General features: G+C 41.6%; 9 protein-coding genes and 1 long non-coding RNA gene across 24 annotated transcripts in view; 6 read left to right on the top strand and 4 right to left on the bottom strand.

The window, feature by feature from the left end:
- Window positions 1-19,740, bottom strand: part of LOC108896555 (putative methyltransferase NSUN7) — a 20,025-nt gene extending 285 nt beyond the window's left edge. Inside the window, exons 1-13 of the mRNA XM_051070631.1 lie at window positions 19,698-19,740; window positions 17,897-18,085; window positions 16,150-16,208; window positions 15,027-15,163; window positions 14,794-14,946; window positions 14,303-14,486; window positions 7,700-7,913; window positions 7,480-7,623; window positions 6,607-6,708; window positions 6,366-6,483; window positions 3,623-3,743; window positions 746-874; window positions 1-676 (exon numbers count right to left, since the gene is read on the bottom strand). The exon at window positions 1-676 is cut by the window's left edge and continues 285 nt beyond it. Of these exons, the coding sequence (XP_050926588.1) occupies window positions 17-676; window positions 746-874; window positions 3,623-3,743; window positions 6,366-6,483; window positions 6,607-6,708; window positions 7,480-7,623; window positions 7,700-7,913; window positions 14,303-14,486; window positions 14,794-14,946; window positions 15,027-15,163; window positions 16,150-16,208; window positions 17,897-18,085; window positions 19,698-19,740 (2,253 nt within the window). The 3' untranslated portion in view covers window positions 1-16. The remainder of the gene's footprint in view (window positions 677-745; window positions 875-3,622; window positions 3,744-6,365; window positions 6,484-6,606; window positions 6,709-7,479; window positions 7,624-7,699; window positions 7,914-14,302; window positions 14,487-14,793; window positions 14,947-15,026; window positions 15,164-16,149; window positions 16,209-17,896; window positions 18,086-19,697) is intronic.
- Window positions 8,517-18,789, top strand: LOC108896556 (uncharacterized). Its single transcript, XR_001963135.2, has 4 exons — window positions 8,517-8,607; window positions 8,764-8,827; window positions 14,266-14,422; window positions 18,632-18,789. It is a non-coding gene; the product is annotated as an uncharacterized LOC108896556 (long non-coding RNA).
- Window positions 9,827-13,232, bottom strand: LOC108896553 (uncharacterized). 2 transcript variants are annotated; one of them, XM_018695727.2, is made up of 4 exons: window positions 13,059-13,232; window positions 11,065-12,458; window positions 10,173-10,953; window positions 9,827-10,034 (listed from the first exon to the last, which is right to left on the bottom strand). In XM_018695727.2, exons 1-4 carry the CDS (start codon window positions 13,074-13,076, stop codon window positions 9,921-9,923), a joined length of 2,307 nt encoding a protein of 768 aa, XP_018551243.1. In that variant the 5' UTR covers window positions 13,077-13,232; the 3' UTR covers window positions 9,827-9,920. The 2 variants fall into 2 exon arrangements, with proteins under 2 accessions (XP_018551243.1, XP_018551242.1); XM_018695726.2 differs by having other exon boundaries at window positions 9,827-10,953.
- Window positions 19,741-27,254: 7,514 nt separating the features above from the next.
- rbm47 (RNA binding motif protein 47) lies at window positions 27,255-58,625 on the top strand. 11 transcript variants are annotated; one of them, XM_018695731.2, is made up of 8 exons: window positions 27,255-27,468; window positions 29,008-29,195; window positions 50,216-51,086; window positions 51,171-51,501; window positions 51,929-51,952; window positions 52,411-52,620; window positions 54,520-54,716; window positions 55,385-58,625. In XM_018695731.2, the coding sequence occupies exons 3-8, from the start codon at window positions 50,247-50,249 to the stop codon at window positions 55,634-55,636; spliced, it is 1,854 nt and encodes a 617-aa protein (XP_018551247.1). In that variant the 5' UTR covers window positions 27,255-27,468; window positions 29,008-29,195; window positions 50,216-50,246; the 3' UTR covers window positions 55,637-58,625. The 11 variants fall into 11 exon arrangements, with proteins under 11 accessions (XP_018551247.1, XP_018551244.1, XP_050926590.1 ...); XM_018695728.2 differs by having other exon boundaries at window positions 29,003-29,195; XM_051070633.1 differs by lacking the exon at window positions 27,255-27,468 and adding an exon at window positions 28,226-28,475.
- A 1,280-nt stretch (window positions 58,626-59,905) lies between these two features.
- Window positions 59,906-66,805, top strand: zfp91 (ZFP91 zinc finger protein, atypical E3 ubiquitin ligase). Its single transcript, XM_018695715.1, is given in 13 exon segments — window positions 59,906-60,902; window positions 60,904-61,127; window positions 61,428-61,465; window positions 61,619-61,735; window positions 62,057-62,096; window positions 62,322-62,432; window positions 62,515-62,607; window positions 62,720-62,905; window positions 63,106-63,156; window positions 63,316-63,394; window positions 64,422-64,536; window positions 64,627-64,726; window positions 64,814-66,805. Coding segments are annotated over 13 exon segments (2,343 nt in total). The 5' UTR covers window positions 59,906-60,713; the 3' UTR covers window positions 65,814-66,805.
- Window positions 66,241-68,034, bottom strand: si:ch211-113e8.11 (uncharacterized). Its single transcript, XM_018695717.2, has 2 exons — window positions 67,736-68,034; window positions 66,241-67,643 (listed from the first exon to the last, which is right to left on the bottom strand). Exons 1-2 carry the CDS (start codon window positions 67,807-67,809, stop codon window positions 66,962-66,964), a joined length of 756 nt encoding a protein of 251 aa, XP_018551233.1. The 5' UTR covers window positions 67,810-68,034; the 3' UTR covers window positions 66,241-66,961.
- Window positions 68,035-70,340: 2,306 nt separating this feature from the next.
- On the top strand, window positions 70,341-77,527 carry cntf (ciliary neurotrophic factor). Its single transcript, XM_018695718.2, has 3 exons — window positions 70,341-70,764; window positions 73,158-73,472; window positions 73,564-77,527. The coding sequence occupies exons 1-3, from the start codon at window positions 70,645-70,647 to the stop codon at window positions 73,738-73,740; spliced, it is 612 nt and encodes a 203-aa protein (XP_018551234.1). The 5' UTR covers window positions 70,341-70,644; the 3' UTR covers window positions 73,741-77,527.
- On the top strand, window positions 73,769-99,858 carry LOC127138945 (uncharacterized). 3 transcript variants are annotated; one of them, XM_051070628.1, is made up of 10 exons: window positions 73,769-73,786; window positions 79,258-79,371; window positions 81,454-81,547; window positions 82,491-85,296; window positions 93,152-93,246; window positions 93,530-93,611; window positions 94,339-94,708; window positions 95,733-95,807; window positions 97,789-98,948; window positions 99,539-99,858. In XM_051070628.1, the coding sequence occupies exons 4-10, from the start codon at window positions 85,202-85,204 to the stop codon at window positions 99,846-99,848; spliced, it is 2,187 nt and encodes a 728-aa protein (XP_050926585.1). In that variant the 5' UTR covers window positions 73,769-73,786; window positions 79,258-79,371; window positions 81,454-81,547; window positions 82,491-85,201; the 3' UTR covers window positions 99,849-99,858. The 3 variants fall into 3 exon arrangements, with proteins under 3 accessions (XP_050926585.1, XP_050926586.1, XP_050926584.1); XM_051070629.1 differs by having other exon boundaries at window positions 81,454-85,296; window positions 99,542-99,858; XM_051070627.1 differs by lacking the exon at window positions 73,769-73,786 and having other exon boundaries at window positions 79,263-79,371; window positions 81,440-85,296.
- A 20,323-nt stretch (window positions 99,859-120,181) lies between these two features.
- LOC108896641 (ankyrin repeat domain-containing protein 49) lies at window positions 120,182-126,095 on the bottom strand. Of its 2 annotated transcripts, none has more exons than XM_018695873.2 (3): window positions 126,028-126,095; window positions 124,280-124,505; window positions 120,182-120,849 (listed from the first exon to the last, which is right to left on the bottom strand). In XM_018695873.2, the coding sequence occupies exons 2-3, from the start codon at window positions 124,496-124,498 to the stop codon at window positions 120,373-120,375; spliced, it is 696 nt and encodes a 231-aa protein (XP_018551389.1). In that variant the 5' UTR covers window positions 124,499-124,505; window positions 126,028-126,095; the 3' UTR covers window positions 120,182-120,372. The 2 variants fall into 2 exon arrangements, with proteins under 2 accessions (XP_018551389.1, XP_018551390.1); XM_018695874.2 differs by lacking the exon at window positions 126,028-126,095 and adding an exon at window positions 125,862-126,015.
- A 5,051-nt stretch (window positions 126,096-131,146) lies between these two features.
- gpr83 (G protein-coupled receptor 83) lies at window positions 131,147-139,629 on the top strand. Its single transcript, XM_018695872.2, has 4 exons — window positions 131,147-131,810; window positions 132,306-132,431; window positions 138,050-138,183; window positions 138,902-139,629. The coding sequence occupies exons 1-4, from the start codon at window positions 131,361-131,363 to the stop codon at window positions 139,617-139,619; spliced, it is 1,428 nt and encodes a 475-aa protein (XP_018551388.1). The 5' UTR covers window positions 131,147-131,360; the 3' UTR covers window positions 139,620-139,629.
- The last annotated feature ends 1,981 nt before the right edge of the window (window positions 139,630-141,610 follow it).

Here is a 141,610-nt window from a genome sequence, read left to right as displayed (position 1 = left end):
ATTTAACCAACGTTCTTTATAATCCAGGCAGAAAGATGGAAGACGAGGACGCAGACATGTTCTCAGAGTGGGAGCTCTGAGATCTACCGCTCCTGGTGCGAACAGAGCCAGAGGACGGTGAGGGAGGAATGGGTGGAAGGACAGAATCTGCGGCCTCTTCTGGTCGAACCACCTTTCCCCCCCTGGCCTCCTTTAACGGACTTGCCGGATTAGCTGCATCCTTCAGTGTTTTCTCTGCTCTTCCCTCAGGCTTTGTGTTTGGTCTCTGCACCTGTTTGGAGGCTACAGGTGGAGCAGGTGGAGGATGTTTCCCAGCAGAGGGCGGGCTGCTGATCTTGTGCGCGAGGGCTGTGATTGGCGACAAGTGGCTGGATGGTTTTGCAGAGGACATTAACGTCAGCGTGAGACGAGGTATTCGTCTATGCCTCTTGTTGAGTTTTCTCTTCGTTGTTTTCTTCTTGTGACTTTTCGGGCGATGTTTGGAGACGGCGGGAGCCCTGGTGGTTTGCTTCGGTCGCCGTTTGAGCTTTTGTTTGCGCCCTTTAATCCCTCTTCTCTTCTTTTCCTCCTTCCCCTCCTCATCTTCCTCCTTTTTGTACTCCACTTCCTCCTCACTACCCTTCAAGTCTCCCTCACCTTTATCCTCTTCTGAAGGTGCGATATCTGGATCTTCTCCCTGTACAAGCTCCCCTCCTGTCAGCCCCTCTTGGCCGGAGGGGGATGAGGTTTTGCTGGCAGCAGAAGCTGCACGATTCTTCCTGCTTTTCCCCTTTTTACCCGTTTTTGATGGTTCAGGAATTATTCCACCCAGGAGGCCCTTCGCTGCCGCCCTCGCCAGCACATCCTGGACTGTTTCCACCTTAGTGGGATCCGCCTGAAAAAACCAAAGGGCAGTTTAAGGTTTGATGTCAAGATACAACACATTAAAAAAACTGCAGGTCTCTGGGGGAGCTTAACTTAGCAGCAATGAGATCTATACAACAAGAGATGCAGTCGTAAAGTGACCCTGCAGAGGTGGAGGAGGAGGGGGAGGTGGTGGTGGAGTGAAGAGGATAGATCGCCGGTGGGGGGTGGGGTCGGGTGGTGGGGTGATGGCTTTTACATCTCCACAGAGCAGGGATGTGATTTGAAAGGCAACATGATAGTTATTGTCCACACTTCTCTTTTCTCCCTCTCTCCCAGAGACTGTGCCGCATTAATGTGCTTTAACTGATTTATTTTGAAGCAGGAGTATCTTCATCTACAGTTAAATTAAAAGAGTAAAAGTCTCCTGTAGGCTTCTCTCTCTCCCCCGTCCTCCCCCCTCTGTCTGAATCTTCACATATTCTCTAATGAAAGTTGAATGATGTTCAGCGCGCTGCTTTAAAAAACCTGCAAATGCATCTTTTATCCACTCTTCAGTCTTTAATCTGCCTGGTTTTCATTTGTCTTTATTTGACAGTGTTATACGCTTGGAGTCGTTTATAAGCTTCAAAACTTTAATTATGCTGCCAAAATGAGAGTTTGTCATAAAATGTGGAAGACTACATGGTGTACTAGAGAGAGACATGAGTGATAGCAGCCTGTCAGATCAGTATAACAGATCAGTGCTTTTTGGATGGATGGATGTTTCTAATGAAGACGTCTGTTTTCTTGTGGCTGTTGGGTTAGCCATTCTGTTCGCTACTTTTGCTTTAAATTCAAATATTTCTACTAATATTTGATCACACAGAAATGCATGGTCCACAGAGGATGAACATTATCTAATATATTGGTAACTTTGAGTCTCTCCTGTCCTTTCCATTGAAGCTACCATCAAATCCTTTCCACCAAATTAGCTCTTTTACACAAGTTTTGAGGAGAGCCATTGTTATCATGGATGCATAGTCAACAGAGGATGTTGCACAATGCATAACACAACCTGGGCTGCAGTTGAATACTCCTATTTACTTAGGAAAGCTCCTAACTGACCTGGAAGTATCTCAGTGGCAGCCATGATAAGAGCTGGTCCAATTCCCTAAATGTTAAGGAAATGAAAAGGAGCTTCAGTGCTTCCTCTCTTATCTCCTTTAGCATAGGACACACTGGACCTTCCTTTACCAAATTTAAAGAGAGAATACCGTCCCACAATTCCTTGCAGCAGCAACGTTTAAAGCGACGTATCTTTGTAGTTTCATCACAGCAGATCCACATACATGTAGATACAACACGTTCAAAGTCACTTAAATCACCTTTCTTCCCCATTCTGATGCTCGGTTTGAATTTCAGCAGGTTGTCTTCACCATGTGTGCACGCCTAAATGCATTGAGTTGCTGCCATGTGATTGGCTGATTAGATATTTGCGTTAACAAGCAGTTGAACAGGTGCACTAATAAAGTGGCCTGTGAGTGTATTTGAAATTAACAACAAGGCTCACATGTGTGAGTCTTTCCAACTACTGGGTAGACTGCTGTGAAATTTTCTCCACAGATTTATGTCCTCCACATGATGAACGTTAATCACTTTCCATTTAGCGCTACCAACAGGTCAAACTTTTTGTCCGATGCTCTGGTTTATAACTAATGACATTCCCTATCAGCCTCATTTCTTACTTTAACACCACTGAGTCATTTGTAAGCTCAAATTTTTAATTATACTGCCAAAGTTTAAGTTTGTGATGAAATGGGGACGACATAAGAGGGAGGTATGAAGAATGGAAGCCTGTCAGACGTGTTTAATTGATAACATTTTAGATTTTTTTCAACAGATTTTGGATACACAGCTCCCAGATTTCAGGATGACTTGACTCTCTCTGTCTCTCCACACCGTCACGTATCTGTTTCAGATCAATCTGTCCACAAGCAGCACCAGAGTGGAGTCATTCATCTGAACCACCTCAGAAGTGTCAGTGTAACTGAATCTGCAGCAGCCGCAGCTCTGATGTGATTCAGTTCACAGAGAGAGTGAAGTGAGTGTCGATCTAATTATACACAAGCATTAGATTTTAAATTACTGCACTGCCACTGGAAAAGTGAGCACAGGATCTGCCCCTGTGTATGTATAGGAGAGATTTAAACCCACACAGGCTCAGTCGCCTCTCTGCACCATTTTTTTTGAGCTGGAGGGGATCAAAGGAGCAGCGTCTCATTTCCTCCTGTTGTATTTTTCTTCGTTTTATGAGCATGAGCAAGAGGGAAGAAAGAGGAGGGGGCAAATAGATGGAGCAGTGGGGTGATGCAGCAAGACCAGAGGGGTGGAGGGAGGGACGATACAGAGAATTATCAATTCATCTTTGCTCTAAAGTAGTGAAATGTTTCAGCGGCGCAGGCGTATTTCATCTTTAACTTGTCTCTTTTTTATGGAGTATTGGAATAATGCTGCAGTGTTTCAGGCAGCGGTAGCGTGTGTGTCAAGTGTGTGTGTGTGTGCAGACAAGCAGAGCCGGCCGACCTCCCAGCAGACAGACAGTAAAAGAGTGCAGTCTCAGCACTACTGGAAGGTCTTGACGCAAAGCAATCACACACACACACACACACACACACACACACACACACACACACGAGCACAAACTCAAAAAAAACTCCTCAGTCTCCAAATACAACCTTGCCCTCTACATTTCTCTCACCTTTCAATCTCCACGCCTCACACTCTCTCTCTCTCTCACCTGTCGGGACAGTCGGGCGATGAAGCAGCCGTTGGTGAACTGAGACGGTTCAAGTCTGAAGAACTTGGAGTCTGCTGCGTCTCCTGACTGAGAGTCAATGGTGAAAATTGGGCCGTTCACCCTGAGAGAGAAGCACAGCGGCAGGTGAGACTGCAGAGGAGTTATTAACATTAATTCATCATTGCCACATTAATTCAGAGAAGTATTACAGAAGTATTACACACAAGAGTTGATAGTTTTAGGAAATTACACCAAGGTACCATAAATAACTTTGACAACCATTTATCATTAAACTTACTTTTAAAAAATCTGCCTCATATGGCACCTTTAATATTTAGTTTTCAGTGACATATCTGAAAAAAAAAAATAGTGGATGGACTCAGGTGAGTTTTAGTACAGATATTCATGTTCCCCAGAGGATAAATCCTACAGACTCTGGTGATCCTCTGACCTTTCATCTAGCACCACTGTGACGTTGATATTTTTGTTTTTAGGTAAAATGTCTCAACAACTATGAGACAAATTGCCAAGAAATTTGGTTTGGATATCTCTTGTGCCCTCTAGGGCCACTAGTTTTCACTTATACTGTGAAATATCTTTACATTTTCTTGAAAGATTATAATAGACAGAAATAGATGAGTTTATGGGCCCCTGCACTGCCAGCTGTTACTATTGGTTCCTGTATACTGTACATCTGGTGTAATGGCCCTCAGCATTAGACATGTTAGCAAATGTTGGTTAATAATTCTCAGTGGACCAAACACTGTGTAAATACCATTAAAATATGTAGATGGTGTGCTGATTCAACCTTTATTCACATTATAAATTCTTAGTGAAAAGCTATTTTAGGAGGTAAGATTCTGTGTACATTTGCACTCTCTGCCATTTTAAGTGGAGTGACCACTTCTTCCACAGCTGGATGGAAACCAAAACAGCTTAACAAGTGAGGCCCAGAGCCATATTCTTTTAGGAAGGCCAGAACTTATTTATGTTGTTTTAATGAGTTTTGTGAGCTTAAAATTTCATGGTTTTAAACAGGTGCAGTGAAGTGTGAGATTTTAAAGAACACAAACCCATTAATGACGTCATGGTGTACCGACAAACCCTGGAGTACAGCTCTACATCACTGCAAAAACAAGACTCTCATCTGCTGTTTAGTCACTCTTTAAACATAAAAGAAACTATTGTGCTCTGAATAATTTTTTAGAACAAATTAGAAGTTTACAGTAAACTGACATGGAAATCTGTGAACCTTAAATGCCAGCAAACCTTTTAATTCTACAGATATGAGCTGTATCTTTACACAGTTAGTTTTTGGGGTAATTTTTGGCTACCCTTGATGCTCTGTTGGTAAATCAGGCTCCTCACAATGGGCTCACTGCGTTGTTACGCTTATAATAAAAATATCAGGAAATAAAGAGGCAATGACACAAATACTGTAACTGTAATGAGGCATAAAAACAATTGAGAAATGTTTTCTTTTAGATCCTCCCGATCCTGTTTGATTTTTAAAGAGAACCGTCAGATTCAAGAATAAAGAGCTTACTTCTCAGTGCTAAATAACAGTGATAGTAAACAAAGATATAGAGAAGTAGAAGTAAGACAAAGGAGTAGAAAGAGTTTTGATGGTGTTTGGTGGCAGTGTTTCCTCTGAGTGTGTGCTGCAAACACACTGGTGAAACAGCTGCTGCACATCAGTGAGTTGATAAAAGAGCTTATGTGACCAAAGATAATAACATTTGGATTTTTCTTCAAGAGGATGGATGGCAGAAAATGACTTCTGTGGAGAAGCAGGTGTGAAACAGAACTCTGAAATTTTCTCCACCCCATTCACCCCCAACTGTAGGATTAACTACTGTCCCCACAGCAACCGCAGCTGATCCTGTATATTGTCATTGGCCTGGTGGCTGTAACTTTATACACACTCGAACATGGACACACACACACAGTGTTACACTAGACTGTCTTTCTCCTCCAGCCTCACTCAGACGTCTGTAACTCTCACAGATGAAGCTCAGTGTTCACTACCGTTGAACTCATGTAAAGTACAGCACGCTGCATCTACTACTTCCAATACTTATCTGGTATGAGGACTGAAAGCAATCCTGTCTGCTCAATGCAAGACGATGCATGTGTTGCAAATTACTTTTGTTAATAACAGAAGTCCTGCTGTTTTAGGCTGGTACACTAAAACAATCGTACATTGACATTTTACATCAGATCTCCCATGACATACAGCATCACAAGCCAACAAAACTGACTTACTGCACCTCAGTTCAGTACAATTTATTAGTTGTTTTAGGTGCTATAGGCCAAGAGACTAGGCTTTTTTAGATTAAAGCCATAAAGGTTGGTTTTTAACAAATGACATCTTGTTTGAACTCAGTGAAAAGAGCCCCCTTGACGGATGAAAGAGTACAATAATATGACAGAATCTCAGTGACAAGTGAGAGTGCAATTACTCGGCTTCAAAGTAAAAGTCCTTTTGAGGAAAGTTTTCATGCGGGTGTGTGTCGCTGTCTGTCACAGAGAGGTGGGGCAGAGGAAACTGGGTCTAAACACCTTCAGCTTTGTGCTGTCTTCTTTTAAAAAACCCTTATTGCTTTATGGCTGTCCTGCAGGGGAATTAGTTCACAGCTTGAGCCTGTGGACAAGTAATGAAAACTCTGATTGCATAATTAAATACTTAACAGCCAGAGACCTAATACCTGCACAAAGAGAGAGCAGGTGTGTGTGTGTTTACCTGAAGGGCAGCAATTTGGGGTGAGTGTGTGTTTTTTCTAACACTCTTTTCACCAGCTGTTCATTTTCCTCCGGGTACACTGAGCGTGTGCAGTAGACCACTGTCTGAACCTTTGGGACTGACAGACGGAGAAAAAAGGACAGAATAAAATTAACAAATTAAACATTTAAACCTCCTCCTGTTCTGCAGGCTGGTGTGTAAAAGACAGACAAGTGTGTTTACGTGTGTGTTGTACACTCACAGGTCAGAGCGTGCGCTAATAGTCGTGTCTGCTGGGTGGCCATTGTGTGTATTTTATGCTGGGATACAGAACCGTGAGATAAGTCTGGTAACAGATCCCAGTCTGTCAACAGAAAAAAACTTATTTAGCATTTAAAATCATATTTGAGAAATTGAATGCAAATACACTACCTTTTCCATCCCCTCTCTACTTCCTCTGTCCACTGAGTGTTGATTTTGTTAGCATTTTTATTTCTCCTAGCTTTTTGGGATCAGTAGGGTCTGATAAGTATAAAAACTAAACCATGTCTTTGAACAGGAAGTAGTTTTTGGCACATGAGGTCAGTGGGTTAATTTTACTGTATGACAGTTTATTTCAATGCCTAAACATGGCTGTGCAAAAATAAAACTTCAAACAATGCCACACATCTAAAAGCCTCATGCTTATGTAATGTTTTGTAACTCTATAAATTCTGCTAACAATTACTAACAGGCTACAAACAGCAACACTGACTCTTTTTGTTTTTAATAAGCATCCAGAAAGCTTAAAAATCAAATATGAATGGTAATGTCCTGTTGTCATATCAAGCAACAAATGTTACTGAGCATAGAAAACAAGTTTCAACCATAACATTTAATTAGGTCTTGTTCCTCTTGTACTTTAATTTTGATCTGAGCTGTAGAATTTGTTGACAGAGATTGCCACCATCTTGTTTTTACAAGTGTCAGCTACTGTGGACAACAGGTCTAAGTTTAGCTCAATGAAGTATAAGATGCAGTAAACCCAAATGTGATGTCCTCATATGAGGACGCAGAGTCTCAGGAGATTGTGTGACAAGTCTGTGAGGATTCACTTCTCGGGGCTCAGGGTGGACACTTATCTGAAGTTACATACCACCATGTTCACTGTGGATGGTGGGCACAGGGTCATTGAGGGCCGAGGATGAACACCGAGGCAGCACTATGATGACCTTTAACCTCTGCACGGTGGTGTCCCACTCATTCAGACTGCTGAATGCCTCTGACAGGACTCGCACATCTACAGTGGAGGATGTGGAGCGTGAACATCAGCAGGTGATTTATTCAACAGACATTATTTTCTCCTCATTACTCACTCTTGATGTCCATCTCTGTGAGCAGGGCCTGAATCTCCTCCACCTGTGCAGAGGTGTGATCAGCTCCACACAGCAACACTCGACCGGAGCGGTCAGCAGCTGCAACAGCTACATGAGCCACGGTCAAGGCTGAGAAAGACCCCACCATCAGGACGTCACCCTTATCGAACAGGAGGGGGCGTAACACACTTACTGCCACGCACACACTCCTGTCCTGTAGAGACACACACATGCACAGGTGCACACACATTACTCACACAAGCACTTATGACTGCACTTATTAACAAAATTGTCCCCTCTAACATTAGCTGCCAATCAAACTAATTTTTTTTTAACTTAGAGGAATATTAGAAGAAATCAAGCAGGAGTAAAATAAAAAACAGCATTAAAGTATAATTCATGAGTCTGAGAAGAACTACAAGCCAACAAATGAAATAATTAACCACATTTCCTCATATTGATTTAATTAAGCAACATCCGGTGAGTTCTGGGGAATTTTGTTTTCTTTAAAACCACTAATTTTGCTCTTTTTCTTCTTTCAAATAAAATAGACCTAGAGACAACCAATGTTCCTATTACATCATGAACAGAAATTTATGTTGGTGGTGCGTTTTATTTTTGTAATTTCCGTGTTTTTGCCTACTGGAAACAATCTAGTGTGACGTACGTGGGTGCTAAGGGCAACCGGGGGACACGCACCTCCCCCTCAATACATCCATCAATACATGTTCAATTATACACCTTGTGTTTAATTAGCACGCTCTGACGGGAGGAGGTAGCATTTATTGCAGTAAACATAGTGGCGTACCATAAATTAAACAAAAGAAGAAGAAGAAACCTCACCCGTGTATCTGTGTACACCTGCGCACAACTTCCGGTAAAAAAAAAAAAGAGCGGACTGATAACAGGTGAGCACTGCGACACTGCGTTGATGGGAGCGTGTCGCGTGTTGTACTTAAGTTTATTATTTCGGAAAAAGTCTGTAGAACTTCTTTATGATGGAAAGCCGGTGTCATGAAGCTGCTTATCGCGCGTTTGTGTTAATGTACATCCATGCTTTTCAGCTTCCACGAGCACAAGAGGCGGGTCGTTAACTGCTACATCAAAAACCATGAATGAAATACTAAGGTAAGATAACACGGGCTGCGGCTGAATAGCCAAAAAAAGACACTCTTTTCCTAATCGTTTTTACTTGACCTCATGATGTTTTCGAGGTCAAGGAAAGACGTGAAGGAGAATTAATAAGGAAATACGAAAGAGAACCGCTGTATTTAGAGAATCTGACTGCACTTACACTAGGTGCTTTTGTTTAAACCAGATTTATTTATAACACATGGAAGACACAGAGTGACAGACTCAGTACTGTAGGCTACAATTCAGTAAGGCTTCCTGACCAACACTAATAATATAACATGAAAAGAATATACAAGTTGAGAAAGTTGAGCCAGTAAAATAACGATAAAAAATTAATTGTGCAAGGGTCCAGAGTTGACAGTCTTCTCTGGTATTTTTTAGTTTATTTTTTGTACTGACTCTCCTTAACCAGGACAGTTTCATGTGCAGTCACATCACTGAAGAGCTGCATCTGTCATTCAACTAATATTCCCTCCTCTTTAACTGAACATAACACTGCAGCTTCTAAGGTAGAGGATTGTAAGACTTTGGGAAGTTTGTCTGATTTCTCAGAAACAGAGAAAATCATGTTCCAGTTCACTCTTGTTATGCAGGTGTCCAACAAACCAGAAGTACCATCAATATTCAGGCATTTATACAGTGAAGAGAGAAAGACAGTGACTAATCTTTTGAATATTTAATTGAAGTTAATTTTATTAAAGCCAAATTAAAAAGTTTTTGAGTGGGGCGAGAAATAGAGACCCAACATTCCCCCAAGAGCAAGCACTTGTGGCAACAGTGGCGAGGAAAAACTCCCTTTTAACAGGAAGAAACCTCGAGCAGAACCCGGGCTCTTGGTGGACGGCCATCTGCCGCGACCGGTTGGGTTGTGAGGGAAAGAGAGAGAGAAGAGAGAGGGGGAGAGGGGAGAGAGAAGAAGTGGTGGTGGTGGTGGTGGTGAGGGGGGGTGGGGTGGGGTTGAGGGAGAGACGGGGGTGGGGGGGGGGTGGGGGTGGGGGGGTGTTCGAGGGGTGGAGAAGAGGGGAGAAAAGGGGGATGTTGGAGAAGGGGTGAGGGGTGAGAGAAAAGAAAGGGGGGTGGCTGCAGCTTAAGGGGAGGAGCGGCAGCGTGGACAGGTGCATGGACTGCAGAACAGCCGCATCCAAAGGGGAAGTTTTTTGGACGGAGTCGTCTTCTCCTTTTTCTTCTTTTCATTCTTTTTCTTTAAGAAAAACAAACAACACATCAGTACAAAAGCAAAAATAAAAGGCCACAGTTCAACAAGAATGCAACAGTGATCAGATGTCTTTAAGTCAAAGACAACTAGACTTGTTGTTTGGTCTTGAGAAAGTTTCATTACCTTTGAGAAGATGTTGCAGAAGATGCTGCAGAAGCCGTTTGTCTTAGTCTCCTCTTCCTCCTGGATCTCACTAGTCATGGTCTCATTCAGGGGTGGGTCCTCTGTGATGGAGGATGATGCCAGAGGAGAGCGGGACTCCTCTTTGCTTTTTTTAACGCCATTTGATTCAGTTGGATCCTCCAGTGAAAATGGCTGGATCCTTCTCTTCTGCCTGAAACACCTCCTCCACAAAGACTCATTTTTCTTGTCTTCACGTCCTCTGGCTGGCTTCTTGTTTATGTTAGGTTCCAACCCTTGTTGTGACATAACCCTCCTTTTGATCACAGCGCCTCGTCCAGTAAGGAGGGATTTCATGGTGGAAATAGCTCCTGCCAGAGTCTTCTTGGCTGCTTTGTCCTTTGACACCTGGAGGTTGGCAGGAGCAGTGGCGATCAAGGACCGTTCATCCACTGAGGCTTGTATGGCCACAGAGAGGACAGGGGTGACTGCTTCAAATACCTCAGTCGCTATGGCCTCTGTGAATTCAGGTGAAATCCTAACAGGGATATCTGTCCCAACGATATTACAGAGAGCCTGGCTGAAGGAGCGCTCCACACTTCTCTGGATGTCATAGTGGGTCTTCAGGGTGAATGTGCCGGATGAGGTGGATGACTGAGCGAGTGACTCCAAGACATTTTTAATGACTGAGTCTGAGGAGAACTTCAACACATCCACACACATGTCAATCAGCTTCTCCTTCACGTCTCGATTGAAAACGCCCTCGCTGACTTCCCTCCATTGCCTAAAGAAGAGAGAACAGACACAAAAGGTGAAACACAGAAATAATGCACTCATATGTCATAAATGTTTTCAAGTATCCACTAGAGTTTCAGTGGGAAAATAAATGACCTACTCTTCAGTGAGACCCTGGAAGAATCTCATTATCACGAGAGACATGGTGGAGGAATTCATGATGACTGTCTGGTCTGCTGCTGCTTCATTTCCTCCCTGGGAAACCACAGTACGTCCATCCTCTTCTGAAGGTCCTGATGGTATCTCCATTACCTTGTCGTCCTCAGCCTCTGCAGGTTTCACCTTAACAGGCTCAGCAAACAGTTCTTCCAGACCAAAAGACTCAGCTTGAGCCTCATCCTGTGAAGTTGGTACGACCTTATTTCTCTGCCTCTTGCCAAAGCGTTTCTTCCACGCTGTCTTCAGTGTTTTGAAGATGGTTGTACTGGCTGATCTCTTGGCTTTGGCCTCAGACTCCAGTGTCCTGATGGCCTGCTCAATGACTTGGCTGACAATCATGTTTGCTGCCTCATAGATGGATGGGGGGGTACATGGAGGGGAAGCAGATGAAGCTGCCGTCTTGCTCTCCTCTGACATGCTGGAGAGTCTGGAGGATGATCCTGTGTCAGGGATCCTGACTTCCGTGCTCTCTTTATCGTCTCCCTCGTTCTCTGGCTCTAGAGGGTTTTTTATTGTCTGTTCATCAGCCTTAGTTGTGTAAAAGTCTTCATGGTCTTTGATGGGCAAGACTTGAATTGTCTGCACCAGGGAAGTCTGAGTTGAGGTTTTTTCAAAGGCCTGAGAGCAGCTGTCCACCAGGTCAGGGGTAGACACCTCCTTCTCAGTGTCGGCAGTAGCCCTCAGAACCTCATCGTGTCTCATCTCCTCCTGGAAATCTGTTTCATTTTCAGTCAGCAGTTCACCCTTTGGCTGAGGAACTTCATCTACCTGTTTGGGTGACAGAAACAAGCTGATGGAGGCTTCTTGTTCTCTCTCACTCTCTATGGCGTCCTCTTCATCCATGGACTGCTTCTCAGGACTGGAGCTCAGGTGTCTATCAGAAGCCCTTTTGACCTTCTTGCTATGCTTTCTGCCAAAGTGGCTCTTCCACACCAACTTCAGCTTGTTCATGAATGGCATGGCAACTGGTTTCTTGGCTTTGTTGGCTGATTTGGTGCTCTCCTGGGAATCAGGTGTAACTATCACCTCAGACATAGCTGGAGAGACGTCTTCTTTGGTGACCTCGTCGTCCTCTAGACCATTCCCACAATGCTCAGCAAACACCTGCCGCATAGCGAAAAACTTCTCCAGGTGTTGCTGGACCCTCTGTTGGACGAGAGAACCAGCTGAGGATCCATCTTTGTTATCCTCAGACATGTCATGCTCGTCTGAATCCCAGCGGCGAACATTTTGCAACAGCTCACTGAGATTCGCAGCAACCTGTTCAATGACGTCTGAAACGAGGGTGTCAGCGATCTTTTCTACAGCTTTGTCCATGCTGCTTGGAGCGGTGTCCTAGTGGGGGAAATATACATTTTCTATGTCTTTAAACTGTGAACTGTGAAACTTTTTTACGCTCAATATCATTTGTTGCTTTAAATGACATACAAATTTGACAACAAAGATTACAACAGGACATACAGGACATTATCACTCATACTTGATTTTTCAGCTTTCTAGATGCTTATCATTTCAGTGAGAAACAAAAAGAGAGGGTGCTGCTATTTGTAGCCTGTTAGTTAATGTTAGCAGAGTTTCACACAGGCCAACAAATGTAACACTGTTCCCACTGACAAAATTGGCATTTCGAGTTTGGAGTATAGAGTAAAATTTAGTTACAAAATGTTGAACAATCATAAGATTTTTAGCTGTGTTGCAGTGTTCGCAGTTTTGTTTTTGCATACCCATGCACAGGCGCTGAAACAGTTTTATATGCTGATGACTTAATTTTGTTACACAGTAAAATAAACCGCATATGCCAAGTTTATTCTTTTTCAAAAACTTCTTCCTGTTCAAAGACATGACTTAGTTTTTATACCTCTCAGATTATACCTAAAAGGCTGGGAGAAATTATAAATGCATACAAAAACATGGATCTTAGGAGGATAACCTTACCTGTCTCTCTTCAGACATCTTCAGATGAGCAGGGCTTCCTTGCTTTGTCTCTTCTTTGTCTTTTCCTCTTTTCCTTTTGTCGTTTTCGTTCAAGTCTTGTCAATGTGTTTTTCTCTTGTGATGGTTGTACTTGAATAAAAATACTAAGTCACTTCACTGGGGAGAATAAAAACTAAACTCTGAGATGAGAGAGGTACTATGTTGCAGAATTTTGCAGAATTCTGTGATGTCACAGAATTCTCTAATACATCTATGTTCTAATAGAACTCTCTGTTATCTAAGGGTTCTGTGTTCTAATAGACTGTCCATCTTTACAGCAGTTTATCTATGAATATATTATTTATTTAATTTTTATCTATTTTTCTATGTGTTTTAGTCTCATTGAGCTTTATTCAGAGGTGGAGGAGGTTTTCAGCCACTTAAGAAAAAGTAAAGTAAAAGTCCTGTGCTGAAAATTACATCAAAGTGAAAATACTCAATCAGTAAGATGTATTAAAGCATCAGGAGTAATAGTACTCAATGCAGAAATATGCCCCCTGTGAGTGTGAGAAAACAACTCATCAAGAAACAACTAACCAGCTGTGTATTACATTAAAGGCTCACATAAAAATTCAGTGACTTGGTAGATTTCAAAGTAATACAAATCACAGATAAGATCAAAAAGAAGTCACACTGAAAGTGTCTGAAAGTTGTTTAAAATGAGAGAAGTAAATGTGATTTTAAGGGAATATGCATGTTCAAGAAACAGTGGGCGAGCACAAAAAAATCACTGGGTTTAAGTTAGGTAGTTTCATTAAGCTTCAGCTTTCAGTCTGACGATAAAAATCTGTCATGGGCTTGTTAGATTCTGGACCCAGAAGCAAACTTAGAGGCAGAGTAAAGGTTATTGTTGTTTTAATGAAGATTAATATGAGGGGAATGGTAAGGGGCGATGAAGGGAAGGCAGCTTGGAGGCTGGCAGGTTAGGGGGAGATGATGAATTACTGGTGATTTGCAGGTGAATGGGGTCGAGGTACAGGTGATTCACGAGAAATAAATGGGAAGTGAGCACCCTGGTCCCCTACAATTTTGGGGCACGGTTTGCCAACCAACTCAAGTAGACTGATAAATCCTTGTACTTCCTCTACTTCAGCAGGACTGTGAAGTACTGTCTTCTAAAATTATCTTCAAAAGCCTGTTTCTCACTTGTAATTTTACCTGTTTTTAGCTCGATTGCACACCTGACTATCCACGCAGATCTCTACCTGTATGTTCAGTACATGTGTGGCAGTGAGGCTGCTGTGCTGGAGCAGAGCGTGAAGCTGGTGGGAGAAGACGAGCGTGTCCAGACAGAGAGAGTCCCTGCAGAACGTTGAGTCCTTGAGGTTAGTTGTGTCAGTCACTTCACACAAGCCAGTGCTTTGCATCGCCTTGCACACATCTTCAACACTGCAGAGTAAAACCCACAAAACGTGTTGTTTGTTTTACTTGAGACAGAATCTGTAGTGTTGATGCATCAGTCATCTGTTTAGTTCTACAGAGACAGCCAGGAATGCTGAACCTTTATACACCCCACTGAACTTGATCAACCATTAACCTTGTACCACAACAACATGCACCATCTAATCCCAGCAGATTAATACCTGAATAGACAAAATGTGGAGTCTTGAGTATGAGGTAAAGAAGAAAGGTTGAAACTATCATTTTAACTCTTAATTTACACAAACTATACTGAGTGTCTGTACCTGTAGCCTACCTGGCCTTGAGCGTGTTGACCCATGCGTACAGCGGCAGACGTTTTGCTCTGTGCTGTTTGGTCCTGACGGGATCAGACAGAAAACAGGAGACGCTTTGTAGGTTCTGTTTCACTCTGCAACGAGCCAGAGATGCTGCTAGCTTGGTTTTACACCTGCAATAAACACACATGTATAGCATTTATACTTTATAAACTCTAAAATACATGTTAACACCTGACACCTACACACACACCTGTGCAGACTACTCTCCAGGTCCCTGACTTCCTGTAGAGGCTCCTCTCCTTCCATTGTTGAACGTTCACGCAATAAAAATCTTCGGTCCTGGAGGTCAAACAGCATCACCATCGCTAATGGCAACAAGTCGGGAGACTGCAAAACATCAACATTTTCATTATAAACATCTGTCTCTTTACCTACTAAATGGTCCACTATATTTACTAGCTAATTGCTAATATTGTTGTTTGGGGCTTGGCAGTCAGTTTTTAGAGATTTGTTGTTGAAAACTGTTGCTTTGTTGTGTCTGGAAACACAAGCACCAGTGAGAGCTGTGAGACTCAACCAGTACATTAAAACCCCCCCAAAACAATGAGGTGAAAGATGCTAAAATGTAGGGCTTAGGGGAACTGCAGAGCAGAGTCAGGTGGTGATTCTCTGCAGGTCTCCTTTCATATCAAAGTAGTCAAGTGATTGATTGTTAATGTTAAAATATTGATTATAATCGCCTTAAGGAAAACAGAAGACGATAAGCAAATCTTTTCTCAGACTTTCCTTTCTTTATCCTTTCCCTTAACTTCTTTTCTCAGGGTGTGTGTGTGTGTCTGAGTTAGAATATGTATATTGCAGTAAAGGTGTGTGTAGAATAACAAAGAGCTCTGTGGCAGTTTTTATAGTCACACTTGCAGACTAACGACCTGTCAGCCTATTCTCTATGTTTCACCCATCTCTCAATAAAGTCATCATCATTACACACACACAGACACAGACACACACACAAGCTAAGTGTGTCTCTTTGTCCATGTATGTGTCATTGCACAGTGTTTTATAGTGTCATTTACAGTCTCCCAGTAGGAGAGTGCGTCTGTCTCTCTCCTGTATGCATCATTTGCCACCTATAACCAGCCAGACTACGCACACATCTGAATACAAATGGCCTTTAACTGCATCCCCGTCTCCCTCACCAGCATTTTACCATATTCTGATGGAGCACACTCATATGGACAGAGAGGGGGAGCACAGATACTTCATTTGATGACGGATAAGTCTCAGACAGTTTAACAGTCACGGGAGGAAGTGTTGAAGTGTTTTTAATCAGTTTTAGGTTTGCGACCACTCATGTCAAATCTGGTATCACTCACAATATGCTGAGAGGTGTGGAAGCAGCTGTCAATGATGATGTCCTCAAGTAAATCTTGGTCTAGAGGATAAAAAAACAATGTTGTTAATGGACTGTTGGGAGTTCATGTGATATCCAGCCATGCCATCATAGATATTTACTACCACCCCAGAAGAAATAAGGTGCATGTAGTTTTGTTTGTGCTTCACATAACAGTTAAAAGTGACATTTAAATTAATTTAATTAAAAACTCAGTAGTCCCCTTTACAATCCTCACAGTCAGCAGTTCTCATAGGGAGTGTTTCATTTGTAGAAAGTGGTTCCTGTGATGGAGATTATCCTCTTTTTCATAGTATTTGTAATGCTATGAGTATATCGATATTTGTGCTTGTGCATCATGGAAGAATTCACAGGCCTGCAGCTCTTGGCAGCTGTGGAAGTCAGTCCTTTGTTTGATGGTATACTGAGCTCTAAGGTTATTTAACAGATGTTGAATATTACAAATTCTTATTGTTTTATGAACGTAATTTTGTTATAGTGTATGTAGATATTAAGTTGGCCAGATGGTGTATATATGTACTGTATGTGTGAAGTGAACCTCAGTGGGAAGGTATTTAAGATCTCTGCTTGAGTCTCGTTTGTTCACGTTTAAAGGCCAACATGACCGCTCCAATGAAAACTATTCGCAAAAAAAGTCTGTAGATCAGAGTAACCGGGACATGGTTTCTGAAAAGACTTTTTAAAGCAGTCTTCATTGATTTTTTTTTGGCCACTTGGGGGCATTAGAACAAGTCGAAAGGACAACACTAACATACAATTGTTAACTACTAAAGTTGACATGGCTAATGTGTTAGCAAACAATTGCCTGGTTACACATACAGTAGTTTCTCACCATCTGATGAGTGTAAGCCCAATATTCACTCCCTTTTTAGTCCTAGTTTGCTCGCTACCAACACCTGAGGGAAATATCTGGCTCTTCAGCTTCTAAACGTTCACGAGCTAGTCGCTAATGTTGATGTACAGTGGGTTTTCAAAGATTTTTTTGGTGAAACCAGTGAACCAAAATGAAATAAAAAGTCATGCCAGAAAACCAAAACAGTGAGCGGTAAGATGCTGAAACACTCTGCAGAGCTTAGGGTAACTGCAACTGCATCACATCACTACAGGTGACTCCTTTTACAATATGTGTTATCATTTGACTCATTGTTAATATAAAGAACTATCTCAGTCCATTCACCTCCATTGTATTGAGCTGGTAGGACTGATCAGTATCAGTAGTCAAACCTGACCAAATAATATCAAAATGAACTGTATGGTTACAAACCAGCCACCTCCTACAGGTGCAGGCAGACACTGTATGTAAACCTGTGTGTGTGGTGACTGTATGAGTGTGTACATGTACCTCCTTATCACCTTCCATACAGACATTGCACCTCCAGCTCAAGTAATTTGGAGTCACATGGAGAGAAGAAATGTGTGACTATATAGTATTTAATCTACAGTCTGCAGTTGAAGCTGTTATTCAGAAGTGAATATTGGAGTTGACACATGCTCTAGCTCCACTGCTATTCATTATAGAGATAAGGCTGCCTTATAGGAAGTGGCTAAGGTCTGCAGAGGTAGCAGTCAAATTAATTTCTCCCTGACTTTATGTCTAACCATCGGTCCATCCTCTCTGTGCAGGGTGTGTGGTTCCACTTGAATCTCAAAACTAAGATTGGCTTTAACTGCTAGTTGATGTCAATAATTCACACATGGAGTAATCATACATTTGAGTGTGTTGAAGGCAAGCTGGTAGGCCTGTCTCTGTGTGCTTTTGTTTCCGCTGCTCTCGGGTGGCAGCGACGTGTCCGTTTTCTTCCCGTAATGCAGAAGTTGAAGTGCGACTGGCTTCTCCTCGCGCAGCTGCTGGAAAATGGCTGATGCCTGCAGATAGGCCTGATCTGATGGAGGGGAGGCTGCAGGGAGGGGGTGGGGGTGGGGACACACGATTGGAGAAGCGATGTGAGGAAATGTCATGAGAGATGGGAAGAGAAATTAGAAGAGAGGAAAATACAACATCAGGTGAACATGGGAAACACAGCAGGGAAGAAAACATGCAAGTCACAGTGCATGCCCTGAGAAAGGAAACTGTTTATTGATACTGTTCTGTAGGTGGTCTTTCCAAAACAGCAGAGTGGTCGTTTGGATTGGCATGTGTCCCAGTGTGTGCTGTGACAGTGAGCTGGCATTCACAACACCAGGACCATGAAACTGAAGCAGCTAAATGTAATGCAGACCGTTTTCTCTTTCTGCTTCATCTGGTGCGTACAGCTCAGCTATAGGTAACTGCAACCTGACTCTACACACAGGTATACCTGAGAGGCTTTTCTTTTCACAATAAAAGTCCTCCAACCTTTGTTCAGTGTTAAACTGTTGCTTTTATCATCATGTGATTGATGATTGAAGTGTAATAACGCACTTTTATCTACTGCCTTCTTTTGTTTATGATTGTTTCTGATTAGAATTGTATCTTACCTGGTGAAGGTGAAGATGGATGGAGAAGAGGGAGAGGAGGTAGAAATGAGAGGGGCTCCTTGTTGGTCTGCTGGTCGTGGTCTTGATGTGAGATCTCCTCTGTCACAGAACTCGACCTTACATCCTCACCGGAGTCCACTGTAACAGACCGTGTGTAAGTTTAATAAAAAACAAACAAAAAAATAAGAGCAGCAGAAAGACTTTACCTTTGTCTGCCATGATCACAGCAACAAAACTTGTCAAGCAGCCTCTTTCTCAGCTGTGTCTCTCTCTTGCTGCTGCCAGCCTCTGTCAGAGCAACGAGCATCTAAACAGACACAAACATTGTTTGCTTACAGAGTTGAACCTGAGCTCTGCAAATGTAAATAAGACGCATACCATCAGTCATGGCCGACATGTGATCCACCCTCCAGTTTCTCTGAATGTGAGACAGCGCGGGCTGCAGGCCTCTGTGGGTAATTGGGCTCCTCCTGGTGCAATTAGGCGGCCGGTCAGATACATCAGCATGAATAAATAATGTGCTGCTGTCCGACCCTGGACAAAGGTCCACCTCTCACTGACCTGCTTCACTCATCTCTGTGCACCTGCCTCACATGCACGCATACACACACGCACACACACACACACATTTCAGGTTGTTCAGTTTTGCAGGATGCAGTTTGAACCGGTGATATTCGGTGACATCACTTGACTCGAGGATTAACATTCAAAAGTTTGCAGCGACCACCAGCCTCTAATTAAACTGGATTAATAGAGAGAAACACAGACAGAGTGTAATCGGCTTTTACAGCACTCATCAATGTTTAAGCACAAAGTTGGGATTGACCAGAAATGTGCAACGTGTCCAATAAAGCCATGTCAGAGCAAATGGAATAAATTAATGAATATCAAACGGCAGTGACTTAATGAGTGTGAAGCAGTTTTCCTGTCCTCTGCAGGAGAAACTCTTTAAGTCCACTTTAGAGGAGCAATGCTGGAAGAAAAGGCTACAGCAGCTTAGTGTAATCTGCATAGACGATGATGGGCTGTTTAAAATTGCATAGCAGGTCTTACCTTTGTCACTCAGAATACTCCTCGTGGGAACAAAACAGCTCATCCTCTCAAAGAAACGCAGCTAGAGCAAGTATCAGCCACAGGCTGGTAGACTCTGCTCTGACCCAGTGAACTAGAGCCGCTCATACACTCATCACCTCTGTGTCGTGTGGTTTTTGTTCTGGAGCATGCTGAGTTTGAAACGCCATGGCAACAATATGATAATGAAGAAGGCCTTTCCTCTCTGTGACCGATATACAGTAATGTGTGATCACTATCATAAGACTGACAGCTTTAATAGATCAGTGTAGATGTTGAGGCTCTTTTATGTTTGTTTATGAGGACAGAGATAGAATCAAACTGGTCACCTGCTCTGACAGGCAAATAAGATAAATACTGTGTGTGTGGGTGTAATGTGTTGGCAGGAACAAGAGATAGAGATGGAAACTATGTCTGACCAGTTGGTCCTGTTGTAAACTTTATTCATGCTGCACTGTCTCCTCCTCAGTGACAGCAGCAAGGCATCACAAGCAGATCTGATTGACGCTGCCCCCTACTGACAACTGTGGTGTAGTACAACACCACATTAGTACTACAACTACCAAAGATACACAGATAAATTGGTAGATTATGTTGTAGGCTGGACATTTGTCTACAAAGTCTGCACCTGTCTCTTATAAGCACATATACACTTCCAAAAAAAAAAATCTCACACTCTAATATTTCGTTGGACTGCCTTTAGCTTTTATTATGGCACGCATTCGCCATGGCTTCATTTAATAATATAATAATAATAAATAATAATAATAATAATAATAATACTTTATTGATCCTTGACAGGAAATTGCTTTGTTGCAGCAGCAGCACACCAACCATCACCAAATATAAATTAAGATAAAATTAAAAGGGACAAGTGTAATCACGAAGAAAGAAAAACAAGAGCAAAACAAGAGCCATACAAAATATACCGAAAATTACAGAATATTACACTATTAACATTGTATTGCAGTATCTAGCAATACACAGGATATTGCATGTAACACAGGATATTGCACGTAAACCAATATTTGTCAAGAAATATTGCACCGTTAATATTGCAAATGTCTGGTGATTTTTGGTCATTGGTCATCAGTTTGTTCAGTCTGTTTCTGTCTCTAGAGCGAGCCCCCTCCCCCCAGCACACCACACCAAAGAAGAGTGTACTGGCCACCACAGACTGGTAAAAGGTGCACAGAAGAGGTCTGCAGATGTTGAAGGATTTTAACCTTCTCAGGAAGTGCAGCCTACTTTGTCCCTTCTTGTACACCACCTCCATATGGCTTGACCAGTTCAGCTTGTTGTCCATCAGTACTCCCAGGTACCTGTAGCTGGAAACAACTTCCACCTCTGTGCCTCCGATGGTGACAGGAGCTGGCATGGATCTCTTCTTATGGAAGTCAATTACCATCTCCTTTGTTCTGGAGATATTCAACTGGAGGTGATTGAGGTTGCAACAGTCCACAAAATCCATGTTTGTGCCCCTGTACTCCTCCTCACGTCCTCCTCTGATACAACCGACAACCGCTGAGTCATCAGAAAACTTCTGACGAAAGCAGGTGTCTGAGTTGTACCAGAAGTCTGATGTGTAAACCGTGAAGAGGAAAGGGACAGGACAGGACCTTGAGGGCCCTGTGCTGCTCAGGAGCTTGCTGGAGATGTAGTTCTTCAGGCGGACATACTGTGGTCTGCAGGTCAAATAGTCCATGGTCCAGGCAACCAGTGCTGACTCCACCTGCATCATCCAATCATCCATTTCAATATCTTATGCAATGTCACTATATTTGTTTCCATCTAGAGTTACATTGATTTTTCCCAAGGTCTTGCATTGATGAGGGTGAGTCAGACCGCCGTCTTCTCTAGCACGTCCCAAAGATTTTCAGTGGTTAAGGTCTGGACTCTGTGGTGGTCTCATGCTCCTTGAATCACTCTTTCACAATTTGATATGCCTGTGCCATCAGAGGAAGAAAAAATCTACTGATGAGAAAGCCTGGTCATTCGGTATATTAAGGTCAGCTGACCTCATTTTTGGGGCTCATAACGTTGCTGAATCCAGATGTGATCAACTGGAGCAACCCCAGATCATAATGCTGCCCCCACAGGCCTGTACGGCAGGCAGAGGCAGCCTGGACTCATCAGACCACACCTTTTCCCATTGCTCTACAGTCCAATCTCTCCAGGTTTTAACAAGGCAATGGACAGTTCTTAACCCAGTTTCTGTATCTCCTTACTTTTTTTCTTTGCTTGATGCAGGCTCTTCAGAAACACTATAGCATTGGGATATGTCTTCCTTCATGCTTGTTTAAGAAATTAGAAGCTGCTCACTGCATCAGTTAGGATTAAATCACTTGTTACCAGCTGAAACATATTAATCACTGCAGTCATTATCCAATGAAAGGCTCTTACCTATTTGCCTAATTAAATCCAGGCAGCGTACATTCATGCATATCTCTATATATCCTCACAGACACACACAGACATGTCCATGCATATATTCATACATCTATACATAGTGATCAGTGCTCTTCCTATTAGTAATAATTGTACCTGTACAAACTTGTGTGCATGTCACTCAAGTTGTTGTCACATTCTTTCCCACACAACATGTTTTGTATCAGCCAAACACTGCATGAGAAAACATGTACTAATCTACTTTAACCTTTTACTCCTGCCAACATGTAGTGAAGGAAATGTCATCCTACATGTCACAACAATGTTGGAGGGTGGAGTGATTTATTTTTTGTATAGAATGAGATTTTATCATTTTGAAATGAAACTTTATATGGTGAGCAAGATTTAACATGTTGAGTGTGAGGATCTACACAAATTAGAAGATTGAGATTGAAGATTTGTCTAAAAGTCTAAAAGGTCTCATTATACCACCTACAGGCTTCAGTTGTCCATCTTCTAATCCACAGTAATCCAGTGTCCTTGAGTGTGTAAACATATATATATATATATATATATATATATATATATATTACGTTTTTGAGTGTCATTAAGCTGTTTTCTTGCTTCAGGAAAAGCCTATAAGAAAAGCACTTAAACTTTTAATGGACGCCATAAATAAAAACTGTGTAATGTCTGTATCAGACCAACAGAGGGAGACGGTTCCCTGAGGTTTGCCAGAGTTACAGTGCAGCCTAACTTCTGCAGTGTGTAACTCATTTCTAGGCCTCTGTTTGATTTCAAGAATATGTGAACCTGACTCTTCACGTCAGACTTTCCACAGATGAACCCAGTCTCGTATTCAGTAGTCACACACAGAGTTGATTTTTGTAGCTACAGAAGTTGCTAGAGAAAGCAGGAAGGGGTTTATCAGTTTGGAAAAGGGAAAAAAAAACTCACTGAGCTTTTTGGGCCCAAATGAGCCTCACTTCTCTGTGGGTGAGAGTACAGCTGGAGAGATTATCCCATCCAACACGCGTCATCAATGTCGCCTCACGACGGGGCTCCAGTTGCTCTGCATGTGCTGTGTTTGTGCTGTTTGTGCTGTGTTTGTGCTGTGTGTGTGTGTGTGTGTGTGTGTGTGTGTGTGTGTGTGTGTGTGTGTGTGTGTGTGTGTGTGTGTGTGTGGAGCAGCGTATTCAATAATCGGCCTGGCTGGAGACGGCGGGTCGTGCAGCCCATAAGCCGACCTGGAATTTTCTCAATAAAGGTTTAATCTTTACGGGAAGCTGTACGGTGCTGGAAGGAGTTTCTTCTTGTTCGCTCGCTCTCTTTGTTTTTCCTCCTCTTGACTTAATCAATTTACCTACACACTCACACCTTCCAGCCTCTCACTCTAATGTTATTCAGTCAGTATTTCCACTTATGTGTGTGTGTTGTCTACTTGAATGACCTTGAGTTGATCCACAGGTGGAACAAGGGCCTTGTGTCCTGCACTCGATGGTCAAAAGTATGCAGACACCTGGACATTACAGCCATGTTTGACTGTGGAACATCTCATTTCAGAACTATGGCATTAATAACAGCCTCCACTCTTCTGGGACGGCTTTCCACTAACTATAAGCGCATTAGTGAGGTTGGTGATAAGTCCTGGATCACAGTTGGTGTTCCAGTTTGAACCTGAAGGTTTTGAGCTCTTTGTAGGACCAGTCACGTTCTTCCACACCAAAATGGAGAAACCATTTCTCTATGGACAGGGAAAAGAGGGAGAGAGAGAGGGAGGAAGGAAGGGGGAAAGAAAAAAACATAGGTCAAAGTACAGGGGGAAAAAAGAAAGAACCCCACAAAGGTCTCATCACCTGAAGGCCAACCTCCTTCCAAGGGTCTGGTGTGTGACCACTATGGTGGCAGCCATGTATGACTGTACTAAAACAAAGCAAGACAAAATAAAACATCTTCCACCTTCCACCTCCTGAGCCCTGTGCAGCTACCCCAACCATATATGTTGTTGCCTCCTGACCAAGCCACCCCAAAATATAAAATAAAAGGGCTGTCCTGTCCCATGTATTTCCACATGTATGTATGTATATGATGTATTGTCTGCGCATGTTAAATAATTTTTTATGCGTGTAGTGTGTGTTTTCCTTCACCAATAAAACAAATTTAAAAAAAGAAAAAAAGACCATTAGAAAGATTTGGCACTGATAAGTCTTGGATCACAGTTGGTGTTCCAGTTCCAACCTGAAGGTTTTTAGCTCTGTGGAGAGCCATCACGTTTGTCTACAACAAATGGGGAAACCATATGGACATGGCTTTGTGCATGTCGGCAGTGTCATGTTGAAATAGGAAACAACCCTTAGTGGCTTTCAGATTGACATTAGTGAGACAATTCTGGGTGAAAGTTGTTGAGGTTGTGCGTGGTTAAAGCTCAGGGTTTAAAGGTAGAGATTTGAGTCAGGTCAACTCTGCCTTTCTTGTCATTTGCCATATGCATAGTATACAGTTAAATGAAATAGCATTTCATATGGTCCAAGGTGTAGCAGTAACAGCAGACACACATTTGACATGCTAAGTTCAACTATTCGACAAAGTGCAGACAATCTGCATACACGATGCAACCATGTATGCACCACTTTGTATGTACAGCTTGAAATTGTCTACTCGTTTCCATGTACCAGACCTTTTTTTAAAAAATAAATTGCCTACGCAAAAAAATGTGTGTCCACATACTTTTGGCCACAAACTGTATTTATGTGAAAGAGAGGTTTAGCGGAGCTCATCAGGCTGGGTTTGATCTCACTCACTCGTCAAGACCCAATTAGAATCTATTAGACCCACATTTTAACACACACACACACACACACACACACACACAGACAGCACAGTCTTTATACACTTTAACTAATGTTACAAAGTGGAGAAAACCATTTTTGTGTAAAGTACAAGGTCAGAAATTGACAAGAGACGCTGCTACATCACACTATGTAACAGGCTAACATTCAAACAACAACACAGTCCACAGCAAGGTCATAAACATCTACACACACACACACACACACACACACAGACACACCACCTGAAACAATCTGACATCATAATACAATAGTAACATGATCCAAGTTTTCCTCCTTTCTCAGTTTTCCTGACAGTGTGTGTGTGATGGTTTGATTGGGCCCACTTGTTGCAGCTGAATAGATAAACTGCCCCATCTCTTTGTGCGCCATTGTCGTGCGTTTGGAGTATCAGTTCAGACTGTTTTCCTGGGAATCTCTGCTTTCTGTGTCTCAGGTCTCTCTGTCTATTGTGCAGCAACCAGGGCAGGGTCTGAGCCGCTTATTGTGGGGAGAGTTTGCTTTTGTTTACAGCCCTGTGAAAAATGCAGCTCGTGCATGTCTGCAAGTCGCTCTCGGTGTGTGTGAAGGTTCATGGAGCCGTCATTAAAGGATCATTAAAGTTTATTGTATTAGCTATATATAACTATAACTATCAAATGAATAGTTCAGTATCTGAGGAAATATTTATTCATTTTAGACCAAAGACTGGAAGCAGGGGGAAACAGCTGACCTGGGTAGTTTTGGACATACTCTGGAGTCACAGTTGTCACCAAGAGGCAACATGAAAATGAAGACTCCAAGACCAAGAAACAAAAGGTTAACCAACTTTCTACATGTCTGTTTTTATATGGAGTAAACAAATGAGATGGTAATTAGTGAGATTTAGAGGTGCTGGTCGGTGTATTTTTAATTTTTGAGTCGGGCTAACTGTTTCCCTGTTTCCAGCCTTTATGCTAAGCTAGCAGTCTGTCTGACCTACAGTTTACCTTAGTAATCATTGAGTATTGCTGAGATTGTATCCACAAATTCAGTGCTTTAGAGAACAGCATTAATTCTTATCAAAAGACACAAGTTCTCCAATTACAAAAACAATTAAAGTGTTATAATAAAGCAGAATTTTACTTTAACTCAGGGTCGTTTATAGATATTTCAACACCTCTGCCTCCTGATGAACTTTGTCTCTGACCTCATACTGTGCCTGGAGGGGTATATAGAAACTCCAACCAATAAAACCATCATAAAAATTTGAACCATCATGCCCTTCCCGTTAAATAAAACCTCTCTTATCTCTATAAGTGGGACCCCACTGGTTTGTGAATGCTCCCTCATTATTCCATGACACAACATGTTGTTTCAACAAGGAAAAGTGTTGTAAAGGAAGAAATATTCTGCACATTTGACTTAAATAAAGATTTCACTTCACAGGTTTTTGGTATTAAGACAGATGAGTGTCCAAACAAGCTGTGAAATAAGTGAGAGCTCACACTAAAACTAAACTTACTCTTAAACTTTTTTATTCAACCATAGCACCAGATGTTAAAGGACCACGCCAGAGTTAAAGAAAGCCCCACATATTTTACACTGCTGCCTTGTTTTTCAAAGGTTTTTTAAGATGCTTCTATTCATCTCATGTCAAAGTTGTTATACCGCACTGTCTCTGGTAATTTAGAAGTTAATGCAGACAGCTTTGCGCTGCGCTGTATTAATGTGCAACAACAACGTAACGTGGAAGCAGACAGTTTTCACTGTGATGGATTACCTCACTTAAGCAAGTCTCTGCAAATGGACTCTCATACTGTAAGGAAATTGAAAACCAGTAGTTACAAACGGTGGCAGGCTGAAACACTGTCAGCAGTAACAATGAGTAAATATAATTTATTGTAAATGAGATAAAATACAGAAATACAGGACCAGTAAACTACTTCCACTTGGGGTCAACGGTTGTTAAAGGTCATCAGTCAACCTGTAACAGCACAGTTACACAAACTTAAAATCATATGTGTGCGTCTGTGTTTGCACACTCTATTCAAGGCCTGTGAGATCTGTTAAGTAAGCATTAAAGCCAAATGTATTGAGCAACACGTTCAACGGCCCCGGCCTCCTCCCTACCAGAGTTCAGCCGCTGTTTTGAAACGTTATTTCTCTGTGTGAGCACGTCTGACTCAATCTCAGTTTCCTATACACACACACACACACACACACACACACACACACACACACACACTCACTCACAAGTTCCCTACTGGGTGTGTGTGTGGGGACTTTATCTGAATGTATGCATGTGTGTGCATGTGTTGTTACTCTAAACAGAAATCCAGCTTCCTCACTTCTCTCTTCTGTCCTCAGTCTGTCAGTTGGCGGATCGCCGGTGGTTACTGTTCAACACAGCTCTCTCTCTCTCTCCCTCTCTCTCCCTCCCTCTCTCTCTCTCATAGTCTCCATGACAACTGGCTGTTGCGAAGACGTCGTGCACCTGAGATCAGGAAGAAGGAAGTACCTGGCCCCGCCTACGTCAAACTCTGCAAGGAATTCAGGTAGGCAAACACACACACACACACACACACACACACACACACACAGTGTTGAATGAGAGGTGAATGCAGGAGGTCTGGAGTGTTGAAACTTTACATGATCAAACAAGTTATGATATTACCAAAACTGAAAGAGTAAAAACAGTGTGGGTGGGGTGGCAAAGAAACATGAAGGTGGTATAAACACCAGTTGAGCTGGTGTAGTTTTTGGTTATCTCCACTGTTTTACTTTCACTTCAGGTTTACAGCAGGAGCCCGTTTTAACAAAAACAAGTGAACAAGTTTCAGCTTTCCCTTTCAGTAGTCAGTCACCTTCACGCTGACAGCTCAACAGCAAGAAATCTGAGAGGGTGTGAGCGAGTTTGTTATTACTAAGAGATGTCATTACAGAGGGATCGACGGCATGCACGTCACCATAACATAAAGATAGCGTGTCATCGTGACCTCAAGCGGTGTATATATATATATTTGTGAATGAGCGCAGGTTGGTTTCATTGGTAATAAGCATGTGGTGGATGTGATCATGTGGTGTGAGGTTTTGGACTAGGTGTGCAGGAAACTCCTTTAGAGGAATGCTGCTCTGGCTGCTATAATTCAGGTCTCACACACACACACACACACACACACACACACACACACACACACACACACACAAAGACTGGCCAGGGCCACAGGAGGATAGCATTTCCCATCCGGAATGATAGGAGGGAGGGAGAGAGGTGTGTGTTGGGGGTTTGGGCAGTCAGATTCTGGTTTGGTGAGTTTGAGGAGAAGGCAGTGTGTACACCATACACAGATCAAGAGAGAGAGAGAGAGAGGGAGCGAGAGAGAGGTTTTCTGGAATGAAAGGACACGGAAGAGACGACTAAAACACCTGAGCGCGACATAAAGTGTTTGAAGGTAACGGACGGAGAAGCACCACCACCAGCAGCAGCAGCAGCAGCAGCAGCACCTTCACTTGACATCATCATGCAACCTTGACTTGAATGAGGCGTCAGCGATGGTGTGCTGTAAGGAAGACAGGTTTTTTTGTTTTTCGCTGGATGATGAGGGTATTCTCTAGAATCATTACTGTGTTGGTGTGTGTGTCTTTTTTCTTCCCCCCCTCCCTCCCTCCCTCCTCGGTTCTGAGGAATGTGGGGCTTATGTCAGTGAGAGTCAGGTACCGACTCACTAATTACCACTGCCCTTCCTCCCTCCATCTCTCCAACACCACCCTCACCACCCCACCTCTTTCTTTCCCTAGCTCTCCGCCACCTTCTTCTTGCTCTCTCCTCCACTTCAAGACCTTGTGCTGCTCTCCTCCTCCTCCTCCTCCTCCTCCTCTTGTCTCCTGCTGTTGCGTCTACAAGCGCTGTCGTGACTGGAGCAGAGGAGAGGACAAACAAGAGAGGATCTGAGTCAGAATCCAAAAAAACACCAAAAGGAGAACAGAAACTCTGACTTGTCCTCTCTCTCTCTCTGTCAGTGTGTGCTGTGCTTGTTAGATGTGTCTGAGATCTCTTCTGATTGTGCTTTGGGGGACCTGTCATTGAAGGAAAGGAGGCGCCTTGACGGCGAGCGAGAGGCCCCTGGAGAGAGAGAGAGACAACCTGACGGACAAGTGCAAAAGGAGGAGTGAGGAAGAGGAAGGGAAGATGAGAAAGTGACTGGTGGCTGGATCGTTTTGAACAGCGTTTTGAACGGTGGCTGAAGAAACTACAGTGACTACACGTCCCATCATCCCACAGGTTGGTTTGAGAACTTGTCATGTGTCTCTTTTTCTGTCTGTTTCTTGTTTTAATTTTAAAGTTAATGGCTCTGCTGTAAGGCCAGTTGAGAGATGTGGTGTGTTTTCTCACCTGGAGGACTAAGAACACACACACACACACACACACACACACACACACACACACACACACACACACTCAGTGGGTATCTGGAAGGACATTTCTTCAGCTGGTCCAGTGTTCACTCTGACCCAGCTGACTGCTGTAACCTTCACTACAAGGTTGTGGGACAGGGACTTGCTGTTTATTTTTTGTGGGGATGTGTGTGTTTGTGTGATCAGTTGCTGTCTTGTCTAATCGCCTTGTATGCCTGTGTGTGTGTCAGAAACTGGTTGAGCAGGGCGCCAGTTAGCCTTGGGTGTCCTGTTGTTACACAAACGAGATTTTAGTTGTGCGCCAAGCGTGTGTAGATGCACGTGCCTGTGTTCATATACTTTCCATTTGTGTGCAGTCGCAGTATGTGTGTGTGTGTCTGTGTATAAAGGTCCACATCCAGCTGATTTTTTCCAAGAGCAGCTGTATCTCTCTCTCTCTGACACCCGCACTCTTCACAATATCTTTGAGATAATGAGATTACATTTACTTAAAGACTTGAATTTACTTAATTATAATTTGGCAACTGTCTCTTCTTGCCTGTGCTTCAAAGCCACCAAATTTATAAAACCTGCTTAATGAATGAATGAAATTAGATAATAAAAAGTCCTAATTTTGGTAAATGCAGAGGGATGAGGTGCTGAAACATGAGATGAAAGTTATAGTTTCAGTTACTCGCTTACTGTTTCCTGAAAATCACCTGTGGAAGACAGGGAGGAGCACAATGAGAGATCACCTGTTATAGACTCCTCTGTGAGTGTGTGTGTGTGCGTGCAACTGTGCGTCCTCCATCTCAACAGACAGACCGGCTTCCTTGTGAATACTGTAAATACTTCAACCAAGTTTAAGGCGTGAGGAAGGTGTGTGTGTGTGTTGAAGTGCAGGTCAGACCTGATGAAGTGATGACACATGGTTTCTTAAAACTCTCTCATGCAAAAACCAAAAATAGATTCCAGCTAAATGGTTAGTATGTGATAATTACAGTGATAGATATTCAAATTGCTCTGCCTCTGTCTGTGTGTTGAACTGCAACTGTGGGTTCATCACCGATTGTGCGAGTAGGTTCAAGTGGTGAACCATTTTTCAGAACGATAGTTATCTCTCAAACCACTGTATCACATTCCACGATAGGGGAAAAAAAGAGACAGACAGTCACCCAAGACAGGAATTTATGGGCTATCTAGAGTTTTGTTTTCTAGTGTGACTTTAGTGGTGTCGTGTTTGGGCAGGCTCTAGTTTCAGGAAGACACACAACACTATAGAAAAGGAAGCAAAGCAAAAGATTTCTTTTGTTTCTTAACTTGACAAAAGGTTTTTAAAGCAGGAAGCTGATTGGAAATTGCAGTTCAGAGAACCTCATGCATAAGGAAGAGAAACAGCCTGAGCAGCATGAATTATACGCACATAGTATATGGTTGCGTCACATGACTGTCACATGATCATCTCATGTTCATAATGAGGAAGCACAGATTCAGTCTAGCATATGTGAGTGTGTGACAAAGCCATAAGCCTAATCCACCAACACTGAGGCAGAAATCTAAAGCTGCAGAGTAAGAGAGAGAGAGAGAGAGAGAGAGAGAGAGAGAGAGAGAGAGAGAGAGAGAGAGAACCTGTTAGCACTATTGTGTTGTTTATGAAACACCTGTAACAAGATCTGATCACCCTCTCTCTCCCTCTCTTTCTGTTTGTCACAAACACACACATACCTGAAAGGCACAATGGCTGCATTCTTTCCCTCCATCACCCCCTGTGCACCTCCCCTCTTTAGCTCTCCTCTGATCGGACCAAACGCTGAACAGCAGGGAGACGAGGGGAAGCTGAAGCAGGTAGAAATTAGCATTGCATGTATGGAAAGATATTATTATTATGATCAGTTTGTGCCCAAATTAACTCTGACTACTCAGACCAGTTTAGTTCAGTTCAGTTGTTTATTTATTCCAGATGAGAAACTTGGCTTGCAGTCAGGTGAGGATAATAAAAGACAACAACACAACACAATAGTATACTAACTAAGTACATAAACATTACCTAAAATGTCAACAAGGTGCAAAAACAACAAAGACTAGTTGCTAAAAATAATTTTTAATAAGTGCTAAAAATGTTCAAATTTAACAGTAGATACTTCAAATGACAAGGAATTTCAAGCTTGGTGCTCTTTCTCAGGCAGCAAAGATAAAACGTAAGGCTTGGAGATGAGCAGTAAGATTAAAGGATGTGTTGTGTTGTAGACTAAACGAAACTGAAATACCTACTCGTGTCCTTTCGCTCCTGTCTGGTCTTTTCACCTAATTGCAACATCTTTATCAGCGTCCTAGAAATTAAACGTACACAACAAAATCTTTCTGTGCCTTCCAAAATTGTAACAAATCACCAGGTTACGGATCGTGGTTTGGTTTAAAATGACTACTTTGTTAAGGTTAGCGTACCTCTATCATCGTGGTTACAGGAACAAACATGCCGTTAAGGTTACAGAGAGATTGTGGTCATGCTTTAAAAGAAACCAGTGTTGACTGTTGACGACAGGAGCCTCCAGAGCTTAAGTCGATGTTTTGTTGTCCGATGTTAATTTTGTGGCCAGTAGAGGGCTCTGCCACTTAACGAAAAATATGCCACCTTTGGGTTGCACACAAAAACTCCTTAGTTAAGGTTAGGAAAGGAAACAACACTGACTGCTGGTAGGAACAAGGGTCTCATACACTTATATCAAAGTCACACGCTTTGTCGAACCAAACCACCGTCCCTGACTTCCTCCCCTTAGAGGTTTTGCAGCGGGACGACAACATCAGACTACTTCTGCCTTTGCTCCTGACACACAACAGTTATTATTCACACGACCACAAAGACGAGAGGAGGTTGTCTTGAAGAGGTGACCACTGCTGTTTGTGCTGAGGACAGGAGCCATGTTCGACCAAGTTTTGAGATTTTTTTTTATCAGCATAGCAATAGAGTAGCACAGCAAACAGGCAGGTGCAATGCTGTGTCCTAGAAATTATATTTGTACTAATAAATATACTTATAATTTACTAGTAATTTGCAAAATAAAATATGCTCCTATAATACAATATCAGCTTCTACCGACTGAAGTGTCATTAAACTTATTAATTATATTTAGGCTAGAGCTGAACAGTTTATTGAATTTTAACCAAAATTGCTATTTGAACGAAGGCAAGTAGCAAACCACGAAGGCTGTGATTATTTTTACAACTCCTGACTGTGACCCTGAGAGGAGACAGGTCGACAACTCGCTACGTTAAGCGCTAGAAAAGCTCCTGCAAACGTTGTAAGTCTCTGTAAAATCATAGATGGACTGACGTCGACCCCAAACGTCTGAAAGTCAGACCAAATTATCACAAGTCAAATTGCAATTGCAGTATGTGTTAGGAAAATCGCAATTAGATATTTTCCCAAAATTGTTCAGCTCCAGTTTAGGTGCTCACAGTAAGGCGTGAGGTGTGAGGTTAGGGAAAGATTTTGGTTGCGTTTGTTGTCTAACTCTAGGAATCAGGATGGATATAGGACCTATTTCTTCCAGTGGAAAGAAATTCGGGTGAAAATACTATTCACAGCGATTATCCAGAGTAACAGGGAGAGTCCATTCACCTCCACTGAATATAACCTTAGATACAGATGATTCAAAACCTGGACAACTCAAACTGAAACTGAATGAGACATTGTGCAGCTGTCTCTCTGTGAACGTGGCAGGACCGACACACTCTGTGTAAACAGGTGACATCCACTCACTGTGAAGGCTGGATCAACACTCCTCCTCCTCCTCCTCCTCTTCCTGCCCCCCATCTCTCCGCTGGTCAACCTTTGACCCATGTGTAACCCCTCCACACCCCCTCCATGTGGTGACACTGCTGAACCCTCCATCCTCTCCTCCCCCTCTGCCCCTCTGTCCTCCAACCTGCACATACGCTAATGCTGTTATCATGCTTCATTTCACTGCTAGTTTTCTTCCTCCGCCTCTTGACTCCTTTAGCTGGAGTTTTCCTTTTTTTAAGGGTTAGATCGAGAGGCATATTAAGGTTTTACAGGTTCATGTCTACATTAGAAGCCTTATTTGTTGCTGCAACTGTTGAATTGTGACGAGATCAGTGTATGAGTTTTTGCACAGAACAAGGACATTTACATTACAATTACTTTAGGCAGTGGTGCCTTCATGGACAGTATGGACACGAGGAACAATTACATTTACTAATATCTCTTTTAATGTACATACAGGTGTGTGAGTGTTAGACTTTGAAAAATCTGAACCTGTCCTTTAGCTCACTCGCACTAAGCATCCAATTGCCTGTTCTCAAACGGGCTCTTCTCTGCATACCTGTTGCTACACACAATGGGCTAGTTGTCTGGACAGCAGGCCAAGAGGCAAGATGTGTGTGTGTGTGTGTGTGTGTGTGTGTGCGCAGCGGGTGATTTGATTCTGGCAAGGAAAGGCAAGTGAATGTGGATGGCGTTGAGGGGTGCATGTGGAAGTGAGTAGGGGTTGGGAACAGAAACTACCGGTGCTACACCACAGCTCATGATAAGACCCAACCCCAAAACACACACACATCTACTCTGCCAACACACACACACACACACACCCTGCCAGAATGGAATGTTCCGTGGGCCGAGGCCTGACTCTGTGAACCCATTCACAAAATGGCACAAAGTCGACGAACTCAGGCCTCACACGCATGCATGTGCGGACAATCAGGCTCATCCCTCCCTCTCTCTCACCCATCTTCCCTCTCTCCTATATTCTCACACTCCCTTCTCCTCTCTCCTCTTTGTCTCACGAGCAGTTTCAGCCCCGTCACTAGGAGCGTTTTAGTTTCTCAGGATGTTTCGGTGTAGCGGTGTGTGTGACACTATTTGGCAGTTTTGCTATTGTGAGTTAAAGGATTTTGTATTTAGGGGGGCGTTAGCTGGCTGAGTTGGCTGGTGCTGAATTCCAGCAGCTTTACGTTCAGGTCTTATCTGCCCTGTTTTAATTTCCCTTCTCATTTTCCTGCTCTCTCTCTCTCTCTCTCTCTCTCTCTGCCAGAGAACAATTTGTCTCTCCAGGAAAAAAGAGGTGGTGAAAATTGCAGGTTTAAGATTGCCAAAGATAAAATGTGTGAACATATTAATGTGTGAAGGTGAAGGTGACTAGTTACCATTCAGTGTTTTATTGTGTACAGTGCTCTTTTGTTATTTAAATGCCTGTTATTATATGCTCTGTAAATTCATAAAGGAGGTACAACATGCAGCAGAGACAGCAGCTGTGACTGGACCGCATCCACTTGTGTTTACTGTTAATATGTAAAACCCATGCAGCCCATTTAAAATGTATGTTGACACATTTAAGCTTGTAATACAATTAGCTGGTGACTGTAATGGATTTCTGGTGCTTCACATGAGCGACTTCCTCACAGTGGCACAAAGAAGTAATGTCCATGGCATGATTTACAGTTGCAACAGTGCAACTGTCAGTGTTGAAGGCAATAGAGTGGAGCAGGAATGAGTCCTAAAACCTGGAAGTAAGTTAGCATTTTAGCTTTCCCAGTTCCCTCAAAGTCAGTGGGTTTTTGGTCAGATGTCTGAAACAAAATTAAAATGTCTGAAATTATTAAAATACGTCAGAAGATACCCCACTCGTGATGTTTTATGTGTCATAAAGGCAGTTGCTAACAAGTGTCTAAATGAGACTCCAGAGGTTGTCTGGGACGTTAACATGAAAACCGATCTACTCACCAGTCCACCTTTACAGCCTCGTTATGTTTATGCTCATGCTCTTTCAAGCCATCACTAACTTTCTAAGAAGAAAGGCTTTTGTAGAAGAGGTCAGAGCTAAATTAAATGACAAGTTGGAAGTTTAGTGGAGGAGACGTTGACGTCATGTAACCGTGGTGTAATTTGTTAGCTTTTTACTTCTGGGATTTGTGCTTCAGAAATCAGAATGGTGGTGTTCATTTGTGAAAACTATCTGATGAACAAAATGTGTAAACTTTTGTTGGCCACTGAGTTCATTTTCTGCAATAATCCAAAACCCAATGAAAAAGTTCCATTGACTTTTTGTGGAGGGAACCAGGGTGATGCTAACTTCCGGGTTAGCCTACAAAAATACGTCCTCACTGCACCACTCTATGATTTCAGATGCTGTTTGATAATCAGACAGACGCTGATTGAGTTTTAAGATAAAGCAGTCGTATGTTTAAGTTGAAGAATATTCACTGTGTAGAGTAAGCCAAAGAGTTAGACGTAGAGTTTAAAGATTATTTTAACCTCATTGTGGATATACTAGAAGCAAAAAAATAAAATAAATAAATAAAAAAACGCATCTGAAATATCAAGTCATCAGCAGCTTTGTGAAACTATTTGTGTGCATGTCACTTTTTCTTTCATTTCCAAATAACTGATTCACATACTGTGGATTTATTTACCACCTGCTGGTCTGGACCGTGATGCCAGATGTCACAGGTGAAGATGGCACGTTAAATAATTATAATAATAACCAAAACTCTGTCTGTCTGCTCTATTATATTCTATTATTTCATCCACATGCCACTTATGCACTGTCACACGAGAGAGAACAGTCACACATGTTGACGTTACAGTGGTTACTGGTCACTGACCAGATAATAAAAGGCTTCACTGTGGTTATAAGTCATAAGCATGACTCTGTTTCTGCTTCCATCGTGTTTTCAAGTCTTCTAGCTCCTTCAAAAATATTTTCTCCCTCTCTCCTTCCTCGTCTCCTTGACCTTGGTGGTGATTGTAGCACCTAAACACACAATGGTCCCGCTCTGCCATTGGTTAGTGACGAGCCACATGACTGGACTGTCAGCCGACATTCTAGGCAAAAGGGGAAACGGCTTTCATCAGGATGGAAGAAAAAAAAAACCTGTAGGGTGTGTGTGTGTGTGTGTGTGTGTGTGTGTGTGTGTGTCTTTTTGTGCTGAGTCATTTTTGTTAATCATAAGTGGGACACTGGGATTGGTTAACAGTGGTTACAGGATGTGAGGTGATCCTTTGAATGAGGAAGTGTTACAACAGAGCAGAGCCAGCAAACTCTTAATGTCTGAGGACGATTTATTTAAAAACATTTTACACCGAAACACAGGACAGGTTACATGTTTCTGTGATCTGTGAGGTGTGTGTGTTTAGATAAATGCAGGTGTGTGTGTGTGTGTGTGTGACACCCTGCAGCGTTTGCTCCCTCTGTTGGGACTTTGATGAGAGGGTCAGCTGAGGTTTAGGATCCAGTTTAGATAATTTTTTGGAGTCGTTTTCATCAGGAAAAAAAAGTATTAACAAGGGAGCAGGGCGTTAATTCTTAATTCTTTCAGAATTATGTTTTTATTTTCATTTAGTTTTAAATGTTCGACTGAAATCCAAGTTTTGTTTTAGTTACTTTTCAAGTTACATTAACAAGTTTAGTTTCAGTTGTGTTTTTATGGAAATGAATCAGCTCATTGTTCATTTTATTTCAGTTTTAGTCACAGTCTTATTAGATTTTTGAGGCCTGTGTTGCATATTTGGACACAGAGTGGACTTACAGGCGTGCTTAGGTTTTAAATAATCCCTTTATTTAGCCACAAATCAATCCACCAAAGCAGCACTGTACTTTATGAGTGAACATTTATCAGCCCACAAGCCAGCAAACCCTCAATATGCATGATATCACTGTGGGTTCCACACCTGCATCAGACTTTTTTAAAGCATCCTCTCCACATAAAGCAGCACTGGACAAAAATCTTACTTTTTTCCTGCATTACTAGAAAAAAAAATCTTTTAATTTGATTTTTCTTTTTCATAAAGTCGCAGTTGCAGTCTGGCACAGTTAAACATCAGTATTATTTCTTGTGTCATTTTTAATTTACGCTGATAAAAGTGCAGTGGAAGCAGATGAAAATACAGAGATGAATAAGCTGGTAGAGAGAGACAGAGTTCTTGGTCAAAGCAAAACTCAACGATCATCACAGATGCTCATGTCTTAAGTGTTGCTGACTGGATGAAGGTTTAATCTGCTGCTTGTTTGAAGTGTTTTCTTGACAAACAAGCGCTTTGTTTTGCCCTGCAGGGCCGAGACACGTCTCAGGACGTTCACATTTCTCTAATGTTTATGTTTGCATTAGCAGTTCTTAAAGTTTACATTCAATACAACACAGAACCTCTCAACACAGACGTTGTTTCATTCACTGTTTCTGCAAACACTGATGTAGAAATTTGCTTGCAATGCTGTAATGTTTGACTTATTGTAAATCTCACAAAATGTAGTGCTGAAGGCCACGTAGATCATAGTAACCGTCATCAACCCTGTGTAGTGAAGTGAACAGCCTGCTTCACAGAAGTTTCTGTGACCCCAGCCTTAATCACTTTTTAAACAGAATTATCAGTTTGAAAAGCCGCTGATACCAAGTGGAAACTAACACACAGTATGTGAATGTGTGTTTATGTGTGGCCGCGCATGCATGTACGCTAATACCGGTATCGAAACCTTCGAAGAATAAGAATTTGATAACAATATACTGGCCAGTGACACTATTTTTCTTGGATTAACACACATTATAAACAATGAACCTTCATTTTTTTCAGATGACAGTGAACAAAAATAAAAGATAAATCAAGTTATGAACAGTAAATATCATTAAAACTTTCATTTTTGCTAAAAACCCTGTTAACCTTGACCTGAAAAAATTAAATATACTTTTACTTCCAGTAAAAGATTGATTGCTGTAATTTGCTGCTCTGCACCCCTACAAAAACTAACACACCTTAGAGACCTTGTGTTTGTATTTAACAACCTCGCCCCCTCTCTCCTGGCTGACCTTTATCCTTTATCTCCTTTATTTTTGTGCGATAATCTTATTATTTCTTTATTATTTAACTCTATATATACATATAGTATGCATTTTTACAAAGTCCACTTACACAAGTATTTGAGTGTATCTGTGCTTCCTGTGCAAAGGGCAAATAAACCTAATCTGAATCTCTCTCTGTGTATCTGCCAACATGCACAGTGATATATCCACAATTCGCTCTCGGTTCGGTTGGCAACAAGACCGCACACACAAACGTCTCCAACATTCCCATCTGTCTCAGTGACCGTTGTAAGGCTGTTTGTGTGCGGCGTCTTACAGTTGTGTATGGGTTCATATGAGACCTGCAGGGCCAGTTCCCCCATGTCTTTGTCTCTATTACCACTGATGGCTATCTGCTGCTCAGCGCATGACTTTGCGCTTTTGTGGCATGTGTATGTGTGTGCAGACATATTTCTTGCACATCGTTTTGTGATTTTATTATATCGAAGTATTGGTTTTATATTATTATAATGCCATTGTTGGATTGTGTTTTTCATTTCTACTAACTGTTATAACACCTGCACATTCAGCTATCTTTGAATCTCCAGTCACACTTGAATTTAAATCCCTTTATTTAGCATTAATGAGCTGAATATAAACATTTTAAATGGTTTGTTCTATATTATAATAAAGTTGCAAGCAGATATAAGTGTTTATTAATGTGTTTGTCTCCTACTGTGGATGCCCATGAGTAGGAGAAGTGATATTGTTAACAAATACTGCACATTAATAAACACTTTTTCAAAACACAGCTTCTTTATAACTGCGTATAAATACATAAAATCATTTATTAAAGGTTTATATGGTGCTTACAGATGCTTTGGTTGGCTTTTTTGTTGTCATGTTTTACATTTTTTAGGAGACTTTTCCTTATCTTTTGCTGTGTTTTGAGACACAGGAACTGCTGATGTGAGCTTGCGAAGGCCTGTGAGACTGTATGTGATATCGGGCTATACAAATAAACTTGTCTTGACTTGACTTGATGTGTATGTGAGTGTGTGTTTGTGTGATACAGTTTGCTGGCAATAAAGTCATCTTGGGGTTGAATCACGCTCTCCTCCGCCTTTTAAAATCAGTTTATGGCCATGCATGGCCTTCACTTCAACCTCTTTACACCCCTGTTGAGGAGAGAATAGATTTCTCCATCTGTAAACTTTGAACCGGCCTATCTACATATACTGTGTGTGTGTGTGTGTGTGTATGTGCTGCCAAAAAGGCAAGAATCAGTGATTGCACGTCCTTCATTAACAGAGTCATTGGTTAATGTGTCACTTGTGCAATGGCATTTGCACACACATACACACACTTTAAGCTGGAGAAGAACGGTACCCCGACTGATAAGTGAGCATGGGTCCTGTTCTCTTTAAGGGTTGTTTAAGGTTAAGTACACTTCCACACATTGTCAGTGTGGTCTCCTTCTAATTCTGTGTTTCTGGCAAATATGACTGGAATGTGACAACTCTAGTTTGTATTATCTTTATCTCTAATGTAGCTATCAGTGTGTTGCCAGCAAAGTGACTTTGAAATTGTATTTAATGCACATTGCAGAAATGAAGCTTATTAGCTCTGCTAATAAGCTGAAAGTTTGTTTGACTTGAGAAAATGTTGACTATTGTGTTGATAAAATACTACGATTCCCAAGCCACTGGGGCTTTGATTCAGACCTTCATGAATCCTGATGTAAGTGTATCTGCGTTCTCAAGTTTCTGTTGACACACATTAACCCACCTATAGAGTGGTGCAGGGTTTTTGCTTTTTGGATTATTGCAGAATAAGATGTGACCAACAAAAGCTTGTGATACAGGTTTAGTTCATCAGATAATCTTAACAGATGAACACCACTGTCATGATTATTTAAGCCTAAGTACAATCTCTAGGAGTAAAAAGCTAATGTTAGGCTATAAACTGACTACACCACGGTCACATGACATCAGCATCTCCACCACTAAGCTTCCAACTTGTAATTTGATTGAGCTCTGACCTCTTCTACAAAAGCCTTTCTTCTTAGAAAGTTAGTGGGCATGAGTAGAAACACAACGAGGCTGTAAAGGTGGACTGGTGAGTATATCGGTTTTCATGTTAACGTCCCAGACAACCTCTGTAGTCTCATTTAGACACTAGTTAGCAACCACCTTCTTTAAGACACGTTCAAATATCAGTTTATGTTGTAGATTAAAACATGAAAATGTCTTGAGCTTGTGTTAAAACCACAGACCTTATTTCAGACATTTAACCAAAAACCAACTGACTTTAGGACGAGGGAACCAGGAGTGCTAATATGCTAACTTACCACTGGGTTTTAGGACTTATTTCTGCACCAATCTATTGTAATTGGGTAAAGTTTGACCCCTTTCACGTTAAAATATTTTATAAATATTATCCAGTTTTTCTTTTTTTAAATTGGAACAAGGCTTCAAAACCAAACCCAACCCAACAACCACACACAGGAACATAGGAATGACTCCATCCCTCTGACTTTTCATTTAACGCAATCATTGGGTCAAGATTTAAACTTGATCCAACGATATTAAGAAGAATTGTTTTTTGATGCCAGAAAAGGAGAATAGTTTGTGTTTACTTGTTTGTGGATGTCTTGTCGTGCAGTGGCTCACCTCTCTTACAGTTTGAGCATGTTAGCTACACAGTGGTCTTGTTTCATAAATATCAACCTTGACTTGTTGCTTTGGGAAACTGGGGAACTTGTGATGAACTGATTCTGTCTGTGTTAAACAGAAAAGCTGGAATTTGGGAAATTTCTTGTGGGTGTCACTGAGAAGAAAAACAGCAAATTCCAACAAGTTTCTCCAATGTTTTTCCTCAGTGTTTAAATTGTGAGTCAGATGGGATTTTCCTGAGGTTTTTTTCTTTAATAGAGAGGTGAGCACTTGTACTGTAACTACTCAAACTGATTGTTGTCAATCATCACCTTTCGTCACACCCTCTGTCCTTTTATCCCGTCTCCTCCCTTTTGTCTTATTCCTTATCAGCTGAGAGAGATTGAAGAAAAGGAAAAAAAAAGGTGGGGGGTTACCTGTACTGAGTGGCCCCACCTCTCTCCTGGCCATTGAGAATGAGTAAACACTAAACCACCTTTGCTTACCTTCACACTCAAACACTCAGACACAGGCAGGCGAGGAGACTCTGCTGTACGCCTGTTAACGCTGTGAGGAGTGTGGATGGACAAAGTGTGTTCCTGAAACAAAGTGTGAATGTGCAGAGTGACTCTACTAAAGCAAAAACACACCGACTGACACCTGCATCTCCTCTGCATCGCTAGTCAACATCTGCGCTCCTCAGCTTGGGATACAGGTACAGTGTCAACATCTGTCTTCTTGAAGGTCTAAAAGAAAAAAACACTGTGATTTAAATGTTTCTATTTTATTTTTCTTATCAGTTTTTTTCCTGCAAAATGTGGTTGTTCTGAAGCTGTCAGGTCTCCTCAGTGCTCTCTCTCACTGTCTTCTGATGGAGACACTGATGGAGGAAATAGCTTTTTACTGTTGTTGCCTATTTTCTCTCTTCCCTGGGAAGATATCTGACACTCTGCTCTGTCTGGATGGAGTTTATATTTTTACCAGACTTCCCTGTTTCACCACAAAATGACTGGAAACTGAGAACAAAGGCATTTAAACCAATCAGTGCCTGGAGTGGAGATCAAGACGTCCTTACAATGAAACCAGTGGAACCAGTGGAGTGGCATGGCACTGTACGTGTGTGTGTATATGTATGTGTGTGTGTGAGAGAGAGAGTGTGTGTGTGTTTAGGGTGGGGGATTAAAAAATGCTTCAGTGACTACCTGGTAAACTGGTATTATTACCTATAGACTTCCGGGTTCGTCATCATATAATATGTGGACTTTTACCCTGCTTAAGGTGAGAGCTGTTTGTTTTGTGTGTTTGTGTGGGTATGTGTGTGTGTGTTCATTCATTTAAGTTGCGTTCACAGCTACACATGCGCTGAAAAACTGACAGTATTTGCTGTTTTTTGTGGTTTTTGTCAGAGATGCTCTTAGATGAATTCAAACTAAATGAGAGACATGTTATTTCAGCTGCACGCGTCTGTAACAGTGCCATTGTAGGAGTCTGAAACAGTCTGTCTTAACTGTGTTTGTCGACAGGGTGGACCCTTGTTTGAGCATAAAAGTGTGTATGAAGGGCAACTCTTTTGTAAGCCTGTGTAGTAAGTGTGAGTGTGAAGGTTGTACCTGCAAATACTTAGTCCTTTTATTGTTAAGTATGTCAAATATCACCAAAATCTCCAGGCCTTACATTTAGCTCGTTTCCCCACTTCATACACACTCACATAACGGCCTTGCTAAAGCCTTTATCACGAGTGTGTGACACTGTCAACGTCAGTGGTAATTGTCTGAAACAATGTCTGCTATAGCCTTGAACAGGCTAGCAGCTGATTAACCTGAGGAATGTGTTTGCCAAGGGAAGAAAAGCCCCTTGCAGCTAATGCTAAAGCTAAAGCAGCTCTTGTGATTAGTGCTGACTGTGTAGCTGCATGAGAGGGGTTGTGGCAATGTTCGGATGTTTCTATTGTGTTTCTGTTTATAATTAGCACACAGACCATGAATGCTATTCGATTTAAAGTTTGAATAGGAGAATAAAATGTTAAGATGCAGACTCTTCTGCCCCTGCTGCCTAAAACGATGGTATTTGAGTAAAATTGTGGGGTTTTAAGTAAATGAATGTGCAGGTCCCGATGGCAGGGGGGCTCTCAGAGTAAATGAACTGGAATCATCCCTTGGTGGTGAAATTGGGGGTGGGCTGGAGGCAGTCACTTGCGCACTCCGTCTGACCTGAAATTCTTCAGGCCAGTTTCACTTTGAAGGGCTTTCTAACGCCGAGGGAGGGAGGCCTGTAGGAGGAGATCGGAGAGGGAACATTTACTCCCCTCCTCTCTGTTCGTTAGCCTCTCTCGCTCCTCTCCATCTGGTCTTTTTCCCTTCACTCTCTCCCTCTTGTCTCTTCATTTCTCCCCCCCTCTCCTTGCCCTTCTCCTTCTTGGCTTGCCCTCCTCTCTGCACCTTCCTTGTTGCTCCCTCCTCCTCCTCCCCCGTCCCCGCTGCTCTTCTTGGAGCTTGAGTGAACCAGAGGAATGAGGGTGACAGGTACATGGATGGAGGGAGAGAAAATAAGAGAGGAAAAGTAAAGAGACAGAGAGAAAGAGAAAGAGAGAGGGCAGCAGGGACAAAAATGAAGAGGGCTCAGATTTTGGGTTGTAATTATGCACCACTGAGCTGGACTTGTTTTGAATTAAAATGATTAATCAATAAGACAGAGAATAACCTGCAATAGATCAGATTAAAAATTGAAAGCAGTGTATTAATTAAATGATAAATGGTCAAGTAATGGATCAGCAAAACATTCATCTGCAACAATTTACAGAGGAAGAACAATTAACTAACGGTTTAAGTTTAAGAAAAATGCTAAAAAGTGACGAGTTCAAGTTTCTTAAAAATGAGTCTTTTTTGGGTTTTCGATCAATGCCCATCTAAAAAAGATTATTTGAAGGGGTCACCTTGAGGTTTTAGATGTTGTGATGGACATTTCTCACTGTTTTCTAACATGTTATAGACCAAAAAGATAAACATCATAATGAAAATAGTTGTTAATTGCACCCCAAATGTGCAGAACAGTGTGTTGGTGATTTCCATACTTCAGTGACACATAGCTTAAAGACAGCAGCTCATCATAAAAAACAGTGTGACTGCACAGAAAACAGAAATCTTAAGATAACAGCTTCCTTCTCCTTGATCAGCAGAGTGACTTAACTCTCCGTCCTCTATGTGCTGACAGTTGAGCTATGTGAACCGTTGCATGAGGACATCATGTGTCCTGAGGGGTCAGCCACAGTTCTCACTTCTCTTTCATCAAGTTCATTGTTTCATAGGCTTCTGATAATGTGCTGTACGTGTTCAAGAGACAAGATAATGGAACTGAAATGTCTCCTTTATGCTGCTTTATATTTGGTGGGGTTATAATCATACAGTCGAGTTTGTGGAGCAAAAATCACAGCAGGAAGCCTTTTTTTTTTCAGTTTCTGTGCACGTCTGAGAGGAACTGCTTCCAGGAAAAGCACAGTGTGGTGTACTCCTACAGGTCGTATCACTCCACAGAAATAAACAGCAGGACCTCTGGTCTTGTGACACGCTACTCATTTACTTATATGGCTGACTTGTAATAATAGATGGCCGTCGTACAGCCTCTCTGGCCAAGATACTGATTACCAGCACTGCTTTACTGCTGACTTTATTCCTGCTCATTCACAGTTTTTGTCTATGTGGCAGATTCCACTGTGTGTGTGTGTGTGTGTGTGTGTGTGTGTGGTGTGTGTGTGTGTGTGTGTGTGTGTGTGTGTGACCCTGGCCTTAAAAGAGAACCATCTTATCAGAGATAACCAACAAGGTTTAAGAAGCACCACTCTCTAATGTGATTATTTATGATTTAGTTCAATGAAAAATAATAATTAGAAACTGCGTATGTTTAAAGGATGAAGAATATTCTGTATTTTTTCTTATTGATAACCAGTAAAAGACAACCAATTTATTGATCCTACAAATATGCAGAATGTACTTTATTTACTCTCAAAACTACTGAAAACAAAACAGTAACAATATGCACACTCCAAAGGCTCCAAATGTGTATTAATCTGCAGCTGAGAATAGTCCCCAACATATATGGTATTTTTGCCTGCTAAAATCTACAGTGCCCAGCTGCTGTAGGAAATTACTGAGCCTTTTTTAAAATAAAATAGAAGTATGTATTTAAGACTTGTTTTTCTAAAATGCGGACTTCAGGCTGATGTATTGTTGGTTTTGGCTTTTCATGGGATTTATTGGCAATAAGGAAAATATAGAATAATGCCATGGTTGCCCCTCAGTGCTAGTTAACTGTGAGTGGAAATTGCTTGGATTATTGTTATTATGTTCTTGAGAAAAGTCAGTTGCGTTTTTGAGGGCCTGAACATGCTCAAAAACTCAGGAAACTTTGCACTTGCATTGGACCTAGTTCAAATCCATAAATGAAGACCTGGTTGATACTGAAGCAGTAGCGTGAAGCTTTAGTGTGTGTGTTTTTGTGCCTGACAAATCATTTAGTGAACATGTACAATGATTAAGAGGCAGGAGACAGTAAATGTTCTTCCCGTCTCGGATCTCTCTGTGGGGGTTAACCGTTGACCTGGTGGGCTGATGATGGTCCCCGTTGTGCAGTCACCAGAACGCCCCAGACCCTCTGATGCGTGTCAGACTCCTGACTGGCTCTCACTGAAGACTGACCGTTAATCTTTGATTTAGATTGACCCCCCCTTTGGCTCAGAGTGAGGCTGGATTTTACTGACCCTGCTCCCCAACAATCTGCACAGAAAACACACACATCTTCAAACAGATTTTTACACACACCTTTATGGACACACCTTATACCTTTATATTCATTTGACATCTTTCTAACTGGCATTTCATTAATTTTCATACTTCACTCCCTATCTATCATTTGTGCCTTTAATCTCTTCTTTTTTTGTTCATCCATCAGCCTCTCAGTCTTTATGCTAAATAGACTTTCTTCTCGCCTGTTTACTCAGTCGTTAAGGAGCAGAGCTGGTTTCAATAGCAGCTGAAACTCAGCACACTGTTGACCACACACTGTGACTTTCATCTCTCTGTCCCTTTCACCCCATCTGCTCTCTCTCCTTCCCTCACTCCCTCTTTCCTTGCTCTTCTCAGAGCACTGTGGAGAGTTTTTTTTTCTAAGACAGAAACTCTTGTCTGGCTGTTTTTTCTTTTTCTTGTCTCAGTTGTCTCTATCTGCTCTCTTGACTGCCCAGGAAGGTGTGTGTTGTTTGCTTAAGTTAAGCTGCGCTAGGAACATGTTCACCGTTGTTATGTACAAAAAACACTTGCACATATGCCCAAATACACACTCTCACACACACAGACTCACACACAGTTGTAGTGTCTTGTGCTGACATGACATAAATCAGTCTAGTGGTAACTCCCAGTCCCAGAAATTTCCAAATGTCCTGTCACAGTAAGACAACAACATGAGGAAGTATTCAAACCCCAGTTTGAACGTTTCCGGACATTTTTCCCCATTTCTGCTCCTCTAAGCAGAAAACGACTCACAACCCATTAAAACTGCATTTCCCATCAGCCCTCTCTCCCTCCCACACACACCATCACCTGCTGTGTCTTGACTAGTGACATAGTTGAGATTTGCTTTGTAGCCCCAGATTTGCTATCATTATCTTACTAAAGAAGTAGTCCTGCATTCAGTTCAAATCTTACTTAAGTAAAAGTAAAAAGAAAAAGAAAAAGTAAAAGACATTTTTATCAGCACTTAAAGTATCACAAGTAAAATCTCTTGTTTTGAAAATTGTGTGTGTTTTACTGTTATAGCTGACTGAGGTAGTTTTGTAGTGAATAGTTTAGTGGGTATTCACCTTTTTTTGTGACACACAAAAAACTTTCTAGTAAATAAATAAAAAGCTAAAAAGTAAAGAGTTTCTCCGACAGTATTCAACTGGGTTCCACCCACATGCACATTCACACAAAGTACCTGTTTTAGCTCCACCCTCACCAACCCTCATGCTTGCAGCTTTGCTTCAGTGTGTGTGTGTTTTGTGTGTATTTGTGTAGAGGAGGCTGGCCTCTGCGCTCAGTGCCCCGCTGTACCTGTCTCTCATGGAGGTGGACTAACACTCCCAGAGCAGGCGGGCCAAGCAGCGGAGCGCTGTGAAGCAACAGGGGTAGCTATCCTCCTCATCTGACTGCTCTCTCTGCTTCTCTTTTCCACCACCACCACCACCACCATCCCTCTGCTGGGATATCTTTCTCAATATTTCTTCTCTGTTTCAGTCTCACTTCTCTCTCTCTGACTGTCTTTGGTTCTGCAGGGATTCTTCATCTTTAAATGTACTTTGTAAAGATGATTATCTAGTCATTATGTTTATGTTAATTTATCTGTCTGAGATGTGAAGCCTGACTCAAATTGTATTTGCATGAGTCACAGCTGCTGTACCGTTATCTTTTGGGTGTGTGTTGTGTGTTAAGAAAAAGCAGGATTTGAGTGTTTTTAAAGTGTTGGTGTTACATTGATCCTGATCTGCTGCCTTGTGACCCTGTTGTCGGGGGCTGCTGTGAGTCTGTCGCCTCCACGTGTTCACGTGTTTGGCTAAGATGGCAGCTTCCATAGGCCTGTTTTCCTCAGTACACTGGATCAGTGTCACTCAGGATAGACGGGCAAACTGAGAGCTGCATTGTTCCATAACGTTGAACATGCACTTAGGTTTTCCTTGCTCTGTAATCTGCAGTAAATTGGGAGCTCACAGATTTCTGTGTGAGGAAAAAAAACCCTGACAGTATTGTTGATTTATCAGGACAGAATCAGATGTTCTTCCTCTTTCCTAGCTGTGCGAAACTATGCTTTAATAAATCCACGGCTCATTTGTTTATTTGAGGAGAGAAGAAAAAATGGAGTTTGCCAGCAGCAGCAGTCAATCTGTGTTTATGGTATGCACCGGAGGAAGCCCTGTAAAAGCTTTTTTTGTCTGCTCGTAAAACAATTCAGCCTCCAATAACATACTGTTAATACGTAGAGAATCAGGTGCTTCTATCAATCATAAACACAGTGTAATGGGCAATCTCCACGGCAATCACCGGAGCACAATCAAATCCTCGCTCTGTTACTTCCGTCACTTGCGCAGTTCGCCGGTCCATCCCTCCTCTTTTTCTTTGAGTTCATAACCTTTGACCAGGTGAACTCTGTGTCTGTAGGCTATGTTTTATAAAAGCTGCTGCAACAAAAAGGTAAAATCTGGACAGAGGACTCACACACACAAGTAGGTTTCTTCTTAAAAATTCTGTTTTTTTCACCCGCTGAGACGTCATCTGTAAATCTTTATGCTCACTCTGAGTAAAGGCTGCAATTTGTCTTGACCGAGGTTAATCATTTACCTGTCGCTACCTCAGATTTCCTCCTCTCTCCCTCTCTCTCTCTCACACACGCACAAAATTGCATACACCTATGTATAAGGTTGTGTGTTGTTTTTTTGTCTTCCTCTTTCATGCTACATCACTTCCCTTCTTCTTCTGTTGCCCCATGTTATCTAGCACATTTACTTAGATGCGAAAAGATCCCTCTTACACAGTCACTATTCTCTCTCTCTCTCTTCTTTTTTTTTTGCAAAGGAACAGTTGAGTTTCGCTTCACTTCTGACACACTGATTGCTGTGATTTCCTGAGTCTCTCCTCAGAAAGGAAAACCTCAGAACAAGAGTGGTCAGCACTGAGGAAGTTGGGAATATTTCCAAGTGGTCAAAAGCAGGAAGTTGGTTACCCCATGCTGAGACTGAACACTGATATATCATATTTTTGACACACAAAATATCCAGAAAAATGGGAGTCTCAGCTTGACTGCAGTGTGTTACATGCAAAGCGTTGACCTCGCAGTGTCACATAGCTTCTTTTTTATCGCTGAGCAGAACTCCCAAAGTGAATATTGTCCTCCCTTTGTCATTAGTCTGGCAAGATAAGGCAGATAAGAGATGGAGTCATGTTAGCACTTCACACGATAGAAGGAACAGAGGGAGGGTGCACCGAGCTGTAGAGGCAGAGAGAGAAAGCAACACAGAAATGAATGATTAAAAGTTGTTTTAATGTAGCAAGCTACTGGGAAAACCTTGAGTGATGGTTTTTTTGTGCAGGAAAGGGAACGACATCCTTGCTGAGGAGGGTCAAAATGCATCTCTTCATACAAAACTTTTTTCTAAAACAGTATTTATATGCAGTAATCTAATGTCATCTTGACCTGTGTCATTAGCAGGAACCTAAAGACAGAAGGAGGAAACATCATCCTGTGTTTCCACACTGTTGGTTATCCCATGTTTTGACATTATTGTCTTCAATTCATAACAGTAAATGAATGAAATAATCTTTTTTGGTTCTTGTTGAAAAGGTGTGAACTGTTGTGCAGGTAATTCTAAGCCCTCCAACCTTGGACTGGGCAAGTGAACAGGTGTGTGTGTGTGTGTGGGAGAGTGAGATATTGGGTCAGGTCAAATGAGTGTGTGCGTTTCCATGGTTGCTCAGCTTTGTAGTGTTTTACCTTTGTTGACTGCCTCACCTATCTCCATCAAGGTCCAGGCAGTCTTATGACGCACAAAAGCGAACACACACTTGTCACTTGCCTAACTAGCAAGAGGTTGTTGTTTTTTTGTTTGGTCTATTTGCTTACATGACATTTAGTCCAACAAAAAAGAAGTTTGCTTTGTAGGGCTGCAGTGATTTGTTGCTTCAGTGTTGTGTACGCAGCGTGGAGATTTGGGGATTTAAGATGCTGTGGATTTTTCCATTCTGAATGCTGGCAGTGTTGGAAAATAACAGAATAAGAGGTTTATGCTTGGGAAGCCGATTTCTGATTGTTCTCTGTTCCTCTTATAGAGCTGTAGCTCTTAATGAAGTAGGGGCACATACAAACACACACAGAAAAAGCCGCACCCACACACTGTATAACATTCATATTGATAAGGAGGTTGAAAGTCCAACACCATCTCGTGGTGAGTGTGTGTGTGTGTGTGTGTGTGTGTGTGTGTGTGTGTGTGTGTGTGTGTGTGTGTGTAAGACAAATTAATGTGCACAGCTTTTGTCACAGTGTGGAGTCATATTTTACACAGAACCACTCGTAAAGCTTAACTCAACACATAATGAGCATGTGACCCAGTCGTACCCAGTGAACCTTGAGCTGGAGTTTTCAGGGTTTACAGCCCCTCATTCTCTCTGATAGGGGTCAGAGGTCAGCAAGGGATCTGACGAACTCAACAAAACAAGGTTGTAAAACCGCTGATAAGGGAAGGCCCTGGGGATTTATAGATGCTGTATTTTCACTGTTCTGCCCAGGTCACATTATATCTCCTAGTTTGTTAGGTGGGTAATCTTGCATGTGATTGGCAGCCATTTTACAGCATTTTGTTGATTAAATGGCACCCTCTGAGCATTAACCCTCTCTTCCCTGCTTGATATAGTTTGATAAACCTATCTTTCTTTGTCCTCCTCAGGCCCAAGATCTGATTGGATGGTTTTGTCAGAATGACAGCCGAAGATCCTGCTTCCTCCTCGACCATGAGCAATAACGCTGCCCCCTCCAAACCCTCCAAACCCTCCTCTGGTGCCTCCCACCACTCTCTCCATGGACAGATCAACATCCCTGAGGGTGTTGCGGGTGCTCCCAACGAGGCTGCACTGGTGGCCCTGATGGAGCGCACTGGCTACAGTATGGTCCAGGAAAACGGTCAGCGTAAATATGGTCCACCTCCTGGCTGGAACGGTCCATCTCCTCCACGGGGATGTGAAATCTTTGTGGGCAAAATCCCACGGGACGTTTATGAGGATGAGCTGGTCCCTGTGTTTGAGTCCGTAGGACGCATCTATGAGATGCGGCTGATGATGGACTTTGACGGGAAGAACCGAGGGTACGCATTTGTGATGTACACAGAGAAACATGAGGCCAAACGTGCCGTGCGGGAGCTCAACAACTATGAGGTGCGGCCTGGGCGGCTACTGGGGGTCTGCTCCTCAGTGGACAACTGCCGTCTTTTCATAGGCGGCATTCCCAAGACCAAAAAGCGTGAGGAGATTCTGGAGGAGGTGTCTAAGGTGACAGAAGGTGTACTAGACGTGATAGTTTATGCCAGCGCTGCAGATAAGATGAAGAACCGTGGCTTTGCCTTTGTAGAGTATGAGTCACATCGTGCGGCCGCCATGGCTCGCAGGAAGCTGATGCCTGGACGCATTCAGCTGTGGGGTCACCAGATCGCAGTGGACTGGGCCGAGCCAGAGATTGATGTGGACGAAGACGTGATGGAGACAGTGAAGATCCTCTACGTCAGGAATCTGATGATGGAGACCAGCGAAGAGACGATTAGACAGGTGAGAGTAGATGACTGATCAGGGAGAGGTTGTTATCCTTTTCGAGTAGATCAAACAAAGACTCATACCTTCTCTGTCTCGCAGGTGTTCAGCCAGTGGAACCCTGGATGTGTCGAACGAGTGAAGAAAATCCGTGACTATGCCTTTGTCCACTTTACCTCCCGGGAGGACGCTGTCCTGGCCATGGACCACCTCAACGGCACAGAGGTGGAAGGGTCCTGCATTGAGGTGACCCTCGCCAAGCCAGTCGATAAGGAGCAGTACTCACGTCAGAAGGCCTCAAAGGGGGGAGTTTCCGCCACTCCAGAGGCAACTCAGCAGAACTACGTGTACCAGTGTGATCCATACACACTTGCTTACTACGGTTATCCCTACAACACCCTCATCGGACCCAACAGGGACTACTTCGTCAAAGGTTAGAATTCATCTTTTCTGCTTTTGTTCCAGTGTCAATCGGCTGCAAAAGCCACAGTGTTTCTCTGAACGCCAGCTGTTCTTGGGGTCAGCAGAAACTCTTTGGACCAATGCACTGCTAAAGATCTCATATTGACACCCAACAGATGCAATAAGGAGCTATGATTCGATGACTAAGTTAATAATTATTTCATCTGTGATGACTAGAGTTTTGTTTGACTAAAGTTTTTGTTTTGAATCCTTAACTTGATGAGGGTTTTGTGGCTTAAAATCAGAGATGTGTTGTTGAAAGGCAAAGACAGAACAAGGTGATGGACCAATGAATGCTAATCCCATTACCTTTGATTGATTAAATATGGTCTTTGGGTGATAGCAGGACAATCTATTTGACTTTCAACAATCATTGTGTTTTGGTTTTCTCTCCAAAGGATCCCCAATGATACAGAACAATGGTAATCTCTCACATCCTTATTCCTACTTATTCCTTCAATGAACAATGAGCTTTCTTGACATTTGACAAACTGTAAATTTTCTAACACCATCCTTTTCCTGCTGCGCTATCACCTCCCATTTCATGCTGGGTTATTGCAGAGATCATCAAATAGCTATAAACGTCTTGGAATACCACTTCACAGTGCCATGAACTTGCATAACTAAGGACTCCAAAAATAACAAACAACCCTGAGCTCAGATATTGCAGCGAAAATTTTCCAGTTTATGAGCACATTATTCCCTTAGATTAGAACTAAACGACTCTCCTTGCTACTCAAGTCCTGATATCTCACGAGGAGCTTTCAAAGAAGTTCTAACCTCATCATTAAATATTACAACTTTCAGCGCAAGTTGCCCCTGCTGCTCCAAGTCTTAAACCACAACCCCTGTCATCATATTACTTTAATTGTATTTTAAGCAGGTACTGTGCGAGGTCGTGGTCGTGCTGCTACAGGTAACCGTACCCCTGGGCCGCGGGGGTCATACCTGGGGGGTTACTCTGCCGGTCGTGGCATCTACAGCCGCTACCATGAGGGCAAGACCAAGCAGCCCGAAAAGCCCTATGAGCTGATGCCCAGTCTGGAGCTCGCTGCCTCCGTCAACCCAGTTGGCATCAAACCTGGCACAAGTCAGTGAGATAGATATATCCATCCATATCCTCGCCCACCTTAAAAGCCTTTACTAAACCTTCCAGCTCATAACTTCTCTATCTGTCTCAGTTCCGTGTGGTTTGAGGAACTCTTTCAAGGTGATAGTTGTTGCTGAAAGGTTATGTGCAAAAGGACTTCCTTTCTCTTTACATTGAAGAATAATGACTCTTAATGTATGTCCTTTCTAGCATGACCAGAAAGTAATCGCTATGTGTTGTTCCTCATTCTTTCCTTTTTCCCTGATATCAGAAATTTGCCGGTTCAGACTGAAAACAGCATTCTATTAAAAGAACAAATATGATCCAGGAGGAGTTGTAATGCATTTATTTAAAGGCTATCAGATGCCAAAACACTGCTCAAAGGTTTAAAATAGCAGCCGCAGCAGTCATTTTATCCTTAGTAATGACTATGACCAGGTAATCTACACATTGAACTTGCTTGAATAAATCAGTGTGTTTGGGACAACATTGATTTCTTCTTGTAGCCTCAATGAAATGAATGAGTCTGTCATGTTTTTTTAATGCAGTGCTGCTGTCTGTCTGAACACGGTTGTAGTTATGTGGGGACCAGTGCTCACACAATCTCCTTTTACAAATGCATTCAATTCCAGCTTTTGACTGAAACATGGTTGACAGTACTGTGTGCTGTCTTTTTCTTTTAGTAATAGCTCAAAAACATGCAAAAAGAGAAAACATTTGCTTTTTCCATTTACAATAGCAGATTTTTTCCATTTCAGTCAAGAACAGAATTGAAATGCCAAACTAAAGATTATTTCTCTTAACTCCTCATCTGATCACTTACAGGATAATACCAGTGTTATGTAGACTTGTTGCAATGCCTGTTGTGTTTAATGTTTTTTGGCACAGTATGACCACAGTATTAACTGTAATTCTAGTAACTGTGATTGTAGTGACATTAGTTGCTCTTCCAGCTAAACAAGAATGTGGCAACAACGTTGCAAGGTGGCTTGTTTTAGAACAGACTATTTCCTGGCAGAGCATTTCTAGTCTTTGTTTCCTCCTTCTTTCTGGACAGTAGGTAGAAGGAACTCACATGAGGACAGAACAACAACTTAAGTGATAGAAATGCAAAATAAAAATGCACACACTGGTATTATTCTTCTGTCGTACTAAACACAAATGTTAGTGAGCCCTACCAGTTGGCTGTTTTTTCAACATTGAATTTATATTGAATTTTCCATTATTATGACAAATGTCATGTATCTGCTGATCAGAGGTTTTAGAGGTTTTGTAAAGTGGTCTTTTTCGATGCTCCCTCTGCAACGATTTGAACCCAGTCAGGAGCTCAGTCTCAGTCCTGGTCTGTGTGGAATCACAGGATCACCACCAGATTGAAAAGACTTTTGTCCATCTGAAACAATGACTGACGTTGTGTTCACTCTGTGTGTGTGTGTGTGTGTGTGTGTATGTGTATGTGTATGTGTATGTGTGTGTGTGTGTGTGTTGGAACATTGGGGTTAATCCACAGTTGAGCACCAACATAATCCGAATCACACCCCAGCGCCAAGTTGTGCAACTTATTATTTTTTCCTTTCTTGCCTAAATTATATCCTTCAACCTCTCTCTATCTCTCTCTATCTCTCTCTCTCTCTCTCTCTCTCTCTCTCTCTCTCTCGCTCTCGCTCTCTCTCTCTTTCTCTTTCTCTTTCTCTTTCTCTTGTTTATCCTTCACTGCCTTCGTTTTCCTCACCTCTCTCATAGTTTACCTTCAGATCTGGGTATGTCTGTTTCATGGGTGCCTGTCTCCTCCTCTTATTATACTGCATTTTTAATACAAACACATCAACCATCTCTTGCTGTTCTCTGTTGTCCAGTCTGTTATCCAAGCTCTCATTCTCGTGTTCTGTCTATGTGCAGTAGCGTTGCCAACTCTGGGCGGGCAGTACCCAGTGTTCAGTGCGGCTCCCGCAGCCAAACTGATGGAGGAGGGGAAGGTGCACACGGTGGAGCACCTTATCAACCCTCTGGCCATGCAACACCCTGAACACACCACCGCCACTGCTGCTGCTGCTGCCACCGTCCTACCTGCAGTCTCTACCCCTCCACCTTTCCAGGTGTGCACAGTATTTATTGATCAGATTTTACACCAGACCACTTCCATTGCACTTCTGAATATCTTTTTGTTTAAAAAAAAAAAAAAAAAAATATGTGGCAAAACCAGAAAACAGTCTTTGATTCTGGATTCATAGAAATATGGGTCTTTTAATTCTGTTGAATTTAATTTCTTTCTGTTAATATTTTACATACCACATACTTAATATTTTACTCACCAACAAGTTTGTGAGATAAGAGACCACTGCAACAGCATACAGCCTGACAGTGAGTATTTAAGCCACGTATTAGGAAGTGAAACTGAAGATAATTAAAAGGTTATTGTGTGTGGAAACATTTCACAGTCATAAAAGATATTGTTGCTACATTCACCATGTTGTTCCTTTTAAACAACATTGTTAAAGGAACATTTAAACCTGTCTGATGACCTGTGAAGATGCCTGGGCCCAGTGTTTTAATGCTTTTTAAGCCATTGGGTAAAATGTTATAACCAATAGAAATTATTGGCTACTTCCACTTACTTACCAATAACCCAAAAAAACGTTCCTATCATGAAGAATATGAAAAGAATGATTTTTCTTTACATTAGTATGATTTTTAAATTCATTCAGATATTGAGAATGTCTTTTAGAAATCTTCTCATTCACTGTATCCCTTCTTGTTTTCCCAGGGTCGTCCAATCACTCCCGTCTATGCCATGGCCCACAACGTCCAGCGTATCCCAGCAGCAAGCGGCCTGTACGGAGCTGGATACGTCCCCATCACAAACTACGCCGCCAACACGGCAGCTCTGGCCGCTCTGCAGAAGAATGCGGCGGTGGCGGCCGCGGCATACGGAGGTTACACTGGCTACGCCGTGCCGCAGGCCTTCCCTGCCACAGCCTTCCAGCTGCCCATCCACGATGTCTACCAGACATACTGATCCTGAGGCATCAGACCAGATCCTGCCTGTCACTGAACGACCACTGTAACATCTCAAAATCATGTAGAAGCATCTCTTGAACTCTTGAACCTGCGAGAGCAGGAAAAGGAACGTCGTTTGAAGCAATCGTTCAGGACACAGACTGTGACAAAATGACAATCTGACATCTCGTATCTGTCCCACCTGCTGGCCTCAGTATGTCCTGGACCCTGGGCTTAAATCATGCAGCATCAGCAGGTTTGTTTTCTACTGAATATTATCACACACATAGAAGACAATGAGCATAACACACAAAAACAACAACTCCCTTAATCTCTGACCCTCACCACCTTGTTGCTATAGAAACACTGAAGGTACATTCAAGTATTTATGAAGAGAAGATGCATATTTAAGATTTTATTCTCTGCAGGTCTCTCTTTTTATTCTGGGGTAGTATTTGTTTTCTGAAGCAGGAATGATAGACCTTTACACTATGTCTAAAAAAATTCAAAAGTGTACTTGTGGGCGGAAGGGGGAGGGAGAAAAGTCAATTGACAGGAAGTAAAAGTACAACAGGAACTACTGACAAATGAGGATACCACTGCAGACAGCTGTTTTGGATATACTAATGTTTTTTTTAGTTTTTTTTTTTTTTTCATTAATATATAGTATTCTAGCCAATTCTACTTGCTGTAGGTGATGCTGTCCGTCCATGCTGGTTGAACGTGTATGCTTCAAACACACTTGTTGGTACTTTTTGGTATATTTAGTTTTATTTGTGTTTTGGTTGCTTTAAATGAAGGTTCTAAGTGTTGTTGTTGTTGTTTTTTGCCTATAATTAGTTTGCTTGTTTTCATGTTTCTGCTGTAACCTTTGGAAATGTACATTATACTTGGTTTTTTGTTTGAAGAAAAGTAGCCAGCTCACTAATATCATTGTGGGAATAAATGATAGAGACCTGGAAAACTTTTTCAGTGATGGGCTACATGGTTCATCTACAAGCCTGTATTGAAAGAGACATCATGTACATGGAGCTGTTTCCCTTCCTCTGAAACTGCGCTGGCAGGGGACTAAGACTGAACAGATATTAGATGTTTTTTTCTCATTTATGTATGTTTTTATTATTGTTTTTTTTTTTATTGTTTGACTCTTGAAAGGTGAACAAATATGGACAGAAATGAGAGACATTTTTCTATATGGACTGGAGCACTCTTGTCTCCAAAGTGTAACATGCTCCTGCATTTGCCAGTGCTAACCAAAAACTTATGGCTACATCTGCTCCAGTCACATGACATTAGAAAACTTCTCTGGGCCTTACAGCTGCATGTACTCTACGCTTTTCCACTGTGCCTCTCATCATCAAGCTAAGCCCATGTGTTTGGCACAAAGAGGAGAAGACTTCCATCTGTGCATAGCACCGGAGTCTCCTCCATTCAGATTTCTAATTAACCAGATTCATGGTATTACTGTATTTTGGTGAGACAAGTAGTTTTCAGTCTCTGCAGTCAGATGTGACAAGGCTACCTCTCTCCTGTAGTCTCCTCTCTGAGCAATCCTGCAGTAACACTCCTTATGTTTGTCTCCTCTTTATTTCTTGTCCTCCAAAAACTGTGCTTGACCGAGGTGCACTTAAAACATATTTATGAAAGGCAAGAAATTGCCACTTTCAGATGAAGAGATATTAAATACTGAGCATGAATTCACATGTGAAGTGAGCTAGTTGCCTTTTTTATGTCTGATAAAGCATAAAACATACAACAACCTTTATGAATGTTTAGTAGGCACTTTTAAAAACTCTGCAGTGTGTTGACAAGAAGTGTAAAATTGAACTGGGAATAACTGGAGCAATACCTCATGCTGAAACATACAAGTAGCTATGCATGTATTGTACAACACACAAACATAATGTATGCAAGCTGCTGCAGATCATGAAGTCACACTCCACAACCGCCATCTTTATTTTAGAACATGCAAAACATATGTATGCCAGCTTGTATTTGTAAACCAGACTGTGTTTGAGGGGATTTTTTTTTTTAAATTTTCTATCAACTCCTCAGATTTTTATACACAAAGTAATGTGAGTTTGACTGTTCTAAAACAGTTTGCTGGATTTTTGAGGTTGTGTAAGAGATTGTCAGTAAGTTATTGATCCAAGAAAAAAAAGTTAGATTATCCACATATTTGTTTCATCTCCCGCTACATTTTGCTCCATCTCTCACCCTCTGAGACTGGTTTTCACCCAGAAAAGCAAACTGCTGTTAACTGCTTTTATTATTTTCTTGTATGATGACAATAAGTCAGGATATATTTAATATATGCATTACGAGTGTTGTGTATGAAGTGAGAAGAAAAGGCATAATATATTCTAAAACATATTTCTTTTCTTTATTTACACCTTGTTTAGGGATAAAAAGTCAGAATAACAACTGTGGTTTTTTTTCTTTGCCAAAGTGTCCAATAGTTTTTAAACATTCAAGGTAAATGTTTTTTTGTGATGAGTTATATTATGTTTGTTATTTTGACCCAGATGGTGTTACGAGTGGGAACACAAAGGCCTTCTCTTTCTGCTTCAGATTATCAACCCAGACTAAAAACTGGCTGATTGAAGCGTGATGACCCACTGATGCTTTGAGCTGCTGGTTTTGCAGCAGTTTTAATACGAGCTATTAAAGGCCTAATTGTGATTTAACAGCCCCTGTGCGGACAGTTGTGCCTCCCACTCAAAACACCTGCTTTACTTTCTTTTGCCTGCATTTCACCCACACCACAGCAGCAGGATGAACTCCTCCTGTTCCTTGTGTCAGTGGTGTGGAGCTACATATGCCTAGTTTAACATAGGTGTTATCATTTAAACTCTTCCTAGTGTGTGCCTTATTGCCAAGATGTGCCCTTTGCCACTCCTTTGTAGACCTATGCAGACTTTTTTCTATCTGAAGGTTAAAAAAAAAGCTTGTTTGGCATTGTTATATTTATAGTGATAAAGTAGATAAATAAAGCATTTTCAAAAGGATGCAATGATGTGTAATTCATTTGTCTGTTTATGTGTTACAACCATGTTAACTTAGTTTTAGATTAAACTGTATAACGGGTCAGAAGTTTGTTGAAAGGTTCAGAGGCAGAGGACTCTGAGTCTGACCTCTGTGAATGGAAACCCATCCCTGACCTCATACATCAGCTATTATTATTAAGCAACGTGTCGTGGTGGAGGAGAGGAGAGGCAGCGCAGTGTTGGGAGAATGTTTCATAAACCTCTCTGTGGCCGGTCAACTTTACTCTAGAAACATGTTGTGTCCCAGCGAGGAGTTCAGGGAGGATTTTAAGAACATAAGTAGCCTTCATCGTGGAGTACAATATGTGCTAGAGGGGCAATCAACAGGTACATGGGGTTTTTATACAGTGTCATCATCTTTCAGTGCATTGGTTTCCTGTTTTATGGTGAAAAAGCAGACTGATATCTAAAGTATCAATATTGTATCAATTATGTTTTGGGCACATGATCACTCTGCTGCTGCTGTGTGCATGTGTGTGGTGATCAATCTCTGTAGTTCAGAGAATTCACACAACATTTAAAACATAAATGTAATTAAGTAATTAGTCACCAGCACAAGTTAAAATAAAGTTAAGAGAGAATTTAGAAAAGACGTGCTTAATGTTTGGCAAACTATATGGTGGTAAATCTTCAGAGGTGTCTCATTAAAGGTGCATTCATCTCTTAAATCATAACACAACTCCACCTTATGTAATAGAACATTATTCGCATTTAAGAGAACAAAACATTGCTTTCAATATCAATTATTCTGGCCCTGGTAGGCTATGATTTACTATTGTATCAAAAACCTTATTTTTAAACTATTGCTCAAGCCCCGCAGGGTGGTTACCAGAGAGCTGTGTGTTCATGATAAGTGTGTGATTAGTAAAAGCTTCACAGAATCTGCCAGGCAACAGGAGAGAGTGAGTTTATTTCGCAGGAATACTATCTCCAACACACTGCCGTAATGAAAACATCACCGCACCTCACCTACTTTATCATTCTGAATAATGTCAGGAGAAAACCTGGTTGAAAACCTGCTGTTAGAGTGTGTAATTCAGGATAATGTTGCCATCTGGTGGCTGACGCCCTTCATCAGAGCAGCCTGCAGCAGAGTTACTGTTCAGGCCAGACAGAGCAGGTTTTCAGCGGCAGCCATGTTAGCTCCACAGCCATCAGTGCAGAGTATGGCAGGAAATATCAGCCACATGTAATATTTATATTGAGGTTAAAATGTAAATGCAACACGTGCAAGAAGAAGACATTTACCACACAGTCTGCATGTTGAGTAAAATATCATTTATTAATTGCATATTTATTATGTGTGGCAGGACAATTATTCCAAATGTATGCAACATTTTACCATATTTTAAATATTATTATTATTTAATGTCATTTATTCTGCCTAAAATGACTGCTTTATTTCTCTTTTGTATCATAAAGTGGTTAAAGCACGACAAAAAAGAGGGGGAAAACATCCCCAAAACAAAATCCTCAAAAAGCTCTGTAGCTCTGACTTTCACTACATTTCCCAGGATGCTCCGGCTTCCACCCGTATACGCGCTGCTTTTGCACGGCCGCTGCTGTCTTTGCAGATTTATAAACAATGCAGCTAGGGTCCCACTCGATCTGCAAAAAGGAAACGGAGGGAAATCCAGATGATTGTCTCAGCTGCTGAAATGCGTCGCCGCTCGTGAATGTAACCTCAGTTTATATTTGGCTTAAAGGAGACGCAACAAAGCGCACAAAATGGTTGCGCTCCAGGCCCAGGGCGAATAAGTAGGTTTACTATAGCTTTAAGAACGCGAAAATAGTGTCTGCTTCTTTAAAATTATATCGGTTTATTAATGAATAGATAATTAAGAAAAGTTTTCAATTTCTAATCAATAAATATATGCATTTAATTTGCGACGAACTCTGCGCACTCACAGAAAATGTCCCACTGTTGGATAAAGGCCGCCTGCAATCAAAACGTCTTTAAACCAGATGTGGTCCGTTTTTCCTCTAATTGCAAGTAAACCTGCTTGACTTAAAGCGGAATTTGAGGTAGGCTGAAGTGTCTTCACGGTGATGGAACCGGTCGGCGACCGAACCGGGGATGTAAATAAAGGCGAAGAACCGGCGGAGGACAAGGCCGCAGATCAGACCCCGGCCCCCAGTACAACCGTTCCGCCGCGGAGGGGGCTCAGGGAGCGCGGAGCAGGCCGCCCGAGGTCCGGCGTCTCCGCTTCGTTGACGGACGTTAACGGAGCTGCGTCTGAGCCCGCAGAGCTCGGGACGGGTTTTGAGGGACAGGTCAACGAGGGCAGTACCGGCCTGGCTGAAGGACACCAAGAGCGACGACGACGAGGACGAACCGAGCCCGGACACCGGTGCGACCAAGCGGAGGAAAGTTTCCAACTCCAGGCGGAAGAAAAATTCTGAATCTGCGGGTTCGGTAGAGGCTGGAGGGGGGGTCGCAGGTGACAGCCTTCAAGGCACAGAGTAGGTTTTTAATTTCTGGCTTAATAGATCACCACATTTGTTTATGATGTGCCTGTAACGTGTGTGTTTATGTCGGTGGGGTCAGTTCCTGTCAAAAGCACGCCTTCAGGAAAGCTCGTCCCCCTTTCTGCAGCTCTGCATGGGGAGGGTGGAGTGAAATTTACCTGGCTTCAAAAACTTGTCATATTTTATTTAGTGCCACAACTTCTGAATGAGTTGCCTCGTCAGAGATGAGTTGAATGTGATGCAGGTAGAGAAAATGTCAGATCTCAGTGTTTTTTATCCTTCTTTGTGCAGCAGCTCGGAGGACCCAAAGAAACCTGCCACAGATGCTCAAGGTAATCAGAAAAATGAGTCCTTAACTAAATTTAACTTAAATCTCAGTCTGTTTATGTGTTACACGTGTTATAAACAAAGGTGGTGTGTGATCTTGTACCACACTTGATGGCAAACAGTGCGTTTGATGGCATGCTTCTGCTACCTCACTCCAGCTCTTCCCTCCAGACGCCCCCCAGCTCAGACCCGTGCCAAGCCCCCGTCTGGCAGGGCCAGCCGCGGCTCTGCCAAGCCCGTGTGTAAGACTGAACCTGGGATGGAGAATCCAGCCGGTGAGCAACCTGTTGACAGTGAGCTGCTGTGGTTCAGCCTGTAATTCACAAAACAAATTGAATACTCTAGTTTGCTTTATTTTGTAAAAAAAAAACAAACAAAAACATCAGCGACATCTGTATCTGTAATTATGGATTGGTCATGATCATGGATTTTCAGTCTAACTAATGGGATCAGTGCTGACTTTTTGGGTTAAATATCTGGTTGCAAACCTCCTCTTGTTTCCTTGTATTACGTCAAATAAATAAATGTTTGGTTTATGTATTTATTCTTTTTCCAAGTGTGCATCATTTATACAAATTTGCTTGTTTGTCCTGCAGCAATGGAAGGAGAGGTGAACAATAAAGAGAAGTATGAAATGTAAGTATATTAAGCATGAGTTAAATGTTTTACTCAGTGCTGAAGATGTATTTATTTGCAAAATGGCGTAATATGTGGTTAAAGAAAAACCTAGCTATACAGATAATGTAATTTTGCTTTAATGCTCCATCTTTAACACACCATAAATATAATTAACTCCCTGATATCTTATAATCTTTTTCAAGCCTTGATCACAAACTGTGTCTCACACTTCTACTGTCTCAGTAAAAAGAAAGAGGAGGAAAGCATGGATGTTGCTCAACCGGTCTTGGATGATGAAGAATCTCTGTTTCAGGACGACCCTAACGACCTCAACTACCAGCCACAGAGTCAGAGGTACGCTCATCACCAAGTGCATCACTTGACCTCCCCCGTGCAGAAAGAGTAAAAGCCAGTTTCTTTGTTGTTTTGTTTTCAGTGGTGCAGAGGAGGAAGAGGGCCTCAGCACTGACGAAGATGTTCCTTTTAGAGACGACTTAAATGATCAGAGCTACGACCCGAAGGGTGAAAGGTGTGTGTGTTTGTGTGTGGGAGGGGTTGGGATTGCACCTGTGTTTGTCAGCTGCGTTTAGGCGCCATATTTTTTTTGTTTAGTAAGTGGATGCTTTTGTTTTTCTTCTTAGGGATGCCCCCAAACCAAAGCGCAGAGCTCCTCCCAGACAGAAGGAGAAGAAAGAAAAAGAGAAGGCGCCTAAAAAAGAGAAAGAAGTCGCGGAGATAAAGATAGAAGGTTCGGACAACGTGGAGAGCGTGGAAGAGGAAGTAAAGCTAGAAGAAGAAATTGTGGAGGACCCAGACGGACCCAGGAAGTAAGCACAGATATTAGTAGGACAGATTTACATTGCTCGCGTGTCTGTGACTGTATTGTTACTGGTTCAGTCTGAATGTTAAGTGTGTGGTTATTTGTGTGGGTACAAAGCAAACAACTAATTTTCATAGTGGATAATAGAACATGGCTTTTTCCCATTGAAACTCAGCTACATAATTTTCTCTGTCCTTTGTGTGTCAGGAGAGGCCGGCGGAAAAAAGACGACAAAACACCACGGCTGCCAAAGAGAAGGTAAAGTTGATGTTGTAATCTGTAGTCAATAATATAATCTCATGTCACTATTGGAAGTTTAAGTGATTGATGCCTGACATGGTGGGCCATGGATTTGTAAGTCTGTGGATATATGAAGGTGTGGAAGATCCATTTTAATATTTGGTATTGTGCTCACAGAAAGAAGCCCCCGGTGCAATATGTGCGCTGTGAAATGGAGGGATGCGGGACAGTCCTTGCTCATCCTCGCTACCTACAGGTCTGTGTCAGCGAGCTACAGGATCCCACTGAGGACTGTTTTCAAATCTTTTTATCAGCTGTATTAAGGATGTAATGATATCAAAATCTCACAATACGATAATACCTTGGTAATAAGTCAATAATATGATTGCGATATTGTTTAAAAAAAAGGCAAATGAAGACTATTCTAATTTTTTTAATTCTAATTTTACAGTGCAATACAATGTCAGTTGGATAATTAAAATGCAAAAAACAGTCGTATTCCCTGACTTGTCGGTAACCTCAGTCTGGCAGTGTCTACATATATATATATTTTTTTTATCCGTCACCTTCTCCCCTCTCTCATTTCGTGACACGGGGAAACCGAAATGCTTCCACACGTCAGATCTAAAAGACGCTGCAGCATCCACAGTTTCAAAGGCTTCGTTTCTCTCTCTCTCTATCCGCTCTGTTCACCCTCGCCTTCAACACCAGCTTCGTTGTCGATTTGAAGAGGGAGCGTGTGGAACGCAAAGGATGATGGTCTCTGTAGTTCTCATTTCCCTTCGCTCTACTCCACTGCGGCTGTAACAAAACTATAGTTTTGCCTGGAAGATCTATTGTTTGTTAATGTCCAGGTCCATGACGGTATCAGGACACTTTAGTTCTCACAATATTGTAACATTTATGATACCATTACATCCCTAAGCTGTAGTATAGTGACAAATGTTCATCACATTTTCCTAGAGTCAAAAATCGTGTTTTAAAATTGATGGATTAAATTTCTGTGGATAGATTGGGATGATTAATTGTTTCAGGAATAAAAGGGGTCTGTCAGTATCCATAGGGGAATTATGTTTGGATCCAAGGTGTTTGAATAATAAGTTCCACATAACATGTTGAGATAATCGGGTTTTCATTTTATTGACAGTTTGACCTCACATGCCTTTATCAAGCCTGAAAACAAAACCTTTATTTAACATGAACCCTTTTTTTATAATTAGAGCATTTACATCCAACTGATGCTGATACACACTGCTCTGCATTTTCTCTGTCTTATACATCAGCACCATATAAAATACCAGCACTTGCTCAAGAAGAAATACGTATGTCCTCACCCGTCTTGTGGAAGGCTCTTCCGCCTACAGAAGCAGCTGCTGCGTCATGCAAAGCACCACACAGGTAGAGCGCATCCACCTGTGTCTGACCATTTCTTGCAGTTAAAAAACGAAAGTATACAGAGAAACATGTCTTTATTTGTTGTGATTGTAGACCAGAGGGACTACATCTGTGAGTTCTGCGCTCGTGCCTTCAAGAGCTCCCATAACCTGGCTGTGCACCGCATGATCCACACAGGAGAGAAGCCCCTACAGTCAGTACTTCCCTGTTTACTCATTTATTCATTCTGTGTGGTTTTTCTCAAACACTAAAAGACATTTTCCGTTTCTTTCGCCAACAGGTGTGAGATCTGTGGCTTCACCTGTCGTCAGAAGGCGTCTCTCAACTGGCACATGAAGAAGCATGATGCTGACGCCACCTATCAGTTCTCCTGCTCCATTTGCGGTAAGAAGTTTGAGAAGAAGGACTGTGTTGTGGCTCATAAGGCCAAGAGTCACCCGGAGGTGCTTATCGCTGAAGCGCTGGCAGCCAACGCCGGTGCTCTCATCACAACCCCTGCCTCCCTGCTGGAGCTGCCAGGAAACCCCATGCAAGCAGAGGTCATTGGTTTGGACGTGAGCCAAGTAGGGCAGGACAGCCAGGTGGACCAGCTGAGCCAGGAAGGGCAAGTTGGGCAGCAAGTGGCTCAGGTGTCCCAGATGGGTCATGTGACCCAGCAAGTGAGTCACCAGGTGGTTTTACTGGGACAAGACCAGAGCCTCCATACCATGCAGGTGCCAGTGACGATTGCCCTGTCCCCTATCGACCCCCCCTCACCGGCTGACAACCAGCAGCAGACTCACCTGCAGCTGCAGATGCCCGTCCAGTTCGTGCAGGCCGCTCAGCAGCCACAGCAGTCCCAAATCCAACAACTGACCCTCCATTCCAGCTCAGTGGTGACCCAGCACCAACCCCAGCTCCAGCCCCTTCAGTCATATTCCTCCCAGCAGCAGAGCCAGGGGCAGACGCAAATCCTCCAAATGACCTTCCAGCCTGTCAGCCAGTCCCAGACCCACATTCAGCAGATCCCCATCCTCGCGACCTCCCATCAACTTCAGACCCTGCAGACAGCCGCCCCGAGCCCCCCTCTCCTGTCCCCGTCCCAGCCCCACGATCCAGCCTCCACCAACGGGGACAGCTTTATTCTGGACAATCCGGTGCTCGCGTCCTCCTCTCCATCAGCCAACTCCCTGCAGCAGACAGAGGCTGTGGGGGAGGACGGCGTAGTCTGGGAGCAGACAGGACAAGGGGAGGTTTTGGCTGACAGCACTGAGAGACATGTGCAGCAGGCCCTCATGTAACACAACGTTTGAGCGCACAAAGAAGAAAACAAAGGAAGATTACGTCATCACTGACCTGGTATACTGTATTGCAATGTTTGAGATAAATGTAGGATCACCAATATATTATGTACTGTTCACTCATAGTCACGTTTGGTAGTTTTTTAGAATATCTGTATCAGGGAAAGATATGTATGTGTCTGTATGTGTCGTTGCCTTTGTACATAACAGTCCTGTAAACTTAACTAGCCTTTTATGTGAGTGTGTGTGTGTGTGTGTGTATTGATGCTGAGGTTATGTTGCAGAGCTGTTGCTATTATGCAATAATATAGCATACCTCTTAGTAATATACAGTGGCAGGTTTGGGATAAATCAGATTAATTTATATAATGAATTAAAGTCAAAACGCACGCTAGAAAGCTATAAACATCCTCAGTACGTGTGGGGGTAGGCAGCCATTTTTTCATTTATTGTCCAGATCTACTGTAAAACATTCACTTGACAGGGTTTAAAAGAAACATGTAACAGAAGAAACACTGAACTCACAAAGAAAGATTAAACTTGGAAAGGTAGGGACAGAAAAAGGGGTGTTGCACAGGCCTGTAAAAAGTCACAAAATATGCATATTTTAAGGATTCTGGCAGTGTCATTCATCCTGTTTCACTTATATTTATGCAGCTTGCTGTTGGTTTACTCTGAAGGAATAATAACCCATACAATATATGTACTCCTCACTAAAGTCTTAGGTTGTTGAAGGCAGCCAACAGGTGACCCTGGACGTTTGAAATACCACATGAGCCTAAAATAACAGCAAGCACAGACACTGAATTAGACAAATTAACTCAAAATCTGTCCGTAACCTTTGAAGTGTAATGTAATTTGCTAAGTGAGGCTTTGTAGAGACATATGACAATACTAAATCAGCACCTTTCTGACCTGCGATATAGGATGTGTGGTAGCGCAAAAACACAAGCTGTTCATTTATATGATGTAAATAAACATCTTAACATTTATCCAGTGTGTTTCATTGACAGTTTAAGGGCATAATTATGAGGGAAACTCAAAGCAAGGCCTGAGTATTTAATTGATCCTACAACGGACAGTGCTACAGACTCCACACTACATACTATTGCTTTAAGAGAGCGTAGTTACAGCTCAGAAACCCTCCATCAGGACATGTTGAGCCGCTCTTTGTCTCTGTGCATGGCATACTGCTTCATAGCACGTTTAGGAGGAATCAAGGTGTTACTCAGTCCAACCCTCCTCTTCTTCACCTGCTGCCCTGCCGACTCCTCCTCCTCCGTGAGGCTCTGAGATCCTGCACCACCACAGGAGCCGCTGCCTGCCTGAGGCTCAACATGTTCTGACACCGGTGCTTCATCGCTCACAGTCGGATGACAGTCAGTGGGAGTGACCGGGGTCTGGAGGTCACTGTCATGAGCGAACTTGCACTTGATCCCAAACCTGCACCTTCCGTCTTTCCTGTATGACACGCACATCCTTTTACCTCCTATCTGGGAGGGTTTGGCCTGCATTGTTAGAGGGACGTGTTTCTGCAAAGCGCTGAGCTTCTGGTCCGCCTGAGCTTTGAAAGGGTTGGCAAACACGCTGCTGTCAGAGCTGGCGTCTAGAGGAGGAGGAGGTAGTTTATTATGGGTGAGTGAACCCAGGGAGGGAGCAGGCAAGGTGGGCTGGCAGGCTGCAGATGTGAGGGGGTGTGGTGGTGATGGTGGAGAAGCCTCTGGGTCTTCTTCCTCTGGTTCTGAATCACTGGAAGCTGAACCAGACTCCAGCAGGAAGTTGCGGGTCTTTCTAACAGCTGTCGCCTCATCACACACCTCCTCAACAGAACTTGAAGACAGAAAAAAGATAAGTTAACAGCCTATGCTACATTACCTGTCAATCTGTGTTTAGTAAAAAATGTTTTTAAAGTTAATAATTACCCAGCTCCACCGGTGTTTACATCTCCATCGCTGTCAGATTCGGAGGACACTCCGTAACCAACCAGAGAGTTCATACCTGTACAGTGAACGGAAGCTAAGCTAGTTAGCTTGTTAGCTTGGTCTTCAAACGAAAGTGAGCTAATACTGCTCCTGTGCGTCTAGAATCTTATAGTAGACAGGTTAATTTAATTAAACGATACAGCGTAAAATATTTAATAGGCCCCATCTCTTCTCAAACGTATCTTAACGTTAGCCGCCGTTCTGTAGCCGCGGCTCAGTATTTACATTCTGGCTGCCTGCACCGCCACCTGCAGCACAGGCGCGGTACTACACCCAGGTCAGTTTATTACAGAGCGTATTTGCCATTTTTTGTATAGTTAACTTCTTAAACTACAGTTTTCAACCCAAAAAAGAGATGAATGATTCTTATTTTTATTTTACCATCGCTTCATTACTATTCCATTGCTTCTCTACTGTATTTGAACCCTCTTTGACCAGACCCGCCCCCCCTTTTTTTCTCTCATCCTGGCCTCTGTGAAGACATGCCCAGGCAATGTATTCACTCTGGCAGCCACCACCACACATTTGACCTTTATGTGGTTTATGTGCAACAGGGCAGTATTTTTGTATCATATTTTGTTAAAATTTCATACAACAAATTTTTGATTTTATTATTCTTTTACAAAGTAATTTGAACAATTTTCTCTAAGGAGCTTTAGACCACATTTGTTCCAGTGTGAAATAATTTGTAAGGTATGCTTTCAAGTAGTTTGCTTGACACTGGTTCTGAGATTATTTGATTAATAACTAAGCCAAAATAAAATAAAAATGCTTAAATGGTCAAATGACCAGTTTAATTATTAATAACACTAATCCATGAACCCATAGCCCATATGTAATGAAAATTCATTATATTTTACATGTATATTTAACATCATCACCAGAGGTTTTTGGTTACCAGAGAGCAAGTTAAAGCATCAGATATTTACACATTATTTTCAGCATTTGTTTATGCACACATAGGGTACAGTACATTCAACCCCTGTAGCAAACGGACATTAAAAACAAGCGACTTTTCTTAAATGTTAAAGTGCTATTATGTATTTCACAAACTCTTTGTTGTTGTTTTTTCCCCTATTTTTACAAGTTCAAGAGATAAACAGAACATATTTGAACAAAGGTAGATTTTTCTATGTCTGTTTGCTGCAGGAGTGGTAGCCTATTTACTTTTTACTTCAAAAATGTTATAGTTTTCATTGTGGAATATGTTTTTAATGTGTTTCTATATGTATAGTTTCTTGCTTCTTTTCTTTCTTCTTTTCTTATTAGAAAAATAGCTGGTAAACAATCCATTCAGAGGTTCGTGATAGAACATCAAGAAGTTTAAGATATACAACACCAAATTATACATCACAAATTTGCCTCAAACAGCCTTAAAATCTCCACATCATATCATACAATCTATTCTCAGACTCCTGATTTCAATATGCTTTTAATAACAAATATTTTGAAAGTCCAGACATAGGTGTTACATGGAGTATCCAGTGAAGTTACTATTAAAGCATCCAAGTAAATATAATGAACCGTTATAATGAACAGTTATATACTAGACAGTTATATACTAGAGATTTGTTGCCTAATTCCTGCCAATGTTGTGACTATTACTGCAGCAGTGTTGTACTATACTATTTGTATCTTGTATATCTGTAAGCCAACTAACGCCTTACCATTTTTACATTACAATTAAAATTATTATAATTTGTTAAGGAAAAGTTTCATAACAAACCTAAATGTGTCCAGAGAGGTATGCAGACGTGTCAAACACAGATATAACGAATGTCCCAACATTTATAGCAGCTGCACTTGATTTATGTGAGTCTGTGTCACTTCCTGGCAGTCTAGACAGAGCAAAGTCATCATTAATGCCTTTAGTTACACCTGTGGTTTTTCTGCTACTTCAAGTAAAAACGTCTGCCGTGGATAAAGGTCTTTACTATGCAGTTATTTATACATTTACCCTGAATTACACACCTAAATTACACAGATAGTTGTTTTAATGAACTGAGTATGTTTGGTCAAATTACCATAATATTCCTTTCTTGGATCTTCCAGTTTATTTACAACATGGTATGGTGCAGGTTTTATAGTGTAGCCACATCACACTAAAAGATATTATATATTATTATATATATATTATATATATTCATAAAAAGTTACATCAAATAGAAATAGTTGAACTCAAGTAAAGCAGAAGTACTTCAAATTGTACTTGAGTAAATGTACTTTGTTACTTTTCACCAGCCTACAGTTCATTCTTGTGCCTCTTTTTATCATAAAGGGGACACATGCACATCCGGAAGCAGTTTGAAACTCTCCCGGCGACATCTTACTTATATTTAGACTATCTATTGGATACTTTTGTCACATCCAGTAAATCAGATAAGCTCCTCCAGAATAAGTTGATGAGCTCCTCCTCCCCCCACCCCACCCCCCTCCCCCGTGGCTCCCCGCCCCCGCTTGTCCCGTTAAATTCCTCCTGCCTGGCATCAGGTTCCCCGGGGAAAGGGCGGAGAGTTGGCCACCAAGTGTGTAACATAAGTAACTAACAGTAAGCAGACAAGGTCGAGACAAACTGGGAAACTCGTTTTACCGAAACCTTAGAGAAGAGCAGGCACTCTGGCTGCAATTAACTCAGCAAAGGGGGGAACGGAAGGGCAGGCTGAAGTGAACCATGACCGGGAATCCGGTGTTGTCGGGATGAAGCACGCGTACACGAGGGTATATTAGAGTCAGGAGGAGGAGGAGGCAGGAGGAGGAGTGAAAAGGGGGGGACCGGCCTGTTGCTTTGCAGCTCCTAGTGCGCGTCTATTGTGTCTTCACCGGGAGAAATAGCAGCAGCCGAAGGTCCAATGGCAGACAGGCGGACTAGAGGCATGACCGGCTCGGATCTGAGCAGGACCACGGCGGCCCGGGCTACAGCCATAGCAGAGCAGCTGCACTACGAGTGCTCCATCTTACTGGAACTTTATGTGAGTAGAGGAGTTTATTTGTCTTTCCTCCACTGGCTGCAACCTGCCAGCAGATCACAGTATGATTTCAAAACTGAAGACAGAGAGAGATGTAGCCCGTGTATATATATATATGTGTATATGTGTGTGTGTGTGTGTGTGTATATATATATATGTGTGTGTGTGTGTGTGAGAGAGAGAGAGAGAGAGAGAAAGAGAGAGAGTGAGTGAGTGAGGGAGACAGAAATAGGCCAAGGTTAAATGGAAAATTAATAGATTTTCTGTATGAATGTGAGTGTGTGTGTGTTGTGAGTGTCCCCTGTGCATGCTTGCCTGTAACTTTGTGTGTGTGTGTGTGTGTGTGTGTGTGCATGTGCATGCATGTGCATGTGACTGTGTGTGTTCGAAAGAAGTACATGGACAAAAATTTGAAAGAGAGAGAGCAAGAAAGAATAAAGGGATGCGTGCAAAAGCCAGATAAGAGGGAGGGAGAGTGTGGAAATGATGTCTAGGACAGTAGGGGTAGGAATGCTGAGTGGTGGTGGTTGGGGGGGGGGGCTCAGTTGGAATGACAGAGGTGGGCGTTTTTCTGGCACCGGCTCATCAATGCCTGGGCATGAAGCCTTCATCTATTTTTTTTTCTCCTTCCACGAGCCTGCGTGTCTTTGCCTATAGGTGTGAGCGCTACGGGTTATTAAAACTTCTTGATTTCCTGCCAGTTCATCGCCTCATCATTCCTTTCATGTGTCTCGCTAGGAGCGAGGGAGCGGCCTGGAGTATAACTTCATCCACTTAACTCTCCAGGATTTTGACCCTTCCTTCCTCTACCCTCCATGTCACGTTTTCAGTGCATGCTTATCACTGACTTTGTGGGAATAGTTTCCTGGAAATGTTGCTCCAGTAACTCTTGAGTTACAGCACAAGATGCATTCCAGTGAACACAACATGAAGTGATTAAATATGTCTTCACCTGTCTTGCAGAAATTTATGTATGTTCATGTGTTTTCTCTTCTTGGCTGCAAGGAACTGTCTCTCTAACAGGATTTAGTTGAGTCTCTGGCACACAAGTCTCAAATGAATCAAATGCCGATTTAATTTTTTTCAGGCCGAGTATTATTTTTTCCAGGCGGGCCGTCCCTTGCCTATTCTTTGGGTGGGAAAACACTTATTTACAGCATCCGTTCTGATAGCTCTTAAATCATTTTCAGGGCTCACCATGTTATCACAATTCACAGTGATCCATGAGAATGTTGTTACTGGCTACACTATTGCTTCCCAGGGTATCCATAACTGCCTGAATTACATTTCCTCTGCAGACTGAGCAGTAAATGTTAAACACCCCCCCCCACCCCACCAAGCACCCCCACCCCAGCCACCCTCCCCATACAGGTCACATTAGGCCACTCTGTCACACTGGTACTAGCTTGCACGCAGGGTGCAACATTAACGCCTCGGTATAATGTCACAAGGAGGCCTCTGAGATTCACAACTCACTCAGGTACTAAAGCTGATGCCAGCTACAGTTATGCCTGTGAAGTGGCCCGACAACATCCTCAGCCAGATCATAATGTCGCATTTGTCTGAATGTAGTTCTGAAAGCATATGCTGTTTAACAAATGTAGATATATACAGTGTGGATTTGGATTTGTGGAAGGAGTAGTCCGACATTTTGGGAAACAGGACTATTCACGTTCATGCTTTGTAAAGTTAGATGACAAAATTGATACACAGAGGCAAGTCAAGCATGCACTATGAATTGTCATGTGATATGGAACGATAGCCAATCAGGAAGCAAGCTGACTGAAGATGGAAGCACAATAAACAAGAGCATTTGAACGTGTGAGATTTGGAGTTCTGAGAGTCCAGACTCTGGTTGTTAGTGGTGAATCTGTTAGTGTGTGGTGTGCTGTGTTGGTCTTCTCTCTGCACATCACACACCATAAGACATACCACATTTTTTCTTCCAGTGTTGCATGGTATTGCATGTGTTGCTCCTCCTTTCCCCCCTTGCTTCAGTTATTTTAAGGAGCTAATTTTAACCTTTAACTTGTTGACTTTATAAAAACCTTAATGGAATCAGGCTGAGCACAAATTCCTCCTCAAAAGAAAACCTTTTATTCTGATGGGTAGCCTTTATTTTATTCCTACAGTGTGACTGTGAATGAGCCTGAACAAATTCCTATCACATTAGGAGAAAATCCCTTTTGCTCCATAGACAATGATCTTCAATATTGTGCCAAATTGCTGTCAAAGGTGACGTCAGTGTGGTTAGTGCTTAACAGAAAGCATTCTTCACCCCCCCCATGCACTTCACTTTCCAACTCCTCCTCTTCCTTTTCAACACAAATTCTTTCCCAAATCTGACTTCTGTTCTCAATTTCCACCCTCTTTGTTTTCCCTCTGTCCTGTTCAAGAGAACGAAGGAGAGTTTCACTGCAGAAGTTACGGTGGCTGACGGTCGTCTGGTGTCCGTCCCTCCTCCTTCCTCCCAGCTGGACACCAGGGACAAGCTCTGGCGCCTCCACTCGGCTCTGCTACAGTGCCGCAGCTTGCTGGAGAGGGCCATTGCCAAGGAGGAAGAGGAGCTCGGGGGCGGGATGAAGGGCGACTACGAGACTCAGAGGAGGATGGTGAAGGAGAGGCTCTCGCTCCTCTTAATCAACACAGGAGAACTCCTCAAAGCTGTGGATGGCACGGCGGTCCTGACGCCCGATTTGGAGGGACTGGAGGTAAGGTGCACGTCATCTGAGGTGTTGCTGTAATGGTGAAAAGTTTTGGATGCTAATTAAGGCCCCTCCCCCCCCTTTTTTTTACTGGCAGTTAGACGGTCCGACCATTCTGTTCGAGCTGAAGCTTTGGGTTTACCGCATCTTCAAAGAGGTGGACTACTGGACCAAGACAGCCATCACCACCTTGCAAAGTCTGCCCATGGTGATAGCCAAGGAGCGGGCGGTGACCACGCGGCGAGCCAGGAGCACGAGAAGCACCCGGAGATGAGAGGGAGAGTGTGTGGAGTGTGTGTGGGCGAGAGAGGAAACATAAGGTTAGAAATGGAGGGAGAGGTAAGAGGGTGAAAGGGGGGGGTGTAAAAGAAGATAAGAGTGGAGCAAAGACTTCAGAGAGACCCAGATCCCCACTGACACAGGGAGATGAGTGGGTTGGGTTATTTTTAGGGCATGAAACCCCCTATACACAAACAGAGTTCTCAAACAGATACACTAACCATGTTTATCACAACAACAACTGTTGGAGCAAGTTTATTTCATGCGTGACAGAGTCTAATACATCTATATATTTATTGTTTGCATTGTAAGAAGATACAGAGTTTCTTTCTTTCTTTCTTTCTTATTTTGGTGTCGGAATCAAAACACAATTAACATTAATTCCAACAACCTAACTCACGTTTATGGGTTTCCTGGTGCATGCATTAACTCCTTTTGATTCAGCTAAGGTTATTATTTAAGATGCACTGCCAGGAAGAGGAAGCTGTCAACGAGGGGCACATTTTGATGAAAATGAGAACATTTGAATTCAGACCATCACCATGTGATGTGTGTAGTTTTGAATACTGTGCTTCAAATCATTCCATATAGATTATCAGCTGGGGATGTTCAGTGTATGAAGGAAAGAAAATGTAACGGCACCCTCTAGTGTTTACATGTTGCTATTGCGTAGATTAATTCTTCTTTTCTTTCTTGATTTTCCCCAGTAACGCTACTTATACTGTGTTTTTGTTGTGTTTTTCCTTTAGGGCACTTTATTAGCAATGAAACTAAGTAAAAACTGGGTTTAAGGAGCAGCAAGTGCGGTGCATCAATAGTCCAAACTCGTGGGCAAATGCATGAGCACGTAAACAGGGAATGTAAATAGTAAAAGTCTGCAAACTCAAGTGAAAATTATAATGAAAAGACTTTGCGATACAGTCAGACGAGAAGTCAGGATTTGTGTCTGTTATGTGATCCAGCCACTGGGCAATTGTAGCTTTCACTGCAACAATCAACATTTACTGCAGCTGATAAGTTAACCTGTAGTAGATTTGTTTAAATTTTGATCACGTAAATGAACCAAAAGTGACCATCACATGCCACTCTGTCAGTCTGACTCGGGCTGCGGTTCTAATTAAATTGGCGTCAGCCATAGACTCAGATTGTCTTTAATGATGCATGAAGCGTCAGGGCAAGAAAAAGAGAAGATACTGTGAATGGGACTGATTCCTCTGTAGACAGTCAGTAAGCTCGATGATGGGCACAGAGCAGACAAAGGTGTTGATGGAAGAGACAAGGGGACCACAGATTTTGTTACATCTTGTTACATGTTGTAGGTTGATAAACTGATGGTAGGTGCACTGGGAGAATAAATAAACCAGTGTTTAAACTGTTTTCAGGCTTCTGAAAACTGGATGTTGTTGCTGGAAAGAAACATAAAATGTATTCAGTAGTTTGATCTGAATCACCATCATTAATTTCCAGATTAAATTTCAGAAAATAAGAGCTACTGTACATGTGCAAAAGTCATCCACTCCATCTGTTATGAATGCACAAATGAAGAATGAAAATACATCAAAATATATAACGATGTGTTGGAGTGCAGTACTTTTTAATGTGATATACTATAAATGCAATATTACATGTGTTGCATTTGCTGTTCTGTGTATGGATTGGGGGATGTATTATGTTCTTTTTCATCTACTCTGATGATGACTATCTGCTGGACTACACAGCACATAAACCTTCTTTTTTTTCTTTGTTTCCAAAAGGATTTTCCGGCTCTGTTCTCTGTTATGAGTTGGTTGATTTGCTGGCCTGGTTGGCCCCAGATCAAGAACAGTCAAAGACAGGGGCCAAATTTGACCAAAAATAACACTGGGTTGGAAAAAAAAAGTATGCATATGTTGCTACAGGTGCTCCAGGAGAAGAGGAAGTCCAGTTTGAAATTAGTTCAAAGGCTTATCAAAGACAAAAACAACTGTTTATAATAATGCGTAGGAATAGGATGTAGCAGCATTTTACTGTGGAGAGTTATAATGGTGGCAATTTTTTTCTGTCATGCATCGGTCTCATTGAAATGAGTGAGACTGTGTGCCGTTGATGCAGCGCTATTGTTGGTCTGGAGCCTGAACATTAGCTTTATGGGACAACTGGGTAGTTACTGGTTCCAACTGATTCAGATTATAGCTCTCTGTTCTTCTGTTTTCCTGCAGATTGTGAAAAGCAGAACTGTTTTTACATTCCTGGCAAACAAAATGCTTGTTTTTTTAAGCATGCTATTGATTGATTGTTTCCCTCTTTTTTTAAACTTGTGCGTCTTTACAAATGTAGTTTGTTACACCACAAAGTGCCCTCTCTTTTGACCTCTGGTGTAGAGAGAGAGAGGGAGAGCTAGCTATAGACAAATGGCTCACAGCACAAAGAGAGGATTAGGTTGCCGTCACATCTGTCTATAAGCAGCGATCATACAGTAGGAAACAGCCAGACCCATCCGAGAGAATGTATGATTAACCCTCTTTATGCCTGATGGTCGAGTGAATGTATTGATTTACTTATGAATTGTTTCAGTGTCATTTTGCCGTTTTATCTTAGGAGTTTGTGGTCAAGCGGCGATAATCCCTGTCCTGCAAATGTGGCGTTATCTGCGTGATGACTGATACACTTTTGGCCCCTTGGTAAAATGTTCACACAAGAGAGACCAAGACACTGAAGCTAGATTTAATCTGTGGGCTGAAAAATTTGTTTTGTATTTCCTTTTATCACAGAGTCCTGCAGCGTCTCAAAATAAGTCTTTCAAGCTTTTATAGTTTGAGACATGGACAGCAGTGCTCACTTGATATCTGGGATACAAGACAGGGCAGTGTTGTATGGTTGAATTATTATCATTTATTACCCTTCCCACAGCCCAAGTTGACATATTTCAGGTGCTTGTTTTGTTCAACAAATGGTTAAAATTGCAAAAAATATTCAGTTTATTCTTGTTAACGACAAAATACAGCCTATTGTCATAATTGAGAAGCAAGCAGTTGATCATAAACATTATCAGTTCGTTTACTGCATTTCAGTTTATTGCAAGTTTACTTCAACATGCTGCTAACCTGTTGTGTTCTCTAAGTCCAGTCATTTTTTTAGAAATACAAAAGTATCTTGTGTAGCTTGTAGATGTCTTTCTACTGAGTCAAAAACCTGCTGCTTCAAAATATTCTCTGTGATCTAAGTGCAGCGCTCTGAGCTTTGTTCCTTACTCTCTCACTCATGAATGGCTGCACACTTAAAACGCAAAATTGTCATATGTAAGAACACTGTAATCTTGAGTTTGGCTTTTACTGGCAATGTTTGATTCCAGCTTGAGCCACGGAGAAGAAAATGTTACAGAGACGTTGAGTTAAAATGCTGAGTAAACCATTTGGACCGTCTTTAGACATAACGTCAATGTGTAAAAATTGGCAGAGCATTTACACATTACACATTATTTTATGTCTTAAAAGGGGAAAAACAACTTGCATTGACAGCATTGACTAGCTTATTGAATATGATGCACGACTAATACGTCAACAAGGACCTGCTGTTTTATTTTTTCATTTAAGGTCAAAGTGATTACGTTAAAACATGTTAAGTGTGGTTTAAATCACAGAGAGAGCGTTGGTTGGTGCATTGTAAATATTAAATCAAAGTAATGTACAGTCTTTTATGTTTTTCTGGAACTTTGGTATGGTATAAAAACTTATTTATTATTGATTGGATTCCTGAGGGTGTATGAGTGGGTTGAAATAAATTGATCTTGGCTATACTTTGAATCGCCTCATGTATCTGTGTGACTTAAAAACAGATTGGCGCACAAATGTTGGTGATGCCCAGTGTGTGTGTGTGTGTGTGTGTGTGTGTGTGTGTGTGTGTGTGTGCAAAAATGTATGTGAGGAAAAAATGTGTGTTATTTCACATTTTGAGTTTGTATATTAGCAGTGAGATTGTGTGTGTGTGTGTTTATGTGCAACTGTAAGAAAAGGCAGGATGTGTGTTTGAACGAAAGGGGCGGGGTGTGTGTTTAAAAGGGTGTGTGTGTGTACGTGCGTGTATGCATGTGTTTGTTTATAAGTGTTTATGTATATGTGCGTGTGTGTGTGTGCATCCTTTCATTTGTGTGTGTGGTTGTTAGGGAAGGAGTGGCAGCCAGGATGCCTGTGGAAGAGGGGGGGAGGTGTGTGTGTGTGTGTGTGTGTGTGTGTGTGTGTGTGTGTACTGTATGTGTGTGTGTGTGTGTGAGAGAGAGAGAGAGTGTGCAGCGAGTGAGAGAGAAAATATGCGTGTGTGTGTTACAGGGATAGAGAAAGACTGCGAGAGAAAATGGGTGTGTGTGTGTGTGTGTGTGTGTCTGTGTGTTTGTGTGTCTCTGTGTATGCTTGTGCGCATGTGTCCGCGTGTGTGCTTGCGCATTGGTGTGCTTGTGGGTGTATGTGTGTCTGAGAGAGACAGAGAGATGAAAAAAGAGAAGGGGAGAGAGGGCAGGAAAGAGAGAGAGAGTGTGTGTCTGTCTGTGTGTGTGTTTGAGAGAGACAGACAGAGAGAGAGAGACAGAGAGAGGGAGGGAGGGGAGAGAGAGCAAGCAGGAGACAGAATGTGTTTGTGTGTGTGTAAATGTGAATGTTTGTGCAGGCGTGTGTGTGTGTGTGTGTGTGTGTATATGAGTGAGTGAGAGAAGCAAAGCAAGAGAGGGAATGTGTGTGTATTAATGTGTGCATATGTGTGTGTGTGCGTGTCTGTGTGTGTTAGAGTGAGAGAGTGAATGAGTGAGCAAGGAAGAGAGAGAGAGAGGACATGTACTGTGTGTGTGTGTGTGTGTGTGTGTGTGAGTGAGAGAGAGAGAGAGAGAGTGGGGGATGGGGTGTATGAGATGTGTGCATGTGTGTGAGTGTGTGAGAGGAAAGAGGGAATGTGTGTGTGCGGCTGTGTGTGTGCCTGCGTAGGAGGGAATGTGCGTGTACTTGTGTGTGTTTGTGTGACTGTGTGTGTGTCTGACAGAGATAGAGGGGGAGGGGTGTGTGTGCGGGGAGAGCTAGGAGCAAGCTCTGCAAATGGTGTGTGTGTGTGTGACTGTGTGTGTGTATGTGTGTGTGTTACAGCAGCACAATATGTGCCTGTGCTGAATGAAAGGGAAATGAATGTGGTGTGTGTCTGTGTGTGTGTGTTGTGGAAGAGTGTGTGTGTCCTTTATTGGGACTGTGTGTGTGTATGTGTTGTGTGTAGTTTGTGAGGACTGTATAATTGTGTGTTGCTGTACTGCACGTGCATGTGAATGTTTGTCTTCAGTAAGGATTGTGTAGCTGTGTGTGCATATGTGTGTGCGTGAACACACACACACACACACACATGCACATATTGGGGGTATTGGTGCGGGTGATGAAGTGTTCATGATAGTGTGCACACGCAAACAGAGCAGAATTACAATTAAACCAAACTCATTCACCAGCTCCCAGATCTCCATACATTTTCTCTCACATCCTTCTTCTTCTGTCTTATCTCCGCTCAGCATCATCTCTCAGCTTCTTGATGACTGTTACATCCTCCTGTGTGTATCGGGGCCTGGACTATTCTGCGCTGGTCGTCGAGTGGCTCCGGATCTCCATCATTATCTGTAAATATGGTGTGTGTCATTTAAAGTTTTGTTTATAGGAAGTTTTAGAGTCAGTCTGGTGAAAAATATTCACCAAGGCTACAGCAGGGGTCGACTGGGTGTTTGCTGCCGGTTCACAGGTGTAGCTGATGTTAGCTTTCATGCCCTAGGAAGAAGCACATCAGTTATATACTCTAATTGACAGATGTGTAGTGATTGGATATTGTCAGTCAAGCTAGGCTACAATCAAAGCCAGGGCCTACTACACCAGATAAAATAATCATCTCAACACTCCACAGAAGAACAATGGTTGATGAAAACAGGGAGTTTTAAAAGAATAGTCAGAGAAATGTGCATGTATCTTACCCTGGATGGGGTCAATAAGTCAAAGCAGCACGGGCCAAGATACCCTGCAAATAACCAACCGTTTATATGTCATGATAACATATTAATTGACATTGTCAGTATTTAGTAAAAACTGTTCATGTGGATCAGAAATGTCTTCAAGGACACGACAAATAGCCCAAGGTTTTGACCTGGCCTCCAAACTCCCCAAACTCCCCAGACCCCAATCTGATCGAGCATCTGTGGGACCTGCCTAATATTGTGTAGGTCCCCAAAACAGCTCTGACCTGTCAGGGTATGGACACAGGACCTCTGAGAGTGTCCTGTGGTTTCTTTAGGTCATGTGGGTCGCAGGATGGGGCCTCTGTGAATCTGGCTTGTTCTGTTGCATCCCAAAGATGCTTCAACACCTTAGGCTCTTTATCGTGTTCCTTGAGATACTTCTGGGCAGGCTTGGTGGCGTAGTAGGTTTGTCATCCTGCTGGAGGAGACCCTTGTTGTCATGGTGTGGTGTTATGTGTCACAGTAACATCCAGATGAATGAAGGACCTGTGATTTCCCAGCAGAACATTGTATTGTAACAAGATGATCAATGTTACTCACTTCACCTGTCAGTGGTTTTAATGTTGTGGCTGATCTAAGTATAGTTAGCTCAGCTGCCCACCCCCACCCTGTTAGTGCTAAGACTCATATTCGATATAACTGCAGTGTATAAAAGCTTCACTCACTCAATTCTACATCAAACACGATCACAAAAAGAGACAATTCACACCTATTTGATTTCTTTTCTCTAAAAAAATATTACAAGCATAACATCGTGATGCATTTTCCACCCAAAGCCAAACAGTTTCCACTGCTGTCACCCTGAAACTCTAGCGCATGTCAGAGTGATCACCATAGCTTTGATCACAGAGTCTGACAAATGTTTGCATGATTCAATAAACAGCCATAAACACGCTGTAACAGTGTGAGCCGTCTAATACCTTTAAACAGGTCTTTTATTCCTCACTATGTGAAGAAAATATCCACCGACCTCCCAGCAACTTTGCACCATGTAAAATCTGTGGTTCTGACCAGATCGCTGGAGCTAACAGCTAATTATGCTTCTGAGCAACTGGAGATTCTTCTTGGATAATGACATTTTTGCACATTTCTTTTGTGATTCATGTAGTTAAGCACAAAACAACTTCTCATCTCTCAGTCATTCTGATTTGTTTGCTATCCTTCAATCACTTGGAAACCATCAATAGTCAAGCTCCAAATACGCTGGATCCAAAAGATAATGCAATTCAGATAGCATTTCATCAGTCCTCTCTGCTCCAGATTATTTCAGGTAAATTTCTTTACCCTAACTCCACACCTCTGATAAGTTTATTATACCTCATTTTAGCATTTTCCTGCAACCCAAAGTACGCGAAGCTGCTGGTTCTGGAGGTATGGAAGTCCTGGATAAATATTGGTAGTGATAAGAAGCCAAACAAAGCATGAGCAAATTCATAATAAAACACTTTGTTTTAACATCGGGGGGACAGTACTTGATATTCATCCAAAACTGACCCAGAATCCAAAATGACCTGATTCTACCTGCTGAATGTGTTGTCAGATTTCATCGTCCACTCTCCATTAGCAGTTATTGCAGCAAGGTTTTGTTTCATACAGAGACTTTTCTGTAAGTTTTTTTTAAAATAATGTTTTCTAACACACTTGCTCAACTTTTGTACTGATGATTCATGGGAACTTCATGCCATCCAAGGCTTGTATTTGCAGGTTCTCCCCCTCTCCAGTGGGTGTCCTTCAGTTTTGGACTCCAGTGTTGGATTTCCAAATCATCCAGCGTGGAGACCACTCTGGAGATAACAAGGTCAACTGAACGATTAAACGTAATCAACAAAACATCAGTTTGTATGTGTGCAGAGCGTGTCTGCCACTGATCTGTGGTGGCACCAGGTGAACTGCAGTGGGTCATGGTTTACCCTCAGATTAATTGGCCTGGGAGGCATCAGTCCAAATACATAAACTGTATACTGTACTGTATATTTGGGACGAGGAATATGTGACACAGTTGCCTAATCGTGCATCATTGCATGTGTACAGAGACTAGTTTTAATAGCTGTTGATGGCTTGGGAGTTTGGAGTTTGGAGAAACAGCAAATTGCATTTTATATACCTGACTAGGCTGAATTGATTCTTCAGTAGCTGTTTTAAGACCTAATAATGTTCCAGATCTAATGGCTTAGACTGAGCCTGCAGAATGTAGTCTAGCTGTATGGCAACTTGCAACATGCTGTTGATGTCAAATAGGGACAGATATGAGACCTCAATACTTTGGAGTACAGACTGAAATGTGTCTGCATTTATAGCATCAAGTATTGTAACTAGTACCAGGTGTCAAAAACATACCTTGCTAATTCTTTATTTACAGAGGGCATACACGGTATATTGTATGATCACATTACACACTGATGCAGGTTTTTTGTATTTTATTAAATGAAAAAGGCTTTTGTAGAAAAGTAAGGTACAGAAAACAATAATTAAAAAACAATAATTCATGACACCTAGTTCTCTCTTAGTCCCTGTATTACTTTAAATGTTCCTTAAAAGTTCGTTTGAACTTGACCTACACATGCCCACCACCTGAACTGTGAACAGTGTAAGTCCATCTGTCCATCCAACGATTTGGTCCAAAGCAAACTTGTCATGAAATTTTGATATTTATGATGATAGATATTTATGATGGCACCCAGATGATGATTGTTGGTGACACCCTGACCTTTGACCTGACCTTTTCCTTGTGCTTCTGTCAGGTAAAAACCGACGGCACGATGTTTAGGACCCCCATGGCCACCAGAGGGTCCCCAAGGGCACTTGCAATTTTCCATAAGATTACTTGAAACTGTTTTCAAGGGTAATCGAACAAAGATGTAGCTGTGGTTGCGATTTTAAAAGACAAACAAACAAATGAAAGTTGTTAATCTGTTTAAGGTAAATGTCTGTGTCCACATCAAAGCAACATATGTGAGAAGAAGTAATGGTGCTTAATGTATCATATAAGAAAAGCCCAGCAAATACAACGAAAGGTGGATGGGAAAACAAACAGGTAAAAACCAAAACAAATAAGTGTTAACTTGTTGACAACAGGATGTGAAACCAGAAGAGTTGGCTCATTTGAATCAGCCAACTAAATACAGGTCTGAGTTCAGCTTCAAATTGCCAATTCCACATCTTCACTCACTAAAAATATAACCTGGCAACAGAAACAGCTCATATGATCTGATCGCAGAACACAGGGAACATAAAGAAAACTTAAGTAAGACGAGACATGACATGACTATTGATCTCAACATGTAACATCCTTACATGTTGTCTCTTCTCTCCTTTCTGTTTACTTTCTCACACATTATTAATGGCCCTTTCAGAGGTTTGATGGAGGAGTTTGACTGGTGTACAGTATATTTACAGTATGTGTGTTGGGCTGCCATTGAGAAATATATATAATAATATATAATATGGCAAAGGTGCTCTCTGGTGTAGTTTTTGAAGGCTGTTAAGTTGCACCAGTCTAAAATATCCATAGAAAATATTAATAGGATGCAAGAAACTCAGCAAACATGTTTGTTCCTGGGACTAAAACCTGTCAAAATAAATTCAGGGTTTTTTTTTGTCAGTTCTTGTATTAATTGCTTTTGGTGGAGTGCTGCATGGTCAGGGAAGACAATTTTTTGGGATGTGTTAGTTTGACACAATAAGCTAATGACACTAACAGGTATAATTACTACTGAATGCAATGCTAAAACCTTGATAATTGGGATACACAGCAATAACCCTAAGGGCCAAATAAATGGACAAATAATATGACAATCAACACACATGCTCTTGGAATATTTTTCTGACGCCAAGTACTGCTGCTTGGTGTTTAGATTATGGATTTTACACAGTAATTTGCTATTTTCTCAAGCAGTTTTTCAATTAAAATAATAGATGTGAGTCAACAAGAAGCAGATATTCAGATATTCTGAAGCCTTGTATCAAATATGATTTTATATTTCTGTGATGGAGCTCGTGAACATGTGAACAAATTATTTTGTTATTGAAATTTGTGCTTCCTTCCTCAGGATCACAGTGCTTGCAGTAGGTTGGTTTTTTGATATCATTATTGTGGGCATGTAACACTAGTGTATTGTCAATTACCCACTGATTTTCCTTTGTACAACTTGTAGTCCAGAAATCATGGGGGCTTGCAGCGTAAAATGTGTGTAAATTAGAGGAAAGAAAGTGGCTAATCAGTGTTAGTAATCTGTTCTCCTCCGTGATTACCATCTCAGTACACAATGTAATGTAGCCTGTACTATATGCCATGTGTGTTTCCAGCACAAATCTTATTTTTTCAAATTTTTGAAAACCTAACTCATGTTTTCCACACACATTAATTCACAACAAGGATAACAAAGAATAAACAAAAAAAATAAAACAATTAACTAATAGTATTAACATATGACTGTTAAAACAGTTGTGTACAAAAGAAAAATAACAAAAATGCATATGATTAAAATATAGATATGATTAGTAAAACAATTTTTTATGAGATTTTGATGGATGCTATTGTCGTAGACAATGTAGTGCAACGGTGTAACACTTTTTGTTTTCAAAAAGCAGATTTATCCTGATTAATGAAATCCCCATTTGATTGTATGTGACTCCAGCTGCAGCGGAGTGGTTTCTCATAACTAAGGCAGATTGTTTTATGTACTCCTCTGGAGGTGGGGTAAACTAAATATTACCAAGGTTAGTGTTGTAAAACTCTGAATGACAGCAGTTCTCACCATTGCAGAAATGTTTTAACCTAAAATATAGTTTTCTTTTATATTGATCACATTTAGGATTTTGGCAAAAATCGACAGATTCTTTTACAACTTAAACGTTGCCTAAACGCAGTCTAAGACAATCCACAGAGTATATCAATGAATCACGTATTGATGTACACATTGGCTCTTGCGTTAACCTGTTGACAGGATAACAAGATGTGTATGAGTTTGTAAACAAAACTAGAAAATGTTTCCCAACATACCTAAATGTTCTTCTGTTTGAAAGTCAAACTTCACCTGAATGCCTCTTTTCGCCACTGTCTTATTTTAATAATTTCTTCTCTCAGTTAGCGGGCTAATCACTGTTCTTAGAAACGGTCTACTTTTTTCATCTGCTCGGTGGGCGAGTCCATTCATCTGCAGGGGTGGCTACTATCATCATATTTATCAAAACTGACCCGCAGTTCGATGTTTTGGGCTCATTCAAACGCGATGTGTTGAAATACAACCTTCGCCCGGTTTTGGTCGATGGAGAGGATACGATAGGCCACAGCGCGGGGTGTTTTATCGCCCTCCGCGCTCTGCGCACCCCTCCGCTGCGGCGCGGTGGAAGCGGCTGGAATAACCTTGGTGTGAGCCAGTTGAGCGGTTGGAGAGAAGAGCGAGAGGCTGAACGGTGCGGCGGCGGAACATCAGCGATCGCTGGCGTGAACATGGCGGAGACCGTACGCTCGCTCTTCGACTACCGGGACCCACACAGCCTGGACAGCGACGGAGAAGGCGTCAAACCGGCACCGCCACTGCGGGGGTGAGGGAGTCAATTAACCACGAACATATACAAATTGTGAAGAACTGTGTCATGGTAGTGTTTTGCTCTCCAATGACAGCCAGACTCGGGGTGGGTGTGTGCGCGCGTGTATGTGTGAGGGTGTTTTTGATGGAGCTAAAGTTGTAAACATACGTTAATTGTCAAGTTTGTCAGTGAGTAAAAGTCCAGGTGAAAGAAATTACGCAAGAAAGTCGCTTGTTTTGTCTCGTGCTAGCTTGTTTTTTTGTAAACGTTAATTCCACCTTACAAAGCAGCAGCTCCAAAGAGGTGTGTGCGCGCGCGTCAGTGTGCATGTGCGCGCGTGTGTGTATGTGTCTGACACTGAATTCACCTATTGAACGTGTGTTTTTTGAGTGACAGGGTGAATGAAATTTAACAAATGCTGTAACAAAAACGTGTCATGATACCCTGAATTAACACTTTTTTCAGGTAAAGCCGAAAAGCTGGAGTTTAATGACAACGTGTTGTGTGTTAAACTGTAAATAACAAAACTTTTCAAGAACACAACTAATAATGTAACTGATCAGTTTCACAAAGTTATAAAAAAAATGTTGGATTTAATGTACTGTCAGAGCTTCCCTCTGTGTGTGTGTGTGTGTGAGAGAGAGACTCGGTAAGTGCATGCTCGCGCCTGTGTGTAATGTGCGCGTGCGTGCGTGTGTGGTTGTGTGAGAGAAAGGCACACACACAGGGAGAGGGAGAGAGCGTGAGAGGGAAAGGAGCAGCTCTGTGTGTGTGTATGTGTGTGTGAGAGAGAGAGGGAGGGAGGGGGAGTGGTGTGTGTGTGTGTGTGTGTGTGTGTGTGTGTGTGTGTGTGGAGGGGGGTGGTGGGGAGTGGTGTGTAACTGTGTGTGTGTTCCTGCATGTGTGTGTGTGTGTGTGTGTGTGTGCCAGAGCAGAGGAAGGAGGAGGGAGTGTGTGTGTGTGAGAGAGAGAGTAAGGGATGGGAGGGGGAGAGAGTGTGTGCGTGACAGAGACAGACACTGAGTGTGTGTGTGTGTGTGTGTGAGTGAGTGAGTGAGATGGGGAAAGGGAGGGGGAGCATAGTGTGTAAGGAGTGTGTGACAAAGAGAACAGGAGTGTGTGTGTATGTGCGTGTAGTATTGAGTGAGTGAGTGAGTGAACAAGTGAGTGTGTGTGTGAGTTTGTGTGTGGTTGAGAGAATGAGAAAGAGTGTGTGTGTCTGTGTGTTGGGAAGACAGGGTGTGTTTGAGAGCAGGGAAAATGTGTTTTTAAATGTGTTTTTCAGAGAGTGTGTGTCTGCACACATCCATGCCTGTTATTGTGTTTGTGTGAGTGTGTGTGAGAGAAAAAGAGAAACTAATAGTGTGTGTGGTGGAAAAAAAGAGTGGAGGAATAAAGGTGTGTTTACTGTGTGGCAGAAGAGAGAGGGAGAGAGAGAAAAGGATTGTGTGAGACTGTGAAGGACATGTGTGTGTGTGTGTGTGTGTACGTGAGAAGGAGCATATAAAAGTGTGTGTTTGTGTGTATATATGTGTGTGTGTGAGAGAGACAGAGATAGAGGGGAAGTGTGTTAGAGGCACAGGGAAGGGGAGGGGAGAGTGTGTTTGTGCATACGTGTGTGTTGGGAGAGTGGGGGAGGGAATGTGAGTGTTTGTTTGTGTGTGTGTGTGAGTGAGTGAGAGAGAGAGAGAGAGAGGAGAGAGAGAGAGAGGAGAGAGAGGGATGGGAGGTGTGTGTCTGTGTGTGAGCATGAAGGATTGTGTTTATGTGTAACCAAGTGGTGTGTGGGTTTCAGTGTATTGTATTTTTTGAAAGGATAATAATAATAAGTATGATTGGTAAAGAGAGGAGAGTGTGTGTGATGTTTTGGATTCTGTTAATTGTGTATGTCTGTGTGTGTGTGTGTGTGTGTGTGTGTGTTTTAAAAGTAAAGAAATTATTTCTTGGGGTGTGTGAGAGAGAGATGGTGCTGAAGGAAACAATATGCAGAAAGTGGTGAGGTAAAGAGTGTGTGTCTGTCTTTAAGAAACTGAGAGATGCATGTGTGTGTTTGTGACGAACAGGGATGGGGAGGTTGTGTGTGTTTGCGTGTGTATAACAGAGTATGTATGTGTCTCAGAGAGAAGATGGAGGGTGTGTGTTGCAGAGAGAGAGAGAGAGAGAGAGTGTGTATGTGTTTAAGACAGAGTGAGAGAGGAAAAGAGAAGGGAGGGTGTGTGACAGAGGGTGAGGATGTGTGTGTGTGTGTGTGTGTGTGTGCGTGCGCCTTCACTTGCGTGTGTGCAAGCTTTTGAAACAGGAGGGGAGGGTGTGTGTGTGTGTGTGTGTCTTGGAAACTGAAAAAGAAGGCTTGGTAGCTAGTGCATATGCTGTGTGTGTCTTTGTGTGTGTCTTTTCTGTGTTTGTGTATTTGTTCTGGAAGGAGAGGTGTGTGTATGTCTGTCTGTTTCAGAGTGTGTGCATGTGTGTGTGTGTATGAGTGTGTGTGTTTGTTCTGCAGTCAGTAAGAGAGGGAGGGGTGTGTGTCAAGGGGGAGACAGACACAAGGTTTGTGTGTGTGTGTGTGTGTGTGTATGTGTGTGTGAATCTGTGTATGTGTGGTTGTGTGTGTGTCTCCTAGACAAGGGCAGTGTGTTTGTGTGTGTGTCATACAGAGGGAAGGAGAGAGTGTTTATGCATCTACTTTGTTTATGAAAGAGGAAAGGACAGTGTGTGTGTGTGTGTGTGTGTGTGCGCGCGTGCAAGTGTGTGTACAAGTGTGTGTGCACGCATGCTCAAAGGAAAAGTATGTTTGTGTGTATGTGCACACTGTGTGTGGGTGGTATGGTATATGTGAGGGGGGTGGGGGTGGTGGTGTGTGTTTGTATCTGTTTTATTATTGAGGATTGTGTGTGTGTGTGTGTGTGTGTTGGAGAGAAAGAGGGAGAACGTTCTGCATGAAGGACAGAGTGTACGTGAGGCTTATTGAGTGAGTTTGTACATGTGTGTGCCGTGTGTGTGTGTGTTTGTGTGTGCGATTGTGTTTGTGTGTAATCCAGACGTATGTGGAGTGAGTGAGCAGCAGAAACAGTTGCGTGACAGGAGGTTGTGTGTTTGTATCCGCAAGCACATGTAATATTTGTTTGTCTGTGGCTGAGAAAGAATAATGTGCTTGATGGAACATGTGTGTCTGTCTGTGTGTGTGTGTGAGAGATACAGAGGAGGAGAGAATATACTGTAGCAGATATGCATGAGTCTTAGAATCTGCAATGTGCAGATTGTGCGTGCTTGCCTTTGTGTGTGTGTCAGAGAGGGAAAAAGTGTGTGTGTCAGAGATGGAACATGAGACTGTGGGTTTGGTTATTTGAGAGAGAGAGGGAGAGAGAAACTGAGCACAGGGGAAAGAGAGAAAGAGAGAGAGAGTGTGTGTGTGCGCTTGAGTGAGCTTTCCTATGTGTGTGTGCGCATGTGAGCTTTAGAGAGGGGGGGGGGTGTGTGCGTGCATGTGAGCTTGGCTAGAGAGAGGATATTTGTGTGTACTGTGTCTGTGTGTGAGTGTGTGTGTGAGAGTGTGTTTGCGTGCCTGTAAGCCTGAGAGGGAGGGGTGTGTGTGTGTTTGCGTGCCTGTGTGTATGTGAGTGTGTGTTTGTGCATGCATGTGGGCCAGAGAGGGGGAGGGGTGTGTTTGTGTGTGTGTGTGTGTGTGTGTGTGCGCGCACATGTGGACTCTGTGAGCTGTGTGTGTGTGTGTGTGTGTGTGTGTGTCTGTATGTGTGCTCACGCATATGTGGGTCTTGAGTATGGAGTTGTTTGTGTATTTGTGCATGCATGTGGGTTGGCGGGAGGGGGCTGTGTGTGTGCAAGTGTGTGTGTTTTAGTTGGAGTGAAGAAGAGGAGAGAAATGTGCAGAGGGAGAGAAGAATGAGAGAATCGATTGAGAGGGTGAGACAGGAATGGAGGGAGATATTGAGGGGTCAAGGAGTGGAGGTGAGACAGATTTTGGTCGGCGAGAAAGTTCCCAGAAAACTCATCGAACCAGAACTGAAAACACACACAGACACACACACACACTCAGAAGAAACCCAAAATAATCTGACAAAATATAAACTCTGAGGAAAACGTGTGTGTTTTTCTGGGAAAAGCTGGGTGACCTGTTGGGATCAAGTGTAGCTCAGGCCTGTCTGTGTGGGTAATGTATGTAAGTGTGAACAACTGTTGCAGCATTGTTGTACAACTGGCTTTGTTATTGTATTTTCCTATGTGGCTTGTCACTGGAAAAGTAACACAATTTAAGTTTTTGTGTTACACAATTGACAACTTTAATCTGAAGTAACTCATGAAAGTGGAAGATGACAAACAAGCTTGATTTGACCTCAAGATCCTCTTTTTTGGAGGGAGGGGGGTTTACAGAGATTTCAGCCACTTTTTACGTCTTAATCAGCAGTTGTCGTCATGTTAAGATATTCTTATTAATGTCTTTGTTTGACAAAATAATGTGACCTCAAGATCATTTTTTGGGGGTGGGGGGCTACAGAGTTTTCCATGTTTTAATCGGCAGTTGTTGGCACATTACCTGTAAGTTGTGGTTGAAAGTCAAGTATGTTCACTCTAGGTAAAATATACCTACAACTTCAATGATAAATATAAGGAGAGATTACCACCTCTCTGACAGTATTATCTTTGTAAAGGTAAAATTTATGGCTGAACTGTTGTATTGGATTACATTAGATTTCATAGGTGTTCCTAAAAAAGTGGCCCCTGAGTGTATGTGCAGCATATTCATCGTGTTGTGTTGCTGAGGGATCTTATCAATGCATTATCTTGACTGTTGAGCTGTGTGTCATGTGGTTTTTACAGTGTTGTGATAACTTCCGATTTAGAGGCAGATTGTTTGATCTGCGTCTTATTTGTGTTGTCAGTGATTTTTTTCCCCTCTTGCTCTTATTTAAACACAATTTTCAATGGTAAATTGTTTGATTTCTGAGTATATTTTTCAAAGCTGAGGTTTTTTGTGGTTTCGCTGGTTGTTGCAGAGAAAAAAAAAGCTTCTCATGAGGAAAAGAAAAATCTGTACATATGTGAGCACAAATGCAGGTGCACACTCTTCCTGCACACACACTCTCTTTAAACACACACAGACATGCGTGCACAGTATCACAAGTCCAGATGGGAGTGGAGTGGATCAATACAAAGACAGTGGGTCTGGTTGATATCTCTGCTGAATGAGTATCTCTCCCTCCCTCTGTTCTCTCTCTCTCTCTGCCTTTTTCTCTCTCTTGCTCCTATTTTTCTCTCTGTCTGTTTCTGCTGCTTCACTTTTTTCTCTCCTTTTTTCCTTTCCTCCTCTCCTCCTCTGTTTTTTTCTCTCTCTCTTTCTCTCTCTTGTCTGCATGCACACTAACAGACACTAACACAGACAGTAATGAACACTTCAAAATCCAAAGCACGATCTTCCTATGGCCTAGTTTTAAGAGCCTCCAATGTCATGCGAGTAAAAAATAGACTGACGGAAAACAATATTGAGATCTGTGGTAACCAGAACTATAGCCCCAGAAATCGGCAGAGGCGTGGATCAGTGGCATGGATTTAGTCTGAAGAAGATAATCTGGCTCGGCCGTTCTGGGCTCACACAGGTGGCTGCGTTTGAGCTCTCTGGGGTATAATGGCACACTCCTTAGTGGCGATCCAGGGGTCAGAACAGTCGAGTATTAACAATAAGGTATATCCCAGATTGGTACTGTGATCATAACTGTTTACATAATCGTCATATACAGCTGGATGCAAATTGAGTTGTCCGTTGAACCTGCCCTCCAACCACCTCAAAATGATGAATAAAGAATACCTGACCAGCCGAGAAGTAGGTGAACCACAAGTATACCATTTAATCGCTACTTTCTCGGCTTCCATCAAATCCTTTTTTAGAACTGTAGCTGGCTCATTGTACTTTTTCTCAATCTGGCTGGTAATGGTCTTCCATAAAGGCATGGTGTGTTTGGGTTCCACAAACTCCATGAGTGTTTGAAAGCTCCACAAAAAGATAATTGGGCTGATTTTCTCCTCCTGATCAAAGTCATTAAAGGTCAGATTATATGCTGGTTCTAAAGATTATGTTGCTGGATTTTCCTGTATTGTGAGGTGTGTTCAGAGTGATTTTACCTGCCCCAATCTGCTCTGAAGACAGTCTAGGCCCCCATGATAAATATTAAACATGTTCAATATTTACGATCAGAAATCCTGTTGTGAGGGGGGAACACCGAGGACAGCTGAGCACGCGCTCTGTGGATCGTCACATGGAACAGAACGAGCCAATCAGTCAATCTGTCGTCATTTGTCGTCATGTGTGTGGTCTCTCACATTTTCTAAATTGGTTAAGATTTAAAAAATCTTTTAGTGTGTGCCAAACTTAGGAGGAAACATATCGTCTGAAGTCACCAAAGCAGTAATTTGTTCCTGTTGTTTGCTGTCTCATGAGCGTTCAGGTTCAACAACAAATCCAGTCATTTTTCGTTGTTGCTCCGTTCGGCCTTGTTGTTGCTGAAGCTCAACATTTTTGTGACAGTGTTGTAAGTGATTCCTCATCGTGCTGGTAGAACTGTGGAAATCTGGCTTCATGATGCAGAATGTTAAACTCTTAGCTTCTTTTTATTGCTGACATCTGTTCCAGTCTTTAGCGAAGTAGTAGCACACGGGCAGAAATAGCACCATAAGCATTAGTTCTGTGTTTCTATGAAGTAAAACATAAATCTCCTCCGACCCCCACCCAAATAAAAATTAGTCAAATAGAAATTAGTCAGTTCTTAAAAAAAAAAGATGTTGACTATGCTAATCATTTTGACTCATCGACTAATTGTGCACACTCCTAGTGCTTGCAAATTAGAAGTTTGATTTGCTTTATTTAAGTCATAATATAATGTACATTCCTGTTTTAATCAAAGAAATTGACTAACCACTTCATTATCCTGTTCCTCAGTTGTTGAGATTTATATCTAAGGCTCCATATTGAATCTCAGTACTTTAATGGTACCAACAAAAATATGTCTGTAGAAAACTGGTTCTTGGACAGCATGTTAACATTTGAGAAAATGTAAAAATATTTTTTGTAGTAAGACATGTTCATATTTCTCTAGGTAAGGATTTGAAAAAAAAAAAAAAAATGTTTTCAGCATCTTCTCAGCACCAGTGTCAAAAATTCAAATGATACCCAGTTCCATAGTTTTCATTTTTGTATATATTTTGTTCTTGTGGTTCAGTCTGTGTACAGTAAAATAATTACTTACATTTTATTAAAGGTTAAGGGTTAACACTGCACTGCAAAGATTCTCTTACGATGGTCCATAGGGAACAATTTTCCCATTCAAATATGAACAGTTGACAGCACAATGAAATAAATGTGAATAGGTTGAAATGCAAGAGAGGTTATACTTTTAATTACTGGGGGGCGTTTTAACCTCTAAATGAAAACTTCTCAGGCATTTTATGAACATTCAAGTGTACATTTGTGAGGAGTTCTCTTTTAATTTCTGAACGTGATGTGTGCTGAGGAAAATAGATTCAGAATCATTATGTTGAAGAATCTCTTTGCAGGGTTCAGACTGAAACGAATTCCCTCCAGGTCGATCAGTGAAGAATGTGTAAAATCTAAAACCATGCACTTGATTTTATCACACTGCAGTCACACACACTAAAGAGCAGTCTAAATTATCTTTGTGTTGTTGCTGTTGTTTTTATTTTTGGTGTTTGCTAATATGGGAGGGCTAAACACAGTTTGTATTGATCCATTAGGTGGCCATCAGCTTATTGATCACTCTCTGACCTGATTGATGTGAAGTTTGCCCAGTAGGCCGATTGATTAAATGATAATTGCGTGTGTGTCTGTGTGTGTTCTCTGCAGGCGCGGCTGTGGAAGGAAAAGGAAGGGGACACCCGTGAAAGTCTTTGTTACACACACCGAGGAGGAGAGCGTGCCTGAACACAGTTTCAACCCAGGTGTGTGTTTGTGTGCAGCATGCCATATTCTTACCGCCATCAACAATGTGTGTGTGTGTGTCTGTGTGTGATTGGTGTGGGGGTGGAGCATGTGCAAGTGACTGTGACCTACTTCTGTGCATGTGTGTATATGTGTGTGTGTGCTCGCCTATGTATGTGCTGCAATGTGCACCTGTGTGTGTGCTCCAGGAGATGGGGTGATGACCTTTGTGTGTGCTCGTGTGTGTGTGTCCCTGCATACTTGTGTGTAATCCTTTTATACTGACTGTTCCTGTGCTCTCAGGTGATCGTAAGGAGGCAGCAGAGAATAAACGGCCCACACTGGATGGGCCTTTCTACAACACAGAGCCTGTGCCTCACAACTGGTGAGTGAACGGTTGTGTGTGTGTTTTTTTTATTGCTGTAAATATTTCACACAGAGATCAGCGTGTATGCAGGCTACTAAAGGGTTAAACCGTCAGTGGAGGCCTGACTAAAGGCCACTTCTTTTGCTCTACTTTTAGATTTAGAAAAGGAAAAGAATGAATGGTTGCCGATCTTAACCCAGCACTCAAGGATAGCTTTTTTTTTTTCTGAGAGCAGCACAGTGATTTATACAAGAGATGTCACAAGAATGCAGTTGACTAGTAGACTAGGATGAAAAATCAGCAGCACTCTGTGGACCAGGATTGAGAATCGTTGCCTTGAAGCACTGGCATGAGCTCGTTTGTAGTGTTTGCTTTATATACTCATTCAGGTGCAGTAGATCCCTACAGCAAAAAAAGAATGGCATCCTGTGGCTATAGAGGAATGTAAATACAAAGAGAAAACATTACAGTCACAAAAAATTACCTTCACAGTTTCCCAGAGGCCACACAGAAAAGCAGATTTACATTTGAGAGGCTGGAAGCAGTAAATGTATATTAAGGTATTTTGCCTAATAAATTATTAAGACTAATTATTAATTATTTAATTATAAAAAAATAACTTTCTGTCAATCATCTAAGCGTTATAGCACAATCCAGATGGGAATAGAATAGAAATAGACCAAAAGCACGTGTGGTCTGATGAAGGTAGTGAGAACTTTACCTTCAATCCTTTTTCGCCTCCCAGTGGTCCATCGGAGCAGGCTCACGACAAAGCCTCCTCTGGATCCAAGACCAGCTCCTGCTCAGCCTCCACACCAGCTCCAGCTCCAGCCGCTTCCTCAGCCCCGACCCCGACACCTGTCCCCGCTCCTGCCCCGGCCACAGCCACTTCAGCTCAGGCCCCGTCTCTGACGCCAGCGTCCACGGCTCCGGCAGCTCCGACCGCCTCTGCTCCAGCCCCAACGGCCAGCTCCTTCCCTCCCTCCCCCAACTGCCGCATCCGGGAGGTCCACTGTGGCAGCCAGGTGCGGCTGGTCGTCATCGCCATCCGAGACATCACCAAGGGGGAGGAGATCACCGTGGACTACAGTCTGACAGAGTGGGGAGAGAATCTGGTCAGTGCCTGGAGAAACATGCAATAAAACAACACATATACACTTTAAAATCCTTGATACTACAATTTTCTAGTTTAATTTGCCTTTTTTTTGCCATTTTTAACATGACTTAAATTTTACCTCAACTCTAAACTCAATTTCTGATCTGAAACCAACCGCTTCAGTAATGTCAAGGTGAGAAAATGATCTCACTCTTTGAGTTTTCTTCATCTGTCCTCGGCTTCTTGGTCCTCATAAGTGTAAAAATACACGGCATATCTCTGATGACTTCAGATAGGCAACCATATGTGTATTCACACACTGTTGATCAGCCTCACACATTCACTGTCTGTCACACACACACACACACACACACACACACACACACACACACACACACACACACACACGTTCACACCACCTACTGTGCACACATTCATGCTACACACACACACAGCTAAGCAAGGCATGGGGTTACCATGGTGATGGCTGAGCTCCAGCTCTCTCTCTCTCTCCCTCTCTCTCTCTCTCTCTCTTTACCTATAGTGCTTTAGCAACAGTAACCATGGTTATTGCATGACATCTGTTCCTTTAATGGATCTCATTAGATTGGATCAATTTACTCAACAAAATGATGATACCAGAATCCATTTAAGGAAATTAAATTGACAAAACTGAGAAATTGACATCAGACGTTTAAATGGGACACAAGGTTGCTTGCAGTTCCTTCAAAGAAATATTTGAATATGTTAAATTTTGCTGCTATGAAGTCTAAATTTTATATTGCTGTTATTGGCTGATTGATTAGTTCCGTTCTTCCAGCCTGATTGATAACCCCAGTGTGTGAAAGCCTATGTCTTTTTGCTTCTTTTGTTGCGGCTTGTTAGTGGGAGCTTTGGAGTCCTAATCAACCTCCGTGCTTACGCCTGACTGTGGAGGGGTGTCCTCCTGCTCTCTGAGTGACGGATTAGGCTGATTGTGATGGTTGCGAACATTAATGAGCAGCGTGCCGGCTGTTTTAATGTGACTGCTCTATGTCCCACAGGGCTTCCGTGGTACTGTGTCTCCAGCACAACACGACTGTAACTCTGACACTGAGAATAACAACAATATCAAAAAGGTGAGAGAAAATCATTGTCTGTTTCCTAAAAGCAATTTCATTATCATTAATTGCAATTTAGTTACTAGTTACATTACTAAGCTGGAAGTTGTCTTTATTATTTTCTTTATTATTCTATAAATAGCGAGCACTTATTATCAAACTAATTATGAATATCATTTAAAGCGGCTGCAATCAATGTTATTATGATTACAGTGTATCAAATTACAATGTGTAATGTGAGAATTATCATCTGAATCTGCAGCTCCCTTCAGCTTTACTGTTTTTCTTCTCAATAACTTGTTTTTGGCTGCAGCAGGCAGCTGTTTTCAGTGAAAAAACAATAAAAACCCATTGTACTCTACCTGCCTAGTGTTGTATTAAGCAGCTAAGGGGCCAGATATTTCCCTCAGGAATTATTAAGAATATAGGCTTTAGATTCATCTGGTGGCCAGAAACACGATTCCAAATAAATGACAATATTGGATATGTAAACAGGCAACTGCTAACAAGTTTGCCATATTGCTGGCAAATGTAGAACTTAAAATGGGTTAATGATGTGATCACAACTTAGTACCACTGCTCCCAAAGTGGCCAAAAAAATCAGTTACTTATACAGATTTGAGACAGTTTTCCCCAAAATTCAACCTCACAAATGTGGTATCTTTAAAAATTTAAAAAGCTGCACAGTATAAGTTCGTACTGACTCTTCCACCACAAAACTATGAAGAAATTAAGGGCAAAAATCAGACAAAAGATCCACACATTGTGCTAATAGTTCCCAGTGATTTTAATTAAGCAAGGTTTCAATCTCCTAGAGATCTTTTGTCTTTTGTGAAGATCGCTTGTAGATTGAGATACTGCTTAATTAAAATTACTGGGAACTATTTGCAGTGTTGTAGATCTTTTGTCTGATTTTTTTGCCTTTAGTTTGATTTTTGATCCAGCACCTGTGAAAGTTTTTTGATGTGCTTTACTCTTTGTTACTGAAGAAATTAAGTATTTTTTTCTCTATTAAAAAAAACCTGATCAATCAATAACTGACAGAACCTTCGTTGAATGAGAGACTTTTATTTTGAAATCACACAGTATATACATGCATCACATCTGATACTTAATTCTGCTCTATATATCATTCCCCACAACATGTATGTAGTAAAAAGGAGCACTGACCCTGTACAATCAACAGCAGATGTTGCTGAAGCGGTTGTGATGTGCTCCTGTGCCTGCAGGATGCCACCTGTCTGTATGTAGGTGGACAACACTAATGTTGGACTCAACACAGCCATTACATTTTCCTCCCCCTCCTCTGGATAACTGATTATGTGTGTTAATGACATTGAGTTTAACTCCTTTAAAGTAAAACAGCACAAGTACATTAACCTGCTTATGCTCAGTGTCTCTCTACCTCCTATCACACACTAAATGTTGTGCCACTGATGGTCACCTTTTGCTTATTGCTTTGAAATTTAACGACTCTCTAGACTGTGAATCTAATCAGACTGACAAAAGTTAAACACCCTCATGCAATAAAGTCAGCAGTGATATTAATTATAATAAACTATCTTATAAACTCACTTATAATGCAGAAAACAGAGTAATGAAATGCAAGTTAAGAAAGAAAATAACTAAAAAACATTTGTTAAGTCATTGGTGTTCATACTGGGGGGCATAGAGCTGTTGCAGGGTTGGGGTGGGGGGTGCCAGAGGTGACCAGGGGAAAAATGTGCAGCACATCTCAAGTGGAATTAATCTGATTCTTGAAAGAACAAAAACGAAACAATACATAATGACACATAAATATCCAAATCTAAATCTAAAATCCAAAAACCTTTTGATTTCCGAAACAGGGAATGAGAGAAGTAGTTTGAGAGCCACCTCATTAAGTAAAATAACTGAATTTTCCTACACTTCAACACACATTTTGTTTTTTAAATCATTGTATTAATACTGTAAAATATGAATGTAGGACAGCAGATGATGCTCCTTTTTTTTCTTCCAGGAGGATGAGCCCCTCTCTCTGACAGCCCAGCAGCAGCGGCAACAACAGCAGCAGCAGCAACATCAGCAGCAGGAGTATGTCACCCCATCTTGGTCCCTCTCCCCCTCCTCCTCCCCCATCTCCCACTCTGATGCCAGTGACTCAGACGGTGGGGATGAGGACAACACCAGCCCCCGTGGGCGTGCGCTACGCCGCCGCAAGAAACGTCGCGGCACTCCTTCAAAGAAAAAGACCCCCCATCGGATCCCACCCGGGCGGCCGTCGCCGGTCTCCCCCGCCGGCATTCCCCATCACAACCGTCCACTCCCGCCTTCGTCTCATGCTCCAGCACAGTCCTCCCCTCCCTGCTCATCTTCCTCCTCTTCAGCTAAGCCTGTGTTCAAAGCTCCGGCTCCGCTGGGTTCCAACGCCACGAACGTCAACTCAAGTGTCCCCAGAGGAGGAGTTTCCATAGACTCCATGCGCCAAACCTGCGAGTACTGTGGGCGCCACTTCCGCTCCCTGGGACGCCACTTAGACAAACACCACGCCCACCAGCCAGAAGTGTGCTCCGCCCTGGTTGAGCGCTACACACAGATGCCCCGCCTGCACGCACAGAACACAAACCCTGCCACGGCTCACACACACTCTCAGCAGCACTCGAGGTCGTCGCAGGTCGCAGGGCAGGGCCGCAGTTCAGATCTTCCGCAGAGCGGCGTCCAGGATCTCTCCATGTCTCCACCCACTCTCACGGCAGCCAACCAATCCCCTTCCTCCTCTGGAAGGAACTCCACCCCGCCTGTGCTGACTCCTCCACGAGGTCAGAACACCGGAGTTCCCGTGTCGGTCTTAAAAAGGAGCCCGCCCCCCGTGGCTGTGACGCACTCCAGGAAGGGAGCGATGAGGAGGTTTAAAAGAGACAGACAGGAGGCGGAGGAAGATGAGGAGGATGAAGATGAAGAAGATGTGGAGGTTGTGGAGGTGAAGAGGCCCAAAGAGGAGGAGGATGTAGAGGTGGTGTGTCCACAGTCCTTCAGCAGCAAGTCGGCCAAAGAGATGGAGCCACCAAAAGAGGAGGAAGATGAGGAGGATGAGGAAGAAGAGGAAGAGGAGGAGGAGAATGGAGTGATGGAGGTGGAAGATGAAAGTGGGGCAGAGGATAAGGAGAAGGACTTACTGAGGTAACTTGAGGTCTACGTCTGCTTTGTGTGTAACGTAGAGCAGGTGTTGAGTCAATTTTACTCAACACAAATGATTAATTTGTACCCTGCAATTACTTAATTTCCTCTCTTGATTGCATGTCTATTAACAGTTGCTGCATAAAATATATTTGAGAGGTGGCATTTACTCTAGATTGTTTATTTCCTGACAAATATCAAGGTTTATTTTTGACCAGCAAACTGCTGAAACAAAGTGGCATCAGAATGGTTTGGGGAAGACAAAGTGCTGACAAAGAGAATTAGTGTGCAAACTTAACACTTCGGAAATCCTAGTGACATTTTTCTCTGTTGTCTCACATTTTATTGACAAAACAGTTATCTGAGAAAACATTTGGTATATCCATCAGTCATGAAAGTAATTGTTACTTGCAGCTCTAGAACCTAATTTGTGCACACAAACAATCTTAAAGTTCACCTGTGATACCTGCCTAGCTCTGTAGTAACGTGCCAGCTGACATTAAATGTTAGATTGTAGGATAATCTAACAACTCATTAACTGAAACTTTTAAATGAATAAATAAACTAATAGCTCACTGTCTCTGTATTTTCAGTAGTTCAGGGCGTCACCACATGCTGCCCCTGCTCTCGTCCTTGTCCTCCCTGGTTCTGTACCTTCGTCGGCTGCAGCACTCGGCCTTCCTGTCCCTGTCTCGACAGCTGCAGTCTGCCGAGGCCTGGCGCCTTCTCTGCCACTCCAGCCTGGCTCTTTTGATCCTGTACAACCGACGGCGTGAGTGTGAGGTCTCCAAGCTGTCCATCGCTGAGTATCGTGCTCGTGTCACTCCACAGTGCCCCTGTTCCTGTCCCGCCTGGTGCCCCTCCAGCTCTCACCCCACTGGAGGCCTCCCTGTCCCCCTTTGAGCGCCTGGTGCTTCCTCATCTCCCAAGAGTCGGGGTGCAGGGTAAACGTGGACGGGTCCAGCCCCTCATCCTCCCCCCTCACTGTGAGCCATGCCTGGAGCTCCTGCTCCAGACGCGGCAGGATGTAGGAGTCGACCCTGCAAACCCGTACGTCTTCGCCAGGCCCTACCACTCCCCTGCCACGCCATTGCGGGGCACTGACCTCCTTCGCAGCCTGGCTCGCTCCAGTGGTACCCGCAATCCCCGTGCCCTGACCCAGACCAGGGTTCGCCGCCAGGTAGCAATCCTAACCCAGCTGCTGCTCCTGGGAGAAGGAGAGGAGCCTGGGCAGCCAGGAGGCAGTGCCGTGGAGAGGCTGGAGCACTTCCTGGAGAGGGAGTATCATGTGACACAGAACTGTGCCGGAATTGGCCAAGACCCAGGCCTGATGGGCAGAGTGGGCCGAGTCGTGCTTTGTGGAGAGAGAGATGGAGTGCTGTTCAGAGGAATGAGCTTGAACCACATCTGCCTGGAACTGGACGGTGAGATGGGTGGATGGCCGAACGAATGAGTGGGACTGATGTTTTGTTCTGTTGTATCTTCCCTTCCTCCTGATGTCGAACAAACCCTGGCTGGAAAAGGATTAAACCCCCTCCTTCCAGTTTTTATGTGTGAATGGAGTTTTATTGGAAACATACAGATTAGTAACAGATGAGACTAATGAAGTTCTGTTTTTGCTTTCCACTCTTTCTTACCCCCCCCCCCCACAGTTATGTCAGGAAACTCTGCAGACTCATACTCAGAGGGAGAGTCTGAAGGAGAGCAGGTGAAGGAGAAGCCAGAGGTGCCCGCCCCTGCTCCCACACCGACCCCTACGCCTACCCTGCTGTATGTCAGGAAGGGCAAGAACAACGGGCGGGTGGGACGACCGAAGAAGCTCAAGAACACCCAACTGCCCCCTCCGCCTCCTCCACCTCCACCGGCAAACCGCAGGAGAGGCTCAGGTCAGCCCAAATCAGGTTTGTTTGGGGTTTCAAGTACAAAGCTGCTTTCACACATGCACTGCAACTTTTTTAGGCATTACTCTGAGGAGTTGCATGTTTGACGGCAAATGTCCGAATCAGTTTAACCGGATATTAAACAGACTTTACCCTGCCAGCTCCTGAGTATAAAATACGTGTAATGTCAGATTGGCTGGTTGCGTGATGCATGTATGAAATGGCAGCTCTGGACAACACATAGAGTTGATTCTGTAGACATTGTCTGGAGTTCGTATGCAAAAAAATGGCTCAAGTGTAAGAAAACAAAAGACAGAGCAGCAGGAAACAAAAAAGCAGGAAAACAAAAACATTGTAGTCACATGTGAAGGGCAAAGAAAATGAGACAAAATAAAGAAAATGAATTAAAAAAAAAAGAAGAAGCAGAGTAAGCCTAGTTGTCTCATGTGTCTCCCTCATTATTAGCATCAAGTGTAGAGAGAGGAGAAAAAACATTACAACAAGGGCATTTCAAGCTGTTGGATTTGTCAGACAGGCTCCATGTCAGTATTTGAGGGTGAAGAACAATGTGTACTGGTACATGTTTATCCCAGCAGGAAAGGGTCACTGGTCGAATAGCAGGAAACAGGAACAGAAACCAAAAACGTCCAGAATCTTCCATTTAACAAAAATTAACAAAAACTTGTTGGGTGAAAATAGACTGATTTTCTGATGTTTGTCATAGATTTAAAAAGTAAGGGATGTATATAAATGAACTGGGGATTATACAAGTGATTTTGCACTTGATTGAAAATGACCTAGATCTGATTACAGGTGGCCTAGATCTTCATCAGTCTGTAAACTCGCTTTCTAAGTAGAGGGCTGAGGGCACACTAAAATGAACTAAAGGGCCAAAACATTTTCTGCCTTTAAATGGAACTTGTGAATGAAGTTTTGTAAACATTTGAAGACACAGTTTGCGAACTCTGGCAACAACAGTAAGATTACTCCTCGTCTTTCTGTCACATTATCACTAGTGTTTCCTGTGGCATTTCTGAGCAGTTTTTGCTGTGAGAAATGTCAGCAGCCGAGGTTTCCCAGCAGAGCACTGCATTGTAACGAGATGATCAGTGTTATTCACTTCACCTGGCAGTGGTTCTGATGTGGTGGCTCAGTATTTATCCATGGGGAGGTGTGGACGGTTGAGCATGTGCCTTTCTTTTAGAACCTGTTGTCGAAGTAACATCAGTTGTCAGACAAATATACAGTATATTGATGTAGAATTGAGAATTGAGAATTAAATGTTAAATTTAAGTGAATGCCTCTTATCTATTCATTATATTTACAGTGAATGTTAACAAATCCTCGGCCTAACAGCAGCTGAAAAGACAAATCCATTTAGTTTCTATTCTCATAGTTTTTGATCTTTATCAGCAGATGGAGAATGGATTTGAATGAACCTCAGATTTAAAACCAACATGAAGTAGAAGTCCTTAAATTGCTTAGAAAAAAATAGCAAAGTAAACATCTCTAATTAAATAGCAACTGGGCAAACTCCATCCGCTTATGAGGATCATGTGATAAAGGGCTGTGTGATATATCAGATGACAAAATAAAAATGTCTATCACTCCATATTATGCTCAATCTTTTATGTTGTGGTGTCACAAAATACATTGTTCACTCATATATCTTTTCATCATTTGGATGACGATTGTAGTTGTAGTGGCGAGTGAAGGTGAGACAGAACCGGATCACTCCGAACAGGAGAAGGACCAGTCAAGACAAATCGAGGAGCTCGTTCCTAAACGTAGAAGTGGTTTGGTTAAGAAAAGTCTGAGACAGACCAGAACCAGTCCCAACAACAGACTCAAACACCATGAACCTCTTTTCCACCACCTTCTTCCACCTTGTCAAAGAGTACAGAGAGTTTACGAATTACTGTGGAGGCATAAAAGAACCCGTCAGACTTCTGCCTGCAGCACGCCATATAACAAGGCCTCCTAAAGATAGGAGATAACAACTTATATATACACTTAATTCATTGAATTTACAGAAAATGTATTGTATGATGATATATATCATTATCGGGATATGAGATTTTGGTCACATCTCACAGCCCTAATGTGATATGATCAAAAGCTCCAGCTACAAACAGCTACAAAATGTATTGTGTATAATTTTGAAAACTTTTACTTTTTCCTGCATAATTCAAATTTTTTGGGAGGTTTTTTCAGTGTGCACATTTGCAAATTTAGGAATTAGAGCTAGAGAAGAGCTGAAATGTGCCTTTTGATGTCTCAGTCTCTGTGGTTGCCCGTGTTTACCGAAGGTTTCACCACCCTCATGCCGAATGAGAGACGCTTTCAAAAGACATGTAATCTGTACCTCCACTCATCTCTCCTCTTTTGTAGGAAAGCGAGGCGTCCTGAAGCGCCCCTGGTCAGAGGCAGAGCGCGCAGCAGTTGAGGAGCACCTGACCCAAAACATCACTGAGCTCCGAGTCCCCGCCAAGGCCGACTGCGAGCGCTGCCTGCAGCAGTGCCCCCTGCTGGTCAGCAACCACCGTGACTGGCGAGCCATCAAGTTCTACTGCCACAACCGCATCCAGCTGTTGAAGAAAAACCAGCGGCGTGAAAGCGAGCCACAGCCCCTCACCGTTTGCTGAGAAAGGGGGGAGTGTACACGGGAGGGAGGGAGGGGCTTGGTCCAGCTGATCAGAGCAGATTCTCAAATGGTACCTTGCTGCCCAGGAAATGCACTAATTTTGAGAGGACGGTCATAAATTTCACTCTACTCTTCTGGGTGCGTTTTTTCGACACAGTCTCTAATTTGACACCTGATGACGTTTTATTTTGAGCCACACAAGAACATAAATTTCAACTAACTTTTTTCGCTGCTCTACTTTAACGTCTTATAAGAAAAAAGTTACACTAAAGTCTTTATGGTGCTCCTGTTTTGAGGAATTACAGTACAAGTCTTGTCAAAAGCAGTGCACTTGGACGGGTGCCGTTTGAGACATTGCCTTGGCGGGTGGGGGGACTTCAGAGACCACAGCACTGGCTGCAGCCTGTGTTGTGTTGTATATGGACTTTATTTTTCTCTCTCCTTCCAAAATGGATACACTAAACTGAAATGTAAACAAGGGAGGCGACTGAGCCCTACAGTGTTGTTGTATGAACGTCGTGAAGTAGCATTAGTGTTTTATGCACTCAGAGACGTTAATAGGACAAATGGCCTGTGTCTGGGCCACACTTTTCTTATAGTGGCTTTATAATTAGAGTAGGCCTAACTAATGCTAACTTAGAAGAATAGCCCAATCTTTCCTCCTTCAACAAGCTAGTTCTTCTTTTCATACAGCTGTGCAATTCTGACTATGGTTTCATTATATTTGGACCCTGAGGTACTAGATGATGAATGAGTTACGCTTTTACAGTTACTATGAAGTTTGTTTTTATTACTGAAATGGAACATGATATTGTGATCATTTTTTGAGTTGTGGGTTTCATGACAGAGACAATTAAATGGCATCAGAATGTTGTGAAGTTACTTATGAATACCTAAGATATTTAGTTAAACCACAAAGTCCAAGAAACGTATTCTAAGAACTGTCGTCTTTGTCCTTTCCCCCATTAACAGACAAGATGTCAGCAGCTACCCTTCTCCCCCAGAGGAACAATATGTTCATCTTTCCTATTGTTTATTGTTGTTGTTTTTTTTTCTGCCTGTTGCACATTTGTTATTCAGAGAAGTTAAAAAAGGTGCTATAGGCCACTAAGCTGGATATCACTTTATATGTGGAGAGGAGATTTCCCATGGTTGTGTTAGAAGTTTCTTAAAAAAGTGGGCATTTATCAGAGAAGTGATTGTTCTGTGTCGCCACGTCTGTTGCATCGTCTGTGTTGTCTTTTTTCCAACGGCTAGAGCTCCTCCTGTTCTTTCCCAGCCACACTACATGGTTTGCAGCTTGACCAGATTTCTGGTTTCTCCTCTGGTGTTGCTGGAAATCTGCGTCCATTGGACTAAAACCTCCATGAAACCTCAAGACAGATACTTGAAGTTATTTAAACCTTTTGCGGAATCTTTATGTTCTTTCTTGCTCTAGCCTTGCCAGTTACGTTGTACATAACAAATATATTATCATTATGCTAACTGGTTGTTTGTGCTAGACTACATGTAGCTTTTTTCCATTTCTGAGTTATTGCTATCTGTACATAAGCCTGTTTGTAAATACTCCTCAGAGAAACAAAGAAAAAACACAATGTATGACATGCCTTGGTTATTGTGTTATGTTTTTTCTTTTTTATAAGTCTTATAAAAATTTAAAGCTATATGTTTTGTACTGTGGTTATTTATTTAGTGGAAAATTTGCTGGGAATTATGTCATTACGCCCAGTTATCTCTTCAGCTTTATGGCCCACATGCAATTCACCCTTACAGCCACTAGATGGATGTGTTGGTTCAAAACAGATTTGAGAAACCTGTGGGCAAGTACTGAGAATCCCAACAGATTTTCAAGTAGTGAGAGAAAATGTTTTTCTTTTCCAGGTGTAAAACTGTTTAGTGGATATATTTATAGATCGTGCGAGTCATCTGTCGATACCTAAGGAAGAAACTAATTTTATGACTCGGTTGACCACTGCAATTAATTATCTTATGTTTCAGTTGAGACTTCTCCCTCATCTGCAGCAGCACTAAGCTCTAAACTGTCTGTAGTCACTTTTAATTCGGGGTGAAGACCTAAATTTTCAAAGCTCCAGGTGAGAACAAAACAATGGAAACCATGTAACTTTTTCTGCTTTTTCAGATCTACGCTGACAGCCAAAACCATTGAGAATATGTGAATTTGACATAAAAGATATAAAGATGGGATCTCCCAAAGAGAAAGAGTGGTCATCTATGACGTGTCTTTAAACAGCTGTGGGGAAAACTACTTCAGTGAAAAAGGAGTGTCCTAAACTGTAAACTGTAACTGTCTAAAAAAAGGAAAAAGAAAAAAACAGTAAGAAACGGGCATCAGTGAAACAGCGAGGACCTGAGACCACATGAGGTCACAGCGTGGGAAGACTGGGAAGGTGTCAAAGTTGTTGACAAGGGGTCAGAGGTCATTCACATTCACCTGTTATCATTTAACAGAAGGTTCAAAATTCTCGATCACATGATGACAACTCATCTCACTGTCTTTATCCGCTGATGAAAACAACAGTCATTTCTCAAGGTCCACATATGGGCTTTTTCCAGAGCATTCAACCTTATGCAACAGTCTCCATTAGCAGATGAGAGGAAGCGCTCCACTGATTTTACTCAGAAAGGTCAGTTTAGTTGTTAGAGGAGGGGAGGACCGTTCAGCCTGTTGCCTGAGAAAGTCTGAGAAAATGACTCTGATGACATTATCAGGGGTTATCTCAGCTCAGATGAGACAAAAAAAAAAAAAAGAAAAAAAGTATGACAGACCCAGACAAACTGAATGTGGTGACATTTTGGTCCAGGAATCCCTCTTGAAAGAGCTTCATTTGAAAATCATCCTGGTTAAATAAAGGTGAGATGTAAATTTTAACAAAACTATCATCCAAATAAGAAGTGAATTATTAAAAGCTATTAAAAGCTTATTGTTTGGGTCGTCAAGCTCACAGTCACCACTGCAGATGAACTGTACAGCTGGAATCACTGTGTGGTGTTCCTTATGTTTTCACCCCCTATCCTCTATTTCCTCTCTGCTTTTTGATTATAATACATAACTGTTATTACAATCTAATAACAACAACAGCACTACATAGTGATTGACATTTTCCAGGGACCAGAGCTTATTTTTATTTGCTTCAATTTTCTATGATTTATGAATTACAAGCATTCTCACCCAAAGCTGTCAACAAGGTTAATACAAAAACAAACTCAAGGGCTGCAGCAAATACAGAATGGGCTGATGATCAAACTCTAATAAGTGTCAGAGCATCAACTAGGCATTGTTTACATGTAAAAGCTTCACAGATAGCAACAAAATCACTTCCCAAGAACCTTTGTATTGAAGAGACTGCTGTCTTTCTCCTCATTAGATGTTATAGCTTTCAAGACAGTTTGAGACTGAGGTGTTCATACTTTGAGATACTGAGTGAATATTGTTTATACTCACAGGAATATCTAATTTATTTGTATGCATTTTTTTGACAATAAAGTTAATTTAGAAACTGCTCCCCTGCTGCCTCCTTTCATCCAGTAGGTGGTGGTAAAGGGACAAAAGGGGCCATCATCTCATCATAATCAAACCATTATAATTTTAGACAAAGAAAGTGTAGGTTGGTATTTGCCCTCTAAAAGCTAGACTGTGCGACTGCACAAATAACACGCCTGCACCTACCTTTAACAAAACTTGACATTTAATAGAAAGCACTTCGTGCATCACGTTGAAGAGGGGAGTCAAGGTAAAAGCCATAATTCATTTTTTTGATTCTCCTCATGGAGTCTCTTTGAGACAACTGAGATGTAGATTTAAAAAAGACTACAACTAGTAAACTGAAGTATGAACTGAATGTGAGAGTGTGGGTACTAGAGAGGATTTTAAAGCTCTGTACTGCTTTAGGTCAAATCTCCTATATATATGAAGCCATCTACCTTTATGTATCCACTATAATACATGAATACTATAGTATATATGGTACAGCCAATGGGTATCCAAATAATACGATTAACTCTCTAATGTTCAAAGGTCGAAGCCATAAACTCCATCTTCAATTAAAGTTTTCACAGAATCAGGATTTTCATTAACCTGACGTCCAGCAGTGAATGAGTGAGTGCTGAAACCTCTGAACTTCCTCCTCCTGCGAGCACAGAGCAGGTCAGCAGGAAGACACGCTTCTGTCCAAGCATCTGAGAAATCTGTGAAGACACATATGTGGACTCAGTGGATATAATTGGTTCTTAACTTTTAAAGATGATCTCACTGCATGCATTATAAATCTAATGTTCCAGGCATGGTATAAGTGGACCTCCTACTGGTTTTATTGCAAAAATAAATGTGCCAGTGTCACACTGAGTCACACATCTTAAGTGACAGAACAAGCGTGGCTGCAGACTTTTAAATCTACAACAGAGATTTAAGCGAATTCCCTCTGTTCATACAACAGTGACAGTCATGAAGTGATGTTTAGTGGGCGATTTACCACGTTCAGCATCTTAGTTTAGCACATTAGCATGCTAACATTAGGTAATAAGCACAAAACCAAAAGTGCATCTCAGGCTGATGGGAATGTCATAAATACTCTAAACCAACCAAATTAATTCTGACCTGATGGTTCGCCAGAGGAAAAGGAGATCAAAGTGATTGCAATTAATGGAAATATCCATCCAATCGTTTTCAAGACATTAAAAGATTTCTCTTAAGAGTCAGCTTAAAACTTTCATTTTTGATAAAGCTTATAGTTAGGGTTGGCTCAGGCTTGCTCGAATCATAACTTAGTTATGCTGCTATAGGCCTAGACTGCAGGGGGACTTCCCATGATGCACTGAGTTTCCCTCTCTTTCTACATGTAATCATATCTCATAAATACATGTTACTAACTCGATACCTTCCCTTTCCTAAAGTTTTGTTCTCTTACGTCTCTCTCTCCTGTCACTTTCTGTGGGTATTTCTGCCTCTGGAGCTGTAGAGTCTGATCTGTGATGACAAACCTCCTTTAGAAATTACTAGGGACCACGATCGTGTGTACCGAATTTCATGGCAATCCAGTAGATATTTCAGTCAAAGTGATGGACTGACACTGTCGATGTGAGTGCACACATTTCATCTTTACCGTGTCAAAGTAGAACAAAACATGCAGCTATAATTTAAATCGTTGTGAAATAATGTAAACTTGCTTCACCTCTGTCTCTCATGTGGAAATAACACATTCAGGAGAACATCAGGTGGACACAGTTTTGATATTATGTGTGTTGATGTATGAATTCAAAGATCAGAGGTTCCTCACTATCGAGCGAGCTGAACAGAGCCTTGATGGCGAGGGGCAATATGTGACCTTCTGTCAGACTCAGCCTGTCAGTCAACAAAAATAAGATTATAATATAATCACTCTGTCGACAGCGTGTACTTTTCCATTGTGGTGACAGAATTTCTATCATTTGCCGTTTTCATCTCACATATGATTTGAATCCCACAAGGATGTCTCAGAGTCTTTCTTTGTAGACTTTGCATGTTCTCCCTTTGTTTGTGTCAGTAAATCCAAACACACGAAAATTGAAACTGCCTATAGGTCGAATCTGTTTATTTGTGTGGTATGGATTTTGTTTGGCCTCGTGATTAACCAACCCAGGGCATCTCTCTACATGTCACCTGATGCATGCTGGGGCTAACTCTGTAAGACACGTGAGCCTGAGGAAGGTAAACTGGTTAAGAAAAAGGACTTATGGTGTTAGGTGCATGATAAAACATACTGTTTCACACTTAGGTTGTTTGGAGTAATATATATATATATATATATATATATATGAAGGCACTGGAAAGCAAAGATGTCTGTGAAGGTTATATGTGAAGGAAAAAAAGTCAAAATGTACTTTGGACATTTGTAGGTAGAGAAAACAGAAAAGGTTTATGAAAAGTCTTTATTCAATTCAGCATATTGGTGGTTTGAGACTCAAATCTGTTTTGAAAACTTATTATGAAAAGAAAAGAGAAGTTTTATCAAGTTTTATCAACCTTAAAGGAACATTTTTGGAAATTTAGACAAAGAATATTGATACCAAATCATGTTTCTACACTAAACATGAAGCTACAACCAGCATCGTTAATAAATACCTTAGCTTAGCTTGAAGATTGGAAACTCTGGGCACAGGTAGCCTGGCTCTGGTCCCACTGTCTTTTTTTTATAGACGTAAAAAGTGCCCATGTTCATCAAATTAAAAAAACTAATTTGTAAAATACTAGTTATGTATACTTTAATTAGCTTGTTAGCGAATGTTAGAGGTCACCAATTACCGCATTATTTCGTGTGACTGTTTATTACCTTTAGACAGAGCATGGCTATCTTTCCTCCCTGCTTTCAGTTTATATGCAAAACTAAGCTAACCAGCTGCTGGCTCCTGCTTCATTGCTTCATATTTGCATGCAGACAGTGACATAGATCTAACTCTGAACAAAAAAGAAAATAATTATATTTCCCAGCATGTCACACCTGTCATGTATTTTCCATGTTTCTGTGTGTCTCCTCCTCCTGTGTATGTGTGTGTGTGTGTGTGTGTAGGGGCGTGGCTTACACACCTGGTACCTGGCTCAATCTCCACACCTGCTCCCACTCAACTCATCTACTCTCCTGCTTAAAAACCCTCAGCTCACCTTCCACTTGTTCCCAGCTCACTCAATGGTCGCTATGCTCCCAGCCACTTAGTTCTGTGTTTGAAAATGACCATCTCCTCTTGGTTTGCTCTTTGCTGCTCATGCTCACCTCAGCCTGCAACTGCTCACTCTCCTGCTGCCCTCAAGTCAAGTCAGTTCATTTTTCATATAGAGCAGGTGTAGCCTGTACTCTTTAAATTATGACAGACCGAACAATTCCCACCATGAGCAGCACCAGGCGACAGTGACGAGGAAAAAATCTTTAACTGTCTGCCCCCTGCTGCCTCCAGCGCCCCTCTCATTCCCAAGTGCAATAAATCCATCTTTAACCTTCCAACTTCAGTGTGGATCCAGTCACAAACCAAATGTTAACAAAACTGCACCTTTAAGAGCCTCTGTATTTCACTGCTAGATGAAAATTGGTCTTTTCACTACAGGTTGTGTCTCATTATTTGAGTCTTGGTGGTTGATTAATTTGACATTTATCTGTTCTCCACACTTAATTACTGTTAATGTTCATCATCGGCTTGTTCCCCAAGGACGATCAGATTTGCTGTAAATGATTTTACCTGATGCTGGAAAAGCATTCAACAACTGTGGGCTGATGACAAAATCTACATCATATAACAGATTTTTTGTTTTTCTAATAAAAACCACTAGAGACTGAATAGCTGCATTTGTGATAATGAGGCAAATGGTAGAAGAAGAATTTACGTGTCCCAAAAGCTGTGCTGTGCATGCTCCACTGCCTGGGACAACATGTCGGTAACTTGTCTAACGTGGAGTTTTTATATTTTTGATTTCCCGAGCCACTGGGGCTGCCCTTCAGCAAGGCTTTTCATGTTTGGTCTGTAGTCTCAGGAGGTTCAGAGCAGCTACGCTTCACCGCCTGACAATCCTAATGTATTCTCATCACTTCCACCATGCCCTCAGATTCACGCAGAATTGGATGTACTACATGACAGGAAATACATCTAGATCACAGGCTCCAAGCAGGTGTCTTTGCCCCACTCCCTTATCCCATCGGTCATTTAAGAGATGTCATCACACTGTTTTCATTTCTCAGGCCTCATGGTTATGTTGTTGCACTTTAAGAATCCACTTTTACATTTGCTCTAACTCTATGTTCCAATGCACCCAATGGGAACAAAAACAATTAAATGTTTGTGATTTTCTACCACAGATAGAGGCTCCTAGGAAGGTACTGTAATTCAGCTGGTGAAAAAGAGAATTAACATAAACCTATACACCCTCAAACATTTTCATGAACGCGTACAGAGTCACGCACTACTAAACAGCCTTGAAGCCGCGTTAATTAATCGTTCTGTTTACTATAATCTCTTCAGTATTGCCAGCATCCCTCCATTCCTTAGGGAGAGTGTGGTCAAGAATACTGACGCAATCTGCTGGTTGTATATACAATGCAATGTGTGCAGTTAAAATAAGTTTTTGTAAATCCTAATATGGATTCCCAGAGGATTTTTTTGGTTGCACTGAGAGATGCTTTCATTCCTCTGGATAAAACAAGAGGTTGGATTGGAAGAACTCTAACACACTGGTTTATGAAATGTGGCAGAATGAAGTGCAAACTACACTCAGAGGACAGTGTTTCTTACATAAACCCAGCCAACACCAGGACTAAAGTGATGTTCAGAAATCATTCCAGAGTTTGTAGTTATAAATCAACCTGTAAATGTGTAGAAAAGTTTCAGAAAACACAGTGAAAAAAAAGTGCTTTAGTGAACATCTGTGTGCAGATATGAAGGAGAAAAGTTTGACCCCTTTATACCTGAACCTGATTGGATAATGACTGTCCCACCAGAGAGATGTTTCCCTCACCTTAATGTATTTCAAGATGGGTGACCACGTGAGCTCTTTTGTGATCCAGGTGGATTTAATTGTAATTGACTTCTCCAAGGTGATAAAAAATGTCTCACGTGATCATTAAGACTTACAACATATTTAAAGTCTGAAAATTTGAATCTTGCTGTTTGATATCATACCGAACAGTGTCTGAACCTGTTTGCAGTCTTAATATGAGATGACTGAGTCATGGCTCTGTGACTCACAATCTGGATGTGAGTCTTCAGTAAACACGGTCTGAAGTACAGTGATACCTTCAGTGGATTGTGTTTTTTTTATATACACTTACTGAATTCTCTCCACTCCTGAGGAAATTGATTTCACCAAAGAGCAACCCATCAAATTAAACCTGGTCCTGTTTATAATCTTGTGTCAGAAATAGACATTACAGTTTTGATTTGATGCAAACATACATCAATATTTTTTAAGCTGATCAACTAATTATGCACATAAGAGTCAACATAGAACTAACATGTTCTTATGAAATGTTTTCTTGTGTGTGCAAAGTGTGAAATTAGTCAGAGACACATTTTTATTTTAAAGTGAGCGTCCAGTCAGCAGCACTAGAGCAAAGACAATAAAGATAGGTGCAGGGTCATTCAGTCAGTAGACTTCAGTTTTGTCAGAGACCTTACTGTATCTTCATTATCTACCATTTTATTAGCAGCAAGACACACTGCAAACAAGAGACAAAATCATTACAAACAACTTGTTTGATTTTCCACTGTGCACCTCTTCATTTATACTTGACATAAACAGGCTTAATTAAGACTGAATGAATCAATCAATAAGCAGGATTTCAGTATGTGAGACCTCCTACCACCCAGATCCGTAGATTTATCAGGTATTGTCATGATGATGTAAAGTTGTGTTCGATCATCTGAGTTCAGTGAAAACTCTTTATCAACAATGTGAGAGGATGTGATGATGAAACACAAACTTTAAATGAATGTGCTTACTATAAATGTTCTCACCTGCTCATCAGTTAATTTGCTTTCATCATCACATCATTATGACCATGCAAACATGTTATTCACCGACAAGTGCAATTGCACCACATGTCAGTGCCTGCTGAAGAGCCAGATATTTCCCTCAGGAGTTGGCAGAGAAACACTGGGCTTGGGCTTTATTAGTTATTGGAAGGTTTAAAGTAAGTTAACACACACAGCAAACACAGAGCAGGACAAACTAACTCAAAGTCTACTTGACAGCGGTTTTCAAAGCTTTCAACATATCTTTTGTGGACCCTGAGTGAAGATCACTTTGTCAAACCAACCAAGGTTATGACTGAACCTTTATGCTTGATCTGTACCAACATTTGTCATGTTAAGCCACTTGACCTATGGGGGCCAGGGAGCAGTGCGTCCTCCAAATGTGGCAGCCAGTAAATCACTGCAGATACAAATATTCAGAAAGAAAAACAGCCCAACAAGAGAACAACAAAACCTAATGACTTCCCTTTCTATCAGCTTTTAACCAGCTTTCTAGTGGCAGCAAAAAGAATCCACGATGCAGCCACATTGTTGCTCTCTCTCCCCCGAGGCTCCACTTAGTCCTCGTCTCACTGTGAAAACGAGGTTGAATTTGCATTCACAACACAGACTTCATTCTCCCTCTTGCTTAATCAACTGCAAGCCAATTATGGTACCTGCAGTATAAATGTAATTGCTAAGTGAAAAAATATTCCTGGCTGTGATGTTATGAAAACTATCCTAAGGAATCCAGCTGAAAAATCATTTGCCCAGCTCTGGCACATTGTGTTTGTGTCATGGAATAAACTGCAGCTCTGCTTCACTGTGGCAAAATCTATGTCTATATCTATGTCATTATCAGGAGGATGTCACGTAGCCCTGTTGAACTAATCTTCCTCTCAATGCACCTGTGCTTATTTGACCTCAAACCTTTTATATCTATGCCCCTTTTCATATACTGATTAGAGAAAATGCCTTGAAGCTACCAATGAAATAATAATTATTTCTACCTGCCCTTTACTTCTACGAATACCATCTAAAAGCTAACTTCAGAAGTTCACGAAACTACAGCTGAAATACGTTGGCTGTCTCATTATCAAAGCAAAGACATTTCTCCTTGCTTGTTGTTTGTTCTTGTCCACACAAAAAGATGTCTCCAGCTTGTGAATTGTATGAATAAATAAAGATATACAACATGTTGATGTGTGAGCTTTGGAGGTGCTAGTTGGTTTTAAACTTGGACAGAGCTAGGGTAGCTGTGTCCCCTTGCTTCCAGGTTTTATGCAAAGCTAAGAGAATCACCTCCTGACTGCAGCTTCATACTTTTACATTAGGTGCTATATTTACATTTTTGCTAAAGGCCAACATTGGCATTAACAGGTGTTTACCTTCAAAGAGCTTCAGTGCCACCAGGCTAGATGCTACAGTGACTCACTATTACAGCATTATGAAACAGGATGGGTTGGGGCTAGCTGGTTAGCATGCTAACTTCAGTAGAAGAGAGTGAGTGATAGAAATAGCACAAGAGTTGATATTGTCATTGCTTTGTTGATAGGTAAATGAATACATTTTGATGCTAAAGTCCTGTTTTTTTTCTAAAAGTGATAGCAAAAACTTACATATAGCACCTTTTAAAAGTAATGTCTCACTATTCCTTTAATCCAAAATACACCAAATGTTTTTGGGAAGCTAGGATCCACAATTATACCAGATAACTTTATTTCACAAAGATTTTATAAACACTGCTTGTTTAAATGCTGTTGAACCATGAGAGGGAATCATTTGTTGACTGCAGTGATTACAGTGAATTTTGTGGAAGAAGACATAATAGTCTGCATGAGAAACAACAATGTTTTCTGTTGACTATTCATTCAAATACTTTATATTTAGTTACAGGGCTGTTGCTGAGTCTAAAAGCTTCTCTGAGCTTCTATTCACAGCTATTATGAGGTCTAAGTCTATTCCACAAAGAACAGACACAGCGTTGGTTTGATTTTTTTTGTGGCACTAACTGCAAAAAGGTGATTACCTCCATTGTGAGGTAGACACAATTAAAAGTGCTCAGTGTAAAAGACTGAATACTAAATACTCTACTATTCAAAGATTTTAAACCTTTAAATCTGTCAAAACTTTTGAAAACTGCTTAGGATTTAACAATATTCACTGCACACATTCACACTGAATAACACTATCACCCACATAACTGACTAGAGTTTTTAACATATCATTTACTCTCAATTTACCTTCTTTCCTTTATTAGGTTTTAGCCCATTTCAGTGAGGACTGTGATACAGTATAGACATATTGTCATTTTTGTAGCTAGTTCTAATGATGCCTGTGCCATCTACACACTCCAGCTCAGTACTGTGATTGCTGTTTTGATTTTTTTGTTAAATTAGCTGAAAAATAACAAAGACTGTTAAAGACATTAAGGACATTCATGCTGTTACTTTTTTGCTCTCTTATTGACCGAAGCAAAATTACACACCAGGAACAAAGCTGTGTTCTTTGAAAAAGAAATCTATGTCTTTCTTAGATTACGTTTCTAGATGCACCAAGTGACACATGATAAACTGAAAACTGACAGACGCTCAAATGATTATGTGCGGGGGTGTAATGGATAAAATACAGACGCTGCTTCACTCTGCTTTTAATGCCAATGTCTGAACTCCTCCTTCGAGTCTGTATGATGTGGTGTCCTCACAGCACCAGGAGGTGCAGGTGACAAACTCAATGACGTGATCAGGGTTGAACTTGAAGTAGAATTAATTTCTGATTGGTGCATGGGTGAGTGTTCCCCAGCTGCCTCAATGATTAAATGTTAACCATTCATCAACCGCCCCCCACCCCCCCTCCATTGCATAAATGTACCTCATCAAACACACATGTTGCAGCTGTGCTGGTACATCGAGGATGGGGACGACAGGAGACTTTGAAACAGCTTGCCTGAGGATTTCAGCTCAGCAAAGTTTAACTGGTTTTGGTGCATATTTGAAAACCACCGTTTATAGAGAAGCTAATTTGTTGTGGCTGTGGCTCAGGAGGTAGAGCAGTTGTCCACCAATCAGAAGGTTGGTGGTTCGATTCCTGGCTCCTCCAGTCCGCATGCCGAAGTATCCTTGGGCAAGATACTGAACCCCAAGTTGCCTCCGATGTTTGTCATCGGTGTGTGAATGTGTATGTCTCTGCTAGAAAGCACTGTTGTATAGAGGTGCTGTATGAATGTGTGTGTGAATAGGGTGAATGTGATCTGTAGTGTGAAGCGCTTTGAGTGGTCATAAAGACTAGAAAAGCGCTATATAAGTACAGTCAATTTACCATTTCATTTTCCTTCTGTGTATATGTCTATGTGGTGTATACTTTCTGTTCTGTTATTTGAGTCATGCTGGCTGTGATTTTACTGCATCATAAAAAAAATCATAAATTTGTGATCTTGTTGAAGCTGCATGTGTAATGTGAAGGGAGTCTTTATCACTCATGTTCTGCAACTTGACTAAGAAACACTGATGGACCCAATAAAGTTGCTAAAACAACAGCTGAAGAGAGTCATGCATAGAAATGATTATTATTATTATTATTGTTGCACGGTCCGTCGTTGAAATAATGCATTCTCAAGCCAACAACCAAAACCTTGACCATTACCTCCAGCTCCAACCCTTTTCTCAAGCTTAACATGAATCTACATTAAACCAGGTCTTAACCTTCAAGCAGCTCTCTGAAGATGTGAACCTTCATTATCTTCAAAGACAAAGTCTCTACAGAAAGATGTAGACCATCTGATTTAAGTGACCCCCCCACTGCTCCAACATCGCAGCCTCTTCATGGTTATGCATGCCGCATAAAATGAAGCTATGTGTTACGATCCAGCTCTGCAGGTACTTAAATGTACGTTTAATCACTCATGAAATGCAGAAAAGAGAAATACTGTTGCCTGCTGTCCACTAGACGCAGTCAACATCAGAGAGTTGCTAAATTTATAGTCCAAATGTACATCTTGTCACACCTTTTAGTCAAGCTAATTTAAAACATTTTTCTGTAAGAGCACAAGGAAAACAGCAGATTCATATACATGTAAATGACTGATGCTGTCGGAACTGACCTTACATTTGGCTTAAAAACCATTTGGAGCTTGGAGATTGTAGACTGAACATTACAGACTATTTTCAGAAAGCTGGGGACAGTTCTCTCATTCACATACAGTATGATTGCACCTCCTCCATGTGCTAATGTCTGAGAGGGGTTAAGACTTTCCTCTCTCATTGCCTGGAGCTACGGACTCCTCTAGGATGCTGATGCTGTTTGAATCTATATCTGATCCAGTTTAAACTTTCTGCAACAACTCTAATTACATTACTCCAGATGTTAGTATGTGGCATGGAAAAGGTGCAATAATTTGAAATTTTATATTTATAATATTGTATATGACCCCGGGTCTTCCACCCGCAGGCTGCCTCTCCTCTCTCCTCTGCAAAGGCCAAAGGCAGAAATCAAACTCAATCAAACGAGATCTTCTCTCTCTCTCTCTCTCTCTATACACTTTTCACTTCAACTTGCCAAAACTTTCTCACCCGGTCAGTCGTTGGCCATTTACTACTGAAATCAAATCAATTTCAAGTCACAACGAGCCTGAGAAACAATGTAAACTCTTTCAACAAGTCCTATTGAACTCCAGTTACGCCTCGTTTTACAAATTGTTTTCCTAATTATCTAGGAAGCTTCTTGGAAAGGACAACAAAGGTAAATACAGATCTATACCATTTAACTACTGGAATTTTGTTTTGTATGGACGTATGGGAATTTATTCTGTGTTTGTTAAAGCATGTTGTCTAAATCTATATAGGAAAAAAAGGCCTGTAAAGGCTTGTACATTCGTTGGATGTTAAACTGACTTGCAGTACACTAACAAACATGCAGTTTCTCTGGTGGAGGAAAAAAAAGGTACAATCAATTCATTGAAACTATCTGAATGTAAATAAATCAAACTGTTAATTTCTCCCTAAAAGTAGCAGCTGGTCATTTGCACACCCTCAGCATTCTTTAAGAAATGGCTAGAAAATAATAAATGAATAAAGCACTGCCCTGTTTTCACCCTTCAAATCGATGTCAACAAAACGTTTCATGCCTACACAAAATCAACCTTATATTATCAGGCCCTGGAAGTCTAACAACCCCAGTGCTGTATTATATTCTGATTGTAACTTCACTTCTTAAATAAAACAAAGTAACATTACATAAAAGAGGCCTGTGGGTGCACAGCAGGAGCTTCCTGCAAATTTCTCTTTTCTGCGTTAACTCTGAAAGAGAAGAGCGGGTGCCTGAAACTCCCCCGCAGGGCAGAGCCTCCCTGCAGGTGGGGATGTCTTTATTCTACTTTTCCATCACCCGAGGGCAGTATATTTGAACCTGATCTTTTGCAAAAAAGACTTTTGATTTTCTGAAGCTGTTACTGCTTTTTTTGCACTGAGTAATAGCTGCTGGTTGATATTAAGTCCATGTCACAGGCTTGGGATTTACTTCAAGATATTTTCTGATTGCACAGGATTCACAATAAACAGCTCAGAAATCAGCAAGCCTCTGGGAAAAACAATTACAACACAGGATGTTATCTTTGTCTCTCAAGTGATTGGTGGCAGCAGTGACACAACAGTGCTTGTGCTGTTTACTTTAAGTGCCATCTTCTCTGCACAAGTGTGAAGACATGAAGAGCCAGTACTCATCTACCACTCAGACCGGGCTCCAGCATCCTGCCGTGTTGACAGAAATACTGACCTTAGCAGCAGCAAGTGTACCTGGAAGGTTTTGTGAGACTAAGTGCATGGACAGGAGAAAGATTGTAGCCTGTTTCCAAACCACATTATTTATTTTGAATAGATGGCATTTTGGATGTTGACAGGTCAGAAAGGTCTTTATTTTTTAGACACTTTTTATAGTACAAGTTCATCCACTGACCCTAACTTCAAGCTGCAGCCATTTGGTAATTGATTTGTAGTTTAAACTGCTAACATTAGAAAGCTCCAGCTTTGCAAATACTGTATGGGGATTTGCTGGTTTTCTGTGTTTTATCTGATAAATACATTTGGGTCGACCATTTAATGAGACACATGTCCCACAAGTATAACTCTACTCTGCAGGTAGGTTTATGGACTTAAACCGTGACATAGTTTGAAAAATTCTTTCTTTCAGAGACATCTGAGATTCTCTAAATAATGATTCTCTCATTTTACCCTGAAGCTTTTTTTTAACCTTTGCTTTGTCAAACAGAGTCTGCTTTTAGAGAGCAAATGATTTTCTTCTCACAAAACTGCTGTTTTATTCCACAAATACACTGCTGATATCCCACACAGACTGCTCACTATTACCTTTATCTTATACTCTGAACTGAACTTGTCCACGTTTCATCATATCAGTATCATTCACTACATTATAGATTGGAATTGATAGCTAGATTTTGCTGTGGTATTTACAGCAGCCGAACTCCTTTTCGGGTTCTCCGGCTTCCTCCCACAGCCCAAAGACATGCAGCTTAGGTTAGTTGGTGACTCTAATTCCCCGTAGGTGTGAATGTGAGTGTGATTGGTTGTTTGTCTATATGTGTTGGCCCTGCGATGGACTGGTGATCTGTACAGGGTGTACCCTACCTCTCGCCCATTGATAGGACAAGTGGTATAGATAATGGATGGATGGATGGATTTCCAAATCAAGGCATACACACTAAAGCATTTACTGTTCCAATAGTATAACAGTCTTAGCTTTTCACAAAAAAGCACATAGAACGTATTTTAGGGCAGCCACTTATTGTGAATCTCAAGGACTTCTGCAACAAAAGACACAACTCTACACCCTTTGGGGTTTAAATTCTTAAGAACCTTGCACCATTCATTCCTGCAGGGTCAGCCGTCACTGAAGAATCACTTAACTGTGAACGCCTCGAGACTTGAGACGGCTGCCTGAGGCGTGTAGCTGCTGGATATGTTCCTCCAGCTCAAAGAACAAAACAGCAACAATAAATAAAGTGAACTTACAGTCATGCATGAGGAGGTTACACATCAGGAAGTCTAGTTTAAGACAGAGCATTGAAGGAAATTCTGAATAAGACAATAAACTGTCTGAAAGAGTTTCTCTCAGCAGCAAAGAGCTGCTTCAATAGAAAAAAAAGCTTCATCTTGAGACGATGAACATCAACACTTATTATTTTTTAAGGAAAAATGAAGAATGTCTCCTAGTTTCTGCTTCTTAGATGTAAAGATTTAATGTTTATCTCTGTCATACATGATAATAAACAGAGTATCTTTGGGTTCTGGACACAAACATGACATTTAATAGATGAAACCATTCATTGGTTAGTCTGTTGCTGTGGCCCTAATGTACCTGTACATAAATAAGTGTGAGAATTCATGAGCATCTGTGTTTTCCTTCATGAGACTGGTACTACACTGACACAGTCCTCCACCATCTCAAACAGAAAGTGATGCGGGCCGCTGCGTTGGGCCACCTCGCTGGCAGTCTCCCTGCTGCTGCTGCGGAGGCCCGGCCTCAGGTGTCGCTGAGAGAGGAGCAGCTCTAAGGTGTGGGCGGAGTCTGCTTTTGAGGAGCCCGTGTAGGAAGCAGACAGGTGCAGCGGCGTGAGTCCGCCGTTGGTCTGGGCATTCAGCCCTGCTCCGTGCTGCAGGAGGAAACTCACCACGGCGACCCGGCTCCAGCGGCAGGCGCTGTGGAGGGGCGTCCAGCCGTCGATGGTGCGGGAGTTGATTTTAGAGCCGGCAGCGAGTAAGGCTGAAATGATGTTGACATGGCCGCTGTACGCTGCACGGTGTAGTGGAGTGTAGCCGTCCTCATCACTGCAGTGCACCAGCTGAGGATCAGCAAGTAACAGCCTGTGGATTGTTGAGAGCTGGAAGAAAACCACAGATAAGTTCAGGGTCAGGAACAAACTAATAGCTTGTAGAGATGTGTTTACCTAGGAGGTCATGCAAAGGGTCATTATTACTTATCACTGAGTATTTTAATCCTGTTCCAGTCTTTGATGTGTGTAAAATTTTTTTTACTTGCTGTTAATTAAAAATTCTAGACTGCACTTTCCTCTACTCTGAGAAACTGAAACTGAAAATGCCCTTCATGGTTTACTAAAACCAAAGGTTATATCATCACAGTGTTTCATCCTAAACCCAAAGATATACCACTAACAATTAAATGAGAGACAGAGAAAAGACGCAAATCCTCATGATTGAGAAGCTGGAACCAAAAAATTTTTTTTGCAGAGAAGTGATGAAACAACTCAATCAAATCAACAGACAAATCAATTATAAAAACAATTAAGCTAAATGAACGGGGCCCGGTTTTGTTTGTACCTTGTGATCTACTAGCATGGCCTCAAGGACACACATGCTCACACTGAGCACAAGGGAGATGTAATGCACCCTCCTGCTGAATGCAGGATATTGAAAAGGTGGCAGCAGTGATGCATAAGGTCGTGATGCAACCAGAAAAGAGGATAAGACTGCTTACACCTTTAGCACACAAAAAAAAACTAAGGTTTTGTGACATTGAAAAAAGCCTCAATGACAGATGTTGTATGTAGGCGGAAACACTTTCAACATGTTTTTACTGGAATGGTACAAAAAGTGCATTTTGGTGTGAGATGCTGACTGTAAACACATGAATCCTCACCAGACTCACAGACACAAGTCAGTTCAGCTTAGCCTGCCTGGATCACACCACAGAGGAACAAGATGCTGTACCTAATCAGTAATTTGACAACTTTAGTTGGTCTTTAATTAAACTAAATGCAAAGTCACACCACCAGAAATAATCACAAAGCACTGATTGACACAAATGTAGTACAGAATCACACTGACATCAAACAATGTTTACACACAAGACAACAAAAGATTATAGGAAAAAAATGGCTTAGAGATAAATAATGTTGACTAATTTCAGACTTTATCGCCACACAATTAATTTGCTCAGTAACATTTTGTGTGTTGAGGTAAACTATCACACAGGAACAGACCTATTATATACACAGAGATTAAATTAATTTGAGGTTGATTTTTTGAAGCATTGGTTAATTATCTACTTGGTGCACTGTTTTTCATCAGAGCCTTTGAAAGATGGTTGCATGGGGTTGCATTCATCGTGTTCCTTCTTTGTCAGCTGTTCTCCTTCTGTGTTATTTATTGCCCGGTGGTGTGCAAAGTCTTTTGCACAGCTTTTCCCTTCTTCAGTTTAATTTCTGCACTTATTTACACCTAAATGTAACTGGAAGGGGCAGCTGTGTACTCAGAGGCGCAAAGGCTGCAGCTAACGAACTATTTTTTATGATCGATTAGTTTATAAATGCTTGCTGTTATTTCCTGGAGCCAAAGGTTGAGATATCCAGTTTGCTATCATGCTGAGACAAGAACAAGCAGCAGATCCTCACGTTTGAGAAGCTCGAAGCATCAAATGTTTGGTATTATTAAAACAGTTGCCGATTCTGTCTACTGACTAATTCTCACAGCTCTTTAAGAACATTAATTTGAGCCAGATGATCCTCTACCATGACAAATTCAAGTCTATCCTCAAACATGTACCGTACTCTGACTGATGACTAAGTTTGGTGGAGGCAGATTAACTAATTCAAACACTTGTGTGACAACGAGTCATCTCCTCTTTCCTCCTTTATTCCTTATACAAAAGACAAACATGATCAGAGACAAGCTGCTGTTAAAGTAGCACAGTTTTGGTTTTAGTTTGAATTGTGGCCTGAACAAATGATGTAAATTACACTCCCACCATGCTCTGCTGCATGCTGGAAATATTTATGTGTGACATGCTCAAATAATTTGAGTGACCTGGTTAATTTCATGTGGCTCTTTGACAAAAAAAAACCCTGACATGGCACTAACAGCTGAAATTATTTAAACAGCTTAAGTGATCACTAATTGCATTCCTCTGATCTTGACCTCCTGACTTGCAAATTAAACATTCTCCCCTGGTGGATTTAGCTCTATAATAATAATAATTATTATTATTTATTACTTTTTTTTCTCACCGACAATCAGAATAACTTTGTCCTGCCATGGCAGCTAAGTATTGTATTCATACCCCACCTGTGCTTGTTTGTGTCTGTGAGTTTGCATATTTCCTCTTTGCTTGTGTTTTAGTTAGTTAGTTAGTTTCCTCCCGGCTCAATTGTCAGGTAACTGTCCCCACGGGAAGTGACAAACCACCGAAACACTGCTTAAAAGTGTTCTCCCTGCATTTCAATACAAATTTGTCATGGTAATGAACAGATGTTCAAATTCATCTTCCTCTGTTGGTGACAGCTACCACAGATCACAGCTGAACGTTTTAAAAAGGATAAACAACGGGGAGGAAAAGAGAAAAGACAGAATGTCTCAAAGGGGCTGATGAGAATGATGTCTCGAAGCCGGAACAACCAGGGTGAGGTGTAAGTGCTGTTGTTAAGATGACAGCTGAAAAAAGACACGTAATACAATGCTAATGGCACCAACAGAAAGAATATGCCACTACAGGACAAAGAGAACCCCAGGAGATACAGAATAGTTTTAAACTTCAATACTTTTTGGTACCAACTGAAATGTGTCTGTAGTGCTGTCATCAACTGAAACTCAGCATTAAATATGTAGTCAGATTCATCATTGTGCCAACTAGGATAGTGCCAGATCATATTGTTCACGATTTTTACCTGAAAAAGCAAAAAACGAAAAACACAATATCACAGATATAGCAGTGCGATGGTGCGCATGCATACCGTAGTGCTCAATCTAGTCTTCTGTTGACACAACAATAGCGGGAAGCAACTTCTGAAAAGGTATTGGGCCTCTTTGGCTACTAGAGGAGCTACCGTACTCCTGTGGTAGTAGTTTGGCTTCCGCAGGTCAGACGTCCAGCAAAACACAATTTTCACAGTTACAGCTAAAAGTAGCAACACGACTGGATGCAAAACCACGAGACTCAGAAGCCATGTAAGGACCAGAGTTTATCTGCTGGAGCAGGTGATGTGTGGCTGAAAAGTTTTATTTTCTTGTCTGTATGTAGTACTGTATGAAAACATCTGGTTACCATCCTGTCTCTCTCCATAAAACGCTTGACGGCCGTTCCTGCTGAGTGGTCATAAATATAATATGATGAATCTTTTTGTAAACATGAGATACACTAATCTCTAGTTTCATGGCAGTATAGTCCCTGTTCTTGGAAGCGACAATGAAGGCAAAGAGGCTACTTGAGAATAATGCAGAGCATGGTTTGACCTCTGACCCAGTTTAACCCCTGCTAACCAGCAGGCAAGCAAAACAAGAAAAGTTTCAGTCACTTACGCGATTCCTCTCTGCTGCCCACAGAATGAGTTCTGCTGGGTTGTCTTTGAGAGCCTCCTCCTTTTCCCGATACCACTCCTCGCTGTGCTCTACCTCCTCCTCGTCCTCCTCTTCCTCCTTCTCCTTGCTTCTAGTCCAAAGGCTGCTGGCCCCGCGGGGGATCAGGTGCCCGTGTGTGTTCAAAAGCTCAAGCTGATTGAAATCTTCTGGAAACTCCATCACTGCTCTGTTTTTGGTATTAACATTAGAGATGGGGTGGAGAGGGTGTGAGAGAATGTTGAAATACTATTAATATTCACTAACCTCACCTGAGGTGCCCTGGAACTGAATTTGACACAACAACCCCACTGATAATTCCAACATGCTGATTAATATTTTCTATCTAGTGTCTGATTCAAAACAGCATATCAAAAGTGTTTTAAATATTAACTCTGTCCCTGAAAAGCTGAGGAGCCTCAGGATCTCTGTTATTCAGCTGTCAGTGGTTACCTTGGCTCTAGACAGGAGCCACAGCACTGGTTTGGCCATGACTATATCAGGTGCTGCAAGTTTAAAGGCCTGAGTTATACAATATTTAAGTGAGCTTCCCAACAAATAACAAAAAGTACATTTTCAAGAACTGCAAATGACAAATTTAGGATTCATTACCGATGTCAAACAATTGGAAAATCCTGTACTTATTCAGCTCCAAATGTGGAATTTATTCCTCAAGATTATCAATGTCAGCTTTTTTTTTTGGCTCTGATTGCACATTTGTTGCAACTGTATGATCCTTTTCTTACAGCTGAAATAATTAGTCAATTAATCAACAGAAAATTAATCTGCAACTGTTTGATAATTGATGAATTGTTTTAATCATTTTTTGAAGACTCTTATTGTTCTCATTGTCCAGCATTTCAGATGTGTTTTAACACTTTCTAAACCGATTCTGAAACTCGAGCTCTGCTAAAAGACTCAAGTTGTGGTTTATTGCAGGATTGTTGCAACTGAGTAGTATAGTGGTGTAGCATTAGTTTTAGCTAGCTGCTAACTTCTGTTTGCTCCTCTCATGTAATAGCACACATTGGAGTCAGAGAAGTAGCTTAATTAGCAGCTTCTCTAAAAGACAGTGAGTCGGTGATGTTTTAATAATTCCAGATATCTTTTTTTAATCTCTAAAACATATTACTTCCACAGAATGACTGAAAAGGTTTTCATTTTCCAAGTTGCGCCTCGGTTTCCGAATCAAAACAAAGATGGCAGCCCATTAGCTGCCTGTGTAGTTAACAGAATCGTAGCTCGGGAAACTGGCTAAAAGTCCTTTATATCATTCAGCGGAAGGAATATAATGTCATCCAAACAGGTTGACAAGTCTGAAAATATCGTCAAAACTGAGGTAAGTGTGGGCTGGTTAATTATCATTGTATGTATATTGGATGTAAGCTAATCATAGACTTAATACAAGAATTTCTTTCTATATATTCGGTCTATACATGCTGATGCTGATACATGTGAGGCACAAACTGGAGCTAACTGGCTGTGTACCTAATAAACTAGCAGCCATGAAGCAAAACGAGCAGAAATTTACGTTGACGTTACGTACTGTCCAACGGTTCTGTGTCTGAAATGTACGTTAACGTCACATGTAACCGTTGAGGCTAACACCTGAGCATTATTTCTCCTGTCAGAGTTGGATCCATTCTCATTCTGACGGTTCAATTAACTACTTAAAGGAATAAAACCTAACACAAACACAATCTCAACCTCACCTTCCAGTTTTATGGATTCAAAACAAACCACGGTCTCGCTGTAAAACAGACATGTGGGATATGTAGTTGTTTTCCTGGTTAGCGTCAGTGAGACTTGCTGTTAAAAGACAACACTACCCATGACTACACGCGGCAGGTTTGTTTTCTTCTTCTTCGGCTTACTTTCCAGTAGTCCTGACGGTGTCCGCCTGTTTCTGCCACCTGCCCGTCAAATATTTGCGTTGAACGAATCCTAAATGATGCCAGGCAGAAAATTACATCACATCTGAATTTACATTAAGCTGTGCTCAGACTTTTTTTTTTTTTTAAATGTCTGTGTAGCCATTAAAACACATTGGTCAAGAGGATGAATAATCTTTTGTTCAGTGCAGATGGAGACTTTTATTATCTCAGTGTTGTAATTTATGACACACTTAAGCATTTGTGTGAAGTAAAAACACTGCCCCCCCCTCATTGAAGTGTTCCAGAGGGAATTTGTATAGCGAGTTGAAAAAAAAAATACAGAAAAGAAAGACACAGGCTCAGGCTGTAATTAGACAACATTATGCCACATTAGTGCACTCAGTGTGATGGAGCCAGCCTGGCATTTTAATTATAGAAATGACAGCAACTTCATAATAAAAGGTAGAAAACATGTAGTTTTGAACATTGTGCTCTGCAGCTGCCTTTTTCCTTATAACCACTGTGTTTTCATTTCAAGCCTTGATGTGATTTATTTTCAAACTACTGTACATTATACTGCAGGCGCAATTACCCAAAGGCAACACATTCAAATAAATAGAGCAACCACAGTTCAGTAATAACACTGATTTGTTCATTTTTCTTATGTATTTCATGACAAATATTTGTTCATGCAGCACACATATAGGTAATCTTTCTCTGTCTATAACAAAAAATGCATTATAATCGCTGCAAAAACCATATATTTTACCATATATATTTATGTCCATCATGCCAAACAAGATGCAAAACTACTCCAAATATCCACTTTTAAAAAAAAATATTTTCAGCAGCCATTATAACTATGTATAGGTGCAATACGTGTCTTGGCATGGTTAGTAGTGCTGGGTGGCTGCTGAGCACCCTTGACCCTGATTAGACTCAGTGGTACAACAGAAACTGATAACAAAAAAGACAGAACCTATTAGAGCCTTTTGCAGACTGCACAAAGGGTCTTTTGAAAGCTTGCAGGGAAAAGAAGAAGAACTTGATTTTTTTTTTTAAACGTATGATTCGTGATTCATATCTCCAGCCAGAAAAGACATCACAAATTAGTCACTGCATGAGCCACATCTCCTGCCTCTGTTGGATAGGAGCATTGTAATAAAGTAAGCACAACATCTCTGGATCTACTTTTTATTGTTATGAGTTACACACAGTGTTTGCATGGCTTGGTAATCCGATGTTTGCTTGTGCTTGAGCTGATAGAATCATAATTAAAACAACAACTATACGGCTCCATTACAACACAGAGGTTGTGTTGATGGGGTCGTAATGATGCTGCGAATCCCTGTTAAGGTTTTGTCTTCGTGTTTGTTCTCACATGAAGAATGGTCTGAGCACAAATCCAGCATTAATATACAATATAACAGCATGCTAACAGAGACTCAGAGACACTTCAGAAATAATATGTTTACTCATGTTGGGTCATAGTTCTTCAGTTATTTAAAGGATCTCCATATAAAAGAATTTAATTACATAGTTGGGAAAATGGAACATACAATATAATGTCCTTGAATACTATGAAAAGTAATCAGCACTTTTTAGCCCAATACATTAAGTTCTTTCACAGAATGTATGGGCAATTAATGGAGTCGGAGTAGGAAATGGAAAACATGTTATCTTGTTTTTCTTTGTGCTAGAAGAGGAAGAAGACATTGTTAATGTTCAATATGTTGTACCTGACATTCAGAGAATTAAACAGTGCAGTGCTCCTCTCAGGCCAATCATTGTCGTTCTGGAAATCAAAAGGTCAAAAAGAACACATCATTCTGAAAACAATATAGTATTTTTGTACTTTTTGTAACAAAGGTTACCGTGTGATTCACAGAGGAAAATAAATGAAAAACAACAATAAAAGCAAAAAGAACTTAAAGCAACATATTGACATTTTGGATAAATACACTTCTTTGTTTTCTTACTGTCATATGAGAAGATTAACACCAACTTTCATGTCTGAACAGTAAATATGAAGCTACAACAAGCAGCTGATTAGCTTAGCTTAGCACTGTTGTGTTTGCACTTTTTGCATTTTGTATGGCTTGAAGAGGCAAAATATAATGTTTTCATGTGCTGGAAACAATTATTGTTGCTTTTGGACAGAGCTAGGCTAGCTGTTTCCACCTGTTTACAGTCTTTGTGCTAAGCTGAACTAGCTACTTACTGCACAGACATTAGAGTAGTATCAGACTTTTCTTTCATTTAACTCTTGGCAAGAGAGAGAATTCAAGAAAGTGTTATTCAAAATGTCAAACTATTGCTTAAAGGATGATGACAGAAAATACATTTGAGTAAAAATAAAAGACATAAAGAGACAATTCAAGTAAAATTAAGTTCATAAAAGACACTCAAATTAAATCTGGATTAGTTTTATTCCAGGAACAAAAACAAAACCTTTGCCTCTAGTTCTCAAGCTATGGCATAAAAAGATAAAAACATTGAATTGTGAAGCCACGAAGGTCAATCAGTGACCTCTTGAAATCAGTTCATCATGTGTGATAAATCAAGTTTTATTAAAATCCAATCAGACATGTCAGAGATATTGCATGTAATTGATAGACTTAAAGACTGGGCCTGATCCCAGAGTCAACATATACACAGACTATACCAACATGTTACCATACACCTGAGCAGAAGGTTGAAAAAGTGCATGATAATTAGACAGATTTGGTATTACATAAAAGGAATAAATGCTGAATTATTGATATGATTAGTAAACAACTCGTCTCCATGTCCTCACACTTTCCACGCTTCCTTTTATCATCATCCCTCCAAAGATATTTGTGTGAATTAATGAATGTGTGAATGAATCTAACACTATTGTAGTCACTGCTTTTGTATGAATATTTCACACAGATGATTACTTCTTCTCTTGACATGGTTTATAGTTGTGACTCAGACGGTGATTGTCATTGACGAATCTGGGGCTCTTAAGTAATCCTACATAAAATATCACATCTGGGAGACCCCAGTTACAGCACAGCAAGTTTATAAAAATAATTATTCACATTAAATAGTAAGCAGTTGTCTTTGTCTCAGATAATCACCCCTGTTTGATCATCATCATCATACTTCTGGTACAAAAAAATAGAGCTCAAAGGATCAGACATCTCTTGGAAAATGACACTTTAAAAGTAGTTTTCCTCAGTATTAAAGCACTCTTTGGATGAAAATGAAATTTTGATTACAGTTCTGCTCTACCCACCAGATTATCAGTAGACAAATGTTACACTCAAATCAAATAACTAAAAAAAATAATTTCATGGTTCCTTTAGTACGAAAAGTCATTAAATAAGTCATTAATTTGAAGAATTTGACAACCCAGGGGCCGAGCTTGTGAGAGGAGTAATAATCTTTCTGCTGTTTAATTTTCTACCACAGAAGCAGAATCATCAGGCTGCAAGCTGCTGTTAGTCTGACTGCTTTAGATGCTTTGTATTTGTCCCTTCATAAAGCAATTTCTGCCATCTGTTCTCCCACTAATGCATCTGAAAATCAACGAGTTGTACAGCAGAGTTGTACACCATTAATTTCTCATATATGTGTTGAGAGGTTGAGTTGAGAAATATTAAACCTGAAGTCTTCACGACGACTTTGTGAGAGTCAATTAATCAAAGCTTGTGCAATTAGTTTGTGAATGCACTAACATGCAAATACAGCTGCTTTTTTCAGGGACTGGTTCAACCTGCTTGGTGCAAATTAGGGCAAATATGAGCAGGAGGCTTCAACTGTCCCACCATTCCTCCATTTTCTGTGCATCGTGTAGGTATGTAATAGTCATTATTAATAGTTTGATTAACCAGACATTGACTATACACCATGTAAGCGCAACATAAACTGAAATAATAGCAACCCTCATGACTTTAGCTGGGAATTACTGGTGATTTTACACATAAAGGTCTGTTTACAGGTCTTGTTCTTGCATATAGGCTATATGCAATAACATATAGGCTATGTCCTATATGACATAGCCGTATGCAGCTGCGGCTGCAACGGAGTCAGCATAACACATGGGTAACTGTGGGTACTGCAGGCGCCATGTTTTTGTCAATATTGAAGAAGAATGCTAGGAATAAAAAGAGATATCACTGGTTCTTCTGCATTAATTAAAAAATGGTGGTGATAGGGCAAACAGGGTGATAAAGAATTTTCACCCTTGACCTTTAGTGGAGCAGGTTTAGCCCACGGACTAATTAGTACACGGTGAGGCTGGAACCTTGGGGCTCACTTTGCTGGGTGGTCATCCAATCTTGCTTCTTAATCTTATATTTTATTTGACAGATGCAGATTTGTATTATAGTCTACAAGGACCCCTTATATTACATAAAATGGATGTCTTTTCTGAATATATAAGTGCATACCTCGGAGCTCTGTACATTCATGTTCTGGCCTTGGGCGACCATGGTATATGACTCTGACAGCTCAGCTCAGAGTGAAGGAGTGCGGAGATAAATGAGCCATCAGTGTTAGTCATAGCGCTCATCTCACTGTGTGTGGCCATGACAGACAAAACACACCAACAGACACGAGTTTCTTCTTGTTTAGTACCTGTTGCATGCTGATTCTCCTGGGATGGAGCAGCAATCTTACTTTTAAAACAGCTGCCCCACCCTGCAGGCAAACAACGCTGCACACAGACCCCGCCAAGTAAGCGACATTAAGTTTTAAGGAGAGCAAATCAATCAGAGCGGACAACAAAGAGGGTGCTCAATCTGTCCATCTGTCCAATCCCTCAACTCACTGAACACCACGTGTATTTTCTATCAAGTGTTCACTGATGCACGAGGAAAGAAAAACAAATAAAGGGGAAAGATAAGAATGCACGAGCGCGTATAGTTAATATGAAGTAAGAGAGATGATATTATATTGTATAGGCTGTTTTTATTGCCTCTATGCCTCTAGGCGCGCGCACACACGCATATGCACACTCAAGGTTTATAAACAGCAGCCGCGCAGCTGAGTCGCATCACGCAACTTGTTGCTCATGCCTCAACATCTCCTCGTCCCCTCGGTGACACCAGAGACGGAGCAGGTGTAACCTCCAGCTGGAAGTCGCAAAGATTATCAGTTTCTATCCTGCAAACAGAGCGAGAAAAAAACACAGTAGTGTTAAAATGAGAGCTGTGTGTGTTTGGTTATCTTTGGTCCTGTGGATGGGCAGCTCTGTCAGCGCAGCAGCTGCAGGTGCGGGACAGAGACTCAACGACTCCTCACTTCTGGGAGAGGGGATATTTTCCTACAAGGAGAATTTACTGAATGTTTCGGGACAGCTGGATAACCGGACTTCGGGCTTTTTCCTCCTGGACTTTGACGAGGGGATGCTGGAGGACTGGCGCTCTCTGGCCAGTAAGAAACGGCGTGGCGCTGAGTCGCAGCAGGGGAGCGTGAAGGCGCTGCTGGTGGCTGCCTACTCTCTGATCATCGTAGTCTCTCTGTTCGGGAACACCCTGGTGTGTCATGTGGTGGTGAAAAACAAGCGCACCCAGTCCGCCACCAGCCTGTTCATTATGAACCTCGCTGTGGCTGACATCTTCATCACTGTGCTCAACACACCCTTCACCCTGGTAAGACCACCTCTCACTCATGGTGGACCATTGCCGCGTGTGTATGGTGTGAGCGCGCGTGATTTTATGGAGTTAAAGCGCAATCCAGAAGCGTCTATTACACTTTGAAGAAACAAAGTGTTCAAACTTTCATTGGCCAACTTGTTCGTGGTTAAAGTAGGCTGTTAAATATTTAAATGAGCCCAACTGTCTCTAATGTCCTCTGAAGTCTCTCTCTCTCTCTCTCTCTCTCTCTCTCTCTCTGTGTGTGTGTGTGTGTGTGAGAAACAAAAACTATAAAAGCATATTCCCATTGCCGATTAAATCTGAATTTAATTAAATATTAATAACTAACATCACAGGTATTTGATCATTTGTGTTTAATTAAGTGCGGTGGTGGTGACAAAACTGTCATCACATGTCTGACCATTAAAAAAAGAAAACAATTTGATGGATGGATAGGTGTTAGGAAATTGACAGGTGAACATGACCTGAACTGTGCGTGTGTTCCCTCAGGTCCGCTTCGTGAACAGCACCTGGGTGTTTGGGAGGACAATGTGTCATATCAGCCGCTTTGTACAGTACTGCTCCCTGCACGTGTCAACTCTCACGCTGACCGCCATCGCGCTGGACAGACGACAGGTTTGTCATCATCAGAGGAAGAAGCAGTGATGCTCCTCTGTCCTTGGAGAGGATCATGGTTTTATAGTGTGATACTACTTGTTATGTTCCGAGCAAGTTAAGCATGAAGGATGGTTTTAGTCTTTCTTTTTTTTTTTTTTTGTTAAAAAAAAGAAAGACTAAAACCATCCTAATGTCCTTTTTTTAACCAAAAAAAAAAAAAAAAAAAAAAAAAGCTTGACATGAACTTCCATTTGGCTGTACATATTACTGGGAGATAAGAAGCCTCTCAGTTTACATAGTTATCCAGGGATGGTCCAAGCATGGTTATCCTTTATTTGTAGAGACTGAATTAGCAAATTAAAATGCAATAAAACATGAGTGGCTATCCTATTATGCAATTCAAACATTTTCAGTATTGCATACTGATACCACATATATGATATACCGAGTCGATATATTGATACCACATGAGAAAAATTACCATAAATTCAATATTGTTATGATGCAGCTGAAGCCCAAATGCAGAAACTGGCTTTGGAGTGAGATGAATGAAGATGATTTATTGAAATGGTAGCCAGGAGTGGAGGTGGAATGAGAGCAGAGAGGGAAGGCACAAGGCAACAGGGTGGTGAGGAGCAGCAGGACCGACTGGGAAGCATGGATAAATGAGGGAGATTAGTGTGGAAGGGCAGGAGCTGGGAGGTGATAGTGGGTTGGAGAGCAAGCAAGCAAACAAGCAGGAAGGAAGGCAAACAGGCAGGGACGCCCATGCCGCACATGCACCTTTTGGAGCTGTATACTCAGGTAAATGTGACGTGCTTTGTGAGAGAACGGACAAGTTTATAACATCATAAAATATTCTGAATAAAGTAAGCAAAAGAATATGACTTCCTCACTGAGGCTGGAGGGATGCAATATTTGGAGAGATAGAGAGAGAGAAAGAAAAAAAATCAATCTACATTCAATCTGTAGTGGGCGTTTGTCCATATCCTCCTCTCTCCCAGTCTGATGAATCTTTTGAATAGCAACAAAAGACATATTAGACATGGGGTGACCAGCTCCTTGAAACCGTCAGGCTAGAGGGGAATTCAAATCTTGTCCTCTGATGGCACTGAGCTGTTAAAGAGTGCGTTTGGCTTTGCTCATATCTTATAGCAGTATGAATTTCTGTATATACAGTATGGGAGGGAAATTTTCTGAACTGTATGAGGTATGCTGTCATGCACCGAAGTGTATGATTTAATGGTCATTGAGGGTTAGATAGCTTTATAGATATAATGGTCTTCTCACAAGCAGTGCAGGGACGGCAGGGGGGAAAAAAGCTTCACATAATGCAAATGTGTTTTTCTTGTGAAATTCTCAGAACAAACATAGGAGAGGAGAGAAAGTGAGGAAGGTCAGAGAAAAATATATATACACAATGCAAAGTAGTGTAGCGAGTCCAAGTGATGAAAACTGCAGCAAATGAAACAAAGATAAAGTTCTTGTTGTCTCAGGAGATGAGAGGTAGGTATAGAATATATTTATCGCCTGAAATAAATGCGAATCTGAGCCGGTTCCTCCTCATTTCCATAAACATGTGGAGGAACAAGATGGTTTGGATTTACCAAAATGAGCAACTAAAAGTGCACCACAATGTTGACCAGTTCATTCCTGTTGTGTGTGGTTTTATTTCTGGTTCACAAAGCAATAATAATGAATTGATAACCATTTTTAAAGCCATTACTTGCAGCTCAAAAAGAAAGTGGCCACATCCATTTAAATATAGCCAGATAGGAGACAGTTGTCCGCCCCCTAATTTGATTGCTGATCGACATCTGTCTGTGTGTGAAGACATTGTCACAAGTCTGGGGAATGGAAATCTTTTGAACTGCTTTGTTGTTGTATCGTTATTGTTTTATGGAGGCACAGGTAAAAGGAGTATTTTTTTTTTTCCAGTTTCAACTCAAGTATCTGAAAGGAAAAAAGAAATCTTGAGCCAGAAAGACTTTTCCCATTTTGCTGCTCTTACCACAGCTGCAGTTGTAGAAACACAACAAGCTAAAGCATTGTTATCTAAAGTGGTTTTATCTGAGGACACTGTGTGAGGTTATAATCTTAGGTTATTGCTGTGTCTGAAATTGCTCCTTTGTTTACCGACTTCACCCGACTCTACCCTACATGTACCAGAACAATGTAGAGTTCACATAATTATGGTAAAAGCTCAGATGCAAAACAAATCTATTATCACCACCAAACACACCCCACATGATAAGGATCACACACAGGATTTCAGACTCTCATGAATCATCGTTTTGTCTCACTGCTGCAGGTGTAGTGTTGTGTAACAGTGATTTATGACTGTTACCTCAGGAGCTGAAACATTGCATTGTGGGAAGTAGTAGTAGTAGTAGTAGTTCATTCATGACTTTGGAAACATCTATTGACAAGGCAAAGAAGGTGTTCTGGAGCTCTCAGTCGTTTTACAGGAGCTTCATTAGCAGATTGAGTTTGCTTATTTTTCATGGAGTTGCATTTTTAGGAACTTCTGGTCCATGTTGGTCACATTTTTAGTCCCATGTTGATCATTTCAGCAGACACTTGTGACTTTCCTCCCGCTCTGACTTTAAAAGCTGGTTACTATTCTATATGTGATATTTTTATGATTTTTTTAATGTTTATTTTTCATTAAATGACAATAACATCCTTGGTAAAACAAAATGTTTTTTTTTTAAAAAAAAAAAAAAAAACAGTTTTATTCTTTAAGGAAATAATAATAAGTTAAGCTGGTCATGAAACCTAACTGCTGACTCCTGGTATGCAGCGTGAACTGTACACTAATCTCTACAGTATACTGTTTTTGCTATTAGTATAAATGAATTCACTGTTTTACATGAACAGAAATGGTAAAACTAAAAGCTCACTGTCAATAAAAAACATGGAGGCAGCTAAATATATATTTTTTTTATTTTCCAGTGTAAACAAACATTGAAAACCTGCTGAGAATCACTGTGTTATGGATTCAGGACTTCCTGCCAGCGCTGTCCATGGTGCTGAATCTGAATGGAGAGACTCTGTTGAGAAGATTGATTGAATGTAAATGTTATTTTTCAAGCATGTGAGTGTACCTGTGAATGTAACTGTAGTCAACATCAGGCAGAACAGGTTACATGTAATTTTATCTTAAAGAGTTCTGGCTTACATTTGCTGTCGGTCTGTGAGTTTTAGCCTTGAAAAGCTTTGGATGTCATTGTGGCCACAACCACAGACAAAACTTCAGTGGCAGTGAAATCACAAAGACGGCCTTAAAAAGATGTTTCAACAGTCCAACAGATGTCCCTCCTCTGCTGTACTTTGCTCTGTTCTTTACAGACCCCCAAAAACATCATAAAATTCACTTTGCTAATACCCTTACGTACTGTATAGTTACATCTAATTTTTTTCCATAATGGATACATAGTTACCTAACATTATATGCAAAGCCTGGGGCTGATGATCATGTGAAGGATGAGAGGATTCATTTGAAAGAAAGGGCTGTAGATGCCCGTCTTCATTTAGACTGCTAATGGACCAAAGTCCAAAAAGCTTCTATTATTAAAAGTGACACATTCACATTCCCCAGTTAATGGAGACATTTGACTGGTTTGTTGTGCAAGTATGTGGGGAAAGATGTTCTCCGATGTACCTGTGTGAAACAAACAGATGGTCTTTGAAGCAGAACGGATCCAAATCACACACTGTTGTCCCTGTGTTTTGGCGATTCTCAGTAGCTTCTCACATACAAGTACATCAAACTGTTTGTCGCTCAAGTAGCAGGTGTACTGCCAACCCTCTTAATTATCGCTCCACAATCAAAATGCACAGAGCACCAACCTGGGGTTAAACTCTTAATGCCAAATCTGATGACTAATGTGCCCTCTGCTGCCGACAGAAACGAAGTGACTACACGTGTTGTTGACGATGATGCCAGGGAAAATCCATATATCTGAGCCTTAAAACCACTATAAAATTAACGTTAATGAAATGAGTTACTCTTATTTGTGAATAAATGTATCCCTTTTAATTAAGTGTATCTGCAGGAATTTATAATGTCTAATTCTCAGTTCCCCCCTGTGGCAGTGATTGTAGTGTTTAATTTGCTTATTAATCCTTTAATCCTGTTTGTGGCAACAGATTAATCTCTCCTTTTTAACAAGAGGGTTAGCATGGTTATCTATCTGAGATGCTATAATTCTGGACTGTCTAATTAATCCAATTGTTATCTGAGACAAAGAGCGATATTAAACATATGTGAATTATTCTAACCATGAACTTCATAATGTTGAAAAGGACAATCAGAATGTGATGCATTTAAACCTGAATGGCAAATACGTATCTGTAGACAACAGAAGGCTTTTATTTCTTCAAGATCTTCCACCAAGAATCACTCTTTTTTTAAATAGTGGAACTTCTCTTTAATGTATCCACTTATTACTTTGATATAGTCCCATAATCACAGAACATGGTGTCATAAAGCATTTAAAGATGTTTGTCCTTGCTGTAAGTACACTCCCTCTTCATACTGGCCATTAAAAGATTCCCTCCTAATGCACTTTCAATGGTAGTGATGAGGGGACAAAAAACATTCCATTCTGTCAGGCTAAACTGCTTCATTAGCTCAGCAGCAGCAAAAAACCTGGAGTGCTCAAATGGAAAATATTGACGAAATACTTGGAAAAGAAAACGTGAAACACAACCTCGCCATTTTACCCGCAGTGAGGTAACAAGGACATGTTGGACATCTTTAAAGGAATATTCCATAATGACATTCTTCCATCATGACATTCTTCTCGTTCGTGTTGAGGGAAGTACCACTTAGTACATAAATGAGCCAATAATACAACATGCATAGTGTGTATGTTTATTTTAAATGAAGGACTATTAATTAATTTTTTTATATTATGGCCTTGGTACTTTAATTTAAGAACACTTCTCACTTCCACCACTGCTTTACTATTTCTACTACTTACATGCCACATGTCTACATACATGTCTGCATATACCCACATAAGGCAGGCTTCGTGGTGTAAAATATGAATGTGGTTGGAAACTGGATGAGAAAAACAGCAGTCTTATTAAGATGGAGCAGTTTATTTAACTTTTTTTGTGAACAGGCTGTCTGGGTGTCTGTTGTAAAGGTTCTTTTTAGTCAGGATCATCAGTACATCAAGGATGTTGTGTCTTCCCTTCAATGCCTCTGAATGTCAGTAAATTCACAGTAAACAAACATACAGTATAAAGACCTTCCTCTTTTGACAGCTCCTCATGTTGTGCACAGGCAGCTCAGACAGGCAACAGCTTGATAAACAGTATAAGAAATTATCTATGTTTACTGCTGAAGCTTTGCCTGTAAAATGATGTATATGCTGTAAATGTCATTAAGTAACATAGCTTAATGTTAACACTCTGCTTCACAAATTCCTCAGGCGTTATTTGGTCTGTAATTGGATATGAGTCATTTCAGCATCTGTAGTGGTTCACAGACAAACAAGAAGTGGAGCCAATGTTCAAACCCCAGATGAATACACAAATGTGGACGGATTATTATTATTATTTTTTTTGGTGTGTGTGTTGCACTGGCTTTGATCTGTGTGTGGTGATTCTTTTTTTTTTCCCAGGTGATTTTACATCCTCTGAGGCCTCGCATGTCTCTGGCTCAGGGCAGCGTTTGGGTCGCTGTTATCTGGATAATGGCCAGCTGCTTCTCCCTCCCACATGCAATCTACCAAAAACTCCTGACTTTTACATACAGGTAAAATACAACATTCTCACACATTTCAGTAAGGAGAGATCTATTGGAAGTGTTGGAAACTTGAGTGTTTCGATATGAAACATCTTTGGAGTCTAGCTGTTGGTGGTGGAGTAAAGCCAGGAGGTGGATGATGAAAACTCTCTTTGGGGTCACTAACTCGGATAATTGGTTGCTTGGTCATAGAGGTCTGAAACCCAGAAATGACAAGATCGCAATGAGTGCTTGAGTAATGCAGGAGGAAACACTGACCAGAGCTGATTATGTCAGAATTTATGAATGGAGGGACTTGCAGGGAAATGTGGGGAAGCAGATGTTGCAGTGAGGATTAAAGGAGGAGGAAAATTAACCATTTGAGTCAGTTATCAGACAGAAACTCAAAACATCTGCTGTTTATGACTTAACTTTTCAATGGTTACGTTCAGTCACTCATAGTACACGGTTAAGGTTAGAGAAAGATCGTGGTCTGTTTTCCTGCAGAAAAGGTATGCAGGAGTCAGGATGTAAACTCTGGGCTCTGGGCAATTTTACTAAGTCACTTCAGACTCTGGGGCATTTTTCACTGTTTTCTGACATTTTGTAGACAAAACAGTCACCCAAGAAAACAATCAAGAAAACAGCATAACTGACTATTTAAATAACTGATGCATCCCTTCATCTTCCTGTCTTCTTACCTTCCTTACTTTCTCACTCCATCCACTAATTCCTGTCTTCTAACCAGTAAGGAGAAGGAGCGCAGCCTGTGTGTCCCAGACTTCCCAGAACCATCAGATGTCTACTGGCAGTACATTGACCTCCTGACCTTCATTTTACTTTACATGCTGCCACTCCTCATCATCACTGCGTCCTACACCACAGTGGCCTGCCGGCTGTGGCGCCACAATGCAATCGGCGACACCACGACAGCTCAGCACGCCACCCAGAGGAGGAAGCGCCGGCGGACACTGGCCATGCTGCTCCTGGTGGTCGGGGTGTTCGCCGTCTGCTGGTTCCCCCTCAACTGCTACGTGGTGCTGCTGTCCAGCCAGGCCATCCACTCCTCCAACGCCCTCTACTTCTGCTTTCACTGGCTGGCTATGAGCTCCACCTGCTACAACCCGTTCATCTACTGCTGTCTGAATCCCACCTTCCGCCAGGAGCTCCGGCTCCTCTTTGACATGTGCAGGAGGAGGCGGAGGGCGGCGGTCGGGCTGGAGCCGGAGCTCCGCCCCGCGGCCACCTGTGCTCCCTGCCACAGGACTGCCTGGCCTGACAACCACGAGCCTGCGAGGCCTAAGCACGATTTGCCGTGCCCAGGCCATGCCTCTTCAGAGCAGAGTCACGCTTTGTCCAATCAGTCCCACAACCTGAAGGATACACATGTGCTGTTCACTGCCAGGCAGGCCCTCACAGGCAGAACTGACATCCTCTCAGTGGAGCCCATTGTGGCTGTGAGCTAACTGGAAAAACTACATTAAGGCCATTAAGCTAGCCTACTTCAGGATTTCATCATGCTCCAAAGAGGACAGGAAATCTCAGTGATGTACAACCGGGCCTACACAGAATTTTAGCAGTGGGAGAGGAGATGATTTTGGCATTAGAAACTGCAAAACTGCAATCACAAACCTCTTTGGCTACTTTTCTTCTTTTTCGTTGTTTGTCAAAAATTAACTGACAAAACAATCTCACCACAAGGTCCATTTAATGGCTGCTCTGGAGCTTTTGATCATACCACGTGATCTTCCCTCATCAGGAACTGTTGATGTTTAAATTTCCTTATTTTCCAGCACTTCAAGGACTCCTCCATGTTAGCTTTACGGTTTCTTGGTTGGTTGACCAAACACTCACACAACCACCGAGGTCCATTTAGTGGTAGTAGTTCTGGAGCTTTTGTCTTAATGCTGTTGCAACAGTGACAGGATGTAAGGTATTGTAATACTATCTTAGATCTTATAAGATTATGTAAGATATACAGATAAGCAATGTGCTCATGTAACGGTTGAATTGCAGAGGGTGAAATGTGGTGCAAACTTGGTTCATTTATCATTATAGTCAAAATTCCTTTGACTGCACTCTCTTAGTACTATAAAACCCAACATTTCATCAGGCTACACAACAGAATCTGACGTAAATTCTTTGTCCAAAAATCTCATGTGAAATATTAGGCTTTGATTCTCATGTCCTAATATAACTGTCTGTGTCTTTTTTCCTTCAATACCCTTCACTGTCCTGCGTGACTGTCAGTATGGCAACAAAGTCCTTTTATCCCTGAGAATTTCTTTGCCTTTACAACTTCCATTTACCGCCCTGACTACAAGAGCAGAATCAGAATGAAATCAAGTTCACACTGATCCACAGGCCACTTCAAACCTGTCCTGCTGTGCATGCTTTTCTTTATTCTTTTCTTCTTTGACTAACTGTCATCCATCCAGAGGGTTTATAGAGTGTGCAGAGAATAATCTCGCAATGTAAAGGAAAGTGATAAAAAAAAAAATCCCGGATCTGTCCCTTTAACCGGATCTGCACCAAAATTTAATGGGTTCTTCCCTGGCTCGTACCTCAACCCTCCACTAAGTTTGGTGCAAATCATTTCAGTGCATTTTGCATAATCCTGTTGACAAACTGCAATTTAGGTGTCTCATCTTCCTCATCTCACTCTTCATGTTGCGTTGCACATGGTTACTTTACTCCAGCAACGTACATTAGTGGAATCAATACACATGAAAATGAGTGCAGTCGTTGTTTGTTCTCTCTCTCTTTGTATACATTTCTTTTTATGCTCTTTAATGCCATGTCATTTTGAGAAAAACATGAAGAAACTGAAAAGGAAAAAAAAAAGCCTTTTGAAAGGCTGAAAAAAAAAAACCAAAAGTTCAGGGCCGTATATACTGCACCATCACATTACAGGTCTGAGAAACAAGAAGTCTGATGGTGTTCAACTGTGTGTTGAAAGGTAAATGTGCTGCAACATGGGGGGTAAAAGGGAACTAAAGCACAGAGCAGAGAGAAAACCATATCAGCTGTTAATAAGAAACCTGCTTGTATCTCTGTGTTTTTATACGTATCCGTTTAGTATTTCATTGTAGCACAAGAACATTAGATGGAAAAATGTTCGTTAATTAAACACTGGACATAGCGTGCGTGACAACACTGATTTTGTGCAACGTCCTCATGACAGTCACAGTTGAAAATAAAGAATTTTGTAGTTGAAAAATAAGTGTTTTCCGTGTTTCTCGTTAGCAAAACAAATTTAATGTCTAAGAGAGTGAAAACAGTAAAATGTACGTACATGTGCACAATTTTGTATTACTGAATTTTGAATCAGTTGCTTTATTTTTGGTTCTTTTCTTTTCTGTTAATGCAGTTTTATCTCCAAGAGGTATAAGTGTGTTTATCTGTGCTCATCTTAGTCTTAAAAAGTTTGTTCTTTGTAATATTTTGCTGTCCTTTG

Source organism: Lates calcarifer, linkage group LG5 (assembly GCF_001640805.2).
Source record: "Lates calcarifer isolate ASB-BC8 linkage group LG5, TLL_Latcal_v3, whole genome shotgun sequence".
In the NCBI taxonomy this organism is placed as follows: Eukaryota; Metazoa; Chordata; class Actinopteri; family Centropomidae; genus Lates; species Lates calcarifer.
The sequence above is the reverse complement of the archived record's forward strand: the minus strand, read 5'-3'. Positions and strand labels throughout refer to the sequence as shown.

Excerpts from the sequence above, each read along its gene's own strand:
- LOC108896553 (XM_018695726.2), bottom strand. Across the intron at positions 10,954-11,064 it reads TTCCAGGGTCTCACTGAAGA|GCAATGGAGGGAAGTCAGCG; the intron begins GTAGGTCATTTA and ends TCTCTTCTTTAG.
- rbm47 (XM_018695731.2), top strand. The coding sequence starts at position 50,247 with ATGACAGCCGAAGATCCTGCTTCCTCCTCGACCATGAGCAATAACGCT. Across the intron at positions 51,087-51,170 it reads GCGAAGAGACGATTAGACAG|GTGTTCAGCCAGTGGAACCC; the intron begins GTGAGAGTAGAT and ends TCTGTCTCGCAG. Across the intron at positions 51,953-52,410 it reads CCCAATGATACAGAACAATG|CAGGTACTGTGCGAGGTCGT; the intron begins GTAATCTCTCAC and ends TTGTATTTTAAG.
- si:ch211-113e8.11 (XM_018695717.2), bottom strand. The coding sequence starts at position 67,809 with ATGAACTCTCTGGTTGGTTACGGAGTGTCCTCCGAATCTGACAGCGAT. Across the intron at positions 67,644-67,735 it reads GTAAACACCGGTGGAGCTGG|TTCTGTTGAGGAGGTGTGTG; the intron begins GTAATTATTAAC and ends TCTGTCTTCAAG.
- cntf (XM_018695718.2), top strand. The coding sequence starts at position 70,645 with ATGGCAGACAGGCGGACTAGAGGCATGACCGGCTCGGATCTGAGCAGG. Across the intron at positions 70,765-73,157 it reads CCATCTTACTGGAACTTTAT|AGAACGAAGGAGAGTTTCAC; the intron begins GTGAGTAGAGGA and ends GTCCTGTTCAAG. Across the intron at positions 73,473-73,563 it reads CCGATTTGGAGGGACTGGAG|TTAGACGGTCCGACCATTCT; the intron begins GTAAGGTGCACG and ends TTTTACTGGCAG.
- LOC127138945 (XM_051070628.1), top strand. The coding sequence starts at position 85,202 with ATGGCGGAGACCGTACGCTCGCTCTTCGACTACCGGGACCCACACAGC. Across the intron at positions 85,297-93,151 it reads CCGGCACCGCCACTGCGGGG|GCGCGGCTGTGGAAGGAAAA; the intron begins GTGAGGGAGTCA and ends TGTTCTCTGCAG. Across the intron at positions 94,709-95,732 it reads CAGAGTGGGGAGAGAATCTG|GGCTTCCGTGGTACTGTGTC; the intron begins GTCAGTGCCTGG and ends TATGTCCCACAG.
- LOC108896641 (XM_018695873.2), bottom strand. The coding sequence starts at position 124,498 with ATGGAGTTTCCAGAAGATTTCAATCAGCTTGAGCTTTTGAACACACAC. Across the intron at positions 120,850-124,279 it reads GGGCAGCAGAGAGGAATCGC|CTCTCAACAATCCACAGGCT; the intron begins GTAAGTGACTGA and ends GTTTTCTTCCAG.
- gpr83 (XM_018695872.2), top strand. The coding sequence starts at position 131,361 with ATGAGAGCTGTGTGTGTTTGGTTATCTTTGGTCCTGTGGATGGGCAGC. Across the intron at positions 131,811-132,305 it reads TCAACACACCCTTCACCCTG|GTCCGCTTCGTGAACAGCAC; the intron begins GTAAGACCACCT and ends GTGTTCCCTCAG. Across the intron at positions 132,432-138,049 it reads TCGCGCTGGACAGACGACAG|GTGATTTTACATCCTCTGAG; the intron begins GTTTGTCATCAT and ends TTTTTTTCCCAG.